Source organism: Mesocricetus auratus, unplaced genomic scaffold, assembly GCF_017639785.1.
Source record: "Mesocricetus auratus isolate SY011 unplaced genomic scaffold, BCM_Maur_2.0 Super-Scaffold_100691, whole genome shotgun sequence".
Taxonomy (NCBI): domain Eukaryota; kingdom Metazoa; phylum Chordata; class Mammalia; order Rodentia; family Cricetidae; genus Mesocricetus; species Mesocricetus auratus.
The window spans coordinates 41,046,717-41,190,895 of NW_024429267.1; the positions used below are offsets into that span (position 1 = coordinate 41,046,717).

The following is a 144,179-nucleotide window of genomic DNA, read 5'->3' on the forward strand; positions in this document are numbered from 1 at the left end:
CAAGGAAGGGGAGGGTGCCCCTGAGTGAACACCAGCACATTAATTTAGAGCATCTGGTTGGAGGAATCTTCATTCTGTTCCTCCTGTGCTGAGCAGGCATTAGTGGTAGTGTTTTCCCCGGGGAGAGACTTCTGAGATGGGACCAGCTAGGCAGAAGAATGTCCTGGCAGCAAGTAACCACAGGATAGAGAAAGCATGGGTAGGAGAAAAACCCACGGAGGGTCTACGTGCTCCCTAGAGCACACCACTGTCTCTGGAACCTGCACCTCTAAGACTAACATAAGTGCACAAGATGAAAGTGGTTAGAGAGATGGTACAGTGGTTAAGAGCACTCATCATTCTTCCAGAGGACTTGGGTTTGATTCCCAGCACCCACCCATATGGTAGCTCACAACTCTCTGTAATTCCATTTCCAGGCTCTTCTGGCTCCATGGCACCAGGCATGAAAATGATGCTCAGATACACACACAGGCAAACCACCCATACAGAGAACTTTTCTTTTTATGTTTGCAATACCCAAGACCAGGATAATCAATGGTTAGGAGATCATGGAGGAAACCAACACCCTGAAAGAGAGCAGACAGATGTCGGAAAAAGAGAACAAAAAGAGAAGTTTAAAGTACAGTAACCTATTGCTTTAGAATGGCAAACATGGACTCTGGATTCAAATGGCCTGCAATCAACGTTCAGCTGTAAAGTGAGTTAAAGGCCATCACCACACGCGCATGTACACGTGCATGCCACATACACACACACTCCAAAACCCAACATACAAACAAATGAAAGCAAAGGACCAGCATGTGCTGTTTGCCCATAATCTAAGCATGTAGGAAGCCGAAGCAAGAGAATCCTCAATTCAAGGCCAATCTTGGCTACATAATGAGTACCTGGATCTAATAACCAAACTAAATGAAGCAAGCAAGCAAGCACTGGTGTCAGGAGAGCGGTACCCTACTAAGAAATCAGAAGCCAAGAATTAACGGCAAATATGTAAATAAGCGGGGTACAATGAACAATGTCATAGGACAGACTATAAGGTGAGTTAGGACTGGAGTTTGGGCCAGAGCCCCAGGAGGTGGGGCACAGGGTGCCTGGGGCCCAGCTTCGTAACTGGCCTCTCCTCGTCTTTTCACGAAGCAAAGCCTCTAAAGGGCATTACTAGGGTGAAGGCTGTTGTGTCTGGGACTGAATTCTCAGTAGGTGGGGCAGGCGTGTGATTACCTATGGGAGAAGTGAGATTCACTGAAGCTAATGGGAGCCAAGTTTCTTATTGTCCTAGAGGAAAAACACAAAGGAAGGGGAGTGAGTGTGCCTGGATTCGGAAGTACTGATGGGAACTAACAGACTTTACAGATCTGTGTATGCATATACATATAGACACACTCAGATACACACTTCCATAAACACATTGCTTCTCTAGTCGGTCTCCTGGAAGGGCCTTTGAACAACTCTACCACCTTAGCAGTAAGCACACCTAGCTCACAAATCTTGATTTTAAATGTCATTCTCCATGGAGAGGCTCTGAGGATTAAAAAATGCTGACCCAGAGACTGGAGAGATGGCTCAGTGGTCAAGAGCATCAGCTCCTCTTCCAGAGGAGAGGTTTGAGTCCTAGCACCCACACACAATTGCTCACAACCACCTGTTAACTCTAATTCCAGGTGATCTGTTGCCCACTTCTGGCCTCCCTGGGCACCAGGCACACGGGTGGAACACAGACATACATGCATGCAGTAAAATTCTTATACACATAAAAGTATTTTTTTAAAGGCTGGCTTCAGGGTTGGGTCAGAAAAACACAAGAATATTTTGTTGTTTTCAAAACTAAGAAAACGATCAATAAATTCCTAGAGACATACCCAGAGGACACAGATGACAGCTGCATGGACTCATACAAGAAAATATGGACCAATCTGAGATTGAAAATACACAATTATAGTAATGTATTATAATCTACCAAATAAAATACAAATTATTTACAAAACATGAATTATTTACAAAATATGAATTATTTACAATTTCAGTAAGTGAATAATAGGTGGGGGGATAGGAAAAAACTGCATCATGTCAAAATGCCAACTCAATATGGAAGGAATAATATAACTAGAAAAATCATCAATGGGTGATGAGATTACTAGACCAACATTTGATGTGAAACAGATTTACATAAATTCAAAATATGACTCCCAAACTTCTTACAAAGGGAAAACACCCAAATGCTAAAGTAAGAAGTACCATTAATACCTTAACTAAGTGGTTGATGTTATCATCACAGTAACAGAACGAACACATTTTTCTGTGCTGGAGACAGAACCCAGGGCCACACATGCCAGGCAAGTGCTCTACGACCATCCCCCTCAGCCTGCAGGGGATTTTTGTCTAAGCCCTGAAATAGTGCACTGACGGGCACATGCCATTTCTGTGCTACCCCTGCACAAACTGTATAACTTGAATTATAAGGAAGTGTCAGGCAGCAGCAATCTAGGACTATTCTACAATGTCACTATTGAATGGCAGGAATTCAGACAGAAGAAGACCGTGTATGTTTAATTTGTCCACGTGTGCACGTGTGGGGCAGTGCACGCCTGGATGTCAGAGGACAACTTTTGGGAGTGGGAGCTCGCCTCCCACGAGGGCTTGCCTTGTTCTTTCTGCTGCAGCAGGTTACCGCAAACAGGGGTGTGCTGGCATTGTGTGGAAAGTGGTGAAATTAGCCTAGCTGCTTGTCTTTGGAACCACCTCCTGCTCATTCCCGCCAGGATTGCCCTCAGCTCCAGAACACTGACGCCAAGAGTTCACATCCCCAACTGTGCAGACACTGTCACAATTTAAAAGGACATTCCTTGGGTTTTCTCTCACTTTTTCCTTTTACATGTCCCCCAAATTTTCAAACCTATATTCTAAAAAGTTCATGAAGTCCCTGGAAGGACTCGAAACCAAGCATCGAGTGAGTGGTCTAACTCACGCGTGGCTCTTCTGCGAAGAGTGGCTTGGAGCTGTGAATGAGTTCAGATAAAGTAGAGACCTGCAGGTGGCTTTATCCAAGGGCCTCTGCTAGTTTTCTCCCTAAACAAAGGCCTGCCTTCTGATAAACAGGGGAAACACTGAAAAAGCCATTGCAGTAGAGTTCCCAGTGACACTAGTAAGACAGAACCTTCCATCTCACATAGGTCACAGGCCATCCCCACTGTCCCCTTCCATCTCTGTTCAGGCCCTGTGCTCTCTTGAGGTCACCACACCAGCATCAAAAGGAGATCACAAGTTGCAGACACCATTTTTTCCCTCACATCCCACCAGTGAGAACTTAGGTAAATCCGGTTTTTTGTTTTTGTTTGTTTGTTTTTTTGAGACAGGGTTTCTCTGTGGCTTTGGAGGCTGTCTTGGAACTAGGTCTTGTAGACCAGGCTTGTCTCGAACTCACAGAGATCCGCCTGCCTCTGCCTCCTGAGTGCTGGGACTAAAGGTGTGTGCCACCAACGCCAAGACGAACTTAGGTAAATCGTAAGGGAGGCTGGGGGACTGGAATAGCCAAAGCTTTATGAATGTTGACAAAAAGGGAAATGGATTTAGGTGACAACTTGTGCCTTCCAGGAGCACGAATGATTCTTCCCTTTGGCTTCCACCATATCTCCAATCCAGAGTCCAGATGTTCACCCACTTCCATCTTTTCTAAGATACTTGTGATGATCGAATACAAACTCTTACACAAATAGACAGATAGATGCATAAGGTCAACTCAGTGCTGAATTACTGGGTCAGAAGGTATAAGCTTTTACAGCCACCATGTCCGCCAGAAGATTTGCACCATTTGAAACCCAAACCAGCAATGTATTAAACTGCCAGTTTCCCAACATCCATGTCAATAGAAACTTTTGACTTTTGCTGTACTGGTGAGAAATGATTTCTTACTGCAGTTTTAATATGGCTTCCAACTTCCTGTTCCTTTTAGTATCATAAATAGGCATCTCTAGGCTTTAGCCCTAGGCACTGACTAGGAGCATTCTCATGTGTTTTTTTTCTTTCTCTTTAAAAAAAGGGGAGGGGATGGAGAGATGCTCAGTGGTTAAGAGCACTTATTGTTTTTGCAGAGGATCCAGGTTCGATTCCAAACACCCACATGGCAGTTTACCACTGTCCATAACTCCAGTTCTAGGTGGTCTGATGCCCTCCTCTGATGTCAGGCACCAGATACCCATGTGATCCCCAGACATATATGTGAGAAAAATACTCATACACATAAATCTAAAAATAAAATTTTAAATAAAAATCCCAGCACTTGGGAGGCAGAGGCAGGCGGATCTCTGTGAGTTCGAGGCCAGCCTGGTCTACAGAGCAAGTGCCAGTATAGGCTCCAAAGCTACACAGAGAAACTCTTGTCTCAAAAAACAAAAAATATTTATTTCAAATAAAAATAAAATTTTAAATAAAAATACCTGTGCTTGTATATGTACACACACACACACACACACACACACACACACACACACACACACACACACGTAGGTACGTACGTAGAGGACACAGATTGATGTTTGGCGTCTTCCCCAACTGCTCAACTTCAACTGCTTATCTTTCTGAGACAGGGACTCTTACTAAACCTGAGCTTGGTGATTTGGCTGGGGTGGTTGGCCAGCCAGCCCCAGAGATCCTGCTGTCTGTAGTCTCCCCAGCTCTAGTGGGCACCACATGTGGCTTTTATTTCAGTTCTGGAGACTCAAACTCTGGTCCTCATACTTGTGTAGTAAGCACTTTGCCAACTGAGTGGATTCCACATTCATTTTAGATGCCAATGTAATGTTTTACTTGGATGAAAGTTGTCTTTTTTTTTTTGAGTTAATTTTTTAAATTTAAATTAGAAACAAGCTTGCTTCACATGTCAATCAAGTTGTGTCATTTTTTTTAAGTTAATTTTTTAATTTAAATTGGAAATAAGCTTGCTTCACATGTCAATCCAGCTCTGTTAAGAGATGCTTTTCCTTGTGAGAAACTGTTCCGCCCGCCTGGTTCTAGATCCGCATCAGTCCCAAATAAACACACAGGAGGCTATATTAATTATGAAGCTGTTGGCCTTGCTTGTTTCTTACTGGCTACCTCTGACTTAAGTAATTACCCCATAATTGTTAATCTAAGTATGTCTCTTACCGGAGAATGGTTCCGGGCTTCCAACCCCATGGCGTTACATGTCGACTCTCTTGTGTTTCTCCTTCCTAGAGTTCTCCTGGACTCCTAGTCCCTCCTATCTTGGTTCCCTATAGGCTCAACAGTACTTTATTGCAAATGCACAGGACTTCCCCCAACACCACTCACATCTGACTTCCTGCCTTAAAGCGGTGCATTGTCTGGAACAATTAGCAGCCAACTTATAACTGCAGAAAAAGCAAACTGAAAAGTGAAAGCCATCTGACTAAACCTAGAAGACCAGAAAGAGAGAAGCATTCTCTCCTCCCCTTCTCCCCCTTCCCCCCCAACCCTACACCTCCTCCCCCCCTTTACTCCCCAGGGAGGGTTAGGCCTTCCATAGTGGATTTTCAAAGACTGTCATATCATCCCAAGCAGGGTCTAGGTTCTCCCCCATGTGTCCAGGCCCAGAGAGCATCCCTCCATGTGGAATGGCCTCCCAAAGTCCATTTGTATGCCAGGGATAAATACTGATCTACTACCCGAGGCCCCATAGATTGCTGAGGCCTCCTCACTGACACCCACATTCAGGAGGTCTGGATAAGTCCATGCTGACCTCTCAGTCACCAGTCTGGGGTCCATTAGCTCCCCCTTGCTCAGGTCAGCAGCCTCTGTGGGTTTCACCAGCCCAGTCTTGACACCTTTGGTCATCACTCCTCCCTCTCTGCAACTGGGTTCCAGGGATTCAGTTTAGTGTTTAGCTGTGGGTGTCTCAAAGTTGTATCATTTTTGTAGCATTTCTTTTACACTATGGGCTGACTCCAATAATTTGATGTTTGTGTTTTTTTTTTTTAATGCTTATAAGAGACAAAGATTCCCTATGATACTGTGGCTGTTATAATCACCCTCCTGGTTTAGTTTCTGCTATTGTGTAATTCATGAAATTAGTGAGCTGTTTAAAGTGCCATGAAAAATGTCATTCATTAAAATGAAACCCAGAACAATCTGGACAGTCAAGCCAGACCATTGAGTCCCAGCAGAGATGCAGGTGAGCTAACTCTGTGTTTTTCAAGAGGCACTCACTATGAAGACCAGGCTGGCCTTGAACTCACAGAGATCCACCTCCCTGTGCCTCCTGAGTGCTGGGATTAAAGGCGTGCACCACCACTGCCAGGCTGTGAAATAAATTTTAACAATATAACTTAGTACAAACTATTTAAAATAGTACTACTTTGACATGTGACCAGTGTAATACAGATAAATGACACTTGTACAGTCTTCAGAACCTGGAGTATATTTCACCACTACCCTATTTCAGTTCCTACCAGCCATGTGTCAAGTGCTCAGTTGCAACATGTACATGGCCAACACGTTTAGTACCATTGTGGAGTTCTGGAGAGTTCTATGTGGAGGGGTAGAGAGGAGGAGGTGAAAGTTCTTGTTTTGCTTAAAGTTCCAGAGAGCTACTGCGTGGAATATGCAATATTTGATATACAACACACCATGTTCTCAACAAATGGTTCCCCATATGGAAAAAATAAAATTGTGTCATATGCTGCACATAAGCATACGTTCCAGATGGATGAAGAAACCAAATTTCTTAAAGAGAAAAACACAAAAGCATTAAAAATACAAAAATTGTTAATTGGAAGGTCCTTCTTAAGCAAGACACTAGATACAGAGATCATAACAGTTATCAGTTATCAAAAACAAAATACCAAATTTTGCCCAAAATACTAAGCAATGTTAAAGGACAAGGGATACTGAAAAAGTAATGCAAATAAGTTAGAAGACAACCAACCAAAAGCCATGCAAAAGTTACAAATACTTTATTACACTCAGTATTTTAGTGTGTGTGTGTGTGTGTGTGTGTGTTGGCATGCATACACCATGATGCATGTGTGGAGTCAGTCATCCTTTACCTACACGTCAGCCCCAGGGATGGTCAACTCTAGGGATCGAATCCCTGTCACCAGGCTTGCTTGGCAGGTGTTTCTACACATCAGCCCCAGGGATGGTCAGCTCTAGGGATCGAATCCCTGTCACCAGGCTTGCTTGGCAGGTGTTTCTACCCACTAAGACAGTTCACAATCCTCCTCCCCACAATGGACACTTTAAAATGCATACATTCTTCTCTCTATACATACATTGGCCATGTAAAGGATAGAAATGTGCAGAATGCTCAGGATCACTACTAATCTTTGAAGGCAATACAGATCAAATGATAATGAACTACTTTTCTTTTTCCAGTAGCTGTGATAAAACAAAGATAGAAAACATTTTTGGGGAGGGAAGGGTTTATTTGACGTAAGCCAAGGCAGGAACTCAAAGCAGGAACCTAGAGGCAGGAACTGAAGCAGATACCAGGGCGAAAGCTGCTCACTGGTTTGCTCAGCTTGCTTTCTTATACAACTTAGAACTTGTCCAGGAATGGCACCACCCACAATGGATGAGGGCCTGCTATATCAACCACCAATTAAGAAAACGCTTTACACACATGACCAAAGACCAACCCGATGGAGGCGATTCTTCAAGTGAGGTTCCATAGCAGGCTTTCTCAGACTGCCAGTCCCAAATATTATTAGTTATGAATGCTCAGCCTTATCTTATGCTTATCCCACTAGCTTTTATAACTTAATTTAACTGGTTTCTCTTTGTCTACTTTCCTGCTTCCTCTGTCTGTCGGGCTCCGGGCGTCTCCCTCTCTTTTTCCCTTGTTCTCTCTCAAGTCAAGATTCTTCCTCCTACTTATTCTCTCTACCCATCAGCCCTGCCTATCCCTCTGCTGCCTAGCTATTGACTGTTGAGCTTTTTTATTACACCAATCAGGTGCCTTAGGCACTTCTTTACATAGTTAAACAAATGCAGCATAAACAAAAACACAATGTACTCCTTTTGGCTCAGTGATTTCATTTCATGGGAACCCACCCCCTGAAACATCTACCTACATGGACCAGGATGTGTACGGCAGGAAGCAAAGTGTAGTACCAGAGCAGGTAGTCTCTCAGGATCCATCCGAATCAGGAGTACCCTGGGGGTATCTCTGGGTGCTTTGTCATACAAGACTCCTCAAAATCTCATTATTTTGATGAGTTAAAAAAGCAAACCATGGGGTTAGGGGTGGAGCCTGGTTGGTAGAGTGCTTGTGAAGCTTATATGAGGTCCAGGGCTCGCTCTCCAGCATGCACATAAACCAGGCATGGTGAACAAGTGTGTGATACCAGCACTCAACAAGTGAAGGATGGAGGATCAGAAGTTCAAGGACATCCTCAACTGTATGTCCAGTTTGAGGTCAGCCTGAGATAATAGCCCTGCCTCAAACAAAGCAAAAAACATAAAAACAAGCAAAAAACCCCACCACAATGTAAATCATAATTTTATGTATCAAATGGGAAAAATTTAAAACACAGTTGTGGATCTAATACACATGTCTGTGTAAATACCTAGAGATAGGGCTATGGGACGAGCACCAAGCTCAGTGAAGGGATTCTCTAGCTTTGCCTGAGCTCCCTCTCCTCCCATTCCAGACCCCGCCTCCCAGAAAGCCTGCCAAGGGTCAGCCCCTCCCTTGGAGCTGCTCAAGACCATGACTACAGGGTATTTAAGACCTGGTCACCAGACCTGCCATGTGATTTCTATTCCTCTCATTTCTGAGAGTCACCCAGGAGTGCTCTGTTTTGCTTTACTCTTGTGTATTAAAATCTGGTCTTATTAATTTAGCTGAATTTGGCTTATTGCATTGGTGGAGAATACCCAATAATTGGGGACCCAATACTTATCACCTTGGTGCCGGCAACCCAGCTTATCAGTTACATGTGAAGGGGAATGCTCACGTTTTATACCATGTACTTCTTTGCTGTTCACGGCACAACTCAAAGAGGTTTACAGAGTGGCAGAGTGGCATTCTCAGGTGACCAGCAGATGACATTAGTGGAGATGTAAGCCAGCCAGGGGTAGGAGTGGGTGCATCCCTGGCTGTGAGCTCTGGGCTGCCTGGATGTCTATCTTTGTGGCTATCAGTCAGTGGAGACTCTGAGACTATGCCAGAGCCATGCAAGGAACACCTGTCAACTCACTCCATCTCCCAACCCCTGACCAGCCTGCAGGGTTTCCAAGCACCCATCTCAAGCCTAAAGCTGGCCTGCTTTTAGAGTAGTGAATACCAAGTGCTATGGCACTTTCTGACTTTTCTTAATTATGTCTTCTGGAGAATAAGGTCAAGCATGTGACAGGCAAACCCAAGGAGGTTGGGGGTGGGTGTGTAGAGTGGGCATGGTCATGACTGTAGCTTTCATTTTCCCTGGGGGCAAAGAAGCATCAGGCTGAGGTCGGAGCTTCCCAGCATCTAGATGCTGAGGCATACTGGGAAATGTCAGAAATTGCCACCCACACTTTAGCAGGGGAGAGAAGAGACTTAGAGGGCCAAACAGTGTGGAGACCACTGGGTGGCACCAGGAAGAGTCTGCTATTGGATTCTGAGGGTTCAATAACAAGTGCTGCTGTTTTATTCTTATTCGGAGATTAACATGTAATATAAGTATGAAGGAGGTGAGAAATTAACATGTAATATAGAGATGAAGGGGGTGAGAAATGAAGCAATATGGATGCCAGAGGGAAGAACATTCCAAGCCTGAGGAAGGATTGTGTTCAAGGTTGGAAGAAGCTTCAGAAAGCCATAGTTGCAAGCATGGTAGCTGAAGGAGAGTAGGAGGTACCATTGGAAGGGAAGGGAGAGGGGCAGGGCTTGAGAACTTTGTCTTTTATTTTAGATGAGCTAGGGAGACATTGGCAGTCAGAAAGCCAGTGAATGATGCATCAGGCTGATGTTTTAGAGGATGACTCTGCATGGTGTGTTGGGAACACACTGTGAGTAAGGGGGAGAGGGGCAGGCAGGTGCCCTGGGGGTGATAAGGGCTGTGGGGGTGGGGAGGCACCTGCAACAGATCAAAGGAGAGGCGGGAGCTGAGTCTTTCTTAACCCGGTGGCCAGAATCACCTTTAGGGTTCATGAAAACACAGATTGGTCCCCAATTCCAGTTGCTCCTCCTCTTATTCTGGGGTGAGGCCCAGGAATTTGCATTTCTATGATTCCCTGGTGATGCAGCTGGTTTGGGAATCACATCCAAGGGCCCTGTAAATTTTCCTTCACAGCCCTGATGAAAACTTGCAATTAGTAATTGCAAGTACTCATTGCAAGTACTCAAGGAAGCTCTTTGCCATTCCCGTGTCTCTAGTGCATGAGGGTCAGCAAAAATGTATGTGGAGTACAGGCCATGAGGGATTATTGAAGGAACTTTTGGAAGATTCCTCGATTAAACTGTTCGGTGGTGTTTGGTGATGAAACTCACAGAAGTGGTCACTAGAGGGAAGGATTCATTCTATCAACAGCAATAATAACAAGCATGGCGCTTACCCAGTGTCTGCCCAGGTGTTTTATTTATAGCCTCTCCAATTAAGTCCTTGTAAAAGCCCTGCAAGTCAGGCCTTAGCGCTTCTGTTTTATGAATGAAGAAGCCAAGGCTTAGACTTTTCCCAAGGCCACACCATTAGTAAATGCCAGAACCTAGCCGGCCTGACTGACAGCTCTGGGGTGCATTATTTCATACCGTCTCAAGATGTCACTGGCCAAAGATGTGGAAGTCTGAAAGGCCCTCTAGAAGTTTCAGCTTCCTTCCTTGGGGATTACTAGTTTGTTGCAGAAATGTAGACACCAAATCATCTCCTTAAAGACACCCCTCCCTGGCCACCTCCCTTTTGTTTTCTTGAGTAGAGGGACCTGTTCACACAGCATGTTCCCAGCCTCAGGTCCTTCCTGGTAGAGCTCTGGCTCCCTACTAGTGGCCACAGCTGACTTTTGTGTTTTTCACCATTCAGTTCATGCCCACTTCCTGGTCTCTTCCTGCAGAGCTATGGGCACTGTATTCTATGCTGGGGAATTGAAGCTTGACAAATTGAGGCCAGCTTGTCTCCAAATGGAATCCATCCCTCTCACTATTGTAGAGAGGAAAAAAAAAATCATGGTCCAAGACTTCCCTTCCTCCTCAGTCTCTCTCCCTACCCTGGCAGGGGATAAAAATAGCATCTCCCAGGGCCGGAGTGTGGACGGGGCAACTGTGAGCTTGAAGCTGGGCAGGGCAGAGAGCAGCTGCTCCCCACAGGCAAGGAAGGAGGCATGAGGTCAGGGCACCGGCCACAAGGATGGGATGACCCTGCTGGTCTGGAGGACTGAGGAGGGAGCTTGGGAGCCAGCCTGAGTGATGGCTCTTGGAGTGAGCTTGATTGTCATGGTAGGGGCTCCCCAAAATTCTTTATCAGAGGTTTTTTTTTTTTTAACCTGTTTAGGGAGACAAGTGCTTCCTAGAGCAAGCGATGAAATGTAGAAATCACTTTTGTGTATCTGGGAGCATCATCCATGCACACAGACAGCAATTCACAGCACACATTGTCACACACACTGCATATTTTAGGGGGAGGGACTGGTATGGGCCACAGGTTAAAACACCAAATATGCATTGACTTACAGTGAAGTAGAACTAGTAGAAATACAAATTTGTCACATATAAAAACAAGCTTGCCAGTCTCCAAACCTACAGAGAAACCCTGTCTGGAAAAACAAACCAAAAAACAAGCTTGCTGGGAGTGCTGGCACAGGCCTTTAATCCAGGCTCTTGGAAAGCAGAGGCAGGTAGATCTCTGTGAGTTCGAGGCCAACCTGTTGTACATAACAAGTTCCAGGCCGGTGAGGGCTACATAATGTGACCCTGTCTCAAAAACAAACAAACAAACAACGACAAAACAAACAAACCAACCTCTCCCCCCCCCAAAAAAAAAACACTAGCCAAAACAAAAAACAAAACCCAAAACAAAAACAAGCTTACTAAAGTTTGCCAAGGTCCTTCTGGAAAGGGAACAGATTCGCGACTGTAGATCCTGACCTTTGATAATACTTACCCGCATCTTGTTTCTCTTTAGAAAACGCATCCGAGACATGGGGCGCACCTGGGGAAGAATGAGGGACCGTAGGCTGACAGTGAACCAACCAACCCCAGGACTCAACAACGTGGGCCAGGGACTGGCTACTTTAACAGAGGTGCAACCCAGAGCCCTTCGCCTGGGTAGGTCATTTTATTATTTTTTTGATTAACTTGTTCCTCTTTATCTTCCTTCACTCTGCGCAGTTCACACCTGTAAACTACGTATGGTATTTCTACCAACCCGGATTCACGGCCCCTACCCCGATTTCACGTCTGCAACGCCCCCGCGTGCACGAGCGCTCCAGACCCGGGCGCTCTCAGCCGGGCGGAGCGTGCGTGCGCGCCCTCGAGTCGTCGGGCGCGCGCACGTGCGTGTCTCCGCCCCGCAGTTCCCTCCCCCCCGCCCTCCCGTTCCTGGGCGGCCGGTCTGAAGTGGCGGCGCTATGAGCTGGCCGGCCGCCCCCGGCTCGGGGCTGTGAGGCGCTCGGGGCCGGGGTGCGCGGCGGCGCGGCGGGCGGCGGACGCTCCTGCTCGGCGGCGGCCATGCGCGCGGGCCGGGGCGACGTCCCGGGGACCGGCGGCCTGAGGGCCCCGCCGCCGCCGCTGCTGCTGCTGCTGCTGGCGCTGCTGCCCGCCGCCGCCCCGCGGTCCCCGGCCCTGGCCGCCGCTCCTGCGGGGCCCAGCGTGAGCCTCTACCTGAGCGAAGACGAGGTGCGCCGGCTACTCGGTGAGTGGCGCCGCTCCCGGGGCCTCGTGAGCCCGCCGCGGGGCTGCCGCTGAGCCGCCTGCCCGCCCGCGCGCGCTCGCTCTCCCTCTCCCCGGAGCCTCTCTGCGCGTGTCACTCTAGGCCGCGGAGCCCCGGAGCCTTGGAGTCGGCGCTTCGGACCTGGGTGGCCGTCCCTTAGCTTGCTGGGGTGGCCCGCAGGCCACGCTGCTGCGCGCGCGCTCTCTGGTTAGCGAGTTGGGGCAAGGTGAGCCGGGCGTCCCGGCTGTGTGGCATCCTGCACACCTTAGGGCCGACCGGACCTGCAGCGTTGAGGTTTGACTTAGGGTCCTTGAGTTGGACCTGGGGCAGCAATTCCAGGCCACTCGCCTACTCTGCCGACCCTGAAGCGAGAGGAGAGGTTGGCTTTGGGTCAGTCGGTGGTTGCGTTTACCTGTTTTAGCACCGTTGTTTGGGGAGTTCGTTTAGAAAATGATTCTTCCCCCTCAGCTTGGAACTTTGTGGATTTGGAAAGTCAGCATTTCAAAGAAGGCCTGGCCAGCCATCAAAAGAAAGTCTCTCTGGTCGTTGAGGCTACCCAACTTTTCACCTTCTTTTATGCATTAAGGCAGTTCCTTCACTTGGTCTCAGGGTGTGGCGTTTCTAGAGTGTTGGAACTGAAAAGTTCGCCTCCCAAACATCCATTATCTGTCACTTTTATTTTAGTGGCACGCATGTCTGTCTCTGTCTCTCGTATGTTAGTGGAGTTTCTTTCTTCCTCCTCCTCCTTCTTTTTTCCTCTTTTTTTTTTTTTTTTTTTTTTGAGACAGGGATTCTATGTAGCCCAGGCTGTTCTGGAACCCACTATGTAGACCAGGTTGGCCTCAAGCTCACGGAGGTCTATCCGCCTGTTAGTCTGTTAGTGAAGTTTCTTAAGGTCTGTTGGGAGAGCTCAGCATCGGAATGAAATTGCATTTAGCACACTGTTTAGACACTGTTATATGCGTGGGTTCATACTCTTTAACCAAAGAGGAATTGTGTTTTTGTAACGCCCTGTCTTAATCCTCCTTACAGTCCAGTTGAATTAACTGACTTTAGTCTAGCAGAATTGAAACTGCATCCAAGTTACGCCTGTAGCATGGGAGAAGGGCTTAGCAGCTCATAGGCATGCTTTCGTAAAGTGTTGTCTTTCGCTGTTGTTGTTGTTAAAAGAACTTACATAATTGTGACTTTATTGACTTCCTCTCCTGTCTCAGCCAGGATGGAGGTAGTAGGAGGACAGAGACAGCTAGCAGCAGACATGGACAGAGTGCTTGTATGTATCTACCACTGCACATTAGAATTTTGCTAATACATTTATGTATTTGTGTGTGTGTGTGTACCACGATGTATTGTGTGGAGGTCAGAGAACAACTTGAGGGAGTAGACTGTCCCTTTCTACAATATGGGGCCCAGGATTTGAGCTCAGTTGATCGAACTTGACAACCAGCACCTTTACCTTCTGAGCCATCTTGCTGGGAAGCAATATGGACTTTATACATGTTACTTCTCAATTTCTTGTTACCCAGTGGGTTAAGTGGTCTTGGGAGATGAAAAAGTAAGGCTTTAAATAGCTTGCTTAAGGTAATATGACTTATTTCGTATATTGCATATATATAGTTTATACCCACACAAAACAGTGTTTGCTGGCTGCAGACTAAGTTTAAGGCATGAAGATACTGTGTATATAGACATTTGACTATGGCACGCTGGAAAAGAGACCACTCACTGTGAGCTTATTAGTAATTGCAGTAGTTCCTTTGTAGCAGGAACTGACTTTTCTTAGGATTTGTAGCTCTTACTCCTGATCGATGAGCACTTGGTGAGTATGTTCACAAGTGAGCAGTGTGTGGAGTGGAGATGGGGAGTTTGTCTCGTCCACCCTTAGGTATTTTTCTGCCACGAAAACTGAGTTGACCTATTACAGTGTGACCTCTAGATCGTCATCCCCCAGAGTTAGGGCCTCTTTCTGTTCCTTAATGCCACCCTCAGATGTGCTGCCTGGAAGGGTTCTCTGGCTTTGTCTGGGTGGCAAAACGTAAGTGATGGGATGTCTGCAGGGCCTCCTGAACATGGCGATTGTGGTGTGCAAGACTACTTGAAATAGTGCTTTCCTGCCATATTTTCGTATGCTTAGAAGATTGAGTGCCTTCCAAAGGCTTAGACAAGCTAATCTTCATTTCACGTTTCTAAGACAGTGGATCCAGAATGCCATGTAAAAATGTCGAAGTCAGTAGTGACAACTTTATATGTTGAACTAGTTGTGCTTGATGGAGGTGGTTTTAATCCAGTCACTACAAGCAAGAAGCAAAAAACAATCCATTAGTACAAACGGGTTTAAACCAGAAGCTATCAGCATCCTGCCTTTGGCCTTTTTGTCCTCTGGGCCCATCTCGCCAGGTGGTCATAGTTCTCTCAACTGTTCTTCTGTTTATTTTTTCCTTGTTTTTCTTTTGAATTTGTAGACCAATGCGGAATGAACATTTGTCTTCTGGAATCATTCCTGTGCCCTGTACTCTCCAGTGCAGTTAAAAAGAAAAGAGCACTTTAAATGATTTTTTTTCCATGTGCATTGGAGTTTTGCCTGTATGAGAATGTTGAATCCCCTGGAACAGGAGTAACAGACAGTTGTGAGCTGCCATGTGGGTGCTGGGAATTGAATCTGGGTCCTCTGGAAGAGCAGCCTGTGCTCTTAACCACTGAGCCATCTCTCCCACCCCTCCAGTGCATTTTTAAGGCAGCAGTCAGTATTGATATTACTGTGTACAAATACATTATTCTTTTCTGGGTTAAATAGAAACTGGTCACCCTACCCCCATCCCATTTTTGTTTTCCCCAGAGCAAATAGTTGGATTTTAAGCTTTTCTGATTAGTCTGCCTTATGTCTCTGCATGTATTCCCTCAGGTACATGCTGAGTGCTTTTGACCGGGCCCCCCTTTCAGGTAGCATATCAAGACATCTGTTAGTTCCATTGGACTTTACTTAGTGATGTCTTGATTTAGCGTCATCCATACTCTTGCTTCAGGCTGGACAGTAGCACTTTGTGCCTTTTCGGTCTTCTCTTGGTCTCCTGTTCTCTGGTGTCTTGATTTGCTTTCCTTTGCTGACTGTGTAGAGTTCTAAGAATGGGGTGTGTGGGAAAGAGAAACTGAGGCCCTACACGTCTGAAAATTTTCATTTTATCCTCATACTTTGTAGATGGTCTGGACAGCTTTACAATTTTAGATTGGACATGGCTTTTGTTTACAATTCTGTTGGTATTTTCTCCTGTAAGAATTTCAGATAAAAGATCCAAAGCCATCTTTAATCCCTCGCAGTTTTTAAAATTTCAGAGTGCTTTCCTCTGGCACTCTGAAGTTTTATAAACAGGCATGTGGGTTTATTTGTTAATCAGGATGCAAAGCCTTCAGACTTTGGGAGGGTCTGTTCACTTTTTAAATAATGTCCTATGGCTTATTTTTCCTGTGTATTTTTTTCTGAACTGGCTGTGTCTATTGGTTCTCCAAGTTGAACTTGAAGTTTTCTTATTTTACCTTTTATTTATTTCTGTGTATTGAAGCTAGTAGACAGAGTTCTCCCTCCCAATTTTGTCTTTGTGTAGTGAAGAGTGAGATGCTGGGATTGGCAGGAGAGGATGGCGACGACTCCTGATGTCTGCTGGAGTGAGTGCAGGTGGACTGTGCTGGAAGCCTTTCTGAAACACCAGAATTTGTATCTAATTAGGGTTCTGCTCAGTGTCGGTGAAGATGCCTCTAGAAACTTCCTATCTCTGGAATGCTGGGTGATAAATCAGCTGTCAGCATTTGGGTTACCTGGCTGGGGGAGGAATGGAAGTTAACACCCTTCAGGCTGTAGACTTTGACTTCTGGTTATGATTTCCCCGCCCTTTTGGCTCAGCTTCCTTAGGCCTTGGGTCTCCTACTGAACCTAGGAACCCGAAGCTTTGAGGATTTACACAGAGGCTCTTTCCTTGTGAGGCCTGAACTTCTGGGCATCCTTTGGGACCTCCTAGGTACCTCTAGGGCTGAGCCTCTTAGGGTTATGGGGGTAGTGCTCTCTCCTCTACCTGCTTTCCATCAGGCAAAAGTTTGCTAAAATACATGATGTTCCCCCCCCCCCCCCCTTTACTGTCTAAAGGCTTTCATCCTTCTTAGCTGTGTAATGGCAGCTAAGCGTGGCCCTTACTGAAGATGACGTGGCAGTTGTTTTGTAAGGACAGTGGTGGTCAGTAGAGGTGGACAGAGTGTTGTTGATGTGTGGTAGTAGTTTGCCTGTGTCAGATACATAGTCCTTTTAGGTGTGTGCCCCCTTTCAAGGTCCCACAAACTGAAGTGTTTAGGAGCAACAGAAATGTATTTTTCTCGATGCTGGGAAAGCCAACATCAAAGTGCTGGAGGCTAGGTTTCTGGTGAGGACTTTCTTCTGCTTCATAGATATCCTAGCTGTGCTCTCACAAGGTGAGAGTGTGAAGTGAACTCTGTGGTCATTAGAAGGGCACTAATCCCACTCGTGACTTTATGACCTAATCCCTCCCAAAGGCCCTGCTTGCTTACCTGTCTTCCCTGGGGGTTAGAATCGTAACATGGATTCTGGATACAAAGGCTTTATTTTATTACTGTAGCAGCGAGGAAACAGGTTTAGAGTGTATTTTTGGTCTGTGCCTGCTGTATGAAGTCCTGGTGGAAGCCCACCTTTTCTGAAGACTTCCCAAATCTTTGTGTGGTTTTCCCATGTCACTGTGCCCTACCTCATGGCTCTTAATAAATACTGTCCTTCGCAGACTGCAGTACTGGCTACCTGTGTCCACATTGTAACTCTGAGAACCTTGACTATTCAGAGTGTTGTGGACATCCAGAAGGCCAGGCCTTGGCTCGGTCGTGCCTGAACCGGAATCCCTGCCACTTCCGTCAGCCCCGCAGCAGCTGCAGTTAAGCCAGAGCTTAAGCAGTGCTAGTTTGTGGTCCTGGTTACTGTCAGTGTCCTCCTAGGTTTGCTACCACAGCCCTGTGCTCCATCACTGCTAGAGCAGGGCCAGAGGTTTGGGAAAAGACGCCAGTGGGTGGGGAAGTCATGGTGACAGTGATGGCTGCAATAGGGAGCTGTGGTCCATGGGGTGAAGACAGCTTCTGAGAGAATGGACCAGGGAAGCATTTCCTCTGGATGGCTGCCTTCTCCTTTCAAACTAAATAGCTTCTGGGAGAGTCATGCTTGCTCACATCTCATTGGAAGCCGGTTCACACTAGTTTTAGACACTTGCTCTTCAGAGCGGTCTAGGGAAAGAAAACCGAAGCCATATAGAGTATTATGTATTGTAGAGATAATGACTAAAAATGATTAGAGTCCTCTCCTTGAGGAACTGGGGATTTTGTTGGGGGATTTTTCCATGTAGGACTATAGCTCGTGATAAAGAGTTTCATTTTGGATTGATAAGTTATTGAGGGAGTGATCACTTTTGAATGTGATTGATAGGGCTGAGTGATGGGCAGGGTCTCTTTTCACTGTGGTTGATCAGAGTGTTCTTTGTAGGAATAATTATTTTTTTTAAAAATGTACAACTTTTTAAATTAGTTTTTAACATTCCAATCCTAGTCCCCCCCTCCTATTCTCCCACTTCCCCCACTTCCCCCCACCTCCCGTCTGCTCCTCGGAGAGGGTAAGACCTCTCCTAGGAAGTCTACTAAGTCTGTTCCGTCATCTCACTGAGGCAGGACCAAGGCACCTCTCCACCCCCACACCCCTGTGTCTAGCCTGGGCACGGTATCTCTCCATATAGAATGGGCTCCACTAAGTCAGTTTGTCCTTTAGTGTTAGATCTTGGACCCACTGCCAGTAGCCTCATATATTGTCTCAGCTGCACCATTGTCACCTGCGTATATTAAGGGAGTCTAGTTCACTCTTATGCAGGTTCCCCATTTGTCAGACCTGAGTCAGTGATTTCTCATTAGCTTGGGTTAGCTGATTCTGTAAATTTCCCCATCATGGTCTTGACTCCTTTGTTCATATTATCGCACCTCCCACACTTTGGTAGTACTCCAGGGGCTTGGCCCATTGGTTAGTTGTGAATTTCTGCATCTGCTTCCATCTGTTTCTAGAAGAGGGTTCTAGCTTCTCTGTGGTTGTGGATTGTAGGCTGGGTATCTTTTGCTTTATGTCTGGTATCCACAGGAATAATTACTTTTGAGAGAGGGAAGAGAGCCTTGGAGAGTTGGGGAAGGGAACCCAGGAAAGAAATCATTTACATCTCATCTCTAGGTTGAGCTGGGCAGGCGGAAGGGAGAAGCACTGAAGGCCAGGCAGAGAGTGTGGCATGGAGTGTGGAGGCAGATGTGTGTGAAATACAGACCTCAGAAGTGGCTGGGGTGAGAACGATGAGCAAAGAAGAGGCAGAACAGACAGCCGGGAGGTCGGTGGTCGGTGGATTGGGGATTTGGACAGTTTCCTGGGGAATGGAAAGCTATTGGTGTGTTTAGGCTGTACTCCAGAGGTGGAGGCAGGATGATCAGGACTTCCAGGCCGGCCTTGTATATGTGAGACTCTTGACACCCCCCTTCCCCGACCCTGCAAACCAAACCCAGCCAACAAAATGAAACATCCCAAAACAAGTAAAGCAGAATTTAGGAAAGAAGAGTGTAGTCAGTACTGGGTTATAGAAAAGATAAAATGTGGTCCCTTGGGCATAATTAAGACACCTGTCATGGTGTGTGGGTTGGGGGGCAGTTGAAGAGGTGGCATGGATTTTTGAAGAATTTGCAAAGAATTGGGAGATCTAATGGAAGGAGACATTGGGGCTAAAGAGAAGATATTGCCCAGAGTCCATGCTTTAGATTTGGTGTCTGAGCCAGAGAACCCTGTCTTTATGGGAAAGGCAGTTGAGGAAAAGAAAAATGTGATGAGCCTAGTATTCTTCCCTGCCAAGCTCCTGCCCTTCCTCCAAAATCTCAGGCCAAATACTTGGTTGGGAAGGGATGGTATCCTCCGTGCTGGTGGCACTGGCATAACCTGCCACAGGACAGCTTTGGCAGGAGTGGGTTAGCATCCTGAAGGGAACCCTTAACCCTAGGCATTACATTAGGGTTGGTGGTATTGGCACAGCTTAATGTGGGCCCATGTGTTCTTCATTGGGAGAGTGGGGCCAAGACATTGTGCAATTGTGGGTTTGAATTTCTTCCCCCCCCTGCACATATGGAGGAAAATTCTATCCAATTATGGCTAAACTTGTCCCCTGTGAGTCACATCCTGAGTAAATGAGTGAATTCTGAAGGTGCTGCCTAAAATGTTGCTTGGGTTTTAAGGTTCACTTCCAGAGTAAACGGAAGGTGCCTGTTTCTTTCCTTGAGCACTCGGAGTTGAGAAATTGCCCAGCAGCACTTTGTTTTTTTGCTGGTGTTATGTCACTATCCTCAAAGATCTTGCCAGGCTGAGAGATAAGACTATCCTTCACTTGAGACCAAGCCATTAAGTTATTCTGAAATTACAGTGCAAGTACATTTTTTGTGTGTGTGTGTGTTATCCTTGTTGATGTAAGTGTATTCTAATCTGAATGTCACACACATTTGTTTCGGCAAGGAACATCTTACTGGATGGTTTATTTTGCTGTTCCTAGCAATGACAATAAGTCATTCCTACATACTTTTTCTTTTGGTTTTTCAAGGCAAGGTTTCTCTGTAAACAGCCCTGGCTGTCCTGGAACTCACTTTGTATACCTGGCTGGCCTTGAACTCACAGAGATCCACCTGCTTCTGCCTTCTGAGTACTAGGATTAAAGGCCTGCGCCACCATTGCCTAGCCTTACATACATATTAAACTGGAATACAATGCGCACAACTCTTAATTTGGGAAGGTACCTGTAATCTAGAGACAACAAACATGTCTTACGTATGCCAGGTACTTCACATATGTCATTCAGCAACATCAGGTAGCATCGGCCATCTATCTATCTATCTATCTATCTATCTATCTATCTATCTATCTATCTATCTATCTTTATTATGTATACAGTGTTCTGCCTGCATGTATGTCTGCCCACCAGAAGAGGTTACTAGATCTCTTTATAGACATTTGTGAGCTACCATGTGGTTGCTGGGAATTTAACTCAGGACCTCTGGAATAGCAGCCAGTGCTCTTAATCTCTGAGCCATCTCTCCAGCCCCAGTGGTTACTTTCTAAACATTTACAACCAGAGTCCGGAAAATCACACAATTTGCTGGAGGTCTCAGATGTGTGCAGTTAGACAGCTCTGAAGTGCATTCTTTCTACCCTGTTGTCGGGAAGGTCAGCAGTTTATTCGGCTCCTACTGGAATCATCTGGGGAGCTGCAACAACATGGATTCCTAGATGTTTGAACTGGTGTAGTGATCTGAACTTCTGATCCTCCTGATGCTCCCTCCCAAGCCCTAGCATTCTAGGTGTTCACTGCACCTGGTTCATGTGATGCTGGAGATCAAGCCAGGGCTTCATAATGGCAGGTACGTGCTTTATCAGCCAAGCCAGGTCCTCAGCCCCTGTAGGGGCTGTCTTTCAGTTAGTAGGAGTCATCAGTTAACAGGCTGTTTTCCTGCTGGTGACATACTTCAGATAAAGTGACATAGGCTGTTATCAGCTGGGGTCTAAACTCAGGTTCTCTTGGTAACAACCGTGTTACCAACTGAGCATATCCTCAGCCTGTCTACCTGCCTTTCTTTCTTTTCCTTCTTTTATGTTTTTGCTTTTATTTGTTTTTAGACAAACACTTCTATAACCCAGACCGGCCTTGTACATGTGATCCTCTCGCTTAATTTTCCCCCATGCTGGAATTGTAGGTATGTGCCAGCATGCCTGGCTGCTGAACATTTATGTCGTCCTTTAAATATGCTTGGATTTTGTTCTGGGATGCAGTTAAATTACTTGGAAACAGTTTGAGCCTTCTGGGTGTTGCTTATAAGGCTCATTGGACGGGACAAAAACAGTACGAAGTAATCAGGCTCATTATTCCTTACCAGTGAGTCAAGACTCTTGGTACTTATCCCCAGTGAAGTGTGAAGCATGGGGCCCTCCAGTCTGGCTGGTGGGAATAGATCCAAATTCTGAGTGCTGGGCGCTGTTCACTTTTACCCTTTCTCTGCCCATGGATGGTGTCCTTATATGCATGCCCCATCAGGACTCATGAGCACTGGAGCTCAACCCTCCAGATCTTGGATTTCTTACTTTGTTTAGCTCTCCTTTCTAGTAATTTGTTCTGTGAACCATATCTCTAGAATCTTGTCTTTCTGGATTTTGATGTTTTAAACGTTATTTTTATCTTTTGACTTTTTTGAGACAAGATCTCACTTTGTAGCTTAGGCTGGCTTCTCAAACTCACAGCAACCCTCTTGCCTTACCCTCTTTAAGTATTGGGGTTGCAGGTGTGTATCACAAGCCTGCTTTACCTTTGTTGCCTCAGCCTCTTCCTCACCCGTCCGTCCGTGCACACACACGCCCATGTTAGGCACCAAATGTAAATGGTTGTAACTTGACCTTATTTTAGGAGCATGGGGTATATTTGTGGTGAATAAAACACATGAGGAGCCTGTTCTTGTGAAACTAACTTTTGACAGAGAGCTATGTGATTTGCCTTTAAAAAATTCATAAAGCTTTGGAATTGAATTCTTGAGATAGCACCCTGCTGCCTGTTGCTGGCAGGGAGAAGCGATACCTGTGAGTTCCCCGAGTTTTGTAATAACAGCCTAGATGAGTGGGTGAGTCTGAGCCACTCCAGCCTCTGAGGTGTGCTTCTGTTAGGAGTGGCTGTGAAAGAAGTTGGCCAGTGGTGTCAGGAGGCACTAGGTTCATGTCTCCATCTCTGACCATGTCAGTGGCACAGTGTGAACTGCTCAGATCACTTTCTTTTTAGGTCAGGGAGCAATGTAGGCAGACTTTTATTTCCCACCCACCAGTTCCCAAATAGTGGACACAGAGACTCAATATTAATTATAAATGCTCAGCCGATAGCTCAGGCTTATTACTAGCTAGCTCTTACACCTTAACCCATTTCTATTAATCTATATTCTGCATGTGGCATTACCTTTCTTTCATATCCTGTTTCCTCTCTGTCTCTCTGGCAACTCCCTTCTTCCCAGTGTCCTTAGTCTGATTTTCCCACCTAACCTTATCCTGTCTAGCTATTGGCCAGTCAGCCTCTTTATTAAACCAATCACAGCATAATTTACACAATGTACAGAAAGATTATTCCATAACAGAATAACACTAAACTATTGTTCAGAGTGTCTGTCTTACCAGATGCTGGGGATTCTGGCTCCATGACAGGGAGGTTGTGTTTTATGTTTTAGTGCTGGAACATGTCTTATGCTCTGTTGCTGTCCTTGAAAAGGATTTAGGAAGTACCTTTCACACTCTTGGCTATTGTACAAATCACACTTAATCACATTTTTTAGGGAAATTCTCTTATGCATTTTTCCTTCACTTATATTTTCATTGGGAGTGAAGTGTTTTTTTTTTTTTAATTTAAAGTCTTAGTCATTTGCTACTACAGTATCTGCTGATGGGGGAAGGTGACACTGTATCTTTTTGAAATCAAATGATCTTACTCTTCCTCCAAGTCCATATAACTTCTTCCAGAGCACTATGAGAGACAAACCAGAACACAGCTTTTGTGATGGATGGCTTTGAGTTTCTGTGATCAGGTATCACAGAGTTACCTGGATTTTGTGGAGACAGGCCTTAGTCTGAATAAAAGGGTCCAAAGTAAGGGCATAGTGATCTGTTTTTGATCCTGAATGCCTTTTTTTTTTTTTAAAGCACCTATCCTTGCCTTGTATCCTCTGATTGCAGCTATACATTGTTAGCTTAATTCTGCCAAGATATTTAGGGTTGAAAAAGAAATAAATGAAGCAAATACTGAGTGTGGCAGAGTAGAACATTAAAATTCTCAGTTTGCATGATTTGTGTTTGAGTAGCCACAAGGCTTGAAGACTGTGTACTTCTTTAATTGTGAAAAAAGAAACTCCTTTCCTGCCATCAAATATTGGCAGTTCTCTGCTGTGAGCCACCACGTGTATGCTGGGAACTAAACTCAGAACCTCTGGAAGAGCAGCCAGTGTGTTTAACTGCTGAACCATCTCTTCAACCCTGTTTTTCTTTTTTTATATTTATTTATTTATTTATTTTATGTATATGGGTGCTCAATCTTCATGCATGCCTTAATGCCAGAAGAGGGCATCGGATTCCACTATAGATGGTTGTGAACCACCACGTGGTTGTTGGGAATTGAACTCAGGACCTCTGGAAGAGCAACCAGTGCTCTCAACCTTTGAGCTGTCTCTCCAGCCCCTTGCTTTTGTTTTGCAACAGACAATTTCTTTGTGTAGCCTTGACTGCCCTGGAACTAGCTCTAGTTCAGGCTGGCCTTGAACTCATAGAGATCTGCTTGCCTCTACCTCCAGAGTGCTAGGATTAAATTGTGTGCCACCACCATCCAATACAGCAAACTTATTTTCAGTTTATTAATTTTTATAACTTAGAAACATTTGAAGTAAGAGCTCTTTATTTTTATTTTCTATCAATAAGTATATTTAGTGGTTTAAAATACATTGATTACTTTTCTCCAATTAGACCTAACGATTGTCTTAGTTTCATGAATTGATATGTTGGAATTATGGATGATATCATAGAATACTTACGTTCTGGCTGACATCTGGAAACTACTGGTGATGTCATAAAATTGTAGAATTTTTCAGTGAAGGGAGGGGATTAACATCATCTGGTCTACCTCTTTTGTCTTATAGTTGAGAAAGTTGACTTTTAGAAGATGGCTCAGGAATTGAGTGCCAAAGACCACTCAACTACATAGTCTCAGAATCAGGAAAGGAAGTCTCTGCCGTGAATGCTGCTTTAGTCCCATCTCCACAGTGTTACTTCTGTTTCTTTATTTTAACTGACTCCTGGCATTTTTTTAAAAAAACAACTTTTCCTTAAAGTCCATCTTTTCTGTAGTTGATTTTTATCAACATCATATTCATGATGTTGACTGCTGCAAGCACACTGTGTAGAGGAGGTTGCCTGCCTCGTGAGCAGCTCTTAGAAATGCATCTGTCGCCTGCTGTGCAGGTGGCTGGCATTCCTTACAACAGAGCGACAACATTGGGGAACCGTAGTTACCTGTCAGAATCATTGGAAAAGATTTAATTGGTGGATTATTAGACTCTGTACTAAGTTGGGCAGGTCATCCTGGGTTTTAACACTGTATAGTGGAAAACATTTTTCCTGATAGGGTCCTCAGAGTTTTGCAGGAATAACTTAAGTTTCTCAGCATCAGATATGGGTTTAAAAAAAATGAAATTATGAACAATGTTATCCTTAGGAGAAAGCAACATTCCTGCTGTACTGGAATTGGCAGCAAGAAACTTTAGTCTGGTTAATGTAGTTGAGCAGCTGAAGTGTTTATCTAAGTCAGAATGGCAATTTTCTGATGACAAAATGTGATCTAGTCAGTTCATGACTGGTGACATTTGCCTTGTCTACCTCCACAGAGCCCTTTATACTCTCCGCCTTTTCTGCTTTCCCTGTTTTGTTCCCTCCTCTCTTGACCCTCCCCCTTTATATGGCAGAGTTTCAGCCCATGAATGTCCTCTTAAGTCTTCATAGTGCTGCCTTTTTTCAAAAATCAATCAATCAATCAATCAATCAATCAATCAATCAATCAATGTATCCATCCATCATCCATCCATCCATCCATCCATCCATCCATCCATCCATTATCATCTGTCTGTCTATCTGTCTAACTTGTGTATGCATAGAAATTGTTTCTCTCTACTGTGTGGTTTCTGGAGATTGAACTCAGGTCATCATTGGTGGCATCATTGATACCTTTACCAAGTGAGCATCTCCACCAACCCTGTTCTGTGTATTTATATAAGTGGATTTACAAGCCGGGCGCTGGTGGCACATGCCTTTAATCCCAGCACTTGGGAGGCAGAGGCAGGTGGATCTCTGTGAGTTCAAGGCCAGCCTGGTCTACAAGAGCTAGTTCCAGGACATCCTCCAAAACCACAGAGAAATCCTGTCTCGAAAAACCAAAAAAAAAAAAAAAAAAAAAAAAAGAAAGAAAGAAAGAAAGAGAAAAAAGTGGATTTACATATTTACATACGACATGGTGTTTTATCTGGCTACATTCATGTAGCATAATGTTGTGGAGGTTCACATGTATCTTTTCATTCTGTTTTTATACCACAATTTACTCTTCATCTGCTCATGGACTTTTGAGTTGTTTACACATTTTGGCTGTTATGAATAATGGTGCTGAGAACATGCAAGCACCCAATTGGATACATGTTTAAGTTAGATACTTAGAATAGAATCATGAATCATCTGGTAACACTGTTTAACTTTTTGAGGCACTGTTAGAATATTTTCAGTGGTTGACTGTTTTACATTTCTACCAAGATTGCGGCGGTTCTGTTTCTCTACATCTCTGCCAACTCTTGCTATTTTCTGCTTTTTTGGTTGTGGTTATTCTAGGTAGCAAAAAGTACCTCGTTTTTGTTTTGACTTCTGTTTCCCTAGTATTGAACAATGTGGAACATCTTTTCATGTGGCCATTTGTGTGTCTTCTCTGGAGAAATGGGTCTCTTGTCCACTTTCAGATTGGACTGATGTTCTGCTCTGTTGGTTTAAATGGCTGCCCTTATGCTAGAACCAGGCTATCATTATCTTTTAAACGTTTTGAGATTATAATCACAATAATAGTCTTTTGTTGAATTGTGAGGCTTGTTTTTATCCAGAATTTTAGACTCTTACCAGGTGTGATTTGCAGGTACTATCTTCCATTCTATGTGTTGTCCTGTCTTCTTTGTAATAGTGGGTGTTTTTGTTTTTGTTTTTTTTTTGCGTAAAGTTTTAAAAACTTTATGACCTTTGGTGTATCTGCTTTTGTTATCTATTGTTTGTGCTTTGGTGTTGTGTCTTAATAAGAATCTGTTACCAAATCCAAGGTTATGAAGAGATGGCTCTATGTTTTTTTTTCTAAGAGTTTTATGGTTTTAAATCTTACGTGTAGGTCATTGGTTTATTTTGAATTAATATTCATATGTCGTAGTGATCACATTTCTTTCTTCTGATTGTGAATATCCAGTTATCCCACCAGTATTTGTTGAAAGAAAATAGTCTTTCTCTGGTAAATGATCTTGTGCCCTTATCAAAACTTCAGAGTTTTATAACTTTATTTCTGGGCTCAATTCTGTTCTGTTGGTTTAAATGGCTGCCCTTATGCTATAACTATATTATTATTACTATTTTAAAAATTTTTGACATTGTAAGTACATTATTTCTGCCTTCCCTTTCCTCCCCCTAAGCCTTCCCATATATCCCTCCTTCCTTCCTTTCAAATTCATGGCCTCTGTTTTTGTGTGTATGTTTGTTCCTAATATATAAATACAACCTGCTCAGTATGTATAATACTAGTTTTATGTATGTTTTCAAGGCTGATCATTTGGTGTTGAATAACCAGTTGGTGTGTCTGTCCCTGTTCTCTGGCTGTTAGCATTCCTTAGTTGCTTTTTTTTTGTTTTGTTTTGTTTGTATTTATTTATTGTTACAATAACTCTTTCCACCAGCCTGGGCCCACTGCTGTGTCAGCCCCAAATGAACACACAAGACTTATATTAAAGTAGAATGCTGTTGGCTGTTGTCTTGGGCCTTTTATTGGCTAGCTCTGTCTTAATTATTAACCCATTTCTATTAATCTTAAGTATTTCCATGTGGTCTTATTTTACCAGAGAAAGAGTCTGGACCTGTTACTCCTCACGCATCCTACATGGTGACTGACTCTGCCTACATTACCCAGAATTGTCCTCATCTCCTAGTCCCACCTGTCTTGCTGCCCTATTGGCCAACAGTGTTTTATTCATCAACCAATAAGATAAACATATACAGGAGACCATTCCCCATCAATTTATTTATTTATTTGGTAGAGTTGAGGCCTTATGATGAGCTTTCTCCCATCCACTTTAGCTGTCTAGTGTTGTCCTTGTTCAGCTCATGGTTGAGCAGTCACATTGGTGAGACTTTATGGGTGTAGCTTCTAACATTCTCACAACAAACTTGTTCCTCTGGTCATTACAATCTTTCCTTCCTTCTCTTCTTCCACAACATCCCTGAGCCTTAGTTGCAGGAGTTGTGTTGTGTATATATATCTGTTGGGACTGGGCTTCACAACTCTGCATTTTGGTTGGTTGTGGTTTTCTGTAATGGTCTCTGTTTTAAAACAGAGAAGTTTCCTCGATGAGGGGTGAGGACTTTATCTGTGGCTATAAGACAACTATTTAGGATATGATTAGTGATTATACTGGTTTAGTAAAGTGGTGTTTGTAGGTTTTCCTCCAAGATATATGACTTCACTAGCCCTGAGTAGTTGACTAGGTTTCCAGTACCAGAAATAATTTCCCTCTTGTTGAACAGGTCTTAGAGAATGTTGATTACCACCAAGGTATGTGTGCTACTGTGAAAGTGATTCTTCTATATATGTGCTTTTTAAAAATTGTTTTGACTATTTGGGGAAACTTTGCAATTCCATATCCATTTGAGGGTCTACTTTTCTCTTTCTGCATAACAGGCAGGTGTAGTTTTGGCAAGAGATTGCACTAACTCTATACATTTGGGTTATATTGCCATCTGACTAACACTATTGTCTTCTGAACTATAAACATGGGATGTTTTTCTGCTTATTTAGTTCTGTCAGTGTTTTATATTTTTTAACTAAGTCTTTCATTTTATTGCTTCCTAAGTATTTTATCCTTTGGGATGCGACTATCAATGGAGTTGGTTTCTTAATTGTCTTTTGGAATTGTTCTCTGAGGAACCAGCTCTTATCGTGCATTTATCTTTCCTGTTATTATTTTGTCTCAGGATGGTGATGTGGAATCCTCTTTTCTTTTGTTGTATGATTTTTATTTTGAACGATTGACCTTAAGCCCATTAGTATGGAGTCAAAAGATGTCTACAAAGTGATTCCCAAAGACTATATTGTCTAAATCCAATTTCCTTTACTTTCCTTTATCCCCCACCCAATCAGAACATATTCTGATTTTCCTTCAGCTGTTCCTTTTTGGATCATGATGGTCCTCGTTTCCAGGTCTCTTCTAAAGGCACATGTTGGGGGAACTGACCCTTAGACTCATCCTCTTTTCTGTTCTGATCCAGCACTGAGCACGCGCCCCCCCTCCCCTGTGGTTCCTGGTCTTATAGCATTCCTGTACTTGGCTTGCTATGAAACTGGCTCACTGATGTATTATGGAGTATGTTATTCGCCTTTCTGCCTCAACACCACTCCTCAGTGTCCATTTGAGTGCTTGATGCATGCCCCACTGTTCTCCATAGTTATATCTGCCAGCCCCTGTCCCCGAGCTCAGTCTGCATTTAATTACCGTGTTTCAGTTGAAGCATTGATAATTAGTAGCAGTTGGAAAGGGTTAGGTTGTATTATCTTCACTTGCCTTTTTTTTTTCTCTTCAAGTATATGATGGGAAAGGACAGGTAAAGGAGGTTAAACCCAGAAATATGAAGTATGATATTCTCTATAATTTTATTATTTGTCAAAAAAATCAAGGTAAAATTGTTTAAAATAGTTTTTTTTTTTATTTTCCTAATTGTATTTTCTGGATGTCAGTGCAAAACATATAGTCTTTATTGACCATTTGGAAAACATATGTGCATAAAGAAGAAAAATAACAAACATTCTGTCCATCTTTCTAGCCTGTTTTCTGCATTCTTGTTTTTCTTTATATGGGTGAGCACTTACACAGGTGAAGAATGCAGGCAGATGTACTTCATAACTACGTGTGTTTTCTGTCTCTGCCTTCTCACCCATTACTGACTGAATTATGTATGGCATGTACATTTTCTGGTTTAAGAAGCTGGTTGTGCATTTCCTTATAGCTAACTTTTAAAATTAATAAAAAATTACTAGTTTTTAGCTATTGGGAAGGGATGTGGCACCAGTGTGGAGGTCAGAGGAAGGCTCTCAGGGGTTTCGTCTTCCACTGTGGAATCTGGGCACTGAATTTAGTTGACTAGGCTTGTTTAGCAAGTACTTTTAACCACTAGGCCTTCTTGTCAGCACAACGTTTTTTTGTTTTTGTTTGCCAACACTGTCTTATGTAGTTCAGACTAACTAAAATCTCGGTAAGTAGCTGAGATGCCTTGAACTCCTGCTGCCTCCCCACCCCAATTGCTGGAATTACTAGTGTGTCACCAGCCTGGCTGCTAACTTCATATAGCTGTTTTGTGGGTGATTTGAGAGAAGATGATTTCAATAGTGTGCCATCTTGATGTGTGCCGTAATTATAGATACGTGTGTGTGTGTGTGTGTGTGTGTCTTCTGTTCTCTGTATACTAATTTCACACCCCAGTTGTACTTAACATTGGGTTCTCTATATTTATATGTTCAGAGATGCTTTATGTTAAATTATTTATTTTGATTGTGTATGATTGTTTGTCTGCATGTATATATACATGTTCCATGGGGGTGCAGTGCTTATGGAGACCAGAAGAGGGCATCAGATCCCCTTGGACAGTAGTTATAGACAGTCATAAACTGCCACACGGTGCTGGGAATCAAACGGGTCCTCTCCAAGAGCAACCAGTGCTCTCAACCACTAAGCCTTCTCTCTAGTCCCAGAAACACTTGATTTAGAGTATGAAGATTGACGTTTATTGGGGCTGGAGAGATGGCTCAGAGGTTACTGGCTGCTCATCTAGAGGACCCAGGTCCAGTTCCCAGCACCCACACGACAGTTCACAACTGTCTGTAACTCTAGTTCCAGGGTACTTGGTACTCTCACATAGACATACATGCAGGTAAAACACTAATCCACATGTAAAAAAAAGATTGATGTTTTATCATGAGGATCTCCTTAGTATAAAGGAGTCTCTATTCCCTGTTAAAAAGGAAACTTTTATGCTTTCTGTATGATTTAGAGTTACTTACTGGGTAAGAATATGCAATCACATGTTTTCACAGGCCTCTGAGAATATACTTTCTTTGCATAGGATCAGAATTTGTTTGGAAATGGACTTTCTTGATTACCTCTTCTCCTCCTGTTGGTCCTCACAGTGAATAGAGCCAGGCTGAAGCTTTCCTTCATGGCAGTGTCTGTCAGTGGTGTAGGTGTAGGTTCTTCCTAAACTTTCCGTCTTTTGTTGTGCTACTTTACCAGATTTTGCTTTTCGATGTATCGGAATATTTTAAGGGAAGGTGGAGGAAGGGTTTTTAGTTATTAATGTTAGTGTTAATTTTAATGTACCAGAGATGATGTCTTCACAGTCATTTTTTTTAATTGAAAAAATTGGGAAGGGGGAACATGAACAGCCGTTTTCCTCACTCTTTTTAAAAGAAAGTGTTATTTTTTTATTGCTATGAGGAGACACCATGACCAAGACAACTTAGAAAAGAAAGCACTTAGTGGGGGCTTGCTTGCAGGCTCAAAGTCAAGAGCGTCACGGCAGCCAGCAAGGGGGCATGGTGTTGGAGCAGTAGTTAGAGCTCACATCTGATCCACACGCCCAAGCCCACAGAGAGCTGTCAGCTTTGATACCTCAGAGCCCACCTCCAGTGACACACCTCCCAATCCTTACAGTGCCACCAACATGGACCAGGCATTCAAGTATAAGAGCATAGGGGCCATTCTTATCAAACCACCACAGAAAGTAATTGGATTTTGGTTTTACTGACTTGTTAAACACTATATGCATATTTAAGTGTTTTTGAAAACCTTTCCAATTGTAGTTCATAGAAAATGTAAACTTTTTTTTAGGTGAGGTCTCAGTATATTGTCCTGACTGTACTGACATGAAACTCACTACGTAGGATCTACCTGCCTCTGCGTCCTAAATGCTAGGGTTAAAGGCATGCACCACCATGCCCAGCCTTCAAAGAAAACTTAAAGAGAAAGAAAAGAATAAAGGGTACATAAAAATAATTTGTAATCCACTATTTATAATCAACTACTTAGTATATTCTGATACTCACTTTCTTTAAAATAGTGGAACATATATAACATGCATATTCATATCATATTCATATCATCCATGTATATATTTAACTTTAATTTCTTGGACAGTTATTGAGCACTTTTAGGTGCCAGGCATTTTTGAAAATTTGCGGAAGATAGTTTGCATCCTGCCTGTTTGCCTTTATGGTTAAATTCTGGGCAAAACTCAGTTCATTACGCAGTATTTGTAGAAGTCCTGCTCATGGTGTCAGTCTTTTTCGTTTTTTTTTTTTTAATTTATTCTCCCTCCCTCCCTCCCTCCCTCCCTCCCTCCCTCCCTCCCTCCCTCCCTCCCTCCCTCCCTCCCTCCCTCCCTCCACCATCAGAGTTACTTTATGTTGCTGGAACCAAAACCCTGATGGCAGCAAGCTGAGGAAGGGAGGGCTGACGTTGCTTTGCATTGCAGAAGGTCCAGCCTGTCATGACAGGGAAGACATGGCAGTGAGAGTGCAGGCAGTGGTTCACAAGCAACAGACAGGAAGCAGAAAATGCAGACTGGAAGCCAGTGGCCAGGACCTCCAGAGGCCTGCACTTTGGGACCCACTTCTGACAGGCAGGGCATGCTCCCAGAAGGCTGCCCCCACAGCGTTCAAAATAGAAGCTTAAGCTGGGACCTAGCATTTAAAGCATGGATTTGTGGCAACAGATCAGACTCAGTCCATAACAGGTGTCTAGTTTGTTGCATGGATGGAACAGGATGGATTGGATTGAAAAGCTGTAATCCCTGGGGTACCACCTCAGATGGCCTTCTACAGAGAAATGTTTAGAGTCATTGTTTTCTTACAGATGTGACTGTGGTTTATTAATCACAGCTGTCTTGATAGGAATTTATATTGCTTATAAGTTCACAGTCACAAATTGCTGCCACACCCTACCCATCATTCAGTGTTATATTTAAGGACCACAAGCATTTCTGTCATAATATCAAATCCACTGCTAAGAAAACTTTCAAGAGTGCTTATTCACTAAAAATAACCGGATTGTGGTGAAAAGAAGGCTCAAGGCAGACCACTCAAGACCTCTGCTATTTCAGACCAGAGAGCACTAACAGAAGCATAATTGGTACCTTATGAGGTAAGGTGGGTCGCCCAGTCAAACCACTTATTGTGGCTAAGGCTGCTGGGAGCAGAGTAAAGCTATTGAAGTGTGAGAGAGTGAAAGTGCAGGCTGTGGCTGTGCGCCGTGGGGCTGCCCTCAGAGTGCAGGGGGACCACGCACAGACCAGGCTGCGCTCCTCTGGGGAGAGAGCCCTTGTGCATGTAGTCACCTTTAATCTTCATGAAATGGAGCTGAAAGGGCCCTGGCCTGGAGCTGAGTTGGGTTGAGGGCCATTGCCACCTAAGTGGATAATTCTCTTCCCGTCCTGCACTTTGTTGTGTTGTCAGGAGCAGAGTTCCATATTTCCCTGGGAAAGTATTTAATGTTGAAATTTGGGAATCGATTGGTTATAACTAATCTTTTTCCTAAAATTATTTGCTGGTGCTATCCTATTTTATGATTAACTTTTTTTAGATTAAAAAGAGGTAAAAATCTTTGAGTGCTGTCTTCACTCCTCAGAAAACTTTGATAAACTAATATAAAGTGAAATGCATGAACTTTATATGTCCAGTAGATTGATCTTTAAGAAATGCAGAGGATGTAGCTCAGTGATAGAGTATTTGCTTAGCCTGTGGAAGGCCCTGAGCTCAACCTCTAATAGCACACATACGCACACAAGTATGCACGCACGCACGCAAGCATGCACACTCTCACACCTACCTTGGGACTGGAGAAGTGGCTTAGTTGTTAAGAGCACTTACAATTCTTGCAGAGCACCCACTTGAGGAAGCCAACAACTACCTATAACTCTAGCTCCAGAGGACCCAAAACCCTCTTTTTGATTCTGTAAGCACCTGCACTCACATGTATACACAGACCCCCCCCACCTCCTCCCAAGTTAAAAATAAAATGTTATTTGTATATAGCTTTGTGACCTAGACTCAAGTCAAGATATTGAACACAGGAAGTTCCCTGTAATCCTAGTCTACCCTTCTCTCTAGATGACCATGGTTCAGAGTTTCATCACTATGAATTAGTGTTGTATGTTCTAGATGATTTATCTAACTAGACTTAGATAATTGATATCCTTATGTGTCAAGTTTCATTCTTGCTCCGAGAAGCCCATCCTTGTTTTACAAAGTCTGTTTTTGTTGTCAACAATTGATATCAAGTTCAAACATTTGCATTGTTTCCACTTCTATGAACATATGTGCACAAGTGTTTTGAGGATACAGTGTTTTCATTTCCTTTGCATAATTACCTCAGTTGGAATTGATGGTCATGGAGTAGGTGTGTGTTTAATTTATGAGCAACTGTTAGCTTTTCAAAGCAGTTGAGCATTTTTTCATGCTTGCCAGCCAGCCTTGCCAGAATCAATTGTAGTTATTCTCTTGGGTGTTAATGGTTTCATTGTACTTCTAGCCTTTGTTTTTCTGAAGATTAATGATGTGTTTTAGCACCTCTTCACATTTCCATGGCTCTGTGTCTATCTTACTATGAAACACACCAATCTCCCTTCTACTCATATAGTGTGATTGAGAGCAAACTTTACATAGGTCTTGAGAAGAGGCCTGGGCCTCTTCAGGCCCATTCCTTGTGGTTTCTTTGCACAGCCATATCTAAAACATGAAATGTCTTGGAAGAAGGTGAACCAACATTTAGAAGGGCAGCAGATCTTTTCCTGTGAATGGAGTTTTCTCATAAAAGCACAATCCTCCACTACTTGCCTTTCATGGTGTTCTACACTTGTAATGTATATAATGTCTTGCCATTGGCAAGGACCTCTAATATGAAGTTGAATAGGAGTAGGGACACCCTTACCTTGTTAATGATTTTAAGAATTTAAGAATCCACCATGGAGCATGCTGGTTGTATGGCTTTATTTATGCTCTTTACCAGACTGAGAAAATATTTGTTGACTGTTGTTATCAGTATAGGCTTTCAATCTGAGATGCCCTCAGTTTTGTTTTGAAACAGGGTCTCAAGTTGTCTAGGTTGGCCTCAAACTTGCTAAGTAGCCGAGGATGACCTTGAACTCCTGACCCTCCTGCTTCTTCCCAAGTGCTTGGATTACTGGTGTGAGCTGTCACACACACCTTTATATTTTTTCCTTTTATACTAATATGAGTTCCAAATTTTTAGAAGTTACTTGGTTTTGATATGCTTCCTTCCCCCTTCCACATACTGTTATATTGAATTTGCTAATGTTTTGTTGAGAATGTTTGAAGCTGTGTGAAAAACATTGGTCTTTAGTTTTCTGTTCTGTAACATTTTAATTAGTTCTTGGCTTTGTGCTGACCTTTTGAGTAAGAAAATGCTCTCTTCTCTTATTTTCTGATAGTTATTTAAGATGGTATTTATCTTTTTCTTCACTTGGCATATATTTCTGAACTTGGTTTTAGTCTTGTTTTTATAGCATATGCTCAGGCTTAAGTGAATTTTTGTAACATTGTATTATTTTTATCTACTTACATGTCTGTGCACCACATGTGTGCAGTGCCCACAGAGGCCAGAAGAGGGCATCGGATCCCTGGGAATGAAGTAATGAACTGTTAAGAGCTGCCTTGTGAATGCTGGGAATCAAACCAGGCTCTTTAGAAGAGCAGTCAGTCCTCTTAACTGCCAAGCCATCTCTCCAGCCTCTTACATGAGTTTAAACCACGTTATTGTGATTATTGGTGCTTTCTTTAAATTCATCTTCCCTTTCCATTCAGCCCCTCTATCTTTCTGCCTTCTTTCTATCTTTTTCCATCACCAGCCCCCACCTGTGTTCCTTAGTGTTTGTATCCTGTCAGCAGGAAGAGTCTTCTGCACAGGCTTCCAGCTTTCTCTTGTACCTGGCATCCCACGAAGGATGCATAAAATAGTTAAAGGTATTATCAGATCCAAATCAGAAATGAAGCGGGGTCGACCCCTTTTCATACCATCCTTCAGTTTCAGACCTGCAGCGCATGCTCAGTAAATGTGCAATTTAAATGTCAGTTTGTCCTACCTGAGTACTAGGGACATCTGGACTAAATGTTTGCAGTAAATTAGTTTAAAGGATGTCACTCTGCCATTATTCTTTCAGTTCTTTGGTTCTTTACCTGTCTTTAACACTTGCTAATATCTCCCTCTCTCTTTTGTCAACAGCGCCCAGGGCTCAAGTTCACTGCCTTGGTAGCACCAGTAATTAGCTTTGTTAGTAGTATTCCTTTCCTTTTCTTTCCTTTCCTTCATCATCTTGTATTTTTTCACAGAAGTTGATTTTCCACTGAAGGTAGTGGTTAAAAGTTTTCTTCAGGGGCAGGAGAGATGGCCTCTCGGTTAAGAGCACAGTGGTGGTGGCTCACAAGCTTTTGTGACTCCAGGGCAGGCAGTCTCCCTCCTTTTTGAATCTTTCTAAGTCTGCGCCAGCCTTGGAGAAGCAGGAGTGTTTCCTCTTTGGTGCTCCTCCCAGAGGCACCCGCCGTATCCAGAAGACAGAGTGGCTGCAGGCGGTCCTGGCACGGCTGTCTCAGAAGGAGCTGGCCTCTGTGTTTGTGGGCTGTGATGCAGAATTTTCTCTCTGCACTGCACTAGTATTTGATACTCTGAAGTATTCAAATGGTTAACTATTTTTCATTTTTTCTCCTAGGTCTTGACGCAGAACTTTACTATGTGAGAAATGACCTTATTAGTCACTATGCTCTGTCCTTTAACCTGCTAGTGCCCAGTGAGACGAACTTCCTGCACTTCACTTGGCATGCAAAGTCCAAGGTAAGAGCTGCTGGCAGACAGCGTGACAGGGTCACCCAGTCTCCACAGGCAAGGGCTATCCCTGAGGATGGGCTTTCCTCTCCAGGGAAGGGCCAGTGGTGGTACACAGTGGAACACTGGGTCTTTTCAGGTTTACAGTCTTGAGCCTGTCTGCTAACACTTTAGGTTTAAGGGGCACCAGCTGGGTGGTTACCATCACATAGGACTGCATCCTTTCAGGCCTTGCCAGCTCAGGAAGAGGAGAGTTGGATCCATGGTGACCCTGCTGTTATGGTTGAAGGATGGGTGTGGGTGTGTGGGGAGAAGCATTGCTGACCTGGGTCTTCCAGACACTCTTGATGACTTGGATGTAGTTTTTACATTCACAGTGAAAGCAAGGTGTATCACTTACAGCCTCCCGCATGTACTGCGCTGAGCCCCAGTAACCTTAGAGGCTGAATGTAGGGACTTAGCAACTTTTTGCCTCGTTTAATCATTGGTGATTTTTCCATCTCTGACTGTCTAGGTTCCTTCAGCCCAAGAAATCTTACATCCTCATTTCCCAGATTTGCCAAATGAAATTGTACCATCTGCTCCTCATTCCCTACCTACATTTGCCCTTGAACTTTTTGAAAGTGCATTGAAAGCATTGAGTTCCTCACTCCTAAATACCTTAGTCTGCAGGACACTGGTGTTATTTATATAATCAAAGTATAGTTATCAGAATTAGGAAGTTTAATGTTCTAACTCACAGCACTCACAGTTCATTAGTTGTCCCCAGCATCTTTCTGGCTAATGTCTTACTAGTTGGTATTGCTTTAGTTTGTGTCAATCTGAAGTTTTGTTGCCCTGTCCATGTTTTAGCTCTGAAGTTATTGGTAGTAGGGAACATGTCATAGTGGAAGCTAGCTTGGAGGAGTCTTCTATGAATATATATGTTTGCAGGGTAAACACTAGAGGAGCCTGGTATAACTCTAAATTATTCCTTTATTTTGTAGGTCCCTCCCTCCCCCCTCCCTCCCTCCCCCTCCCTCCCCCTCCCTCTTCTTCCTCCTCCTCTTCCTCCTCCTTCTCTTCTTTCTTTCTCTTTCTTTCTTTCTTTCTTCCTTCCTTCCTTCCTTCCTTCCTTCCTTCCTTCCTTCCTTCCTTCCTTCCTTCCTTCCTTCCTTCCTTCCTTTCTTTCTTTCTTTCTTTCTTTCTTTCTTTCTTTCTTTCTTTCTTTCTACAGGGTTTTACCCTATAACTTTTGCTGTCCTGGAACTGCCCAAAGGTATCATTTAAAAACATCCTCCAGCCAGATGTGGTGGTGTACACCTTTAATCCCAGCACTTAGGAGGCAGAGGTAGGTAGATCTCTGTGAGTTCGAGGCTAGCCTGGTCTACAGAGTGAGTTCTAAGACAGCCAGGGCCATTACACAGAGAAAACCTGTCTAAAAAAAAAAGTGTGTGTGTGTGTGTATGTGTGTGTGTGTAGTGTGCAAAGTACACTTCAATGTTTCATGCTTTTGTGTAGTGCAGAGTTGTGAGCAATGTGTCCTGGTAAAGGGTCTCTGTTGCTTTGTGTTGGTTTGTGTGTTTTCCTCCTTCAAATAACTATCATTTTCTTGTATAGCTGTGTTTTGGTTTATTGACCATTTCCTGCAAGAGGAAACTGTGACCCAGGTAGTGAAGGACTTGCTCAAATGAGTCTGGAGGCAGAAGAAACAGGAACTAGGGGTGACCTGAAATGGCAGTCTCCCACAAGGGCAAGAGTGGTGTATGGTGATGGGGTCTCTTGATCATTTGGTCTGAGATGCAGTCATAAACTTTCAGAAGGAAGGCTGTCACTCTCAAATTTCTGACACTCTATCAGAAAGTCAGTTTGGGCTTTTTAAGATCTTGCCAGAAGATGAAATACTTGCTTCCGAGGATCTCCAGGCTCCCTGGTGTATCACTTCAGCAGGGAGGATATTTAACATCAGGTTTTCCACATCAAAGCTTTTGCTGGTAGTGTTCTCTGGTGTTTACTTGACTGGCCTTGCCAAAGATTTTAGTTCCTTCAGAGGCTGGAGCTATGTGTGTCTTTTTCTTAACATCTCTGTCACACGTGCCATAGTGAGTGGTTGAGAATGTGCTAATTGTATTTTAAGATGGGAGTAGAGCTCTGGTATTGATTCTCTCACAAAAGTAGACTACTAGGCGGTCTTAGCAGATAATTAGTTTCTTGTATGTTCCAGAAAATTCCCCAGTGTTCAAGAAAAAACATGCAACTGTGTCTGTTAAGTGTCAGTAGATATGCTAGATAGCCAGAAGGCAGAGACACACTAAGACGTGGCAGAAGACTCCCACCACCCACTCTCCTTGGTCTCAGTCCAGGGGAGTCTGCAGGGAGCTTGTCAGAGCTCCAGCAGCAGCCTCTGGGGCCAGCCTGCTGTGTCCCAGTGGAGGGAAGTAGCTGTGAGAAAGGCAGTGCTGGCAATTTCAGAGAGATTAAAAGGCTGTTGGACCGTAGGCAAGCATATCCACTTTAGCTCTGTGTTCCAGAAGGAGACGCTTTCCTCATCAGCTGCCTGTTCACATAGCCATGTGTTCCAAGTAAGGGGAGAATACCAAACATGTTTATTTTTTAGCTTATTCAAATATTTATGTTTTCTCTAGTAACTTTTCTGAAGTATTTTGGCTCATGTATTTTTCTGATAAACAACTGCTGTTCAGAGTTTTTTGTTTTGTAGTCTGTGATGCAGTTTCTAAATAGCTGTTTCTCCAAAGGTGATTGACAAGTGGTGTTCCTTACAGATCAGTGCATGCAAAAGTAGAGGAAATTGGGTTTCAATAATTGGCAGTCTTCTCTGTCTCCAAAAACTACATTTAAAAATTAGGTATCCTAAGGACCCCAGTGGGCAGAGAGAGCTGCTCCCAATGCCCCCTCCCCATGCTCACCCAGCCTGTCCAGAGAAGTCGCAATCCAGGGCAGCTTCCATGCTTCTTTCTGTGGTTCCTCTAAGCTGCTGTTGATTTTCTTAGTCCTCTCTCTTTGTCTCCTCTGCTTCTGCCCTGCCCCTCATTTTGCCTGTCTCCACTTACAGCATCTTTTCTTTTCCCTTTCTCCTTTTCCCCATGGCTACACCGAGATAACCCCGCTGCTATTCTTGTCCCTTTTCCTCAGCTCTGCCATCAGAGTCCTTTGACACCGTGACTGTTTCCAGTCTTTGCTTTCCTAGGGGTTTGGTCTGTGGGCAGCTATTCCTCTGCTTATAATAACTGAGACTAATAGTAAAGAAGAATTAAAAGGTTGCCGGGGGGAGGGGGGGGTTGTTCAAGAGGGACAGTGCAGGAGACTGCTAGGGAGTAAGGAGTTTCTAGAAAAGCTGTTAATGTCATGGACAGACAGAGAGACAACAATATGACAGGAACCTCAAGGAGAGTTCAGGCTCCAGCATCAGAGACTGACAGCATGGCAGGGTCTCTAGAGAGGCATCAGAGTCCTGTCTGTGGTGGTGGTGGGGTCTCCTTTTTATATCTGAGGATGGGGATGGGAAGGGAAAGGAGAGCAGGATGTGGTACCAAGTAACTCACTTCCCAGGTGAGAGATCCTAGCCCCAGAGTGTCTTTTAGTTAGGAAATCACAGACAGTGTCTCTGTGCCTGTCTGTGTCTGAGAGGAGACTCCTACAGATAGTGAGCAGAGGCTGGATTCTAGCACGTCATATTACAGAAACTTTGTGCGTTTGGTGAAAAGGGAAGCTCAACCCAGAATCTCTTAAATTGGAGACTGTAGGGTTACAAGGTGGACATGCCTGGTAGGTAAAGGAGAGTCAGAGGCAAGTTGAGATCTCACCTGTGGTGAAGGACTTGGAGCCTAGCATATGGGGAGAAGGGTTTATCCTTGACAAGGAGGCTGGAGCTTTCCTTGGGACCAGAGTGCAGAGGGCGGATGCTCTGACAGGTCTGCCTGATGCTGGAAAGGACAAAAAAATTTCTCTGTGCTAGCCAAATGTGAAGAATCGGGGAAGGTAGCATTTGGTGCACCAGGAAGGAGTGTCGGTGAGGTTGAAGAAGAGCAGCCATTGAGCATAGGACTGGGGCGTGGCTCCTCCTCATGTGTAAGCACTGTTCTCCAGGATATCATTCCCCCAGCAAGCTGAGCCAAGGGCCGCAGGACTGCAGGGGCGGCCATCCCAGTGTGTGGAACAAGGTGAACCAGCTGAAGGTGTCAAAACGACCATGTCAGTGGTGTCCCTGCTGGGGCACAGGCTGTGGGAACATGACACCAAGTGGTCCTGGCTGTGCTGGAAAGGAAGGAAGTAGTTTAATTGACCACTGCCTTCCCCTTCTATAAGCACAACCCTTAGCTCATAAACATGCCTCATAAATGTTTTCTGACTTAGAGCAGTGAGCACAAAGAACTGCTTTTGTAGGGACCAGAGGTGGGTGGTCAGAGGTAGTGCTGGGATCTTGGATGGAGTGGGCAGTATTTTTGTATCTGTTTTGGACATGGAGAACTTGAGTGGTATGTCAGAATGAACACTGCATTTCAAAGTTAACAAGAAGATGGCAGGAGACAAAGTGAGCCAGTGGTCGAAACCTCTGTAGAGTCCCGTGTGCTAGCGTGTTGATGTGTTGATGGCATGAGACATCAACTGTGAGTGAGCTTCAGAGTAGAGGGGGTAATTTCACACAGGACATCTAGGGAGGACCTGAGAGCCTTAAGGGGATACTAACCCCACATGTCGACCCAGGTGAGGTGTAGGAAATGGACATCAGGAAGAAGAGGAGGATAGGAAATGGACATCAGGAAGAAGAGGAGGATGCCTGAAGGGAAAGCCACGTTTGAGGGAGAATACAAGGAAGATGGTCCTGAAGAGATTGAGAGTATGAGAGGTGCCCAGAATCCTGAGGTTTGTGTGAGAGTCCCTGAGGTTGGCAGGACACTGGTCGTTTCTGAGAAGTGTAGCTTGGCAGTGGGAAAGGCTGCTGAAGCCCACAGTTAGCAAAGGGCACGAGCCAGTGTCACAGGTGTGTTACATTGTCAGCACTTTTGTTCCTCATGGTGGATGAGCTGGTTTTCTGAAAACTGAAGTTTGGAAAAGTTGCTTATTTGTGTGGGTCACATGGCCTCATGATTCTAGATCCACACTAATTTTCCTTCATGCATGCTCCCTGGCTTTATGGTCCTACTCAGAGATCACTTTGGCATAACTGTACAGTTGTCCTCTTCAAGGGTACCTTAGGGATAGCTCTCTAGCACCCCTTGGTGGAGTCATGGTGTTGTGGTGAGCTAAATAAGAGAATGAATGCTTCCTCTCCAGGGTAACGGTAAATCATGACTATATCATTGTTGTTGGAAAGACTTGTAGATTTTAGAGGAAAGGGTGATCTTGTTCTAGATACCAAATACCTTCAGGTTGAAATTTTATCTGATTGAAAATGCCTAGTATAATTTTAGCTTTATTATTCTTATTTATTTATTTACTTAACTTTTTATTTTTTATTTATTTTCTTGATGAAGGGTCTTACTTTGTAGACCTGGTTAGCCAGGAACTCACTATATAGACCAAGTTGGCCTCAAACTCAATGAGATCCTCCTTCCTCCGTCTGCCGAATGTTGGGATTAGAGACCTGCTCTTTGGAACTTTTTTGGGATTGTTGGTACCTGTGAATAGCTCATGTACTACTTAATTAATGAACTCATTAATGAAGTTCCTTTCTGTTGTCACAGGTTCAATGTTTTTATCTCTCTTCATTTTACAGGTTGAATATAAGCTGGGATTCCAAGTAGACAATTTTGTGGCTATGGGCATGCCCCAGGTCAATATTTCTGCTCAAGGGGAAGTCCCACGCACTTTATCAGGTGAGTCAGCGAAGACAGACTTAGCATACTGCTTTCAGCCATCTCCCTCACATCCCTACAAGGACAGCTTACTGAGTGCCTGGCTTTGAAAAGTACTTTAATAAGTTCTGTTGTCTTTTTAGAACTGTCTTTGCTTAGCTCATCCTTGGCTCCTTTTCTGTGTTGCTGGCATCTCCATCTGAGTTGCTTGCTTCTACTCTTACTGCCTTTGGTTTAAGTCCCACCTGCCATCACTGACTTGGGTGGCCCAGATGCTTAGGTGACATCTGACCAGAGGGCATCAAAGCCTCTGGTGTGTCCTGTTCCAGTCAGCTGGTTCATCTCAGACTTCTCTCCTTTTCCCTGTGTCCCTTACCACCTGCCATTGGCCAGTACCCCAAGAGTCCAGTCTGTTCATTTTCATACCCAGGCCTTTGCATATGCACCAGCATTGCAGCAGTTCCAGTTTGCATATAATTTTCACACCCAGGCCTTTGTACATACTGACCTCAATTTGGAGCCATCTTTCCCTTATTTCCACCTGTGAATTCCCATCTATCAATTCTGTAAGATGCAACGTCTGTACCACCCTTTTCCTGTCCGGCCTCCATTGTTAACTCCTCTGTGCTTCCTGCCCATACCAGCATGCATGTAACTGTTAATAAACTTATTACAGGGTCTGGTGATTCCTTGCACAGCAGTGGGTATGCAATAGGTGTTCAGTTTGTGTCTGAATGAATGGGCTGAGTGTTTTATTTCCACCACCCTCACAGCTTGTAAGCAGACCCTTTGAAAGATGTCCTGGGTAGTTTTCTGTTGCTGTCATAAACACCTCTTGGGGAGGAAGGGGTTTATTTCAGTTTTCTAGAATCCATGAATCCTAGAATTCAAGGCAGGAACTCAAAGCAGGAACCTAGAGGCAGGAACTGAAACAGAGATCATGGAGGAGTGTTGTTTACTGGTTTGCTTTCCATGGCTTACTTAGTTTGCTGTCTTATACAACTGCCCATGGCTGGCACTTCCTCCAGTGGGCTGGGTCTTCCCACATCAATCATTAATTAAGAAAATTCCCCACAGATATGTAGTCTGATGGAGGCAGTTCCTGGGTTGGAGGTTCTGTCTCAGGTGACCCTAGTTTGTGCCAAGCTGATAAGAACCAAGCAACATAGAAAGGCTCTAGGACATGGAGATTTTAAGGTGAATGGTGGTAATGATGATTTTAAAGTTTTATTCACTAATTGAATTCACTTATTCACTCATTCTTAGTGGCACATATTCATCTGGAAGCTTTAAGACAGTGCTGGAAAGCTGGTTAGTTTTTATTGGTCAGCAAGGATGTTCAGAAATGCCTAAATCTCTGATCTACTCATATAAATAGTGAATTAATATCTTCTTGATTTGTAGGGAAGGAATCTTAAACTAAAAGGTAAAAATAGTTACTAAAATCTACTTTTGGTCATTAACATCACTAGAAATACTTTTAAAGCTAATCCTATTTAGAAGGGGCACTGTTGTTTTTAATTCATAGCTGAGAATTTATCAGTTTCATTTATAGGTTTATTATAATTTATCCCAGTAACAATGTCTTCATTTCCTAGGGGTACTTATGAGTAATTACTCTTATATAAGACAATTTTTAAATGTGATTACTAAATACACATACACATTTTCCATAGAGAGTACTGCCAAACATGTTCTTACTATAGATATGTTTGTCATTGGTGGTGTGCTAATGTATGTGTTTTCACATCTGTGTGTCATAGCTCTGAGTCCAACGGGAACTCTCCTGCCACCCAGTTCAGTATGGCTTTGGTTTTCCCCCATTTTGTTACCCAGACAACAGGAAGGATGCCCCTGCTCTAGGAATATGGTGATGATATGTTTTATTTTGGGCATCTCATGTGTGCCCTGCAGACAGCAATGCATATACTACCTTGCTGACATTTATATCCTTCAAATGCTAGGAGCAATATATACTTACATTTGGTACTACTGCATAGTCTTTCCTTTTATTTATCCTGTAATTTTGTTACTGTTGCTAGTGAGACTGGTAAGGTCAGCAGGGTTTGCCTTATGGTTCTGTAGCTTCAGCATATTGGAAAGCAGAACATAAAAGACAAACTAGCATGTTCAAAATCACACGAAAAGCTTGACAGTAATTGTCCCTTCATCTCTGTTCATTTTCTCTTCAGTACTCTTCCTTATCCAGAGCTCTCTGGTCTATTTATTTAAATGTGTTTGTTTGCTTTATTTGAGAGCAGAAATACATGGAAGCATTGAATGAATGGTACTGTTGGGGCATTGAATCTGATTTTTTAGGACTCTAAAATATTTTCTCTTATTTCTTTTAACAGTGTTTCGGGTGGAGCTTTCCTGTACCGGCAAAGTCGACTCTGAAGTTATGATACTAATGCAGCTCAACCTGACAGTCAATTCTTCAAAAAACTTTACAGTTTTAAATTTTAAACGAAGGAAAATGTGCTACAAAAGTAAGGAATCTATTTAACAGAGTGTGTTTCATGTAAATAAGAGGTCTGTAGGAGATTGTGTTGCTTGTTTACAGACTTAACTATGACCAAGTCTTTAGTTGTAGTTGTGAGAAAAGGGGAAGCACACAAGTAGATGAAATTCTGGGGTAACCCCAGATAGCGGGTAGCCAGGATCTTACTCGGCCGCACTCTGGTTCTCAGCTCTGTGGAACTGCTAGAAAGATCCCATTAGGACTGTGAGGTGGAGCCTGTGTGGCTGAAGGGTAAAGGAGGGAGATAAACCCCACAGGGCCATGGAGCAGCAGTGAGCTCAGCAGTTGCTCGTGAACTTGGCTGCTGCAGGAGCTTCACTTGGCCGGGTGAGGGGGTGGGGAGTGGGGACGTGTCACGTAGGCCTGCAGGAACTTCACTCGGGGGGGGGGGGTGGGCATCGTGGGCCTGGGTTGGAACCATATATCTGCTCTTCTCAGGATAGGGGATAGTTATTACACCTCTGTGAGGCTCAGGTTCTCATCTGTAAAATATGCATGATGCTGTTTCAGAGATGGTTTAAAGGATAATTAAATCTAGCCTAGAATCAGGGTGTCACTTGTGGGTACTTAATAATTATTAGCTGTTTAGGATTTGAATTATATTGTCTATTGCTCAGGAAATTACCACATTTGCAGTGAGTTCTAGCATAGTAAGGCTGAGTTTTGAAATTTTAAGAATTCTAAAAGGTTATCTAATCTCCATGTAGTACAGAGGTAGAACTTGTGAATTTACAAAAAGGTAGAACTGTTTACTGTTTAAGGTAGAAACAAAACAAACCATAAACTCAATGGATGCTTTCCCGTGGTCTGTACGTATTACATGCAGTAAGCCCATGTATCCTTACATCAGCTCTAGGTAACCTGGCCAGGCTCAAACAAAGTGCTGCAGCCGAGAGGCCAACCTGTGTTCTTGGTTTCTTTATGAAACTGTCTATTTATAAACTTCACAGTTGAAATTACTGCTGGGTCTTATTCAAACACCCAGGGTCAGCAAGTGAGTTACAACGGCAAATTTCAAGACACATACCAACAAAGAAACTATATTGCATTGAAAAGAGACATAGCTTGCCCATTTAATCAGTTTTTTTTTTCATGACTCTAATATGTGATCCTATTGTATTTATCTGGTTTCTAGCCTGTGACCCATAAACAGCTGCACTAGCAAGCACATCTCTGTCTGTGTTGTGTGGAATGCTAAGAGCTGTTACTCCCTACAAGTTTCTTTATCTTTTTTTTTTATCATTTTTTATTTTAATTTTAAATAGCTTGTTTTACATGTCAATCCCAGTTCCCTCTCCCTCCCCTCTTCCCGTACTCCCCTTCCCCCCCTCCCTCCCACCCTATTGCCAAATCCTTCCACATAGGGGATATCTAGAGTCTGTCATTTTACTCTTGGTAGGGTCAAGGCACTCCCCTAAGAGTCCAGGCTGAGAGAGCATCTCTCTTTGTGCTATAGGCACATGAAGACAGTTTGTATACCAGGGATAGACACTGATCCACAGCTCAGGGCCCCATAGGTTGCCCAGGCCTTCTCACTGACACTCACATTTGGGGGGTCCAGATCAGTCCCATGCTGGCCTCCCCACTGTCGGTCTGGGGTCCAAGAGCACTCCCCTGTTCAGATCAGCTGTCTCTGCTGGTTTTGCCAGCCCATTCTTTGCCAATTTGCTCATCACTCCTCTCTGTCTGTCACTGGGTTCCTTGGGTTCAGTTCAGTGCTTAGTTGTGTGTTTGCCTCTGCTTCCATCAGTCACAGGATGAAGGCTCCCGGATGGTTATAGACATCAAGTTCATTATCAGGAATGGGCATTCGAGGTGGTCCCTCCACTATTGCTTAGCTTGCCAATTGATGTTATACCTTTAGATCACTCGAGGTCACTCTGGTGCCTGATCTGTCTTCGATCCTATGATTCCCTCGTCCCCCTATTCTACCCCCACCCCCTCAACTTCCTGTTCCCCCATGACCAACTCCCTTCCTCTTTACCCCCTCTATTCTTCCCAGGTCCCACTCCCCCCCACCCCTCGCCGTGAGTTTCTTTATCTTATTGGTAGGATTAGGGTCAGGGTTTTTCATCCTCTAGAATTCTGGAGCCTTTCCATTGAGCTTGTTGTGCTAAGAGTTTCCATGAAGACAGTGTAAGTTTGTGGGTTTCTTTACACTGTTGACCCCAGAAACCCATTTCATTGGGAGTTGATAAGTAACCGGCATAGGCAATTTATTTACTGGTGATTGCACCGATGACTATTGGAATGGCGTAGTAGTTTTCATTGTCTCACCAGGAATACCTGTGACTTAGTTCAATGTTCAGAAGATGTGCTAGTATATAAGGATTCTTATGGAGAACAATTTCTGAAGTACTTTTTATTTCCCTTTTAATCCAGAACTTGAAGAAGTAAAAACTTCAGCCTTGGACAAAAACACTAGCAGAACTATTTGTAAGTGTCCCCGTGTTACCTTTCTCCGTCATGAGAGTGCAGCAGTGCCTGAGCACATGTGGACATGCTTGTGACAGTGGAAGCCTGCAGTGTGGCGTTAGTTTGCTGTCTATTCTGCTGTGTTCTGTAGACTGATGCATAGATCAAGTGAAGCTGGTCGGGTATTGAAGGTTGTGAGAATTCAAACTTGCCTCTTTTACAGTACTATCAATCTAATATACCTTTTAGGAGCAAAACTTTATATTGTGCTTTTTCTCAGGTAGGCCCAATAAAGGGACAAATATTAAAAAATATGTGTAAGACCTTCATTAGCAGAGTGTTAGAATCTGACTCATAACCTGGGCCCAACCCTTAGCTAATTTCATCTGGGTGAAAATGCAGATTTATGTTATTTATTTTATATTTTATTTTGAGAGAGGGAGATGACCTAATTGGTAAAGTGCTATGCAAGCATGAAGACTTGTTCAGATTCCTGGTGCTGCAGTCCACTCCTGTAACTTCAGCACTGGGTGGCACGGGAAGGTGGGGGGGATAGAGGGACAGAGACAGGCAGATCTGCAGAGCCTGCCGGACACAGTTAGCCTAGCCAGTCAGTGAGTTCCAGGTTTGGTGAAAGATCCTGTCTCAAAAAGCAAGGAAGGAAATGATAGAGGAAGATACTGAATGTCAGACTCTGGTCTCTATACATATGCACCCACATACAAACAACTGCATGCAACACACATACACACACCAAGAGAACGAGACACAGTGACAGAGATATAATACACATGGTGGGAGGAATGGGACAGACACACAGACCAACACTTACTAGTTCAGGCTGGCCTGGAGCTCTGTATGTTGTTAAGGGTGACCTTGAGTTTCTGATTCTTGTTTCTCTGCCTCTAGAGTGCTGGGAATTAAACTCAGGGTTTCATACATGCTAGGCAAGCACTCTACTGACCTACACTCCCAGCCTAAGCTTATATTATTTATTTATTTATTATTTTATTTATTTATTGTGTATACAGTCTTCTGCCTACATGCCAGCAGAAGGCATCAGATCTCATTCAAGGTAGTGGTGAGCCACCATGTGGTTGCCGGGAATTGAACTCAGGACCTCTGGAAGAACAGTCAGTGCTCTTAACTGCTGAGCCATCTCTCCAGCCTCTTATTTATTTAAGCACACAGAGAAGAAATTTTACTTCATCAGTTAAATTTATTTATTTGTTTACTCTTGGTATTGATAATATTTAGGCATTATTTACAGGCTTCTTTTTTTTCTTATGAACACACTGGGTCTTTCTCTTCCTCAGGTGGTATTACTATCAGATGATCTTTATAGAAATAGATTTCCAAGAAGAGTTGCAAGTATACAGAAGTTCAGAGTATGCACTGGTGGATATGCATGTCTTAAGTAATGATTATATGTACCAGTGTTACTCCATACATTACTACTTCCAGTTTGGTGGGCTAGGGGGAGTTAACGTGTCTTAAAGCATTCCCCAAACATCACATTATTTTGCCTCTAAGTAAGTCACTTAAAAACCCCTATTACCCAGCATATACTCATTTTGATTTATCACATATAGTAAAATAGAAGAAATTACTTAGTAACTTCTATTGTGTTCAAATTTACTAATTGTGCCTAAACCATCTTTCTATAGTTTCCTTCCTCAGGAACTAAATGAAGCCTATACATAGTGTGGTTAATATATATTTTATATTCACCAGAAACACCTCTTTATTAATTGATGAAATTGTGTCTTTTTTTTTGTCCTATAGAATTTGTCAAATTATATATCCCTCTTGTGTTATTTAACCTGCTTTTAACTCTTTCTCATAATTGGAAGTTAAATTTTGAACTTAATTCGATGTAGGGTCACCTCTTTTGGTAAGAATAGTTCATGGTGGTCCTGTGTGCTTCTTATTTATCTTTTTAGCACCTCAGAGCACAAAATATCTGTCTCAAAGTAGGGCTTTTTTTTTTTATGAAAAAGGGGGGAGATTATGTACTTGCTAGACTATTTCCTTTAGTTTATCCCTGAGAAGGAAGAAAAGAAAAAACGGTAAATGTCACTGTTTCCCAAGTTTACTTAGAAATTCCATTTAAGCAAACAACAACAACAACAACAACAAAACCACACACCATTAATCCCAGCACTCGGGAGGCAGAGGCAGGTGGATCTCAGTGAGTTTGAGGCCAGCCTGGTCTACAGAGCAAGTTCCATGACAGTTAGGATTGTTACACAAAGAAACCCTGTCTCTAGAAAAAACTAACAAACAAACAAAATAGAAATTCTGGTGCTTTTTTAATGTTCATAGGGTATTTCTCACTAAGAGCAGTGTAGAATGTTCTTGGCCTCTCTCTTTTCCTTGCTCTTTCCCTTCCAACTTTTACTTCCTCTATTCAACATTTACTGAACCTACCATGTACAGAGGGATACCACTGAGGCAGAGGTAGAGCTGAGCAAGCAACCCCAGCCTGTAAGTGCTTGGAGTGTCTCAGCGGATGGAATATGCATCAGGCGGTGATGGCAGCCCAGCGTGGTTGGCTGAGAGATCCGGAGAGCATAAGGGACTTTGGAAACCGTGGGTGGGGAGGGGAGCGTGTACCCTCCTCTGAAGGATAGCATCTGTCTAAGGAAAGCGCCTGAGACCTGCAGGGCGGCTGGATTCTGACAGCTGGGCATCAGAGTGGGTAGGAGCAGCTATCCATGCTGGAAGCTGAGTAGCTGGACAGAGTGCACACGGACAGCCTGCCCAGCCGACTGCTCTGCTCTGGCCACCATGTGGGTCATGTTGTCCACGAAGGCCTCAGGACTTTTCCACCCCTCCCAAGACTTCACAGCTCTCCCTTGGCATGCAGAAGCTCTTGAGAGTCTTGTCTTCACTTAGGCCACAGCTGGCCATCTCACTTAATCTCTCAGATAGATTAATCTTTTGATTTTTTTTCTCAAAGTTTAATTGTTTGGTAGTTGGTTTTTGAGCAAAGTCTTGCTATGTAGCACAGGCTAGCCTGAAGCCCAGAATCCTGCCTGACCTTCCTCCCAGTGCTAGGATTAAAAGTTTGTGCCACGATGTCCAGCTTAGAATTTGAATTTTTTTGTTTTGTTTTGTTTTTCAAGACAAGGTTTCTCTGTGTAATAGCCCTGACTGTCCTGGACCAGGCTGGCCTCCAACTCACAGAGATCTGCCTCTTGTTATGATAAAGCTTTTGGGGAACCTTGGTGGATTCCATGGCAGGCGAGGGTGACCGAGGTGGAGGACAAACACGCCAGGCAGACAGAGCTTAAATGAGAAGTTTTATTAGGAAGAGTTAAAGAAAGAGAAAAGAGGTAAAGAGACACAGAGACAGAAAGAGGACAGAAGAGAAGAGGGAGACAGGAAAAGTCCTGTCTGCCCCAGGGGAACAGCAGGAAAGAGAGGAAAAGAGAGAAGTGGGGGGAGAGGTAAAGTGGACGGGGTCTTTCTTTTAAAGGGGTTCTTTGCACCTGTGTGCAGACTGTGCAACCATGGAACCCTGGGCTGACCAGAGTACTGCCTGAGTGCATTCTGCCAGGTAACGGGCAGGCCAGCATAATGCCTGAGCCCTTACACCCCGCCTCCCAAGCGCTGGGATTAAAGGTGTGCATCACTGCTGCTAGGCAAGTTTGAATTTTTGAAAGCAACTTTGTTTTTCCTTTTACTGTTTTAAAAAAATGACGTTTTTAGCTATACTTTAGGAATTTCACATATGTGTATAATGTGTTTTGATCATATCCACCTTTCCCCATCCCTGCTGGGTTTCCCTTCCACATAAGCCCCTACCCCTTTTTGAAAACTATAACTTTTTTTGTCCTGACCTATTCTATATATCTATATCTTTCTTTTTAAACGTGTCTGTTAGTGTATGCGTCTGTGTGTGTACATGCGCATGCACATAGCACACCTGTAGAAGTCAGAGAAGAATTTAGGAGAGTTGGTTGTCTATTTTGTTTGAGTCAGGGTCTTGTTTCTGGAGTACACTATGTAGTCCAGGCTTGCCGGCCCATAAACTTCTGGGTGGTTCTTGTGTCCCCACCTCTCACCTTGCTGTAGGAGTGCTGAATTGTAAGTGTACAGCGCCACATCTGGCCTTTTATGTGCATTCCAAGTTAGGTAGTCAGGCTTGTGCAAGCAAATCTGTTACTGAGCTGTTTCCACTACCCAGTGCTTGTCTGTTTTTTTAAATTTGACGTCTCTACATTGTAATTTCAAACTTAACTTGTACACAAGGAAAAAGAGTCCACGAATTCTCAACCTTCTCCAGCCTGTTTCACTTATATCTTTGTAAAGATAGCATCAAGTGATTCCTTAAGCCCGAGTTTTGCTTCCTTTTCCTTTGAGCCTTGTAGGGTTTGTGACTCTGCTTCACAGCTGCTTCCTCCCTGCCTTTACCCACTCTCCAGCAAAGCCACTGTAGCTTCTTCCTGGGTTGACCCTCGTAACAGGAATGTCCAATTCGTTCCAGCTTCTGCTCTTGCTCCCGCTGCAGCTGCTTCCCCCAGCATGCAGTCATTGGACCACTCAAGTGTCTCTGCTTTGCCTGATGCCTTGTAGTGATTGCCCAGCTCACTTGGGATAAACTCCAAATCCCTTGAGGACTTTTAAAATAGGATTATGGCATATTTCACATCTGTTGAAACATCTGCAGCTCTATCTCACCAGTTTTGCTCATAATATTTGTACTTTTGTCCTTATGAGCCCCTTCAGTTAGCCTTCTGTTGTCCTCTGATCAGCGTTGGAGGGAGGGAGGGAGGGTTGTGTGTATGGTGTACTCTTTTGTGCATTGAATTACTTTTCCTATTTTCGAGGTGTTTCTTCTCTTAAAATAATATTAGGTGGGTATAATCATATTTAATCAATAGAACCTTTTTTAAAAAATCAAAGAAGCAGAATAATATTTATTGATAAAAAAAACTGTGCTATCTGCCCAGCAGGTGACTGTTAGCTAAATGTAGCCTCAAAGCTGTAAATTTATTAACATGACATAAGATAAAATATGGCAGTTACTCTAGTTGTTTTTCATGCCACATAATCAAGGCAGAAGTATTCCATTTCTGTTATATTCTGTTTCTCTGTTTCTGTAAATGTGCTGCAGAACATTGCTTTACTGGAGAACATTCTGTGGCTCGGCTATATATCTTACGTACTGGGGTATTTTTTATATACTACTTTTGAGGGACTATGGTTCTCATTATCCAGAAATTGTATTTAAAGTCTTTTCTTAAAACTGTAACAAAAACACTAAAATTTGTGTAAGCATCACACTGTGGGAATGTGATTTTATCAAAGAATGAGTGATGGAAGGCAGGCCTTTTTTGTGAGGAACAGAGAGTACTCACTCTGTTAGGACAGAGGATGCCATCAGCTTTGTTTAAAAGCCTAATGTGATTTTCCTTTTTGTTTTAGATGATCCTGTGCATGCAGCTCCAACTACTTCCACGCGAGTGTTTTATATCAGCGTAGGGGTTTGTTGTGCAGTAATTTTTCTTGTAGCAATAATATTAGCCGTTTTGCACCTTCATAGTATGAAAAGGATTGAACTGGATGACAGGTATTGTACATGTTTCGGGGAAAGAAAAAGATTGGTTGCTTTCATGTGCATGAGTGCCCGCCAACCCCCCATCCATGCACACTGCTGAAGGGGAGGAGGGAGTATGATCAGGCCCCAACCAAAGAAGAAAAGTACAATGCCTCGGTTACTGTCTTTGTGTTTTTGTCCTTTAAATTTTGTGGAGTTATAACCTGGGGAGAAGTAGAGGTCAAATGTGTTTTTCATCTCCATTATCCTGAATCCAATTGCCTTTTTGAAACGTCTCCTTTCCTTCCTTCTAGTTCCTCCCAACCCCCTCCCTTTATTCCTCCTCCCACCTGCTTTCCCTCCCCACCCCCAACTCGGGTATCTGCTGTTCTTTAAAATTTCCTGGGTGATCCTAATGTACGGCAAAGTAGAGATACCTGGCTGGACAATCATACTAAGTGTTGGGATTACAAAGATTAATGATACACCTCATGGTATCAAGGTTCTTTGATGCTAACCCGTAATTACAGTATAGAATTGATGATTGTGATATGTATAATGCAGTGTGGGAATACAGAAGGTGCCCGCCTAACCTGGGTGAGTCAGAGATGACTCTGTGGCCAGAATGCAGTGAGAGGCAAAGATGGAATGGTGGATGTGCTCACAACCTTCGTGACTCCCACACACCAACTAAAGACATTCTCAGCGTTGTATTTGACTTTGAACCTCGAACCTTCCTGCCTCTCTTGTTGAATCCTTAGTTGTGCCTTGTCTGGTGATTCCTTAGCTCACGCTGTGCCCTGCACCTTGCCCTTCAGAGCTTTTGTTCATACTGGGGCCATGGGGACTTCCTGTCAACCCAAACCTCCAGATCCATCACCATCTTTCCCACAACAAAAATGTAAGCTTTTTCCAGGCAGAGAGCAGTATCTCCTCTCCCTAAACTCTCAGTCCTAACACTGTATGGTAGGCCCGTGAGGTAAACATTCCTTTATAAACAGATCCAGAAAGGTCGGGGAGCAGGTTGGATCCTGTACTGCTAAGTACTTTGTCTCCCTCCATTGTGCTCTTGCCCTTCCTGAGTGGAGAAAGAAGAGAGACGTGATGGGAATCCCATGGGACATGTGCAGGTGCTGTAATTGGCTTTTCTGTTGCCATGGTAAAGAATTCTGACCAAAACCACCGTAGAGGAGGAAAGGCTTTATTTTGTTTTACACTTTCAGGCCACAGTCTGTCACTAAGGCAGGAACCTGGGGCAGAAATGATGCTAACTTCCTGCCTTCTCACTCCCGTCCAGTCGATTTCTTATCCATCCCAGGCTCACCTGCCTGGGGCAGTGCTCACAGGAGGCTGGGCCCTCTCACACCAGCCATTAATTCCCTCATCTACACAGCCACAGGCCCATCTGATTGGACAGTTCTTTGGTTGAGACTCCTTCATATGACTGACTCTAGGCTGGCTCAGGTTGACAGCTAACTAATGAGGATGGCGGATGCTGTTTTATAATGTTAGGTGTACACTGTGACAGTGGAGTTCATTGATTTAACAGAGGAAGAACCGGCGTTTGGAAGCAGTTGAGGGAATAAAAGTGGTAACAGATATTTGTATACAATTTTGAGAGATGATAAAAATGACAGGAGTTACTGAAGACAGGATAGCCATAAATCCTACTATATTTTATGTGTTTGGATTTTTTGAGGCAGTGTCTTATGGAACCCAAACTGGTCTCAGTCTTAAACTCTTAATCCTCCTGCTTCCACTTCCTGACAGGCACACACTGTTACACCCGATTCGCAGGTCTCTTCTGATGCCCGTAGACTTGTGCTTTCCTTGACCGCTGGTGTGTGTTAAGGCCACGAGTTCACACAGGCCTAAGTTGTGCTGTAACTTAGATTCCATGAAACATATGTGTCTCTCTGCTAAGTAAGTAGTCACCACACATGAGTAGAACTTCAAGCTCTCTAGGTCTCTATATACTGTCTGAATAAAAGCAATTTATATTATTGCTTGTTTCCAGGGCATAGCCTGGTAGCTGAGAGCTAGCCTCTGGGGCCAGGCCACCTGTATTCTGTGTCCGGCTCCATCACTAGTCTTATGCCTCCTTACCTGGAGCAGAGATTGTAGGGCTTAAAGAAATGACACTAGAGGGGTAGTGAGTCTCCCCCTACATGCAGCAAGCGCCTCTGTGGAGATCCCATTCTCAGAAAGGTGCAGTGCGCTAATCGTGGTTTCTTCAGGGATCCCCTTCCTGCTAGAAGTTACTTACTACACACCAGGCAAGCTGATGGTGGTGACCAGATTCCTATGCAGTGCTCTGACACCTGCTGCTGTCTGCAGAGTCCTCTTGACTTAAAGACAGTGACCTCTGGGGTTGCCCCATTACAGCTAGTGCAGAGCAGGAAGTCTACTTTCTGATCACTTCTGTATTCTAGTTATATAAAATGCTTTCTTCATGCCAGACTTCATGCCTGGGAGGCTTTGCCATGAACTCTTGTGGTGGTAGAAAACCCATTCATTGTGAGCATCCAGGAATCAGTGTCCTGTTACGTATAGAGTTTCTTTAGAGACAGTGTAGCTGCCCTGAGGTGTGCTCTCAACAGGGACACATGGAGTCCATGCTTTCCCGCTCCCAACATAGCAAACTGATCTGTAGTCTGTTACACCAAGTGAGTCTGTCCTGAAGGGGCAGAGTGTCTGTCTCCCCCAGAAATGGGTCTGCCACTGTCCTCTTTGTGGCCTCCCTGTTAGAGATTGGGAAATCAATTCTTTGCATATGAGATGCTTGGATGTGCTATTTGGCAGTATTTTCATTTTCTTTTCTGCTTTCCGTTTTTTCCAGCACCCCACTGCCCTCACCATTACAGTGGCAAAGTGTTTCTTTTTTTCCTGTATTTGTTTTTACACTTAATATTGTAGCAGAATGGCATATATGGTAATGTACAGAGTCCTAGAGTTTCTTTTGTTTTCTTTTTCTTTGAGTTTGTTTCTCTGTGTATCCACCACACCCAGCTTAGAGTATCTATTGCTGTGATAGGATACGATGACCAAAAGAATTAGGGGAGGAAAGGGTTTATTCCAGTTACTAACTCAGGTCACACTAGTCACAGAGGGATGTCAGGGCAGGAACTGATGTAGAAACCATGTCAGAAGGAGCACTGCTCGCTGGCTTGTTCAGTCTGCTTTCTTAGACACCCTGGGCCCATCAGTTCAGGGAGGACACCACCCACTGTGAGCTGGACCTTCCCACACGGGTCGTTAGTCAGGAAAATGCTTCACAGGCTTGCCGCAGGCCAGCCTGATGGGAGTGGTTTTTCTCAGTTCACAAAACTATCCAGGACACTCAGCAGCTCTTCTGAATGATGACTAGAAACAGAAAAGTCAATTTACTACACTAAATTGTATCAGCTGCTCACATCAGAAGCAGGCGTTCTTTCTTGTGGGTGTCTTCCCACACCATGAGCGTGGCCTCTCTTTCACTAAGTTGGCTTGCTGTGATTTGGGCTCCCGCAGGGGCCCATTTGGGCTTACTGTGCTAGGACTGGTGTAGGTGCTGGAGAGGGCAGGGTGAACAGGCTGTTCCCATAGAGTTCGCAGTCTGCCTCGATGACACATTCAGCAAGAAGTCCCAGCTGTCACATAGGGTGGGAAAGACATTGTCTTCACTGCTGTATCCTCAGCAGCCAGAGCAGCACACGTCACCTGAGAGATACTTGATAAATATTTATTGACTGAATAGATAACTCACTAAAAATAGAGTAAGAATTTAGTATTTTGAAGATCTTTGTCTAAATTCTTAGCTTATCCTAAACTTATACTTACTTGCTTATGAAAATCAAATTTATTTAGACTAGTCTTAAACTATTAAATGTTAGTAAATACATATTTTCGTCTGTTTTCTACCTCTTGTGATGTAGCTTTGAAGGTGTGGGCTTTACAGGGCCTGGGGCAGGTCTCCTTGCTCTCCTCATAATAGTAAGTTTTGGGTTTCAAAGAATGTTTCTCTCTCTACTATTGCTTTGCTCATTTCTTTCTTGGGCATTCCCCCCCCCCCCCCCACAATATCTGTTAAGGAAATGAAAATCTAACCTAGATAGCCCTAAGGTTGCTGGACTGCTGAAACATTTTTAGGTAACTCAAGAGTGCCACCTACTGTTCAGTTGTTGAAGTTTATTCAGCCATAGGTACCATTGCTTGCAGGGCATATCCATGAATTTGAGCTTCACATAAATCCTGCGAGGTAGGTTTTCTTGCTCCACTTCTGTGGAGGAATTCCTCATCTGCTTTCCCCTTTGAGATGCAACCCTTCCCCCTTCTGCACTGAATGCTGAATTTTAGTGAGATCCTTGAGAAGTACTAAGCAAGCATACCCTGTAGGCCCTTATTACACTAAGGTTCGGGATGTGTTGCATAGCATTCCTCATGGTGACATACTAATCATTTATACATGTGTGTCTAAGGGCCAGGCAGTGTCCTCCGTGCTGTGCTTACACATCTTCCATGGAACCCTTTTTAGCAGTCTTGTTGGGAGTAGCTTGATGTTCCTTCTATCCCCAAAGGGTTTGAGGCTCCAGAAGGATCGAATAGTTTGCCTAAGCAGTGCCACTGGCAATTATGATTTAAGGGTTTATGTTCTCCATTTGCTTATGACCAACTACACATGTAAACTCACATAAATCACTACTTAATAACTTCCAGAACTCTGACCACATGATGTCCTGAGAAATCTTTGTTATATTCTCTGAGTTGAAAGTCCCTTCAGCAGAGTTGCTTGGAAACAAAGCTGACTGCAACACATAGAAAGATAGTAATCTGAAATGTGAGCATCTTCAGGGAAGGCCTGCTGAGGGCATCCCATTAGATATATAGGCATTTTCAGATGGCAGATGTGCTGAGCAAAATGGCTTGCGTATACAGATGCTCTCCAAATGTTTATCGGAGAACACCCCTATCACAGTACTTTAGCTACAATAGTGGGTAACTCTAAATTGCATTATTATTGCTAAAAGGCTACATAGAGCTTACAGTACTCATTATGTGGATGTTTTATGTCTTTATGTTTTTCACATGTATGTTTGGGCTCTTGAAATTGATATAGTACAAATTCATATGTAAGTGTTCCAGATTATATGACAGTTGATCACCAGTTTCATTGTAACCACCAGGTTTTAGAAATACAGTGAAAAGGTACAAAGAGCAGTCAGTCCAAAGTTCCTTCACATGTAGGAAATTTGGAGCCTCTGATGGGTTCTACTGCCTCATTAGGTGCAGGAGCCATATCTGGCTGCCTGGTTTTAGTCTTTATGCTAATCTCTCTGTTTTACTTCTCCGAGGCTACAAAATTAAAAGAAATAAGGCAGCGAGATCAGGATGTACCCAAGGGTGACCTGGGATAAGGTTGCCACCCACTGAAAAGGCAGAAGAATGTATTTGGGAACTATTGATTCATAGTAATTACAGATACTGTAATTACCTGATTAACAACATTCGCAGCCACCTCCTTCAGGGTCTCCTCTTACTTAGGAGTATGGTGTCATGTTTCACATACTAGAGGTTTCTGAGAACTGGGAATTCCAAGGAAGTGGGGTAAGGGGAGGTGAAGAGGTGAATAAACAGTGAGCCAGATAAGATGCTGCTTCCCATGCTGCGCGTGGGACACACTGGCTTACATTGTGGCACTCCATCTGAGGTCCATCTGATTTGGGCCACTGCTTAAAGGCGCTTGTTTCTCCCCCTTTCTGAAAGCCAGTCCAGCTCAATGGCACCACGGGCTCTTTTCTAGAGAGATGAGCCATAGTTCCCTGGCACACCCTGTGTGAGGTTCAGAATTGTTCTCTGAGGACTTCCACCTACATTTCCGAACAGTTTTGCTATGATGACCCGCTTGGTCAATTTGGAAGTACAAATGAAAGACTAAATTGAGCCCCACAATGTGAAGTAACTTAGGAGTTCAGTATGGAATACTGATTGGGATATTTGCATTGTTGTGATCTCTATCAGAATTTTAGGCAGGTTATAAAGCTACATGTATTTTATGTGTTTGCAAAAGAAATTTCTTTTTGAGGTTCACTTGTCAAATATGTCTCTTAAAATTATTTGCAGCATCAGCGCCAGCAGTAGTTCCCAAGGGCTTTCTCAGCCATCCACCCAGACGACTCAGTATCTGAGAGCTGACACACCCAACAATGCAACTCCTATCACCAGTAAGAGTTAATTTAATTCTACAGCTGTTTGCAAAGCTTGTATGGTCTCATGTCAGTGGCCCTAATATGGTTAGTGTATTTGTGGAATTAATGTACAAGCATCTAACTTGTGCAAAAGATGGTTTGATTTTCAATTTTTATTTCCTAGAACATTGTATAAAGCATTTTAAAATTGAGGTATTTAAAGTAAAAATTGTTAGAGCTAGTTTGCTTTGAGGAGATTTTCATAGTTAATTGTATGTGTATGTATATGTATATGTATATGTATATGTATATGTATATGTATATGTATATGTATATGTATATGTATATGTATATGTGCATACAAATCCAAACTGAAGGTTTTCAGGTAGTTAAATGGAATAAGCTAATATTTTCACAGGGCACATAAGGAGTTGTATTGGTTTTATTTACCTGATGTTGGAGATTGAATCCATGGTCTCCAGCATGTCAGCCATATTCTGTGTCATAGAGCTGTCCACCAGCCCTTCACACTGTCTTCTAATCTTAATATAAACTAGTTACCATTGGTATGTTATGTGCATGGAATTTAAAGAAAAATTCCCCCACCATGCTGGGAATCAAACCCAACGGCCCTCACACATGCTACAAGTGCTTTACCACTGAGTAACATCCCTATCTCCTAATTTCCTTCTTTTTAATTTTGGTGTGTGTGTGTGTGTGTGTGTATGCACTAGCACAAAGGTACATGCCCATGAATACCAGTGGAAACTGCCTGATTTGGGTGCTTGGAATTGAACTTGGGTACTTTGGAAGAGTACTGAGTGTTCTTAGCTACTGAGCCATTTCTCTAGCCTTAATTTCCTTCTTATTAACAGAATTTTGATTTAATGTTTCCCCCTAACTGGATTTTAGCTCAGGCCAGCCTGGACTCTAGCACATAGATTGACCTTATATGGGCCACCATTCTCAACCCATTTTTATTTTCATGCACTTCAGTGTTAGGTATTTTGGGGGAAGGGTTTTGAGATAAGGTTTTTTAGTTTAGCTTTGGCTATCCTGGAACTCGTAGTGCAGACCAGGCTGGCCTCAAACTCAGAGGTCTACTTGTCTCTGCCTCCCAAGTGCTTGGATTAAAAAAGGCATGCACCACCACCACCCAGCTAAAGTAATTCTTTAAAAAAATAATTAATTGACAAATTTAGTATATACAGTGTCATGTGAAATATGCATATAATAGTGTAGTCTTTGTTGAAATGTAATTTTGGTATAGTGGGGGAATCAGTTAACACGAAAACAAAATGACAAAACATAAAATAAAGGCTCAGAGAGCCACAGATAATGTCTTGACATGGAAAGGTCACTGATTAGTTAGAATTTTATTGTAGGCAATTATCTGTTTTCCTTGGGCTGTCATTTTCTTTTTATAAAGTTAGATCAAGACTATCTTCTTCCCTATCTTGGTCAGTGGTCTATTCTGTGATGAGACACTACTCCCAAAGCTCTTATAAAAGAAAACATTTAATTGGGGGCTTACTAACAGTTTCATATGTTCTCATCATGGCTAAGAGCTACACATCCTGATCTACAGGCAGAGAGCCTAGGCCTGACATAGATGTTTGAAATCTCAAAGCCCTCCCCCAGTGACACACTTCCTCTAACAAGACCATATTTCCCAATCCTTCTAATCTTTTCCAACAGTTCCACTCTTTGGTGACTAAGCATTCAAGTATATGAACCCGTAGGGGCATTCTTATTCAAGCCACCAGACTCTATTGTGGTCTTTCCAGACTTTCCCATGAAATAGAATCAGAATTGTTAGAAGAAAGAGGAGATTTCAGGTCTGGATCAGGAAAAGGACAGCATAAGTCTGAGACATGTTGCTGCAGATTTGAAGTTTCTACTGACCAAGGATGGAGCCATTAGTATCCAAGAGAATAATGACTTGAATGGATTTGAACAAAAAATGTGTAATAGCCCATACATTTACAATGCTTAAAATTGCTCTGCATAGTTAATTGATAACTAGGGCTCCATCAGTACCCTATCATTCCGATAGCTGGCTTAATGAATTGTATTGCAGGGTAACAAAGCTAGTGCTGGTTGATTGGTACAGACATTTCTTTATAGAAGGCTCCCAGCTAATGAAAGTGAAAGGAATAATGCAATTAGAAAATGACATTTTCAGTCCTTAAAAAAATTATTTAGGAAAGATCGTTGTTGATGAAAACCCTAAGAACAAAGGGAAATGGAAACTTTACCATTAGCTAGCTCAAATCCTCCCTTAAAGTTCACTAACAAAACTTAGCTTTACAAAAAGTGCAGCAAACAATTATTTTGTACCTGTGGATAATGATGTTCCAACCCAAAATAATTAGCTTGGATTTGATCAAGGCTGTAGGACTGTCAGCTTTCATGTAATAAAGGGATAGAGGAAGAAGACTAATGATACGCCAAGAAGCAGAGAGACCAGTTCTGCACAATTGATCTATTTCCTTCACTAAGACAATGGCAAGAAAAAAGGGATGACAAGAAATCATCACAGCACCTACTGTCACTCTCAAGAAAGAAAGAAATATAATGAGCCCTTCATGAAAATGCCATGGATATGAAAGCCATACCTGCTCAGAAAGGCACACCATTGCTTTTAATGTTTGCATGCCAGGATTTGCTTATTAGGGCCTGTCCTTACCTGTGGATATGACCTTATAAAACAGATACTTCAGTGACTATATATGATAATTTTTCTTTTAAGGTATTGGAGGTACATTTGCATATCTAAAAGTTTTCATTATTATAAAATTTACTTCTTTTTTGTTTTTAATTGTGGACATTACCATAATGAACCAGATAATTCATTTATTAATAGATGCTTAACACAAAACACTTGAAAATTTTTTAACCTTTATTTTTATGTGTGAGTGTTTTGCCTGATGTGTATGTGACCAGGTGAAGGAAGTTCCTGCAGAGGTCAAAAGAAGGCAGTGGATCCCCTGGGACCAGAGTTACATGCAGGAGTGAGCTGCCATGTGGGTGCTGGGAATTTAACCTCTTATTCTGTAAGAGTAGCAAATGCTCTTAAACACTGACTGAGCTTTCCCTCCAGCCACCACAAAACACTTTTAAAAGCTCAACATAGTGTTGGTGGCTTACGCCTTTAATCCCAGCACTCAGGAGGCAGAGGCAGGTGGACCTCTGTGAGTTTCAGGCCAGCCTGGTCTACAGCACAAATTCTAGGACAACCTCCAAAACTACACAGAGAAACCCTGTCTCAAAACAACAACAAAAAAGCTCAACGTAAATACATTTGTTTTATGACTAAGAAAGGAAGGCCAGACTTGCTGGTGCATACTTCTAGCACTCAGGAGGCAGTGGCAGGTGGATCTCTATGAATCTGAGCCAGCTTTACATAGTGAGTTCTACAGCAGTCAGGGATGCATAGTGAGACCGTGTCTCAAAACAAAATAGTAACAACAAAAAAGGAATGAAGTGTAGTGGTACATACCTATGATCCCAACACTTGGGAAGATGAGACCTAGTGAGACCTTTCCTCAAAAAGAAAAGAAAAGGAGGCAGAAAAGACAATCAGACATGGAAACTTAAGATATATTGGCCAAGAATTTTCCAAGGTAACAGAAGAGACGAGACCTCAGATTAAAGACACTCAGAGAACTTCAGGTAGAAGTAAACATAGAAAAATGACTTATCACTGGGTTCAGGCATTGCCAGGCTATATCTGTTATGAAATGTTATAGAGCCTTCATGTAGTCTTCTCGCAGCCACTGGTGCTCATTGTTATGATGTATTACTTTCTTTAAAAATGAAGGCATAATTGCATTGTTTCCTCCCTTACCTTCCTTTAACCCTGCCCCCTCCCCGCTTGCTTTTTCTGTTATCTAGCAAAGGTAGTAAGTCATTAGAAATGCCATTTCAGTTTCTGTTTGCTGACACTGTTTTTTTTTTCTTGTCATGAAAACTTCAATTTATGGCTGTAAATTCCATTATTGTTTTCATTGTATTGAGAATGGATGGAAATTGGGTGAACTTTAAATTTGAACCTCAAAATGACATGAGCAGCTAGACTGTGGGAGTACAAACAAGAGTGATCAAGTCAATGGTGTATTTTATTAGAAATGACACTTTTTCAGATATCTCTTCATTTGAAAAGATCCTTTGTTACATGATTATATTGAATATCATTTGGAAGGCATTCAAAATGATAGTAATTGTATTTTTAGCATTCCTTGTTTTAGCAGTATTTTGACATTTGGGGAGGCAGTATTGTGGTGGATGGTAGTGTTTTTCCTTAATATTTTTAAATTTATTTTTATTTTATGTGCATTGATGTTTTGCTTGCATGTATGTCTGTGTGAGGGTGTCTGATTCCCTGGACCTGGAGTTAAAAAGTTGTGTGCTTCCATGTGGGAATTGAACCTGGGTCTTCCGGAAGAGCAGACAGTTCTCTTAACCACCGAGCTCTCTCTCCATTCCCTTACCATCTTAGGTGTCTTTCATAAGTAGCTTCCCTGGTTTGTGTGTTCAGTTGTTTGCTTTTATATTGTTTCATCACTCATTGCTGTGCCTTAAGTCCTGAGGTTGTCAATGACTAATGGACTCCAGTGCTATAGTAGGGTATTTATATTGCTTGGTCTGGCTTTGTTGGCTCCTCAGGTTATCCTACCTTGAGGATAGAGAAGAACGACTTGCGGAGTGTCACTCTTTTGGAGGCCAAAGCCAAGGTGAAGGATATAGCCATATCCAGGGAAAGGATAACACTGAAAGATGTACTTCAAGAAGGTACTTATTTTCTCTAAATTTTCAGTTTTGTTTGAAAAAAATTCATTTTCCCTTTCTTTAGCTTTCATTCAGTGTGAAGCTGAACATCTTGATTTTGAAGTGTGATAAAACATTATCTATAAGTGTATTTCCTATTGATTCTTATTTAAAGTGATCAGTCCCCAACAGTGTATTTGAATTATTCAGATTCCTGTTTTGTCTCATGGGTTGTGGGTGATCAAGTGGATGGATGGACTTTGGGCTTAGACTCAGATTCCTGCCCCAGGATTTGGTGCCCGTGTCACCTTAGATAAAACAACACACACACAGAATTAAGAGAGCTAGTACTGACATGTCCAGGACTCTTTCCGTCTCTTCTCGATTTAGGGTCTTCATTAAGGAGATGGTGAAGACAAGGACAGAAAGTACTGCGCTCAGCTTTTCACATTGTTAATAGGAGATGCTAGCTTTCTCTGCTGCAGCTCGCTATGGAATGGTTTTGGTTGTATGAATCCATTCTGTTTGCTGGGACCCCTGAAAGCTAGCCTCAGCTAAGTGAGGAACTTAAAATGCCTTGAAAGCAAATGGAAGCAGTTTTTTGTTTGTTTTCCTGGTCTGTTTTTCAGTGTATGGATACTGCTCCTTCAGATGTATGTTTTCTAAGAATAGCTAGTTTTCAGATCTGTCTGCAGTCTGAAGAGTAAGCAGGCCAGACAGCATTTCCCACAGGATTAATGGTTGTATTTACTGTTTTCTGGGGCTCCAAACAGGATAGAGCAAATAACCCCATGTTACTTGCTCATAATTTGAGGAAATTTGGAACCAGGTATTTTCCTTGATGTTTTTGGAACCGCAATAGTTTCTTTTAGAACTTTCGCTTTGAGAAAAGAAAACATGGCTGGCTAATGTTTTGTAAAGTGGTCAGGTTCACTGGAAATCTGATAAGTACAAGTCAAACAATAGTTTACAGGCCACTTTTCATCTGTCAGATCAGACTGAATTAAAAAGATATCCAGATACCAGACAAGGTATGTGGCATGAACTGTTACACACTGTGACCTGTGGCGAGGTGATTGTGTACACATGTGCTTTTAGTGTGGGGTTCACCCAGTTAGTTTTGCCCTTAAAGTTTGTGTTTGGAATAAGTAAAGTGGGAGTAGGAATGGGGCAATGGGGACAGCAGGAGGTCTGCACCATTCTGTACCAGAGGCGCAAAGCCCCGAGCAAGGTTCTCCGAAGCCTCCCTGCCTCCAGCATCCATGTCACTTGGGTTTTCTCCCTTTGCCATTGCTTTGAGGCGACTACCAGGGACTCAGCTGCCTGGACTGAAACCTGTAACTGTTGCTGGTTTATTTAAGGACATGAAGAAAAATATCTTCATATACTTAGTTTAGCTATGGGATTTCTCAAAGCAAGTTGCTTTGTAGTCACAAGTGGCTTTTAACTGCTTTGGTCCGGTTTACTCTGGATCTAGAGTAATGGCCACCATGCTTGTCTTGTTTAGGTCACATTACCAGAAAGCTGTGTGACACTATGAAGATGATCATATACCCTCATTAACTGTTGTTTTTCCTTTTAGGTACTTTTGGGCGTATTTTCCATGGGATTTTAGTAGATGAAAAAGACCCAAATAAAGAAAAGCAAACATTTGTAAAAACAGTTAAAGGTAGGGTTTTCTTGCATGCTATTTCCATAATAGTTTTTCGTATAAATGACTCAAGCTAGCCAAACTTTGTCTTCTTCTCAGTGTGTGCCAGACCTTTGGGATTAGTTTATAATAGTGTGACTCGTAGTGTCACTCACCAGGTGTAGAAAATAGTTTTCAAACTTGTTAAACATTTATTAGATATAATGCCAACTGTAGTTAAACTGAGTGTTTTAACTTGGCTGTTGCTGTATCTAATTTTGGGTTTTTCCTGTTAAAATTTTCTCATACCATCCTTTATCCCACCTATGGAAACATTGTTGTTAGTTTTCTTTTTAACACAGATGTTTATAAAAAAACAATCAATCAGATGTCCTTAGATCCCCAGGACCTTAGGTAAATGCTGTTTCTCTTTCATTCCCTCCCTGTCTTGTTTTCTTATATGCTGTGTAGTAGTATCCTAGGAAATGCTTGCCAGACATAACCCCACCCCCTTTGCCACCTCCTACCCCCACCCCTGTGGGTGAGCAAGTGTACATACACATTTGTACATACATGCAGAGACCAGGGGTCAACCTTAGGTTTCTTTATCAAGTGTACATACACGCAGAGACCAGGGGTCAACCTTAGGTTTCTTTATCAAGTGTACATACACATTTGTACATACATGCAGAGACCAGGGGTCAACCTTAGGTTTCTTTATCAAGTGTACATACACATTTGTACATACATGCAGAGACCAGGGGTCAACCTTAGGTTTCTTTATCAAGTGCTATCCACCTGGGTTTTTTGTTTTTGTTTTTGTTTTATAATTATGTTTTATGTATATGAGTGTTTTGCCTGCATGTGTGTATTTGTACCACATGGGTGCCCTGGTCCCCAAGGAGTTTGTCAGATCCCATGGAACAGATGGTGTGAGCCACCGTGTGGATGCTGAGAATTGAACTTGGGTCCTTTGGAAAAGCAGACAATGCTTTTAACAACTGAGTCGTACCTTTAGCCCAATCTGCCTTGTTTTGCGACAGGTCTCTCTCTGGGACCCCAGGCTTACTAGTTAGAGTAGGCAGACTGGTTATTGAGCTCCAGGGATTCAACCTGGATCTGCCTCAGCAGTGCTGGGGTTATAAGTGCTGCCACCATTCTGGCTTTTTTACAACACCATCATATTTGTTCCCCATGCTTAAAGGCAAGTCCTTCACAGACCAAGCAAGCCTTCTCCCCAACCCAGTAAGTACTAATTTCTGAAAAAGAAAGTAAGCACTTTGTAGAGAGTGAGGGGAAATTACTTTTGAGTAGAAGGTGATCTTTTTTTTTGTGATTCACAAAATGATAATAACTGTTTCTAAATTTACTTAAAGGCATACATGAGAAGGATGGAGGGCTTATATATATTATTTTTAAATATTTGGGTTTTACCAGCCTAACTCAAATGTCGGGAATATATTGCCTGTAATTTAGTAAAATTGCCCAGTTAAGGTTGCTGCAAACACTTAAAACCCTCCACACTCTCTTTACCTTTTGTAAACAAATAGTTTAAGTTGCTATTTTGTTTAGTTTTGTTTACCAACTCCCTTTAAATCCCAAAACATTGTATATTTTGTTAGATTGTAGTGGGCTTCCTGATTAGTTTTAAAGGATCGTTTACATGACTTTTTATATTTTACTCTTTATAAGTATGAGGTTTGAACCACGAGTTTAGTAAAAAGAAACTGCCTTTGTTTTCTTACTTTTTAAAAGAAATATGTTATTTTAATACTGATGTTTTTGGATTTATAAGTACTATGTGGATCATAATGAATCCTGAATTAACAAAAGAGGTTTCCACACAGAATTGGTTTGATTTAGGGTTGAAAAGGAAATAATAATGATAAGAAAGCACAGCACGGATCCTGCAACTCTGTGATAAGCTTTGTCTTCTGTGCCAGAGCTGTGACTACTGCTCTGCCTCCCTGTGACTGCTGTGTTCTCCCTAATTGAAGGGAAACAGGGAAGGCACAGTGAGGGTCCTCAGCACCCAGTCATGGCTGGAGTTGGGCTGAGGGGAAGCAAAGCAGGCACTTGTTTGCATAGAGCCACATGACTGAGTCTCTCCACAGCTTATCCTGTAGACTGGCGACTTTCGCTTACTGCTAGGCACTGCCAACGACTCCCTCCCAGGGTGGTGTGCGCATTACATCTTATTGCATGCTGGACAAATGATAGCTTTATAAAGAATAAATCTGGGCTTTTGGGGTTTTGATTTTAGAGAGAATATGTATTTTTTAATGGGGAAATGGAATTTTTTAAAAAATTCAATAATTTTAGGCAGAGAGCTAATGGTATCCAATGCCACTTTCCAAAGACTGAAGTCAGGTATGTCACCTGCACCAAAACCCATGAATTTAGAGCTAGTAATAAAATGGATTCAGGCAGGTACAACACGCCTGTGGCCGCAGCATCTCGGAGACTGAAGCAGGAGGACCAAGAGTTGGAAGCCACCTTAGGCTACATAGTTAGACTTTGTCAGTTCAGAAAGTTTAAACAGTGTAAAGAGGTGCAAAATATAGGTTATCCCATCCCAAAGGAACCAGCACAAGAGTTTGTGCTCTTTGCCTGAGTCAGGGAAAAAAATGCTCCTGGGTATTTTAATTTTTCAAGTAATTTTGTTTTTAATGATCACAAAGACCTTTGCACTTTCCTTCTGAAATTTAATGTGTATTTAATTTTATCACTTCCACTGTCAGTGCTTGCAGACCTGTCTGTAGAGTACGCCAGGGAGCCATGCAGCTCAGCATTTAGTGATGATGCAGGCGCAGATGTGTTCTCACATTTGTTAATGTCACTTTTCCCACCCACCTTCCCAAGAGTCTGCTGTTGAGTCTGTCTGAATGCTGAATATTTGTATCTGTCTGATGGCCACCACTGAATATCTGTATCAGTCTGATGGGGAGTGGCCTCTCCTAGTTCAGCCTGGGTATCTTCACTGAGTAGTGGGACTAAAAATCCTTTTATAATTTTGTTGGGCTCCATCTGTGTTTCTGTATTTCCCTAATAGATTGTATGGCATCTTTATGGAGAGGGGACAAGCCTTCTGTGTGTCTCCTTTGTTTTCTAACTGTTGCTACCCTTTCTCCTTGGCTTGTGGAACCTTACTAAACTTCTGTCATCTGCTCAGCACAGTTCTGCTACCCTGGAACTGAAGGCTGTATCTCTTTAGATTTACCTGTAACTTACGAGAAAAGATTACCTCGAAGTAAAAGATAATTACTAGTAAGTGTTAATGTCATGAATACAGGGTTATTCAAGGCAATGTCTTTCATTTATATAGATCAAGCTTCTGAAGTTCAAGTGACAATGATGCTTACGGAGAGCTGTAAGCTTCGAGGTCTCCATCACAGGTGAGAACAAGCGCCGCATCTCAGCAGCAAGCACAGCTCAACTCTTAGCTCTTCCTTATTCTGTAAGGATGTTATGTCTGGTTCTGAATTGAAGACTTTTGAATGGCTTGTTTTTGTTTTTGGCTTTTTTTCCTGAATATGAAGGTAAATACGTGTGCATTGAATGCGATTTGAAACCAGTAAATTACAAAGAAGATAGAGAAGAGTGTATAGGCCACATAAATAATTAAATGAACACAACTAAGCTTTCTAAAATAGATGGTACATATTTATGCACCTGTCTGCCCTTAAAAAAGGATAAAGTGATGCATATATTAAAGATAATTGTGATGAAAATTTCAAATGTATAGAATACTATTGACAAAAATAGTCAGCCATTCTTGGATGCAGTGGGGTTGATGGTCTGCCATGTTTACTGTGAGTGTGCACTCCAGTGTGTGTGTGTGTCCGTGTGTGTATGTGTGTGTGTGTGTCCGTGTGTGTGTCCGTGTGTGTGTCCGTGTGTCCCGTGTGTGTGTGTGTGTGTGTGTGTGTTTGTGTCCACCCATTTGTGTGCCCCTGTCGATGTGTGTTTCTGCGTCTGTATATCTAGAAAAAGCATCTATGTATTTGTCTGTAGAGATATTTTATAATAAATTAGATATCCCAACACGTTAGTGTGTTTCCAGTATACATTTAAAAAGGATAGTGTTATCTTTAATAAAATTAATGCATTTCTTATTGTAACAAAAAAAAAAACCCAAACTGTTTCTAGGTCTTCATGTTGGTAACTATAAATCCCTGCCCCCATTTTAAAAAGCAGGTTAGTGGTTTACTGAATGGTTGTACCACATTTTATTTAACTCATCTCTTACATATGTTCTTAGAATGATTTCACAAAAGGTACTTGTAGGAAGAGTTCTAGATCAGGAATCATCAAGGACAGTAGCATCAGTATCATGCATGGCAAAGTTGAGATAGGGCTTCTGTACAGCCCTGGCTGTCCTGGGACTCTCTTTGTAGACCAAGTTGGCATCACACTCAGCAAGACCCACTTTCCTCTGCCTCCCAAGTGCTAAACTAAAGGCGTGTGTCTCCAAGCCTAGCTGACAAAGTTTTTTAAAGCACTGTGTAGAGATCTGAGAGGTGGTGTACGTCTAAGGTGGTGTACATCTAAGTCCTTGGGGGTACAGACAAGTAGAATCTGGGGTTTATTAGCCAGCCTAGCCAAATTGGTGTGTTCCAGGTCAGTGAGAGACCAAGATAGAGAGCAATCAGGGAAGGCATGATGTTGATCTCTGACCTCTGTGCACATGCTCAAACCCACAAACCCACATGGACATGTACCACAAACAAGTACTGTGTGGACTCACCTTAATTTGTATGAGAATTTCACATGTCCGAAAAAGTGAACCGTGACCCTACACATATTGGGAGGGTCTGGGAATGGCAAGTGATGTATGTAAAGGCACCATTGATTTCCGTTTCAGTGGACTTGGGCAGTTGCTTGAGCACTGATTAAAAAGTATGAGTACACAGAACTTCCTTCTTTTCATTTCCTTTTTACTTTGGCTTTTGAGGGCCTAAGAAGATGACAGCCACATAAAAATAAGACTGGTAATGAAAATGAGACAGATTTTTGGCATTGTGTTAGAAGAAAAGGAAACAAGCCAAGAGTAGAAGACAACTGTTTGGGCTGGGATTAAACAGAACATAATTCTTAGCTTCTGGTCAGCTGAGATGAAGGCAACATTAAAATCCAGTACATCTCAGTAGCAGATGGAAAAGAAGAAAATACTTTGCTGAGGGTAGGAAGTTAAAAGTTTTTTAGTTTCAGATGGCACATTAGGTTTATTATATAATGTAGATATTGACAAATATAAAAGTAAATACAAAAATGTAAATACACATTTAAAAAAAATTTCAGGAAAAAGACAGGCTTTTGAAAAAAAAGTGTTGAATGCAATATTAGGAGCAGTGAGTGTATGCCTTGAAAGAGTAGAGTCACATGACTCAAGAATGTTGCCTGCCTTTGGTCAGATTCAGCCCTAAGAGCAGAAGTCTTCACTTGTAGAGGAATGGATGCATGATTCTCCCTTGAGGCTTTATTTGCTTAAAAAAATAGTTATATTTGTTAAACAATTAAAAAAGAAAGAAACCCAAAATGTGTTTTGTTTCCTCGGGGCTTTGGAGTGCCCCTTTTGATGGTGCTGTGAGACATTGCTTGATGCTCTGTTACTCCGACTCTCTAGGGAAGCACCAGCAGTGTTTCCCACTGGTCTGCCATGCTAGCTGAGGACTTACACTCCTAGCCATTTCCCTCACCCGATGAAACCTGCACCCTTCAGCACAGAAGCATGTGGCAGGGATAAATGTAGGCAAGCCAGGTTTCCCCACTGCAGCCCTAAGCATGCCTTGGTTATGCAACCCCAGGCAGGCATCTGCAGCATTCTGTCATGCAACTGTAGACTGTATGGCTTCTCAGCATCCCATGATGATGGATTAGCAGTTCCATGACACCCCACAGATTGGAGCTAAGTGGTATTGACTTGGACAATTGACACTGGATGAGAGGGGGAGGCTTGTAAAGCTTGGTCAGAGTTTGTTGTCATCTTGCGTAGGAAGTGACACCAGTGACTTCTAGCTGTAGGACTAAGATTGTTAGTGCGCAGCATTCCCTGTAGCTCTTCATCTCCCCACACTTTCTTTTTAAACCAATATTTGTGGCTGTGTTTGTTCTTTTTATTCAGTTCTTTAACTGCCCATTTTGCACTCAGAACTCAGCTAGATTCAGAATAAAAGTGAAACAGTAATCTTAGATGAATACTATAGAATTTATTGTGCAGACTCTGTCCTCGGCAAGAGCTGTCACCTGTTTGCAGATTTCACTCTTGAACCGGCTGTGATCTGTAAGTCAGAAGGTTTGCCTTCTGTGTTCACGCTCTGGAATGAAGGGTGGAGAGGCACTGAGACATTTTAAAGCACCTTGAAATTCTGTTTATTGTTTTTGTTTTTCCACTGGAACTTGTAAGCATAATTTTTTATCCTAAGTAAATACTTGCATAAATTAAAAATAATCTGCTTTCATTATTTCATGTCAGAGAATCAATCCCTAAGCCATTTCATGTGGGTTGTGGTTTACAGTCGTCATTGGTCCAGGATGCCTGATGGTGACACTTGTTAATGTTGGATGATACACAGCTGTCAGGTTGCAGGTGTGCTCAGCGTGGAGGCAGCTGTTCCCAGCCCCCCCCGCCTCGCCTCTACCTTCTCACCACACCTCCTTTACACGTTCATTCTGTCCCTTTCCCTTTGTCCTCCTTTGCTTTGTGAAATGGCAGAGTGAAGGGCAGTCATTTGTTCTTGAAAACATTTTCATAAAGCTTATTACTGCTTCCAGAGTTGGTTTTTGCTTTTTACTTTATGAGTGTTTTGCATGCATGTATGTCTATGCACCACATGTATGCAGTACCAGAGGGAAACAGAAGAGGGCATCAGATCCCCTGAGACTGGAGTTAGAGACAGTTGTGAGCCGCCATATGGGTACTAGGAATCAAACCTGGTGCCTCTGTAAGATCAGTCAGTGCTCTTAACCATGGATCCCAGAGGATTTTTAATCATGTGGTTATAGAATGAAAGTTTTGATTTCATTTGCTTATTTGTTGTGTCTGGAAAAAAATGCCATTAATTCTACTAAATGATTTCAGTGATGAGGGAGGGAGCAGAGATAATCTTTTAGGGTTAAAGAATGGGCCAGCTCACCTGCCTGTCCTGAAGTCAGGGTTTGTCTTGGCTGACCCTCAAGGTGAGTCGTTAGTTGTGTGCATGGAGGTTGCTGGGAAGGGAGTGGGCTCTGCAGTCCTTCCTGTGTTCTCCTTTTTTCTCTGGGAGGAAATGCCCAGCAACCCAGGGGAAAGCACAGGGTGTGGAATCTCATGACCCTGCATTTTCTTCTCTTTGTACTTGACCTTTGTCCTTAGGTTCCCTAACCTTTCTCCCTGGCATGACCACCAGTGTTGCAAGCAGAAGTCCTGGAGGGTCCAGTGCCTCTTAGAGATGCCAATTACAGTTCTTCTCAGTGGGGACATTTTTAGGACCTAAAGAAAGGCAAAGCAGAAATTAACTATAGTCTTCACAAGTCAAAGACAATTCCTCTTGGTATATTTCTGCAGTTTTCCCTCTGTCTTTGTGATTGCCCCGTGAATGTGTGATTTGTGCCTCAATTTCTTTAATCTCTTTTCATGTTTTCTCATGTTTCTTTGTGATCAATCAACTGTAATATGTTATTTCATTATTCTTGGCATTCATGTTGTTTGCAACTTTTCACTATTGATATCCCATTAACTTCTTGTTAATGCAGCCTTTTATGTTTGATATTAATTTTTTTATGAAACCATCCTTAGAAGCAGAATTTACTAGGAAATAGGAGTGCTTTTAGGTTATTGTGATGTCTGTTTTAAACATACATTGTAATGGCACAGGATGTGACACATTGGGTATGTATATTGAGTCTGTGATTACTCTTGGTTTAGTAAAAAGGAGGTGATTACTTAAATAGTTACAACCTTGAGGAAAATTAGTTATTTTCATGTATCCACAGGAGAATGGGGTATGTGTGTGTGTGTGGACTTGTGCAAAAGATAAAGTGAATAAGATTGTTCATCACATCTTGGTTTATTTTGCATGTAAAACTATTTGTGGTTGGTAAAATCCACATGTTACAAGTTGAAGGGGAAGGAGGGATGGCACATATGTACACACACACACACCCCTCCCCCCTCACCCCCAGATACAGATACTGAATTTTACTTTCAAAAATTGGATTCTAAATTCTATGTGAGCACAAGCACTTTACTTCTGTGACAGTTTCAGTCTGTTTAAGACCTTTTTGGTGACCTATTTTATCATAGTCTAGATTGGGCCTTTTTATTTTTAAGTGGGATGATTATCCCACTAATTCAGTGGGATAGCATCATGATGTACTCCTAGCCTAGCCGTTTTCAGGTGTCTTACCCTTTGAAGTGGAGACTTAGCGTGACTAGAGTGTCTTCAGCAAATCGAATACAAAGGGATCCATTCTGTGTTAGTAATTTTTATCTTACAAAGAAAGCTTATATATGGCTCAAAAAGTAGACCATTTGTAAATAAGAGTTTTAATGATTCTCTTTTTAAATTTTGGGGGGATTTTGTTTTGCTTTAGATTGTCTTTATTTAATTTAAGATAAACCCATAAAGTTGTAGACTTCATTTGTGTTTCGCAATCTCTTATTTTATAGAAACCTTCTTCCTATTACTCATGTGTGCATAGAAGAAGGGGAGAAGCCCATGGTGATACTGCCGTACATGAACTGGGGGAATCTTAAATTGTTTCTACGGCAGTGCAAATTAGTAGAAGCCAATAATCCTCAGGTGAGAAAATGTTCCCAGAGACCCTGGTTTCTGATGTCTTTTGAAGTAGATATTAATAACTGTATATGTGTCTTAAAGGCCTGCAAAGAAATTCAATATTTATAAGCTGTTGATCTATAGGAATGTAAGGATGGCTTATGGAGTCTCCTGGAACAAACTTGGTCAATACTGTTTTGCTTGGTTCACTATGTGTTCATAGTCACCTCCGATGCTTGGTGACAGCATTTTAGTCCTTTGTAGGATAGCTTCTGAAGATATGTGTTCAGGATTCCCTTCTAGGTAAGGAAGCTATTACAGGTCTGTCTGACCACATGGTACCAACAGTGGTGATGATCAGAGGCCTGGAGTGTGGGAGATAATTGGAATATTTTTACTGTGGTTGGTTGTAAGATGCCATCATTTAAAAGTTTCTTTCTTGTCACTACCATTGTACTCTGCTGTGAACACCTGATCAGATTCCAGACATGTTATGATAGTGGTAAGAAAATATGTTGGGTGTTTTGCTCTCTGCTGTGTTTTGTGGTTTTGTTAAGTTTGTTTTAAGATTTATAATAGCATACTTATTGTAGTTAATAAGAAAAATGGACTCAGATCTGCATTGGCTATTTGGCTTAATGTATATGATAGGTTGTTTAAGCGAAAAGGAAAAAGATGTGGTGTGAACCATCTAGTTGGAGGCTTTGGCCCATGAGCATCAAGGGGGGAGGAACTTCCTTCCCCAGCCTGCTATGCTGGTGTGCATCTAGAGTAGAATGTCAGCAGAGAGAGCTATAGGCTTGTTTAGTGGAATGACCTCCAGGGAGTATTCTGATAAAACCTTCTCCTGCAAAAGAAAAGAGCAAGTGCATTGCTGCACACATGTTCTAGAGATTCTATGTTCACGGAGCACGAATCACTGAGTAGCTGTTCTGTATTGCTGATTTTAGAGAGATAAATGCAAAAGATGAGATAAGTCACATAAAGTCAGACAGATGGCAAGTCCCATTACAGAACAGGGGCTATTGTAATAGGTAAGCAATGTACAGTGCTCCCAGAGCACACTTTGGTTGAGAAATAGGTTTAAAAAAACTCATTAAGTAGGTGCAAGGAAGTGTTTTAGGGTGGGACAGTGAACTCAGGTAGTCAGTTCCAAAACCAGTTTTGTACTGTTGGCAAACTGTGTCATTCTTTTTCTGTTATGACAGGCAATTTCCCAGCAAGATTTGGTACACATGGCTATTCAGATTGCCTGTGGAATGAGCTACCTGGCAAGAAGAGAAGTGATCCATAAAGACCTGGCTGCCAGGAACTGTGTGTAGGTGTCAGGGGCTTGCTGCCGTCACTGGATGGGTAGTGCTCCCTGGGTTTTGGGTTCTGTTGGGAGCCATTGTGGGACTCAGGCTGTTTATGGGTACAGTGGGTCTTCTTGATACCCTGATGCCTTTCATGTTCATGTTTTTACTTCTTAGCATCGACGACACTCTTCAAGTGAAAATCACAGACAATGCCCTTTCCAGAGACTTGTTTCCCATGGACTACCACTGTTTAGGGGACAATGAGAACAGACCAGTGCGATGGATGGCTCTGGAAAGTCTGGTTAACAACGAATTCTCTAGTGCTGGTGATGTGGTAAGTACCAGAGCCCAGGTGTCAACAGTGCTGAGAGGGAAGCTTTCTGTTCACAGAGCTTTGTTGTTTGTCCTTTTAAAACTTGTGTTACTGTTCCTTGACATTTTCATCTAGACCCTCTTACAACAGAGAAATTGGCCCAGATCCTGGGCTGGTGCTGTGTTCTCCCTGTTTGCACAAGCTGACACCATGGCGGGGACTGGTGTCCAAGTGATAATAGTAGGCCACTGGCCTGGCAGTAGTGGTATACGCCTTTAGTCCCAGCACTTGGGAGGCAGAGGCAGGCGGATTTCTGTGAGTTCGAGGCCAGACTGGTCTACAAGAGCTAGTTCCAGGACAGCCTCCAAAGCCACAGAGAAATTCTGTCACGAAAAACCAAAAAAAAAAAAAAAAGAGTAGGACATTGAGGTTTAGGGAACTGAAGGAGTTCACTGTCGCCTTGTATAAGTCTCAGATGACCAAGTGACTACCAAAGCTCAGTGCATTGGTTTCTGCAAATGGTCTCTTCTAAGTTGAACGGCCTCTCTCACCTGAAGTCCTGACACTGTTTTTGTTACTCTGTCTCCTCATCCAGATCACACAGTTGGGCTTTCCCATTCAGTGATGTGGTTTTGGAAGCTACATGTATTCATCTGTTGAAATAGTTTTCCATCTTATTGCTTGACTTTTTATTCTAGTTTAGATCATAATTGGGCCAGTCATGGTGACACATGCCTATAATTCCTAGCCCTTGGAAGGCAGAGACAGGAAGGGGATCATAAGTTCCAGACCTACCTAGGGTAGGTACATAGTGACTTATCTCAAGAAAGAATAAAAAACTAAGCCAGTTGTGGTGGTACATGCCTTTAATTCCAGTACTTGAGAGGCAGGTTGATCACTGTGAGTTCAAGGCCAGTCTGGTCTACAAACCAAGTTCCAGGACAGCCATGGCTACACTAAGAAACCCCATCTTGAAAAACAAAGCAATAACTAAAAAGAAAAACTAATGTGTTTTTCTATCTCTTGTTTGTTACATATTGTAGCTGTGTATTTGGAAATTTGGTAAAAAGTTTCACTATTAAGGTCCCTAAGACATCACTCAATAATACTGCTTTGCTTATAAAATAATTGGGGTTTGATCTTATATTTTAACACTGAAGAACTGGTCTTATTGTGTTTGTATCCTGGTATATTTTATTTATTATTCAAAGTTGCCTTTTTATTTCAGTTTGTATGCTTTACACATTTCTCTTTTAATAGTACATTACTAACACCAGTTTTACTAGTTCATTATTTACATTGATTAGTGTACATTCTTTGTCATACACTCAGTGTATTAGTTTTTACTGGTCACTATAACTAATTACTTCAACCTCAGTGATTTAAAGCAATAGATTTATTCTCTCACTGTCAGGTGTTGGCAGGGCCATGCTCTTTGCACAGACATGTGGTGGCTGGTGGCAGTCTTTGGCTGGCGGCTGCATCTCTGATGCACATTCATGTGCAGGCTCTTGTGGATGCTTTTCAGAGCTCTGCTCCTCTGTCACAAGACTGTAGAGACGCCCTGATCCCTACACAGTGCAGAATAAGCTTCTGTCAAGGTCCTTCGTCACACTGCTCTCTGTAGAAGGTAGTTTATAGGTTTTAGGGTTAGGAGATGGATCTTTGGGGCTGCCATTCAGTTCACTGTACTCAGTAATTGAAATTATCTAAGATTTCTTTATGGAAAAACAATCCCAATTTACAATCCTTGAAAACAGGATGATTTGCTAAGGAGAGGAAATCTCTCATTAATTATGATCTAATTGATTTTTTTCCTCTTATAAACTGGGTGCTGTTTGATATATTTCTCCTCTTATGTACTAAGTACTGTGATAAAATTTGTTCACTTGATGTGAATGAACAATTTCCTAAGTTCCTAAAAAACCTTTTCTGTTTATTAAGGTTTTCAATATATACATATATACATATATATTATTGTTAAATCCTGTTTTACTTATTTTAAAATTAACTATTCTTGAAAAAACAAAAGACCTAACTCTGACATAAGTGCCTATGGTTATAAGAATGGGTGCTACCTGATTCTAGGAGGAGCTGCGGGGCTGACACCAGGAGGAACCTGCTTCATGTTGCTCACATATGTATGTGTTTTGCCTGCATGAATGTCTGGATCCTCTGGAACTAGAGTTAGAGGCGGTTGTGAGCTGCCATGTGGATGTTGGTAATTGATCCTGGGTCCTCTAGAAGAGGAGCAAGTGTCTTTAACTACTGAGCCATCTCTCCAGCCCCAACAAAGGAATTTTTAAATCACACTTGTGATCACTTGCTTTCTAGGACTCCTAGAACAAAAATAAACTGAATGGATGGGATTCAAGTTAATCTCATGCATTTCTAAATGGTATAGACAAACTGAGTGAATGAGACTTTAGTTAATATAATGTACGTCTAAACAGTACAGATGATGTCTCTTCAGGCACTGTTTAGGCATGCATTAGCTAGAATGTAATGCGTGAATGCTGAATTACTGAATGCACTGCTCTGGGCTAAATGTTTTTAAAACATTGTGCTTTAAAAAATCTCAAACTTATACTTATAATCAGTTATTTTTACAGTCATGACATTTTATAAAACTCATGAACATTCATATTTATGTACTAAATTATCTTAGTCAGAATTCCATTATACCAAATACTTTGTTTCTATTTTTTGGCAGCTTTATTTTTTATTATTTCAAGTTGTTTTTCACTCTTTACTTGAAAATAAATTTTTTCATATACTATATTTTCAGCTAGGTTTCTCCTCTCTCATCTTCCCAGATCCTCTCTATGTTCCCATCTACCCAACTCCATGCCTTCTTTCTTTCTCTCTTAGAAAACAAATCAGCAAATGTAAACAAACAGATCAGAATTTTAACAAATAAAACAAAGAAAAAGCATAAGAAACACATGCAGAAACACACACACCAAACAAAACCCATAAAAGCACAAGATCAGAAATCATAATATACAAGCAAAAGACCAGAAAGCAAATCAATATGAGACCAAAAATATCACTGAGTTTGTTTTGCGCTAGCCTTCTACTGCTGAGCATAGGATCTGCCCCTAACTGTTTACATATCCAGTGAGATCCATTAGAGAGAACTGGTTTTTCCTTTGGTAAGCAGTTATCAATTGGAGATAGCTTCTGGGTTAGGGATCATGTCTACTTTCTCTCTCAGTGTAGGAACTCCATCTGACTTGGGCCTGTCCAGGCTCTGTGAGTTCTTTTTGAGTTAATTTGTATGCCAGTCACGTTGTGTCTGGAAAATACTGCTTTCTTGGTGTTTTCCATCTCCTCTGGCTCTTATAATCTTTCTGCTTCCTTCTTTTGCATAGCTTCTTGAGCTCTGAGGGGAAGGCTTAATGAAGACATCCCATTTAGGACCACGAATCCCAGAGTCTTACTGTCTAAAAATTGTCCAGTTGTGGATCTTAGTATTCCTGTCTACTGCAGACGAAAGCTTCTCTGATGATGACTGGGCAAGACAGTGATCTCTGGGTATAGCAGAGTGTCATTAGGAGTCATTTTGTTGTTAAATTCCTTTAGCATAACTATACAGTATTTGGTTTTCCTATAGGATTGTGCTCTGTCTAATCTCAGTTCTTTGCCCCCCAGCCAGGGTCAGACGCGGGTTCCGTCTCATGGAGTGGGACTTAAATCTGGTCACATGGTGGTTGGTGACTCCCGCAGTGTTGGTGTCACTCTTGCACCAGTGTGTCATGCAGGCAGGTCACCATTGTAGATTTCAGGGTTTGTAAATGGGGTGATGGCTACCTTTCTCCTCTGGTGGTGTGCCGTGAAGACTCTAGTTAGACACCAGTGCAACTTCTCCATGTTCAGTGAGTTACTGTAGGCTTATCTTCAGCGTCAGCTTGTGAAGAGCAGCCAGTAACCTTGGCAAGAGCATAAGTTGTTTGAGGGTTTCCATGGGGCCCCTTTTGGTAACAGCTCAGCCAGAGGTTTCACTTGATGGTAAAAGATGTCTAGTTGGGGCATTCTCTCCCCTATTATTTGGTGACTCCATTTAGATTTCTTTCATACCTGTATATATTTAAAGAAACTTCTGTTGCAGTAGGTTTCCATGTGACTCCTCAAATGGCCTAGCTTTATTTTAATTACTGTGAGTTCAGTATTGGGCATCTTAACAGAATTCTCTAAACTCACAATACCAATTCGTCATAACAAGGTTTTCACTCTTATAGTTCAGGCTGGTCTTGAACATGAAATCTTGCTTCAGTCTCCCAAGTGCTAGGATTGTCTTATTCAAAATTCTTTTGAGTTGGGCTTAGTATGTCATTATAAGAATGTCTCTTGGCTTCTCCCCGAGACAGGGTTTCTCTATGTGTTTCCCTGGTTGTCTTGGAACTCACTCTGTAGACCAGTCTGGCCTTCAATTCACAGAGGTAGATACCTGCCTCTATCTCCCGAGTGCTGGGATTAAAGGTGTGAGCCACCACTATGTCTAATGCTTAAAAATGTTCAGATTTTTCTTTTAAATTTTAGATTCATCTCATGCATGTCTTTTGCCTTGAATCATTGGGACTGAATAGTATGTCTTTTCCTATGACTATGATTGCCTATTAAGGTGAAAATTTTGCTTTTCAGTTTGTGGCGTTGAATATTGTTTTAAATTCGTAAAGATTATTAAATATTACATTCCAATGTCGGGGCTGAAAATCCTAACAAGTCCATGAACACAGGCTGAATTTGTTTGCTCTCTATTGGTGGAGACTTGCCTGTCTGTCTGTCTGTCTGTCTGTCTGTCTGTCTGTCTGTCTGTCTGTCTGTCTGTTTCTCTGTGCAGCCCTGGATGTCCTGGAATTTGCTATGTAGACCAGGCTGACCTTGAATTTAGGGATCCACCTGCCTCTGCCTCCCAAGTGCTGGCATTAAAGCCATGTTCCATCCATACCCAGCTTAGGAGGTGGGGTGTCAAAGTTGTACTCACTTTCATTTTTTAGGGGGTGCTGAACAATTTTTGCCATCCATGTACTAAGTAAATTAGCCTCGCCCCCACTGGAGTCTGCACATGTAAAATGCACACTTGTATGTGTGTAAAATGCACACTTGTAGGAGTAAGGACCCTTTTCTTGAAAAAACCTTAACAGTTCTGCATTTCTTCATGATTTGCTTAGAAACACATTGTTTTTTGTTTTTGTTTTCTTTTGTCATAAAAGTAATACATTGTGACTTTGGACTTTGTTTTTGTAATTCTAATCGGAAACTTCCAGTATTTTGCTACATTAAGATTGTAATGGTGTTAATGTTAGCTTTTAACTAAGATTGTAATGGTGTTAACGTCAGCTTTTAACTATCATCTTAGGAAATGCACACAACCAGCTAGTTATGAATGTCTCTATTATTCTTATGTGACCTCGCATAGACCCTCTGAAGACCTTCTGGGTATTGTTCTATATTTTCGTCAAATGTAGGCATAACCACAGAATTCTATTGTGCTTTCTTTTCCTTTGTTTGAAAAAAATATTTTTTTGATTGATACCTCCTTTGAATTATTTAGATAATTATAGTAGCTAACATATTTGAGTTGTCAAGACTTTGCCTCCGATTGAGGGGTGAGTGCAATCAGGAAAACATGGTTGAGAGTTTCATGTTGGTTTTCTTGTCTTTATGGTCCTACATTGTGTTTAAAAAGCATTTTCTTGGGAAAAACAAATCAAGGAAATGACTTCCATACTAACCTTATCAGCATGATTTATAGCAGTCAGGAGATCCTTTTTAAGGCATTTGAGCAGTTTTTAGGCCACAGGGCAAATCAGATGTGCCCCATGTGCTTTGCTCTTTCTTTGTAGACATTAGTGGACATTTTCCTAGGAGGAAAATCTATAGTTATCCAGAGCTTGCATCTGCAGTGTGTTTCTTCATCTTATTCCTGTTTGCCTTGGTGTTCTAGAGGCTGCTGGCATGTACTATACAATTCACTCAGGAGACCCTTAGGAGAGTTTACATTTTTTCCTAGAGCAGTCTTTGGAACTCTGGTGGTATCTAAGTGAAAGTTGGAGTTACTGGAAGATGCTTATTATTTTTAAAAGTATAGAAACTGTTCTATAGTTTCTACTACTAAGCTTCGAGTAGTGCTTGGAAGATTCCCAACAGTTACTTGTTTCCTTCGTGGTTGCAGATTTTACACACCAACAATCTTGAACCTATTATTTACGTATCAGATTCACATTCGGGGAATTAACATAGAGTCATAAAGAACAATATAGAAATGAAAGGATAGCCGGGCGGTGGTGGCGCACGCCTTTAATCCCAGCACTCGGGAGGCAGAGGCAGGTGGATCTCTGTGAGTTCCAGGCCGGGCTGGACCAATAGCCTCGGAAACAATACAGAGAAACCCTGTCTTGTAAAAACAAACAAACAAAAAACAAACAAACAAAAAAAACAAGAAATGAAAGGATAAGTTCAGACTTCTGTTTAGGAAATAGAAATTTAAGATTTAATATTGTTGATGTTAAGATACTGTTTAGTTTATTACTCTAACTTTAGTTGTCCTGTTATTTCCTAAGAATGAGGAATATGTGAATTATGTGAATTACTTTAAGAACAGTTCTTGTGCCAGGCGGTGGTGGCATACACCTAATCCTAGCATTTAGGAATCAGAGACAAGTAGATCTCTGTGAGTTTGAAGCCAGTCTGGTCTACAGAGTGAGTTCCAGGACAGCCAGGGCCACACAAAGAAATCCTGTTTTGAAACAAAGAACAGTTCTTGTATTTCCAGAAGTGAGCAGTTGCCCGGCAGTGTTGTCAGTAGCTGCTGCCTTTCAGGATCCCATGAGTCTCTGAGTACCTCTCCTTCTGATTGCTTTGTAGACTTACTGTTACTCTCTGCTTCATGCTCCCTTAGAAGACCCTAATGTTCTGATGAAGCCATATGTATCTGTTTGTGGAGAACGTGACATCAACAGCCAGTTGTGTGTAGGTTTACCGGTGTCTAAGGGCTAGTCATACTTGCAGCTACAGCTGCTGGTTTTTGAGATTAAGTGGTGTCTGAGTAGATTAAGACTGATATAACAGATTAAGTAGCTTAAGACACAGGCTGCATTCCTTGTAGCTCTGAAACCTGGGAAATTGAGTTTGAGATATGGACCAGAAGTGTCCTTCCTGCTGTGTCTTCACATGGAACAAGGAAAAGTGGGATCTTTCTAAGGCACCAGTCTCACTCCTGATATCTCCACCCTCATGATGTGAACTCCTTCCAAAGCCCCATGTGCTAATTCCATTACATTGGGGTCAGGAGTTCAACATGTTTATGTTAGAGGCTCATACACACTAGTTGTGTTCTGCTACTGGGCCTCCTCATTCACATCCTTCATATAGTAGGTTGCTTTCATTTCTTTCTAAGAGCCAGTCTTAGGCATTTTTAAGTTTCCAGAGTAAAATCAATCACACAGAAGTTTTATCATTTATTGGTGGCGCTGGTGCTGGTGGGTTGAGACCCACCCTTAAAATAGAGAATAGCATTCATTTGCACCTGTTACTTAAATGTCCTTCTACCAAAGCAACCCCAATGTCAGGTGGCTGTGGTGCTCACTGCACGAGGGGACAGCAGATTCTAAAAGACTGAAGTGTTTGGCTTTGATATTAAGAGTTTGTGTAGCATTGTATAGTGGATTGAATTGTATTGCCTTCATATACCCATTCACCAGAAATATATTGGAAATCTTAATCCCCATAACTAGGAATGTGGTGACTTCAAGAAACACCAAGGACTCCTGGTGACCATAGAAGTTAGAACTAGGAAGGAAGGGGATCAGCTTTTAGAGTAATTTTTAATGTCATTCCATTGTTATTTTAATAGATTCCGTTAAGAAATATGACTGTTGTTCATTAATAAGGTTGATTACCCTTCATCCAAAATGCCTAGATCTTTATTTTTATTTTCTACACTTTGAGTGAGAGAGAGAGAGAGAGAGAGAGAGAGAGAGAGAGAGAGAGAGAGAGAGAGAGAGAGAGAGAGAGAGAGAGAGAGAGAGAGAGAGAGATTTGTGCACTAAACAGTTTCATGGTCTGGAAGTTTCTTACTTGTCATGTCAGGTCTGTACCTTAGATTTTGGAGCATTTTGGATTAGCCTGTGAAAGACTGAAAACCGAGCAAGCATGTATTTTACCTACTGCTTGCAGATTTTGTTCATACTGAGAAGCAATAACCTGAAGCTCAATGCACTGTGTTTGGATTTTATAGAAAGACTTTGCATTTGCCTTGTGTGCCCCAACCCACAGTTCTGCTCTCTCACTCATTGAGAAATGTGTGGTTGGGCAAGCATCGGATTTCACCTGTTTCCTCACCTTATAAACCTAACCTAGCAGTGTGAGCTTCTGGAGGTTTGGTATGAAGACTGAATGTGGTTGGAGGTTCATTGCAAAATACTGCGGGAACTCTAGAGCTCTTGACACTCAGGCATTATTCTCTCTCCTGGGCTTCAGTTGTTGTGAGACCAGGGTTTGCAGGTGACAACAGGCTGGAGATTGTCCCCACCTAAGCCCATCCAGCTCTGAGTGCACTTGGAACCTCCACACATTCTCTAGGAGCTGCTATGCAGCCTGGGCTGAGCCAAGAAGGGAAGGCCTAGTCAGCCCCCAGTGCCTCTGCTGCTTCTGCGTAGTTCTGTTCTTACTGGTCATCTGCCTGCTGACTTAACTAAGTCTGACCTTTTACTCAGTGGGAGTAACCCAAAAGTTGTAAATATAAGGTTTGTGGTGCACCCAGTGGCAGAACAAGTGTTTTGTGTGAACAATACCTGAGTTCCATCCCTAGCTCTGAAAATAAGCAAATCAGAAACTCATAACTCCTTATATTTAATATAATCTACATATTTCTCTTATTGAGGCTGTTCTGTCCATTTAGGTTGTTTGCCATTTCCCAGCATAATTAATTAATTTAGGGGTAGCATGATTAGTAGCCAGTGGTTAAAAAATGGTTTCTTCCAACAGACCTAATTACTCAGAACAAATAATACCAGTGTTCATATTAAAGAATGAGTTCATTAAAATGTTCTTTCTTGTCCCAAGTAGAAAAACTAACCAGTATGATAGATTTCTTTTTATGAACAGTATTCTCTTTCTTTAGGAGTTTATTCAGCTGCTGTTTTTGGCCTGTAGCTTGCTGTAGTCACTAGCACCTAGTTTTAAAGTGTCCCCTCACTATGCTGCTGTTCCTTTCTTAGTGGGCCTTTGGAGTGACGCTGTGGGAGCTCATGACTCTGGGCCAGACGCCCTACGTGGACATCGACCCCTTTGAGATGGCCGCTTACCTGAAAGATGGTTACCGAATAGCCCAGCCAATCAACTGCCCTGATGAACTGTGAGTGTTTTGGATCTTGGACATGAGCTTTGATGCATTTACTACATTATTATAGAAGTAGGAAAACAAGTTCCTGTGTTCACACAGAGCATTCCTTCCCCTTTGAGAATGATGAGTGTTCACAGTTAGGAGACCTTGTTGAAAACCACAGTCACTGTGCACTGCAGTTGGCATCTTATATAAGTGGTGTGTAATCATAATTACTAAACGTTGGCCTGAGAATCTAAAATAATGGTGAGGAAACTGATAGAATATTATGTTTAAACAGACATGTTTAATAAGATACAGTACTTAGAAAAGTCTTTCTTGGGACCAAATTTGGATGCCAGCACCCACTAAAAAGTCATGTATGGCCATGTGTGTCTCTGACTGTACCACAGGATGGGTGGAGACAAACAGATGCCTGAAGCTCATTGACTAGCCATCCTAACTGCATCTAGGAATTCCAAGTTCAGTAAGATATCCTGATTGAAAAAAGAAAACAGTAGAGATGATACTCAGTGTTGACCTCTGGCCTCCATACACATGTGCGCACACACACATGCATGCACCCACATAGACATATACACATACCACAGGCGAGATCAGAGACAGACACCTTTCTCTTTATGATCTTGCCTTGCCAGGCATCAGTGATGCTTAAGGAAGATGTTCTGGCCTAGCAAGTGACAGGTGCTTCTGGCCTCGTGTCCCCATCACATCTTCTCCATCATGGCTGTGGAATGCCCAGGGTCTGGTTGGGGAAGTGTGTGCAGAAATGAATGCTGTCTACAGAGGCCCCAGAAGGTTTCTCTGCCAGCTTTAGACAGTGGCTTTGCTGTACATTCAGGAATCTCGATTTCACATAACATTTCCTCTGAGTTCCATAGCATCCAGGACAACACAGGCTCTTATTCTGACTGTGTTCTGTGTATTTACAGGAAGCTCTGCACTTGCTGAGTATTTTGTATTCTCATGAGGAACTGAAATCCATATGTGTTATCCAAATAACTCAGCTTCTTTTCAATTCTAAATAAGCTTGTTAATAGGCTGTCTTCTCCACAACTGCATTTGAACAGAAAATGTAACTGGCACAGAATTGACTGAAAGGCCATTGCTAGCCACATTTCCATGTCACTCTGCAGGTTTGCTGTGATGGCCTGTTGCTGGGCCTTGGACCCAGAGGAGAGGCCTAAGTTTCAGCAGCTGGTCCAGTGCCTCACAGAGTTCCATGCCGCCCTGGGAGCCTACGTCTGACTTCTCTCCCAGCCCCACAGCTTGGAAGCAAGTGCCTGTTGCAGATACTTTGCATGTAGGCAGTGCCTGCAGAAACACATTTGTCTCCCAGAGCACCGTGCCTTAGGAATGCTTTCAAACCTCAACTTCTAAAGACAGACTTAATGCCGAGTGTTTTCTAGATACCACTTTTATTAGGTTGAACCGAAAGGGGTTTTGTACATTTTTTGGCCAAAAAGTTTTTAAAATATAGTTACTTTGGACTAGGGGGTACATTCTTAAAAAATAAACAGTTTTAAAAATTGTTTAGACACAGATATTTGGAATAGCTGTCTTAGTGCCAACTGCTTTTATTTTTATGTTTTACTTCATTGAGGTAATCTAGGTGACTCACCTTTAAAGCTATTTTAATGTTTTTGTCACTCTTTTGGGAATGGTTTGTCTTCAAGATATGGTACTTTTCTAAAGAAAAACAGCATAAAAAGATGTCTGATTTGCCTTATACAAGGAAAGACAGTATGTTAGCAGAAGGAAAATTGAAGAAGAGGTAAAGAGAAAAAGAAATTTAAAAACAACAACAGAAACCATAGTGCCCTGCATGGAACATTGCTTGTCTGGTGAACGTGGCTCTGCTTTCTTGTTTGAGGAGGCAGTGGCTGAGTTATCACATCTCAGCTTTCCTGTGATCTAGAAGAAGACTGGGGGCAGGTTCGTGGGAAGCGGTGGTGACCTTATTTATTTTTTGCTCTCTGGGCAAAGAGATGATACAATTCCAGAAAGTGAACCCTCTCTATGCCTGGGGTTCTCTCTGTGTGCACCTGGAGTTGTGCTATGCAGAGCTGGAGTTACTGTGGGTTTGGGTTGTTTTTGTTTTTAGTTTAAATTGGTAATTTTTATGCTTATCTTCAAGGCTGGCTAAGTATAAATTTGTTTTTTAAAACACTTGAAAAATTAAAGGACTCATTTTGTATGATGATATTCAAACATTGTTCATGATGTGTTCATGGTGGTTGTGTCTTGAAAGTCCTTGAACATGCAACCACTGGATGGTCATGTTTCATCTCAAGAGAGTGTGCCTCAGGTTCCAAACCCCTAACAGGAGGGCAGCTGACTGACCTCTGTGGCATGTGAATTTGGAATTACTGTTAGAAGGAAGTGTCACACAGAGAAATCTCTCCAGAACCTGTAAATGGCATGCGTGTAGCTGTGCAGATTTAGTTGGCATAAGGGAGAGTCAAATGGGCTTGTGAACTGACTGGGGCTATAGCTGCCTGCCTCCGTGTCCATCCTCTCAGGACTGTAAGAGAGACCACAGGTCTATTATATTAAAATAAGCCTTATGCATAAGCAGAATATCTGAAAAGACAGTTCCCACAGTACAAGCTCCCACAAGCAATCAGTCCCGCAGACAGTGTCCTGCACACAGCCTAATGTGCTGGTGTTTGTTCATGATGTGCTTCATCCTCAGATGTCTGGGCTTTAAAATGCTCCTTTTGATGTGCTGGTAACTTGGAGAAGCTTTGTTAACAGCCTGCATCTTAGAAGGCATCCAGTCAACAGATACTAGGGTGCATAGTAACTACATACAGTAGTTTGGCTCTTCCCCTTTTCAACATTCAATGCGATCTTTTTGTCTTCAAATGAGAACGTTTAGAAGCCACAGTTCAGTGTACAAAAATTGCAAAAAAAAAAAAAGTGTGTGTGTGTGTGTGTGTGTGTGTGCTGGGGCTGGAGAGGTGGTTGGGTGGTTAGGACTGCTCACAGCTCTTTTAGAGCACCTGAGTTTGAATCCCAGAATGCACAGCAGACGGCTTACAATCACCTGTAACTCCAGCACCAGGGGATCCCTCTGCCTTCCACAGGTGTCAGGCACACCCACACACGATGCCATAAATTCATGAGGACACATAGCACACTCATACACAGAGACAGACAGACAGACAGACAGACAGACACACACACACACACACACAATTTGTTTTTAAGGTGAAGTGAAAACACCCTTCAGTTTGCTTGGATTTTTGTTAAGCTCTTTTACCTGTGTACATGTTCCTTTGTTTCAGTAGATTTTTCTGAACTGCTTGGAGATAGTAGCAAGGGAAGAAAAGAGCAGTTCCAAGTTCTCCATGGCCAGTCCTCTTCTAGTGGTTTGTATACCTTGTGAATATTGCTGAGCATTCCCCCATCGGAAAATGTAGGTTTATAAGAAAGAAGCAAATCAATAGCGCACAAGATGTGACACTATGGGCTGTCTCTGCTGTCTGCTGACAGTACTTTTAAAAGTTTTTTTTTTTTTTTTTTTTTTTGGTATAGCATCTTGCTATTGTAGCCCAGGCTGGGCTCAAAACTTGCAGCCATCCTCCTGCCTCTGCTATCGAAGTGCTAGGATTACAAAGTAAGTACAACATCTTGTAGTGATTTGTTTCCAAAGTAATCATCTTGGGGGCCGGAAAGATGACTCAGAGACTCTGCTCTTCCAGAGGTCCTGAGTTCAATTCTCAGCAACCACATGGTGGTTCACAACCATCTGTAATGAGATCTGGTGCCCTCTTCTGGTGTGCTGGCAAAAATGTAGGCAGAATACTGTATACATAATAGATAATAAATTTTTTAGAGTTATTATCTTTTAATAAAAACTTGAGATTAACACCAGGGTGCTAAAAGTTCCATTTGGAATCAGTTTCTAGTTGTCATTTTTACATTTTGGCTTTCTGCTTTCTTACATCCAAAAATTAACAGATGCTAATACTAGGTAGAAGCTTATATCAGTGATTGTAGCCAAAAAGTAATCGCTCCACAGTATCTCAAGGAGGGTTCCAGGTCTCAAATCCACAATGCTGAAGGCCCTTCAAATGGCTTTTCTCTAGGTTACCAATAGAGTGTTAATAGTTGCCCGTCTGAACTTGGAGGGAACAGTGATTGAAAATCCATATGTGTTTAATGCAGTTTCCCAAATATTCTTGGGCTAAGATTGGTGCTTTTCTTAGGAAAAACAGCATAAAAAGATGTCTGATTTGCCTTATACAAGGAAAGACAGTATGTTAGCAGAAGGAAAATTGAAGAAGAGGTAAAGAGAAAAAGAAATTTAAAAACAACAACAGAAACCATAGTGCCCTGCATGGAACATTGCTTGTCTGGTGAACGTGGCTCTGCTTTCTTGTTTGAGGAGGCAGTGGCTGAGTTATCACATCTCAGCTTTCCTGTGGCCCAGCTCCATTTTAGTTTTCTTACGACTGAGCATCTCACCCACCCAGAGCGTGCCGGTTTGCAAGGCTGGCTGTCTAGCAAACCCCAGGGAGCCACCTGTTTGCGTTCCGCAGTCCTGGAAGCACAGTCACATGCTGCCATCACCGACTTTTGTGGGCATTGGGAATAGAACTTAGGACCTCTGGCCTGGCAGGATGACTCAGTTTGTAAAAGTGCCTGCCGTCAAACCCGATGACTGGAGTTCGGCCCCTAGGACCCTTGTGGTGGAAGGGGAAAACTCACTCTCTCGAGTTGTGTCTGACCTCCACTGTGTTGTGGCATGCGTGTGTCTGAACACAAACAGGTAATTGTCATGAAGAAGATACAACAACAGCTTAGGTCCCTGTGCTTGCACGGCATGCACGTTACCCCCGAGCCGGCTTACCAACTCCACATGCTGTAATAGGAAAATGAGAACACCAGTTAGCTGGGTCTTTTTGTGTGGAAGCTACTAACATTCTTGTAGGTTCTTTCTGCCAACATCTTGCTGGAACTGCAGTCCATGGGTACACATGGCTACTAAGCATTCTAGCAAAAAAAAAAAAATTAGAGTTATCTTTATGTGTGTGAGTGTTTGTCTACATGTACATATGTGTACCATGTATGTGCCTGGTACCTGTAATGGCCAGAAGAGGGTGTCAGATGCCCTGGAACTGGAGTTACACATGGTTGTGAGCCACCATGTATGTGCTGGGAATGGAACCTGGCCTCTCTGCTAGAGCAGGGCTAACCACTGAACTATCGCTCCAGCCCAGAAGTTATCTTTTGTTGGGTTTTTAAAAAGTGGCTTTACTAAGATATAAATGATACCACTTTTATATGATAGATGAGTTTTGATGTGTTCATTGTTGAATAGTCATCAGCCACACAGTCATATTCAGTTTATTTTAGTTTTTGTTTTATGGGTTTTTGTTTGTTTGTTTGAGATAGGACCTCACAGTGTAGCCCAGGAGGTTCTCAGACTGTGGCCCAGGCTTCCCGTGCATTCCTCCTGCTTCAGACTCACAACTGCTGGGGAAAAAGGAGGGTGAGGGGAGGCACCACTGTGCCTAGTTCTCTAGTTCATACTCATTGCCCCTAAAAGAAACCCAACACCCATTTACAGTACCTCACATTCCTTCCCTGTCTTAGCTCTAGGCAGTTACTAATCTCCTTATCTCTTTTCTGAATTTTCCAATCTGTGGAGTCATGTAGTAAGTGGTCTTTTGTGTCTGACTTTTTTTTTTTTTTTTTTTTTTACGAGACAGGGTTTCTCTGTATTGTTTTGGAGCTTGGGTCCAGCCTGGCCTCGAACTCACAGAGATCCGCCTGCCTCTGCCTCCCGAGTGCTGGGATTAAAGGCGTGCACCACCACCGCCCGGCAATGTCTGACATCTTTTATTTAGCAATTGGCTTTCAGAGTTCTTCCATGCTGCAGCATGGCCAGCAAATACTTCATTCTGGTGAAAAATATTTCATGTAAGGCTTTACAACATTATCAGTTGACACACACTTGAGTCTTTGTTTAATCCCATTTTCACCAGGACAAAAGAGGCTTTTGGTGGGTCAGGATGGGGAGTGGGTCAGACATTGTCCTCTAGTCACGTGTTCTGCATCTCAGGGGCTATCACATGTGAAGGGAAGCAGGGTGATTCTGAGGCGTGCTCAGCTCACTTGAATTCAAGTTATCGAGGACCAGGACCACCACTGTTTGAGGAGAAAGGCTGGTAAGAATCACCACCTAAGCTTTTAACTTTTAGTTCTTAGTCCAGAAAGCCCTAGCAGTCCATCATGGCTCTTGCTACTTTGACTTCTGGCCTTCCTCTCTTTGCGCCGATCTGTGTTAGGGCATGCAAAGGTAAGTATGTTCTCTGTACTTGGCATTGTACAATCTACTTCAAGGTGCCTTTGCTCTAGCTTTATGATATAACTACCGAGGACCTTTGACCTCTGGAGATAATCCAGAAATTGGCCATATGCCTATTGCCTATGCAAAAGTTCATAGTTAAAGAGCTTAAGCCTTTACCTGCTGACACATAAATCTTGGACAATGTCTTATGTCCTTATAATGTACAAGAGGTTTGTTAACACTTTCTTTTGGAGACCAAATCTCACTATGTAACCTAGAACTCTTGAGCCCTTATCTTGGGTAGTGAAATTATAGGTGTACCAGCTAGACATTTTAAGTGTGTGTGTGTGTGTGTGTGTGTGTGTGTGTGTGTAGGGCAGAGGTCAACATCAGTAATCTCAGTTACTCTCACTGATTGTCTAGACTAGCCATCTAACAAGCTTCATGGATTCTCTTTCTCTTCCTCCCCAGCATTGGATTACAGATTTACACGGTCACACTTGACTTTGTGTGTGTGCTGGGGATTGAACTCAGATCTTGTGCTTCTGTGACAGGTGCTTTGCTGACTAAGCCATCTCCCCAGCCCCTAGAGGTCTGTCAACTTAAACTAGCACGAAGTAGTCACGGACGTTTGTGTGTCTAAAAAACACTTCAGGATTTGTCTTCAGAGATTGGCGGCCTCGAGGGGGCATTGGTCACCATTTCTGGCCTCACGGAAATACCAGAGTTACTATTATGAGTAAAAATCCTTTGGCCCCATCTTGTCTGGAGCCAGAATGGCCTTGGCCTGACCAGGCCAGGAAGTACAATGCACGGTATATGTGTTTGAGTTTTGTGTTGGAATCTTTAGGCAGTGTCCCTCTGGCCTTTGTTCCTCTCTTTCCCGAAAGACCCACAGATGCCTTAGCTTAAGGAGAGGGTGGTGCATTTGACCTGACAGTCATTTTGGTTACCTAAACAGATTCTTGTTTTGTGGTAAGTGTTCCCATAGGATCCTCCTCAGCTCTTCTGGGAAGTCAGGAAACGGATGAGACGGGAGCCTGGCCTGCTGGGCTTGGTGGGAAGCTCCCTACCCCACCTTCTCTGACCCTTCAGGTCTCTGCACGCTTTAGGTACCCTTTGTTGTCGGCCTCACCCTCTGGCTCATGCTCTGCGTGTCCCTCTTGAAGGAACTCTGCTCTCTTTCCACAGGATGTGGCCCTTAGGTGCATTAAAACAATATAAGATGTGGAAGTGGATATAAATACTGGGTTTCCCATCACCGCCTCAGCACAGTGCTGTGTGCAAGAGATGGAAAGCTGATAACCTAGCTGCCTTATTTACAAATGAAGGAAATGGAACTCACTGTTGCTTGCAGACATAAGATGTATAAACAGGCTGTTTCTTGCATGGCATATTATAGGAGGTGGGCGTGCTTTTCCAGGAAAGGATATTAATGGATGCTGATCTACACTCCACTAGTGGTCATTTTAATAAACACCTATCAAAAGAGTACAGATTCATGCCTTTGGTTTTCTGGACCCATGGACAGCATGCTATTACTGGTCGACAATAAGGTTGCCAGGAGGGAAGGTTGGGAGGTAAGTGGCAGGTGTGCCGTGAAGGTCTGACATCAAGAAGTTCAGACGTTGGTCTGGGGTAATAGAAACACAAAAGGCTCATATCAGACGGTGATACAGTCAGTTTTAGCAGCTGTTTCCACTGTGTATCAGGCATGGTACTAATCACCCACAGTCCTGTGCAGTGGGCTTCTTATTTCCATTTTATAACCCAGGAAATGAAAGTTGAGCTCAGCTGCCTAAGTAGTCTGCTGTGTTTTAACCCAGGGAGTCTGGCCAAAACAGTGTGCCACTGAGATGAGAGGAAACTATTGGCAAGGGTGACAAGACATCTTAGGAGACCCAGCCTGCTGGTCTCAACGTTCCTAATGACGTGAGAGGCAGTATTATTGATTGGAAGTGCAAGGTTGACTAGGGGCTTGCAAGCCTCATAGGAGCTTGGAGTTATTACAGAGGGCAATTAGAAAGGGAGCAGACCAGGAACAAATGAAAGGGGGCCAGAGCTAAGGTAAGTCATATTGGTACTACCCTGGCTGGTCATCACATTCGTCTTCAGGATTCTGGTTATAGTGGAATCTGCTATGCTTCTTACATTGTCGTCCAAAGGGAGGAGGGCGTTTAAGCACCTTCCGTCCTGTCCTTCCATATCACAGGCCATTTTAATGTGACAGTATGGCCATTGCTGGGTTTCGACAACATCACTGCAGCTCCCAGAAGAGGGTACAAGCAGAAGTGAAAAGTCATCTTCTTAATAGAAAGGCTACCCACATCACCTTTACTCATCTGTCATAGAGGCCTGAGCACCAGCTGCAAGGACATCATCTAGAAAGAGTCTTAGCCGGGGGAGAGTAGAATTGGAAATAGCAGTCTACCAAAGAAGAGAAGGGCTGATGGGAGAGTTAACCAAGAATTGGGTTTTTCTGAACAGCTGTGATGCTAGCAGCCATCCATAGTTGAGGCTGATGGCTAAAGGGAGTTACCTGGTCATGCTCTCAAGTTAGGCAAAGTGTTTGGACAAGATACTGAAATCTGAATAGCATGAGCCTAAAAGTTTCCAGAGTAAAAGTGGGACTAAGGCAGAGAGTAGACAAATGAGAGTTGGTGGTTTGTGGCTACCGTAGAATCAGGATTTGAGCCCAAAGTCTGCTAGTTCTGGAAAATAAGACCCCTGCAGCCCTAGTTTGGGAGGTAGAGGGTTGGGGTGGAGCAGTCACAGCATGGCCGTGGTCAGCAGCGGCGCCCTAGTGCACAGCACCCTCTACTCTGCTAGCTCGCTTTCACACAATACCTGAGGTGATGGAAGCAAAGAGGAGAGCTTATGTTCGCTTACGGTTTGTTGAGGTTTCGGTTCACATGGGGCCAGCCTTCTTGCTTTTGAGCTTGTGGCAAAGCAGTATGGCATGGCAGGCTCCTTGATGACAGTCAGAAACCAGAGAGAAAGGAAATGCCAGTGTCCCTCTTTTGGCTGGAAGGTCTCTAAATAGGTCCCACCTCTTAAGGCTCTACCCCTCACAATAAAACTTTGGGCAGGAACCTTCGTGAGGGCATTGACCCAAACTGTGCCATCATCTGGTCCCTGACCCACTACTTCACGTGTGGTTTCTTTCCTGCTTGTCACATTGAATCAGTTCTTGCTGTCTCCCTCTCACACACGAACCTTGTGCCTTTGCATGTAATCTCATGTGTGCAATGCTGCCCCACGCCTACTGTAGTCTAGGCGAAGCTTTTGTTTTATCAAAGCCACCTCTCGAGGTTCTGCTGCTTTAGCCTCTCCCAAGTCTCCGCTTTTAATCTGACTGCCATCAAGTTACCCAAGCTTCTACCCCACCTGTTATTTGTAACCTAGAACTGAAGTGCCACATGAGCCTCTGGGGGACATTTCACATTTAGATTACGTGAGACTGTACCTCATGTAACCTTGGGTGTGTTTTAAGCAGAGGACCATGCTAGAGGCCCTTTTGGCCACACGGATACTGTACAATTGGCATCCCAGCTGTGTCCTCATCTTCCTCTCCTCTGGTTTCTCCCCACCTACACTTGAACGCAGTCAGCAGCTCCTCTCTTGCCCAAGTGTTCCCAAGACAGCGTCTTTATCAGAAGAGCTTCATATTGCCTCCTGTGCTCTCCCTGAACCCTCAGACCTTGTGCTGTGTATGTTATACACCAATGACTTTCTCGCCTTCCACTCCTTCCCTGAACCCTAACCCTCTCAGTGAGTCTCCTCCACTCCACTCAGTGTCTACTCACTCCCTGGAAGCCCCAGACTCCATAGGTGCCAGATTCAGTGACACTCTCAGTGACATTTGTCAACACATCATCCTGCTTGAAATGCCTTCCTTCCACACTTAGCTGTTCTTCTCAGGCGCCTACCTTCCCCTCCCCAAGATTTCTGGATTCCTATGGTTCCTATTTCAGTCTTGAACCCCTGTCTCTCAGTGGCCTTGTGTGTGATTAGCACTGCTGAAGGACCACCCGGCATCCTTCAACACCAGCACTGAACTTGGTCCCTCCTGTATCCTCCACAGGGCCACGAGGGAGTCACCTTACTGCTCTACAGTTCACCCTGAGTCACTTGGGAGTCCTTCCCAGACTCCATTGCCCCAAGCAGCTTCTCCCCCCCCTTCCCCCAGGTGCAATACAGAGAATCATGTGAACAAAGCGTGTGTTTGTGTGTGTGTGTGAGTTGTGTTGTAAGTTCCCGAAACAAAAGAACTACTTACTCCACCTCCTCTCTGCAATTTCCTTTAGCATTTGTTAAACATTATTTCTTGGAGTCAGTCATTTAACTAAGTAAGTAATCCTGCTACTTCTCACTGAGCAAATAAACTTATGGAATTAATTATTCTAAAATATTGAAAAGAAAAAATACTGAATATATTCAAAAGGCTTAGAGGATGGTATCCAGAGACAGGGCTAGCAAATCCCTCAAAAAGGAGAGATGAATTTAATCTTAATGTTGACTACAGAGGGAGCCACGCCTAGGGTTTTATTTTTTGTGAAAATCCTACAGATATGGGGCTTTCCCCTCAGCCTGTCTTTATGGTACTGCTCACACACTGGCCCGTAATTACTCAGCCTACACTATCCAGCTAGTGCCTAAGTTGCTTTCCTAGTAGAAGTATAAACCTCAACATGATGACCCTGACCTCTGCATCCAGGCCTGAGACCACAAGGCGCCTATTGGGGTTGGGCTGCAATCTGTGACTGTAAGCCACTGAGGAAATGGCCTGTGACCTGCCATCAGCCATGTCCTGCTTTATCAGTTCACTCACAGAACACCAACTAGAATGCGGCTCTGCAGAGTTGACATTGTTGGCTGCTCCTCCCTGGCGGAGGCACTAGGCCTCCAGGATGACTTGCAATAGTATCCTGTATCCTCCCTCGCAGGGAAATTGGGTTCCTTGAAACAATCTTTTGTAGTGAAATCAGGGCATAGTACCTTGTTACAAAGTTACAAATACACTTCCTTACCAGGCCTTGCAGGGAAATTGGGTTCCTTGAAACAATCTTTTATAGTGAAATCAGGGCATAGTACCTTGTTACAGAGTTACAAATACACTTCCTTACCAGGCCAGGTTACTAGAAAGCTTTGAAATTGCTTTTTGAAGTTCTGCTGAAATGCAGATTTCTGTAGCCTTGTGTACACCACAGTGAGCATTTGGGAGAAAATATCAAATGCTGAATATAGGCTCGGGATTTATGGCTGGGTCAATAAAGTCAACAGTAAGAAGAAAAAGTGTTTTGGAGGCTTCTATGGCCTCTCCCTGTTCTAGCAACACTGTCTTTTAGGGATATTTTAAAATATTGCTGCTCATGTTAATTCTGTCCTCAGAGGGACTACAACCCACTATCTGCTCTAGCACTGTGTTTATTCACTTCCAGATATGACACTTAGATGTTTCTTGTTTTTGTTTTTGTGTAGGCCTGACTGTCCTGGCACTCACTCTGTAGACTAGGTTGGCTTTGACACAGAGATCGCCTGCCTCTGCCTCCTGAGTGCTGGGATTAGAGACATACACAAATATGCTCGGCATTTCTTCAAATTTCCTTTTTACCTGTGTGATGATTTGATTGTTCGGTTTTTGAGAACAGATTGGATACCACTACTCCTGGCTCTCTATTGTTTATTTCTTTAAAAAAAAACCTATTATCACCATTTTTGAAGCTCTTGTAAGCTGTGTATGCTTTTACTGTCTGCTCATGGTGGCCTCTTCCCAAGCATGGTTTCTCTGACCCTATTCCTTGTTTGTCAAAATCCATGTGCTCTGCATCAAGCACTGGTTGCTTCTAATACTAACCCTAACCCTGATAGCTTATCTAGACCATGAGTTGTGGCTGCTACAGTTCAGCCACACGCAGTTACTAGCCTGGGGTCGTTCATTCCTCGGGGACTCTTTTTCTTGCCCACTCAGATCCCAGGATGAAGATGAAGTGTTACCTTTCACCCCTTTGCCTGGTGGTGAGCCAGCTTCTGATGACCCTGGCTCTTGAACATACGGCTGTCAATGTACGCCTCCAGGTCTGAAACTTCTAGAAGCTAGGGCTTAAGGTCAGAGTCTTTACAATAAGCTACTGGCTGTGTACATAAATGAACTCTAATGTAAGTCCTAGAAGTAGAGAATGACAGTGGGAACCCTTCACCATTCTCACCCTCCCAGGTCACCCAATGTCCTTATATAATCAGTGTAGAGTGTGCGCTATAGTAGCTGTGCCGCATACAGGATCCTGGGTGGCTTCGGCTGCTTAGAGGCATGCGAGCTGTGACAACCACTGTTAATTATTAGTGTCGTCTGGGAGAAAGGCCTCTGGGTGTGCCTGTGGAAAGTATCTTGATTATTTGTTGAGATGGATTTTCCCAATGTGGGTGACGCCATTCCCTGGAAGGGATCCTGAATTGTACATAAATGGAGTAAAGGAACGTAGCAGCAGCATGCATTTATCCTCTTCTGCTTCCAGACCATACTTTTCACCATGAGCTAGAATGAATCCTTCAAGTTGCTTTACATTTTTTCACAGTCTATTTTATATGTGGTGGGGTGTGTATCCATGCCAAGCCAAAGCACACGTGTGGCAGTCAGAAGATAATGTGGAAATTGTTTCTCCCCTTCTACTGTGTGGGACCAGCTGATCGAGTTCACGTCATCAAACTTGAGCCATAATTTGCTTTTGTCGAGAGTGTTTTATGACAGCAGCAGAAGAAACTAGGACACTAGCCACCTTCCATCAGTCATGCCCCACCTGTAATTTAGATCCATGGAGGTTGTTTCCACGTGTTTATTCAATTCCACCAGACAGAGTCCTTCCTGGTCCTGCCAGGTCTGGTTCTTGAGGTCATTTTAGGTCAGGTGCTTGGAGTTTGCACCTTGCTTCAAAAGCCAGGCATAGTTACATATTGCTATACTCCCAGAATTCTATTAGAACTAGTGGAGGCTAGCCTGAGCTACATGGAAATGTCTTGTCTCACCAAAACAAAGCACAAAACAGGGAAATGTCAGTTCAAGGGAGGAAATAAACCACTCTGAATACTTCTGGGAATTATGGACCTAGGCCATGTGTTTCCCTTTCGGATGAAGACCTCAAACTTCTCATGGCAGTCAGCATCCTTTCCAGTAGCATCCCTGCTATGGTTAACATGTGGACTGTCTCCCACAAAGGGTCCATGTATCGAAGGTTTGGTTCCCGGCTGGTGGTGCTGCTTGGGAAGGTTCAGGACCTTCATGAAGTGGTGTCTAACTGGAAGAGGTAGATCACTGGGCATGTCTTTGGGGACTGTATTGTATCCCTAATGTGCCCCCCCCCATGAAATGAGCTGCTTTTTTTTCTCTACAGTATGCTCCCTAATGGTCTGTTTACCTGTACCTCAGGCTCACAGCCAAGGAACGAGCCCAGGGTGGGCTGAAATTTCAGAAACTGAGCTAAAGTCAGTCATTCTTCCTTTTAAGTTATTCTGTTATATTTTATGTCTTTTCATAGTTACAACACCCCCTTTGTCTGCATTTCCTTCCCCCCTCTCTCCCTCCTTCTCCCTCCCTCTCTCCCTCCTTCTCCCTCCCTCTCTCCCTCCTTCTCCCTCCCTCCCTCTCCCTCCCTCCCTCCCCCTCTCCCTCCCTCCCTCCCTCCCCATTCTGTAGCTCAGGCTGTCCTACAATTTTCTGTATTCCCTAGGGTGACCTCAGAACCTCTCAAGTGAGCCAGCATGCTTGGCTCCCTCCTTCACTTGAGCCTCACCGTGGCGCTGTGGAGAGTGGAGGAGACAGCAGAAGGAGCGTGTTTGTTCACTATGCTTCTAGATGTGTGGGACTCTCAGCACCTGGTTTCACATCTGCCTTTCTGTCTAGGGTAGGGAAACATGCCAGCCTGAGAGAGACCAGTGCCATCTGGGGTCTGGCCCTTGCTCCCTCTTGCCTTCTCAGGGACTGTGTTTTCTCTGTTAGACCTGTGGCCTCAAAACTGAAGTGAGCCTCACGTCACCTCGAGGGCCCTAAACCTCGCCTTGGAGTCTGGGGTGGAGCCTGCCAGCCAGCCAGCCTTTCAACAGTTCCAGTTACAGTGGTCAAACAGTGGTCACAGTACAGTGGCTGTCATTTTTAAATTCATTTTTATTTAAATTAAAAATAATCTTGTTTTACATACCAATCCCAGTTTTCTCTCCCTCCTGTCCTCCCATCCCCCCCATCAACCCCATTACCCCCCATCCACTCCTCAGGGAGGATGAGGCCCCCCATGGGGAATCATCAAAGTCTGTCACATCATTTGGTGCAGGACCTAGGCCCTCCCCTGTGTATCTAGGTTGAGAGATTATCCCTCCATAGGGAATGGGTTCCCAAAGCCCATTTGTTCACTAGGAATAAATACTGGTTCTACTGCCAGAAGCCCCATAGACTGCCCAGGCCCCCCAACTGATACCCATGTTCAGGGGGCCTGGTTCAGTCTTATGCTGGTTCCCCAGCTGTCAGACTGGGGCCTTTGAGCTCCCACTTGCTCAGTAGCTGTTTCTGTAGGTTTCCCCAGCATGGTCTTGACCCCTTTGCTCATCACTCCTGCAACTGAATTGTGTTGAAGTGATTGGACTTGAGTTGTTATTTCATTTTAAAGTTTGAGAGAATTCAAAGAAACTCCCCCAAGATACCCTGGCCATAACCTAGAACAATTATATTAAATTTGGGCATCAGTAGGCCGGGCTGGACCGACAGCCTCCAAAACAATACAGAGAAACCCTGTCTCGTAAAAACCAAAAAAAATTTTTTAGGCATCAGTATTTTTTATGTTTCCTACGTAATTCGAAGTGAAGTCAAGCTTGATAACCAATAATTCTTTTTACTTCAAGTTTTGCTTATGAAAGCATGAGAGAGAGACAGAGACAGAGACAGAGACAGACACACACACACAGAGAATGTGTAAGTGTGTGCAGACATGGATGTTCCATGGTACATGTATGGAGGTCAGAGGACAACTCTCAGTAGTAGTCAGGAATCAAACTCAGCCATCAGGCTTTTTTTTTTTTTTTTTTTTTGGTTTTATGAGACAGGGTTTCTTTGTATTGTTTTGGAGGCTGTCGGTCCAGCCTGGCCTCGAACTCACAGAGATCCGTCTGTCTCTGCCTCCCGAGTGCTGGGATTAAAGGCGTGCGCCACCACCGCCCAGCATCATCAGGCTTTTGTGACAAGCGCATCTACTCACGGAGCTGTCTTTCCAGCCCATCAGTAACAGTTCTAGTAAAGTTCTTAGTTCACATATAGAATTTGACCAGCTGGAAAGTTTAATACATACGTCCACACATATCAAACATGTACAAAATAACAAATTACGGAGTTTTGAGATGTAGCTAAGGTAGGGAGGGTGCTTAGAGGAAAATGTGTATGTTAGAAAATCTAAAACTAATAACCTAAGTTTATCCATTTGATAACTATAGAAAACAGTAGCTTAGCCAGATGAGAGTAGCAGAAAAGAATAATAAAATTTGGGTAGAAATCAGTGAAAAATAGAAATAGGAGCATGATAGGTAAGATCAATGCAACCAGAATCTGACTCTTGGGAAATATGAACATAATCAATTGAGAAAAGTTAATGTTGGTTCAATACAAAACATTTATTCATTAATGCCATGTTCTCAGGGTAATGGAAAAAATGTTGCCTCAATAAACCCTAAAGACAGCATTGGATAATTCAGCACCTATTTTAGCACAAAAGAATTCTTAAAGCACTAAAATCAGAAAACACTTAACTTTTGCAACATCACATGCAGTAGTTGGAGAGGTGGCTCAGTGGGTAAGAGCACATGTTCTATAAGCATGGAGACCTGAGTTCAGATCCCAGTACCCATGTAATAGCTGGGCATAGCCACACACCTGCCTACAACCCCAGTGCTAAGGGATGGGAAAATCACTGGGGGCTCTCTGGCCACTAGCTGAACTCCAGTTTAGTGAGAGACCCTTCTTAAGAGAACAAGTGACGTGTGATAGAGAACATTCGAGCTCCTCCGGCCCCCACATGCATGCTTACTTACATACGTGGACACACCACATACAGAGATGGGAGGGGCATTTACCATACATGATTATAGCAACAAGATATGGCATGGATGCAGGGCCCCGTTTCTGTTGCTCTTGTTAAATTATTGCTCACTGCCTTAGGCTTTCCACTGCTGTTATAAAACTTGACCAAAAGCAACGGGGTCACAAAAAGGTTTCTGTTTTCTTACAGCTCTCCAGTCACTCTCCATCACTGGGGGAAGTCAGAGCAGGAACTCATGTAGAAACTTGGAGGCTGGAGCTGAAGCAGAGGCTATGGGGAGTGCTGCTTACTGGCTTGCTCCCTAAGGCTTACTCAGCCTGGTTTATTACAGCACCCAGGACAACTTTCCCAGGAACAGCACCACCTGTAATCAACTGGTCCCTTCCACATCAATCATCTGTGGGGGAAACGCCCCACAGCCTTGCTCATGGGTCAATTTGGCGGAGGCATTTTCTCAGTTTCCTCTTCCCAGATGACTCTAGCTTGTATCAAGTTGACATAAAACTAGCCAGCACATTCATCCTGACAGTGAGACATGGACAGGAAGTAATGGGGGAGGGGTGGTTTGCAGATGATTTTGTAATGAACCCAGAAAATGGAAGACAGCCGATCACTTATTAGAATAAATTTAAAATATTAACAACCAAGAGACCTAGTAAAGAGAACTTAAGTGTCTTACTTTCCAATAGCTAGTAATAAATAGAGTAACCATTGTTTAAAAGAATTGAGTAAAAATAGCTTTCAAAACAACTGATATAAATAAGGAATAAACAAGTCAACAAATGTATGACACATGCATGGAAACAGCAAACTGAAAACAGCTCTGATTACATGGTGTTGACTGTGTTTCTGATGCCGAGATCCAAGATAATAAACACATCACTTCTTCCCAAGTTTGCTAACGCAGGCTGTGCAGTTACAACACGGGCTTGGCAAGCAAGATCTAACTTTTATCTGGAAGAGAAACTAGTTAAGATAAACAGTGTACATGGAAAATTTTCTGTTTTGCTGATTAGGAAACTGAGGCACAGAGGGCCCTTTCCCCAAACTCTTCCAGAACAAGACAACCCAGAGAGGGAAGCTGCTATCCGGGTGGGGTGGGACACTGAGGGAGATGTCGCTGGTCACAGAGTTTGGAGTGCTGGTGATTACGCTGGCTTGGTTGTCATTATTGTAAGATTCTTAAAACTAGATGTGATTGGAGAAGCGAGTAATGGTTATCATTCACGAATGATTGGAAAGCCAGGAAACCTGCTGAAGATTACATCTGGGAATGGGAATAAGGGTATTTGCTGCTTATACTCTGTACTGACACTTGTTCATGATAAGGGGTAAATTGATTACAAGTAATAAACATCACTGAGAAGAACACAGTGCTCTAAGGTTAAAAAATGAGAGAACTGACCATGTCAGCATCAAAACGTCTGGGCAGCATTGTGGGTGGAAGAGACCCAGAGGTCTGGTTTGCAGAGAGCACTCTGTTCTTTTGAGTCTACAGGCTTACAAAACAGCCATGTATTCTAAAGGTGCTTGATTCCCACTTTATATAACAGCGTGAAAAGACCCATTGTCGCTAATAATTTGTATTCGGGATAGTTGGGGACACTGAAAATGGAGGGCTCAGTGCTTCCTACTATGGCCCAACCATAGCCTGATGATAGCAGACATCTTGGCTTGTGAGCTAGCCAGCTGCCATGCTGGCCACAGGACTCGGCCATGACTGTGGGTGTGACAAGCTTCATTGCTGGAGACCAGCCTAAGGTCTGAGAGGAGAGGCCATGGGATCATGACTTCTCCTCCTCTCCCCAGGGCTCTGAGATCTTGGTCAAAGCCTGGGACCATGCAAAGTGTCCCTATTGAAAGAATGGAGTCACTAATTATCCGGGTTATTTATTGGGTTCGGCACGATGGTATGGCAGACAGTACTCTCAAACTTCCCTGCGAGTAGCTGGAGAACCTAGTGGGATGAACTCTGAGGATGGGGACTCTGTGGAGTAAATCTGTGCTGAACATACAAAATGTTATGTTGATCGATGTAGCCTCCATCCCAAATCTTTAGACAAAGGCTAATACCAAGATAAAAAGTCCTCTGGGCATAGCTGGGGCTGGTGTTTGAGCAGCCCAGTGCAGGAAGCTGAGTGATGGGAAGGCCTTAAATACAGCACCAAGCACACATTGCTCGCTGACTTACTGTTACAGTCTATAAGACGGAACTGGCTATGTCTCAGCCTAAGAGATAGAAGGTACTCAAATGGGTAGGTCAGTGAGACTTCTTGAGGCAGTGTGGCCTGGCCTTGAAGGATGGGGCAGTGTTTCTCTCAGGAACCCCAGCCCTTTGCAGAGTAGCCTCATGAGGCAAGGTCTGCGAGGACAGCGAGGAGAAAGTTGTCACATATCCTAGCCCTCTGCCCTGGAATGAAAGCCATACTGTTACTTTCCTCTGCATCCTGTACTTAAGATAGCCTGACTTCATGGGGCCCAGAAGGGTTGAGCTCGATTCGTAGATTCTTAGTTAGGGTTTCTATTGCTGTGAAGAGACACGATGACCATAGCAACTCTTACGAAGGGAGACATTTAGTTGGGGTGGTGGCTTACAGTTCAGAGGTTCAGTCCATTATCATCATGGCAGGGAGCATGGCGGCATGCAGCAGACATGGTGCTGGCTACATCTTGATCAGAAGGCAACAAGAAGTGAACTGTGTATCACAATGAGCGAAGCTTGAGCATGTATGAGACCTCAAAGCCCACCTCCACACTTCCTCCAACAAGGCCATTCCCACTCCAACAAGCCACACCTCCCAATAGTGCCACTTCCTTTGGGAGTCATTTTCTTTTAAACCACCACAGGAACCATATGGTTCAAAAGGACGATTTCTCAGAATAGTTTCCTTCCCTGTGGACACACGGGTCTCACAATCTCAGACTGACTGGCTTTCTCTAAGGTAGTGGAGGCTGTTGAAGTCTGTGACTGGGACAACTAAAAGGTGCCTGGTATGCTTGCTTATTCCTGAGGCAGTTGCCTAAGGAGCCAGCATACAGTGCCTTCTTACCTCACCAGGTCTTTGTGCAGTCCTCTTGACTGACATAGTTGGCTTCTTGACTGGGGGAAACTGCAGATTGAAGAGCTGTGGACTGTGCAGGGAGAGGCACTTTAAGGAAACAGATGCCACAATAGCAACAACTGGAGCCGAACCAACACAGCCAGAATGAGTTGTCTCAGGATTCCATGAGTTGGGGGAGTATCCACAGAAGGAGGGAAGGCCGGTGCTGGAATCTTTTTTACAAATCCACTATAGTTAGTGGTTTTTCACAACCATCTTAAATGCACTGTGCACGGAACTCTACTATTCGTGCTTTTCTGAGACCTTAGCAACATCATTATCTATACAGTGCACACCTTGCGCATCTGTTTGGAATCCTAGGTTTAGTTCCCTGGCTCTATAAGAGTGGTGTAGGTCTCTGATTCTCTCTGACCCAGCTTTTGTGACTTTGCCAGCCACAGCCAGTTCTTTCCCTCATCCCCACCATCACTACCAACACCACCACCATCACTACCAATCCGATCGCTACAGGACCTGATAGGAAGACAGTTGGAGATTATGAAACTGATTGGGCATTCTCCACAGGCCAGTATTCCTCTAGGCATCTTCGTGTTGAGCCTGGAGAATCTCACATGTGGACTTCAGGGAGTCAGGCTATTTCTTAAGGCCATTTATCTCATTGACTCCTAGCATTGACATCATCAACCGTATCATCCAGTTTGTTGTCTCAAATGAGATAATGGTATGCCATCACCATTGACCATCTACCACGATCATTTCTCCCAACTCTTGGTCCTGTTATACTCTCTCAAACCCGTCAGTCTAGTGACCACAAACATGTCACCTCGTAAAATGGCATCTACATGTGCAAAGTCTCTTCTCCATCTCCTTTGCTCTCCTAGCCAATTGCAGATAGCCATCCTGACCCTGGGTGGGGGCAATGGCAACCCTTTTCTTCTTTCCCACTCTGAGCCCTTAGAAACAGCCATGTGCCAGTCACTATCGCTGTCTCTGACCAATCTAGAGGCAGCCCCCACTTGCCCCTCCGAATAATAAAATCTTTCTGCTAAGAATCTGGCGTCCAGGTGTGTTCTGTACTGTATCTGACTCCCGACGTTAATGCAGCAGCACCAGTGTCCACTCATCCCCTCCTGACTCCAGCTGTGGCTTCCTTCGGGCCTCCACTAGAGAGCTATGGTCCTCTAAATCCACTCGTCTGTCTCCCCGATTTCCAGTGAAGCTTGCGTTAATCTTTTAATTCACTACAGAAAAGCCAATTCCACCATTTTGAGGCAAATTTGAGGCAAATTTTATTTAAATATTAAAAACTGACCAAGATGGACTTTGGTGAGGACCGCTCCCTGGAATTTCCCAGCCGAGTGGCCCTGAAACACGTTATGGACCTATTTAAAGAAAACTCATATGGCCACTGTACTTTCCCATGTGGCTTTGTTGTTTCTTTGTTGGTCTTTGGGCAAGTGAGGCTTACCGTTTAACCTAGGGTATTCCATTACCCCCTGGAGTTGTGTCTTTGGTCAAATATTTGACTCTATGATGGATACTTGCTTATATTTGGATTTAATAACCCAGATAGTAATTATCATTTAGTTATTTTACCAATGATATAAGAGTCAACAGTAATTAGCAGAAACAGGAGGGCCAAAGACCCTGTGATGGATAGTACCTCTTTGTCCTGCATGAAGCAGGCCTAGTGTCCTATCATAGTGTAGAACTATTTCAGTTAATGAATCTACCTGTTGATAAATCTGAGCCCACTTTTCCTGGTATGCTAATTGGTATTATAGGTAGCCATTTTGTCACCTATGTCCAGGAGTTTCCTTCTGACTTAACATTTCAGCCTTCTAAGGGAGGCAAGGGGCAGTGTACTCTCTTCTGTAACTACCTCCTGTTAAAACTGGGGTGCCGGTTGTCAGAGCCCAGGAGGGCTGAAAGGCTAGTCAAAAGTCTGGACAATGGGGCATTTATCAGAAGCATCTGGTTAGCTGACCCAGCTGAAGACACAGGGAGCAATCACATCAGTTTTCAGCAAGGCCAGAGCTCAGCAGTTTGCAGTCTGCAGGTGATTCCTGCATGGTGCCTGTCAGGCAAGTGGAAATCTGCGGAGACAAATGTAGACTAGGGACAGAAGTTAAAACTTAGGGATGTAAAAGAAAACCTTACGTTTGGAACTTTCAGTTCTAAACACAGTCCTAGTAATTGAGGGAAAGGAGAAATCCCAAGACAAAGAGAGAGATTCCATTTCCAGGAATAGACAGGTGCAGAAATAGATTGCACTTATCTGGAGTATGATTGACCTGTGACAGGTGGGCCCAAGCCTTAAGATCTTTCTGACTCCCTGAAGCTTACATGAATTTTTATTTTACAAAAGACATTTTTAGTTTACAGGTGTGTGTAAAACAGCTGAAACAGATTTATACTTTGGAGTCATAGCAAAAGATATGACTGGGTTAAAAAGCTCTGTCTGAGAGCCAGGTATATAGATTAGACAGAGATGTTTTTAGCTTGATGAATACACCTTTAAGTCTATACTTAGAAGACAACAAAAGGAAATTTTCAGTCTTGAGATTGTGCCTGAATAGTAAGCAGTCAGTGCCCTACCAGGTTATCAGAACTCCACTTATCAGTGTTAAAACTTTGAACCCTTGAAATCTCAGTGTAGCAATATATCTTTGTAGCTTAAAATGATATATTTACATATCAGTTTCTGAGACACTTAGCCCTTATTTAAGATTTTACCTCCTCAGACCTTGCGTGGACTTTGAACCTCTTTTTTTTTTTAAATCTGATCATTTGCCAGAGACCTGAGTGGTTATTATTGATAACAATCATTGTTAAGCATATTTCTTTAGTAGAACGTTACACCTGAAGCCTGTCAGTCTTCAATATGAAGCCTGTGAGCTAGGCAAACCTGTGTGCCTTTTCTTAACAAGAAACTTAGTAGCTTTAACTAATTAATGAACTAATTAATTAGTGACTGCAGCCTTGGGGAAAGGAGCTGATTGTCTGCTGTTGCCTAGCTGACAAAGCTACAATTAGCCTAGCCATTAATGTCAGAGATCTGAGGATAAATTATCAATTGCGTATCAATTAAAATGACAGAGATTAGTCCATAGTGCATTACACAGACAGTCATCCCAGGCTCTTGAGGTCTCCACTGAGTTGGGCAGAGGTATCATGACAACATCAGTCTTTAGCTTCCAGGCCTGAAAGATGAGAGACATTTCTGAGAAATATGGGAGGGACCGATCTTACTTTGTCTAGGCAAAGTGGGACAAACAACTCTCCGGTGTCCTGCTTGGCCACAGTTTGGGCTGGTCCCTGGCTGCAGGCAAGGCATTGGGGCAGTCTTGCCAGTGGCTAGCATTACTGCAATCCAGGTGCAGTTGTCAACATGTCTATTATCTTCTTGGAGACCTGGGGGGTCACTGCTAAGGTCTGTGAGTCTGTCATAGTAAGTTTAAAGATCTCTAATGCAATATTCAGCAGATCTCTGACAGTTTGAGGCCCATTATCTATTAGGAATATCTGAGCTAAACAACCCTTGTTTGTTTTTAGTTACACATCCAGGAGGCTAAACAAAGCTTTTCCTGTACGTAATTACATTAGTACTTAGCATGACTGTAAGTATAGCTCTGAACATCTCATGGCTTAATCATCTTTAACCGTTTATAATATAACAGTTTTCGAGTTGAAGCTCCTTTTATAAATGTAGACCCTAGGGAGACTGACAGCTTTATCTTCTTGGTCATTACATAGTGTGCTATTATAGAACACAACTGTTCCCTCTATGACTCAGTTTACCAAACTAGATATAGCTTAACAGTGCTGGCAAAAACAAGGAGATGAGATGTACACTCTTAAGTCTGTCTCTGTTGTCCTGAATAGACCTCAGGGAAGGAGAGAGATTCTCTGCTTCCTCGTGTTGTGACCCTCCAACATGGTCTCTTGTGTCGTGGTGACTCCCAGTGCTTGCATTGAGTCACGATGCAAACATCTGACATGCAGGTGACCGTAGGCTACCCCTATAGAAAGGTCTTTTGACCACAAAGGGTTGCAACCTACAGGTTGAGAAACTGCTCTATGCTCTTTGCATGATAAGATAGGAATACCCCAGTCTCTGGTGTTTAGCTGGAGCCCTAATTTTTACCCTTTTGTTTACTATTTGTCAAGATCATATATTAATAAAGACATTACAGTAAAATATCTTAAACTTTAAAGTGTCCCATAGCCTTATAAATTTAAATATTTTTAAAAAGCTGTTCCTTTAAAACATCCAGTTTTTAAAAAACAAAAATATCCAGTTTTTATTAAAAAAACTTTGTATAACTCTAAAAAAATTTTTTAAAGAAACTTAAGCTTGGTGATGGTGGTGCACACCTTTACTCCCAGCACTCAGGAGGCAGAGGCAAGCGGATCTCTGTGAGTGTAAGACAACCTGGTCTACAAGAGCTAGTTCCAAGAAAGCCTTCAAAGTCACAGAGAAACTCTGTCTCAAAAACAAAACAAAACAAAAAAAAAAAAACTTAAAAATTTTAACTGTGTCCTTGCAATAGCTTTCTTTTTTTCTTAATTTCAAGAGTAATTTTACACCTAATCTGTAGAGGGTGAAACCAAGCTCCAACAGTACAAACAATCCAGTGTCTCTAAAATTAATACCAAGTGGATTACTCTTGTGTTACAAAGTTTGACTGCCAGCAATATACATTCTTGTATATGAATGCATGGAGGTACAGTTTTAATACCTCATTAAACTAGCATTTTAAATAATTCTGCCCTTTATAAACCTTGTTTTTTAAGACAGGACAAGAATTATACAAAATCCTATCCCAATTTAAGAATACTTTTGGAGAACTGTTGTCTCCTTGGTCAACCCATGTCATTGTTGTCCTTAGTCAAGATGGTGGTGAATCAACACAGCGTCTGTCTTCTCCAAACTTAGCCAAGATGTCAACCAGCCACATGGCTTCCCAAGATGGCAGCAAGATACATGTTGCTTATCTCCCAGAACAGAGCCATGCCACATGGTTCCTTTAAGGTTACCCATGCACATACTTAATTACCAACCCCATGTTTTGAGTCGTTAAGTTAACTTTTTGTTACAGATATTACAGGTTTTTAATCATACCCAAATGATATTTTAGTGCATGTTAGATCCGGTGACTAGAACACCCAGAGGTAAATTCTGAGCCCAGGTAGCAGTGTGCAACAGTAACAGCTGAGCTTATAACTAAGAAACAGAGAACACAGTAAATCTACCCATTCAAAATCCATCAGAAACAAACACGTAATGACCACCAAGCATTCATCCATTTAAAACACACAAGCTTTTCCTTACCTCCTCCAGCTGTAATTTCAAGGAGCTGGGAAGGGGGCCACTGCAGAATCCAATTCCTGTGGTGCTGTAGTGGGAATGAATGATCACCAACTTCACAGAGGCTCTGGATCTTTTAAAGCTGTCCATTGGCCCCAAGCACCACACTGTTTACCTGACACACACTGCCATTGAATCCCACACCCCAAAAGTTCCGCCATACCTGGTGCTCTTGGATGTGAAGCTTTATTACAGAGCATGTCCAGTTTGACTGTGACAGCAGCTGCAGGCAACTTAAAGGAGCCTTGGAGTGCCCTGAGTCCCTCAACTGCGGCTCCATACTGCCTACCCCAAGGCATAATACACAAAGACAGACCAAGCACAAGACATGACAGAGAGCCCGAGCAATGATGGAGAAAACAGTCAACAATAGAAAAAACACAGGACATTTAACAGTTGGAATCCTCTGCTTCAGAAGTCCTTTTTGTAAAACGCAGATGCTAGGAGCCCATCAAAGGCTGACTCTCTCCAGGTCTCCCCAGCCCCCAAATCCATGCAGGGCCTATCCAAATCCTCAGTTTTGGCTCCCAGTCTTGTGGAATGTCCCTAGAGTTCCTAGCTCTTTTGACCACTAAAGTGCCAGGCCTCTCTGAGTATATTTTGTATTTTGTCTACTGATCTCACCAGGGGTTCCTCAGGACTCCAAGGTCTAGTGACCGGACTGAACTCCCCAATTAGCCAGACAACCAGTAGGCTGTGAAACTGAAAGGGGGCCACAGACCTCATCTGTTCCTCCTTGTTCATAAGCTAGGGCATCCCAAAAAAGAGTCCGGAAACTGCCAGGAAAAGGTTACAGGAAAGTCGCTTAAAGGTGGGGGAGGGGGAGCTGGAGAGATAGCTCAGTGGTTAAGAGCACCAACTGCTCTTCCAGAGGATCAGGTTCAATTCCAAGTTCCCACATGGCAACTCACAAGTGTCTGCAACTCCAGTCCCAAGGGACCCAACACATTGCAAAATACCAGTGCACAAAAATAAAAATAAATAAATTAGAAATTAACACTAGAAAAATGTTTTTTAGGAAGGCTTCTATGACTTAGCAAAAAGGAGGCCACCATAATTTTTTTCTATATCCTTTTCTGAGCATAGCCATTCACTGAACAGGGGGAGGTCCCCCAGAGCTGGAGTGAAGAGCCTAGCTTCAGAATTTGGGGTGGAATTATCTCGCTGGGGCTCCTAAATGTTAATCCTGTAATTTGAAGCAAGTTTTGTTTAGATATTAAATACTGACCTAGATAGATTTTGGTCAGGACCATTCTCTTGAATTTCCCAGCTGCGTGGACCTTAACCATATGTTATAGAACTATTAAGGAAAACCCATAAGGCCACTGTACTTTTCCATGTGGCTTTGTTGCTATTTTCCAAGAACTACAACTCCAAGCATCCAGGAAGTTATCTGGTCCACGGGAAGGTGGGATTTACAAGTTAACTTAGAGTATTACATTTACTCTACCACTTCAGTTCTACAGTGGATCTAAGAACAGTGGCTGATTTCCAGGTTGCTCAGTTTGTGTGAAGATGAGTAGAACAACCTCCAAGATCTTTATGTCTGACCAGAAGTCATAACCAGACCCTTTCACAAGGCTGGAGAGATGACTCATCATTTGACTACGTTAGGAACACTTGCAACTCTTGCAGAGGACCCAAGTTTGACTCCCGACAGCCACATGGTGGCTCACAATCATCATACTCCAGCCCCAGGGAATGGAGTGCCTACTTTTGTCCTCCCTGGCACCAGGTACACCAGGTACAGTGCATGCAGGCAAAACATTTATGCATATACATAAAAACAAAATCTTTTTTAAATAAAAGCCCCTGTAGATATCAAACATGGCTTTTCTTTTTAGATCTTTTGAAATTCTCTAAACATAGCTTTGTCATTTTCTGTAGACAATATATAACTCAGACTTGTGCAGCCATTGCCATAATCTAGTTTCAGAAGATTTTCTGTTGCAGAAAAAATTTATACCCATGCCAAAGATGAAGCCAGTGCTAAATTTTCTGAGTAAACAACTACAGGTTGCTTCACTTTTTCAAAAGTGGGAACTTTTTAACAACAAAGAGAAGGAAAGAGGGAAGAGAAAGATGGGTTTATTTAAAAACTCATGATGTATCAACAAATAAGGAAGGGGAGGGCCTTACAGGACCCTATCCTGTGCATCACTCATGACATATCAACAAATAAGGAAGGGGAGGGCCTTACAGGGCCCTGTCCTTTACTGTGCATTACTGACTATGCAGGGGTTCTGGGAGAGGGGACATCACTGTCTTCAGTTGTGTTCTTTCCTCTGAGTCCACCTGATACTGACCAATAGCTCCGTATCCATGATCGTGCAGATGGCCCCGGTTTCCATTTGTTGGTCACAAAATAAAATGAATAGTCATGGATGAGTGAGAGAGATTTGTGGGTAAAAGGGAGGACAGGGAGGAAGGCACCAAATCTCATTACAGATGGTTGTGAGCCACTATGTGGTTGCTGGGAATTGAACTCAGGACCTTTGGAAGAGCAGGCAGTACTCCTAACTACTGAGCCATCTCTCTAGCCTGCCTCATAACTCCTTTTCAAGATTATTTTAGATATTCTGGGCTCCTTTCATTTCTTCTTCTTCTTCTTTTTTTTCCCCCGAGACAGGGTTTCCTCTGTATTGCTTTGGAGGCTGTCCTGGAACTCGATCTGTAGACCAGAGATCTGCCTGCCTCTGCCTCCCGAGTGCTGGGATTAAAGGCGTGAGCCACCAACGCCCAGCACCCCTTTCATTTATATATGCATTTTAAGATAAATTTGTCAATTAGTAGGGTGAAAAAACCCCAACTAGGATTTTCACCAGTCTATAGGTCAATTTGATATTACTGTCTCCATAGAATTAAGCCTTCCAATCCATGAACATAGGATACTATCTTGTTTAGAGACCTTTAAAGTTCTTCTGTACTTCTCAGTAAAAAACTTTGAATTTCCTTTATTAGGTTTATTTTTAAATACTTTTATATTTAGAAATATAAAATTCCACTGGGCAGTGGTAGCACACACCTTTGATCCCAGCACTCAAAAGAGGCAGGTGGATCTCTAAGTTTAGGGCAGCCTGGTCTATAGATCAAATTCCTGATACTACTACAATTTGAATTGATTCCCATAATTGCTAATTGGTGAACATCTGCTGCATACACTGGGGAGAGAAGGGAAAACTTCTGTAGCTTAATCTTAGGGACACCCCTTCGCTTCATGAGTTTTAGCTCCAGAAAGCCCCTCCAGTCAGGTTCTTGGGGTAAGAAAGAAAAAGCCTCACATGCTTTAGGCAAGGAGAGGGGGGCAAATAGCCACCTCAAAATATACCCAGAGCTTTCTGTGCTCACCAAAGGAGACCTCACCTCAAAGCCAACACTTTACAAAAACATAAACTGACATGCAGAAACTGAAATTCTCGGTGCAAGCCCCCTTGGCTTTTCAAGATCACTCAAGAATGTATATAGAGAGGATGAGTAGGGAGAAAAGAAGCATCTTGATGGTCACAGCCCTGAACACAGGTTCATTAATGACTGAGATGTAGACACAGGAGTATTGACTGCTTCTTCTCCCCTCCGTTTATACCACATTAACATAATTCCTGCATGGTCATGGAATTACAGCTGGGAAGAGCCACAAGCCTCAGACTATTTGATAAGGGATATGGAGGAAAACTCAAAAATGGAAGAGTATCAAAAATGTATTCTGAGGGCTGGAGAGATGGCTTGGTGGTTAAGAGCACTTGATGCTCTTCCAGAGGACCCAGGTTTGGGTTCCAGCACCCATGTCAGATGACTTACAACTGCCTGGAAATTCTAGTACCCTCTCCTAGACTCGATGGACAGCCACACACAAGTGACATACAATCAACACAGGCACACACATTAAAAAATCTTTAAAAATGTGTTTATAGAGTCATAGTTCTTAGAATAGTTACTGCTTAAGAAGACAACAAAAAATGTTGACAAGAATATGGAGAAATCAGAACTTCTATCCACTTATGGTGGGAACGTGAAATGGTGGCTGCCATGGAAACCAGTGTGATGATTCCATTAAGCAAAGAAAAGCAGAGTTTCCATCTCATGCACCATTTGCCCTTGTGGGTGTGTAAGCAAAAGGATGGAAGAAAACATGGTCCAGATGAGGTATTTGCACACCCCCGTTTGCTGTGGGAGCAACTGAGTATAGTGTATTTTATCTATTTATGGACTAGATCAAACAATACTCAATATTTGTAAATAATATTATTTACATAGAAAAATCTCAAAAAATACAAAGGAAAAGTAGTAGAGTTATTTTGAGTTTATCAGATTTTCTGGTCACAAGTTCAGTATAAAGGGAAGCAATCCCATTTTTAGCCAGGGGTCTGTATACAAGATCAACATACAAAAATTAGTTAAATCTTATATAACAGCAATAAATAATTTATTTTGTTTGCTTTTCAAGACAGGGTTTCTGTGCATAGCCCTGGCTGTCCTGGAATTCACTGTGCCCTCCAGGATGACCTTGAACTCACAGAGATCCACCTGCCTCTGCCTCCTGAGTGTTGGGATTAAAGGCATGCACCACCACCACCTAGCTAAACAAGCTGAAAACTAACACGAAACAATTCAATTTATAGCAGTTCTCCCTGGCCTTTGTTGTGTTCTCTCTGCTTCCTGGCTAGCACGAGGTGAGCAGCGCTGCTTCTGTGACATCCTCTCTGCCATGCTGCTCTGCCCATGTCAATGGCACCAGCCAACCATGGCTGAAGCCTCTGAAACCTTAAATCTTTACTCTTTCTAAGTGGGTTTGTTCAGATATTCTGTGTCACAGTGATGGAAAAGCTGACTAGCAGAAGAAATATATCTTGAACTATTCTACATGTACACCTATTGATAGTTTCATATGGTTTTTCTTTTAGCCTTTTAGACCGAAATTTTATTTACTGGCTACTTTTCTGGTAACACAGTAACGTCCCAATCTTATAACCAGTGAGTAAATGCAACTTTTTCATGGTGAATTTTTTTTGTTTCAAATCTGTTAAATGGTGCATTGTTTTTATACATTGCTGAATCTGACACAGTAGCAGTTATGAAAGGACTGTTTTGGTTTAGGTTTGGGATAGTGCCCCTAGTTTTCTCTACTACTTTCTTTGCTAGGTTGTGGCATCAGGCTATTATATCAGTCCCCAAAGTATTCTTTCTTTTGGAAGTATTCCTTGTTTTTCTTTCTCTAGAAGAAGTGCTATATTTGGATTGTTTATTTCTAGATTAGTTAGTAACTTAGGTCTAGAATTTTCTCTGTGGTAAGCCCTCTGACTGCTGATTAATTTCTCAGCACTCTATTTCTTCTTGCTAGTTTTTTTCTAAGAATTTCAAAGTCATGTCATTGTAATATTTATTACAATTTATTATCCATGGCATAGTTATTTCATCCTTCTTTGTCATTTTATTGTATTTTTTAACCTTCTTAGTTAATGGGTCTTGACAAATTGATCAGTTTTAAAAATTCTATCAAATAACAAACTAGGTTTTTTGTCCTTCCTATTGGATCTTTTTTCTATTTGTTTGTTCATATTTCATTGAATTAATTTTTTATCGTTCCTTATCCAAAATGCTTATATTTAGTATTTTTTCTTTTATAATATATTATTGCCCATCTTTTCTGTCACATGTTGCTTTAATTGAATCCCATGACTTTGCTGTTCATCATTTTCATCACTATACAAAGTAATGTCTGGTTTCGAACATGATTATTTAACCTATTGATTATTTATAAGTGAATTAGTTAATAATCAAATAAACAAAATCTCTAACTATAGTTAATCAGTTTCCAGAAAAGCTACATAATGGCTACAGAGTGTTTTCTCTCAATTTCTCTTCTCATAAAATTTGTTGTTATTTTATAGTTTTATACATTTCTGTAAATATTCTAAGTGTGCTTGAAAAGAATGTGTATCTACAGTTGTTAGGTGCAACAAAATGTGCCTATTGCTACACATTTGCTAATTGCATTGCTCAGACCAGCTCAGAATATTGTTGATGTTTGTGTACTGGTGCTGTTAGAGGTAGAGATAAGTTAAAAATTGTCTAAGCCTTTAATCCCAGCACTCTGGAGGCAGAGGCAGGCGGATCTCTGTGAGTTCGAGGCCAGGCTCAACCTACAGCCTCCAAAACAATACAGAGAACCCTGTCTCGTAAAACCAAAAAAAAATTGTCTAAGCCTTAAAGATCTCTGTCTCTCTCTCTCTCTGTTTCTCTCTCTCTGTCTCTCTCTGTCTCTCTCTCTCTCTGTCTCTCTGTCTCTGTCTCTGTCTCTCTCTCTCTCTCTTTCTGGGTGTGTGTCTGTGTCTGTATGAGTGTATACAACATATATGTAGATGCCCATGGGAGCCATAAGAGAGTGTCAGTTCCTTTAGAACTCGAATTCTAGGTAGTTGTGAGCTGCCATTTGGGTGCTCTTAATCACTGAGCCATCTCTCCAGCCCTAGCCAGCTTTGTCAGTGATAGCTTCTTGGTATAGTCACTTGCTATACTCGTGCTTCCATGCAACCTGTCACTTATAAGAAGCATCTCTTGAGGGGAGAGTCTTTTTTATTTTTTTATTTTTATTTTACAATATGACAACCGCTAACCTGTCTCTGCATAGCTCACACCTGAGTACTCACCAGTTGGCCAAGTGTCCCATTTCTATTTCCTTGCTTTAGGCTGGGCACGTTTTAATAGTTTCATTTCCCTTGCCTATTGGGAGTGTTTCAATTGTACACCTTTGTGTTGTTAGTAGTTCTCCGGGCAAACATCATCATGGTTGGTTTTCCGAAGGTGGATGTTATTCAGCATCTTCACCCACTCCCTGGGCAGTAGAATTGCAACCCTTCAGTTCCATTTGTTCCTTCCCATGGTTGTCAGGTGCGGTCTGTTCCATTGTGAGACATTTCCTTCAGAGCAATTAACTCACATGTGATTGATAAATGATGATGTCAGAATAACTCATCAATCCTTCTAGTCTAGGCATGATGTCCCCTAGTGTGTTGATGTTTTGAAGCCGTAAGCATCAAGCTTTCTTATTATTAAAGATGGAGTTTTAGTAATGTGTGAAGGTCCTTAGAGAACAGGCTGACTAGCTTGTAGAAGTGTCCATTTTCAATGTAGGAAGAAGGGTCAGTTGACTTCAAAAGCCTCCGGAAGGTTTGGTAATCTACCGGGAGAGTTCATATGTAAATGAGGAAATTGCAAAGATGCTTCCTTCTGTGTTAGAATAATGTTTGATTGATGGGAAGTCTACTCTTTATGGTTGGTGGGTCTTGTTTGTTTGGTTTTTCAAGACAGGGTTTTTTGTGTCTCCTTGGCTGTCTTGGAACTCAGTTTGTAGCCCAGGCTGGCCTCAAACTCACAGAGACCTCCTGCCTCTACCTCTCAAGGAGAAGTCTACACCAGTTTATTTTTATAACTTATTTATCTTCTTTAACGTGAGAATTTTACTTTTTTTCTCAGTGTCCTCCTATGAATTTCAACACAGCCAGAGGTTCAGAAACATCTGCGCCATCAGGACACATCATGTTCAAAATGTCATTCTGTTTCCTTCATGTTGCTTTTGTTTTTGAAAAGAAACCAGTCATTTGATCCTCTGTTTTAAAAAAACATTATATTTTTACTTCGTGTTTACAAGATTTTTTTCCCCTTGTCTTTAGCTTGAGGCAATTGGATGAGATAATTTCTTGGCTTTTACTTTTTTAGTTTACTGAGCTCCAATCTGTACAGTTACATCCTTTACACCATGTGGAGAGAGCTCAACTCTCTCCCTCTCTCTCTCCCTCCCTCCCTCTCTTCCTCTCTTTCCCTCTCTCTCCCTCTCCCTCTCTCCCTCTCCCTCTCCCTCTCTCTTTCTCTCTCTCTCTCTCTCTCTGTGTCTGTGTGTGTCTCTGTGTGTGTCTCTGTGTGTGTGTCTCTCTGTGTGTCCCTGTGTGTGTATCTCTGTGTGTGTGTCTCTGTGTGTGTTGTGTGTGTGTGTGTCTCTCTCTGTGTATGTGTGTGTCTCTGTGTGTGTGTCTTTCTCTCTGTGTATGTGTGTGTGTATGTCTCTGTGTGTGTATGTGTGTGTGTATGTGTGTGTGTCTGTGTGTGTGTGCGTGTATGTCTGTGTGTGTATGTCTGTGTGTGTGTGTATGTCTGTGTGTGTATGTCTCTGTGTGTGTATGTCTGTGTGTGTATGTCTGTGTGTGTGTATGTCTGTGTGTGTATGTCTGTGTGTGTGTATGTCTGTGTGTGTGTATGTCTGTGTGTGTGTATGTCTGTGTGTGTGTGTCTGTGTGTGTGTATGTATGTGTGTGTATGTCTGTGTGTGTGTATGTCTGTGTGTGTGTATGTCTGTGTGTGTATGTCTGTGTGTGTATGTCTGTGTGTGTATGTCTGTGTGTGTGTGTGTCTGTGTGTGTATGTCTGTGTGTGTGTGTCTGTGTGTGTGTATGTCTGTGTGTGTGTATGTCTGTGTGTGTGTATGTCTGTGTGTGTATGTCTGTGTGTGTGTGTGTCTGTGTGTGTGTGTCTGTGTGTGTGTGTCTATGTGTGTGTGTCTCTCTCTGTGTATGTGTGTGTCTCTGTGTGTGTGTCTTTCTCTCTGTGTATGTGTGTGTGTATGTCTGTGTGTGTATGTCTGTGTGTGTATGTCTGTGTGTGTGTATGTCTGTGTGTGTGTATGTCTGTGTGTGTGTATGTCTGTGTGTGTATGTCTGTGTGTGTATGTCTGTGTGTGTGTCTGTGTGTGTGTGTCTGTGTGTGTGTCTGTGTGTGTGTGTATGTCTGTGTGTGTATGTCTGTGTGTGTGTGTCTGTGTGTGTGTGTCTGTGTGTGTGTATGTATGTGTGTGTATGTCTGTGTGTGTATGTCTGTGTGTGTGTATGTCTGTGTGTGTATGTCTGTGTGTGTGTATGTCTGTGTGTGTATGTCTCTGTGTGTGTATGTCTGTGTGTGTATGTCTGTGTGTGTATGTCTGTGTGTGTGTATGTCTGTGTGTGTGTATGTCTGTGTGTGTGTGTCTGTGTGTGTATGTCTGTGTGTGTGTATGTCTGTGTGTGTGTGTATGTCTGTGTGTGTGTATGTCTGTGTGTGTGTGTATGTCTGTGTGTGTATGTCTGTGTGTGTGTATGTCTGTGTGTGTATGTCTGTGTGTGTGTGTCTGTGTGTGTATGTCTGTGTGTGTGTATGTCTGTGTGTGTGTATGTCTGTGTGTGTGTATGTCTGTGTGTGTGTGTATGTCTGTGTGTGTGTATGTCTGTGTGTGTATGTCTCTGTGTGTGTATGTCTGTGTGTATGTGTATGTCTGTGTGTGTGTATGTCTGTGTGTGTATGTCTGTGTGTGTGTATGTCTGTGTGTGTGTGTCTGTGTGTGTGTGTCTGTGTGTGTATGTCTGTGTGTGTGTATGTCTGTGTGTGTGTATGTCTGTGTGTGTGTATGTCTGTGTGTGTGTGTATGTCTGTGTGTGTATGTCTGTGTGTGTATGTCTGTGTGTGTGTATGTCTGTGTGTGTGTGTCTGTGTGTGTGTGTCTGTCTGTGTGTCTGTGTGTGTATGTCTGTGTGTGTATGTATGTGTGTGTATGTATGTGTGTGTATGTCTGTGTGTGTGTATGTCTGTGTGTGTGTGTCTGTGTGTGTGTATGTCTGTGTGTGTATGTCTCTGTGTGTGTATGTCTGTGTGTGTGTATGTCTGTGTGTGTGTGTGTGTCTGTGTGTGTGTGTGTGTCTGTGTGTGTCTTCTGCATCTTCCTGTCCTTCTGCAACTTTGACAACACAAATTATCCCACAGCTTCACTAGCTCTATTCTCTTTTTTCTTTTAAAATATTATTTTAATTTTTCTCTCCATTCTTCAGATAATTTCTACTGGTCCATTTTCAAGGTCTCTGCATCTCCTCTGTCATCTCCTTTGTCTCCTAGTCCATCCTGGAAGGTTTTATGTTGCTTATTGTATTATTTAGATCTGAAGTTCCCATGTAGTTTTGTTCAAATTTTCAGTTGCATCCATTTAAAAGGCACTTTGCAGCATTTTATGACAGTCATTCAAGTCTCTGTCAGATAATCTCAGCATCTGTGTCATCGGTGCTGGCACTCCCTGCTGTCTCTCCTCATGGAATTTGAGGTTCTCCTGCCTTTTGTGTGCCATGTTATTTGGGTTGTGTTCTGGTCATCTTGAATATGATGTATCAGATCCAAGCCTGGTTTAATTTCTCCAGAGAACATTGCCCTTGGCTTTTAGAGTCTATCAACTCTACTGGGTTCTGTCTGCAAGTTCTAACCCAGCTTCTGGAGTTTGTGTTTTTGAAGTGAGCTCCACTTTCAAAACCTTTGCATTTACTAGTCAGGTGCCCTACTCTGGGGCATCCAGCCTCACTTTATGTGGTTCTCAGATGTTCTAGGGTCGTAACTGAGCATTCACAGTTAGAGGTGAACCTGGCGTTCCATAGACAGTGTTATGGGGTTCTGCACCTGGCTTCTCATTCTTTGCAACCTCCTCTTACTTCCTGTTTCTCAGGGCCTGGTTTTCTGGCTGTGACTAAAGCCCAGCTTTTAGTTTCCTACTTCCCACAACTGTACTACTGATTTAAGCCAAAAAGCAGAAAGACAGAATGATAGGGAATTTTCTCGTCCTCTTGGGACAGTTTTGAATACTAATAAGAGAGCAAGACTCCTGCGGCTGCAGAGATAGTTCAGTAGTTAAGAACACTGATTGCTTTTAACACAGCAATTGCAGAGGACATGAGGTTTGATTCCCAGCACCCACACAGTACTCCACAACTGTCTATAACCTCATTTTCAGGGGATTGACCTGCACAAGTACCGGACATTCACTTGGTGCACATACATATATGCAGGCAAAGCAGACATAAATAAAAAATAAAATAAGCCTAAAAAAAGAAAGATCTCCCACTTCAATACTTTTCCCGAGAATTGCCTGTTTGTGACACTTGCTTATTTTCCCTTTGAGTGACATCTCTTTTGCTTCTTTTTACTTGAATTTATGATATGTTTTGGCTGTTACTTATTATCTGATCTAGATGATGAAAATGTTTCTCCTAGTCTGTCATATTTTGTAAATTACATTTTTGTTTCTTTGTGGTTTTAGGGTTTTTTGAGACAGAGTCTATCCATGGGAAGGGCCCTGGCTGTCCTGGAACTGGAACTCACTATGTGGACCAGGCTGGCTTTGCACTTAGAGAGGTCTGCTTGCCTCTGCTTCCCAAGTGCAGGGATTAAAGGCATGCACCACCATAGTAGGCTAAACGACTTGGAATTAATTAATTCTTCTCTTCATTCATTCTTACTTTTGAAAATTATTTTATGTATATGGATATTTTGTTTGCATGTATGTCTGGGCACCTCTTGGGTGCCTGGTATCCACTGAGGCCAGAAGATGTAGGATCACCTAGAACTGGAGTTACAGATGGTTGTGAGCTACCTACCATGTGGGTGCTGGAAATTAAACCTGGGTCCTCTAGTACAGTAGGCAGTGCTCTTAACCATTGAGCTATATCTCCAGCTCCTTCCTTCCTTCCTTCCTTGACAGCTCAGATGGCTGAGTCAGTATGGCAGTCTGAGTTCAGATGCCCAGCACCCACATAAAAAGGTAGGCATGCTGCCACACATCTATAGTTCCAGCACTGGGGGTGTGCAAAGACAAGCAGATTCCTGAAGCCTGGCTAAATCAATGAAAGATGCACTGAAAGACCTTGTTCAGAAAAATGGGGCATGACTGAGGAAGGGACACATCCAACACTGACCTTTGACTTCCATATGTACTCACACAGAGTGTCTTATGTAGCATAGGCTGGCCTCAACACTGCTATAGCTGAGAACAACCTTGAACCTTTGGCCTTCCAGCCTCCACCTCCCAAGTTTTCAGACTGGAGGCCTGCAGCACCTTGCCCAGTGTATGTGATGTTATGGATTCCACCCAGAGCTTTGTGCATACTGGGCAAGGGCTTTGCCAAAAGCACTATATTCCCAGCCCCCAAGAACCCTGTTTTATCTTCTAACTATAAATACATTACACTCAATTTTCTCTGGGTGTCTTTATAGATTTTTAGGAGCTTTATTTTACATATAGTTCTTAGTTTCTCCCAGAGCTTGTATTTATAGAGGGATAAAGTAAGTTTATTATGCCCTTTCTTCAACAATAACAGTCAATTGTCCCCAAATCACTGCTCAAATAGTTCATCCTTCAAAAACTCATTTGCATCAGGTGTGATGACAGATGCCTGTAATACCAGTTCTTGGGAGACTGAGGCAGAAAGATCTTGAAGCTGAGGCCAGTCTGGGCTATGCAGTGAGTTCTAGGCCAACCTAGATCCCATAGCAGCACCCTACCTCACAAAACAAAATGAAAAACTCGTCTACGATGCCTAACAAATTCACTTCTCTCATGAGTTAATTTAATTCTGTGCTTTATGTTCACTTTAATTAGAAACGTATTTATACCCAAGTCAATGTTGATGTTATTTAGTTATTTTTACAGCTTGTGATGTCTGCGGTCTGTACTGCCACTGGAAACCATGTTGGTGTCTGTGGACCACGCATCTGCCAGGAACCATGTTAGTGCCTGTGGCCCCTGTTGCTGCACAGGCAATGTTGAGGTCTATGGCCTGTGCTGCCACTGGATACATGTTGTTGTCCATGGCCTGTGTTACCACCAAAGGCTACACAGATGTCCATGGTCTGCGCCCCCGCCTGAGGCCCTGTTGATGTCCATGACTCATATTGATGCTGGGGGCCAGGCAGATGTGAGAGGCCATTTTGATATCCATGGGTCAGGCCTCCACCGGGGACCATGTTGGTGTCCATGGCCTGTACTGCCACCAGAGGCCAGATGGATGCCCTTGTGTCACCAGAGCCCATGCTGAGGTCTGTGGCATGTGCTGATGGAGGCCAGGTGGATGTCCACGGTCTGTACTGTCACCAGATACCATGCAGAAGGCCATGATACCTGCTCATGTTGTCTGTGGAGAACAGGGAGGCTTCATCTGCAGTGTTGTCAATGACTGCAGACTCACAGTTGAGAGGGAAGACATGAGGGCTTCTGTGACCCCCTAACCAAATGGGAAGCCATTGAAGAAGACTCTTGAAAACTGTGGTGGTGGGGTTGAAGTGTAGCTCTCTACAACAGAGGCCTATTGGTGGGGAGGGGTTGGTTGGGGGGAAGGACTCACTTTTTTAAAGGGGCTGGCCACCAGGAGTTTGACTGCGTGGACAACACAAATTGGACTTTTCTTTATCTTTTCTTGGGGGAGAGAGCACAAAGGTGGGGACCAAACCTAGGAGGACTGGGAAGTAAGGGTAATTGGGATACATTATGTGAAATTCACAAATAATCCAAAAAGTATTATGTTAAAGAGAAGCATGTTGCCAGGTGGTGGTGGCACACGCCTTTAATCCCAGCACTCAGGAAGCAGAGGCTGGTGGATCTCTGTGAGTTCAAGGCCAGGCTCATCTACAGAGCTAATTCCAGGACAACTAGGGCTGTTACACAGAGAAACTCTGTATTGAAAAACAAACTCAAAAAAAGCATTTGTACAGAATATGGACAGACTTTCCTCTTGCCACTATCCCATAAACAGACGGTATAACAACTACTTACATAGCATTTGCTTTGTATTAGGTGTATTAAGTAGTCTAGAGATAGCTTAAATAACATGGGAAAGTGTGTGTGAGCTATATACAAATACCTATCTATTCTATAGGAAGGACTTTGAGCTTCCAGAGTGGAGGAGAGAATCGTGGAGCCAAACTCAGTGAATTCTGAAGGAACATTGCAAGGACATTTTAGAGAACTAACATGGTGACATATAGGGTCATCCTATTCAGTGCCACAGTGTGTGTCCATTATAACAAATCACTTCTTATATACACCAAGTTATTGTTATCTTTATTATAATGTGTCTCATACACACATGCAATGCTATCTCATGTGCAGGTCAAAGGACAACTTGAAGGAGCTGCTGCCTCCCACTGTGGGTCCTGGAGATCGGACTTAAGTTGCCAAGGTTACACGGCAAAGGCGTTTACCTACCAAGCCATCTTGCCAGTCCATGTCCTTCAAAAATGCACAGTCTTCTTTATAGATAATGGCCTTAAAAATGTACAGCCTGTATAGAAAGGGCTTCAGCAAGTCTAAGTATTATTTTATAATAATACTTTTTATAGCCTGAAATTAGAAGTTTTATAGAATTTTCAAAAATGGAATAGTGATTTTTCCACTGTAATTCCAAACTCATATTGCATGAGGTTTTATGGGGCTTTCCAATGTACATAATTTTATTGCTAACAATAACAGATGACTCTTTATGTAGTCTAGACAGACATACTGCTTCTTTATCCTGTTTGAGAATTTTCTAGGACAGTCTTCAAACTTTAGCAGTGACAACTTCTTCCAACCTTCACTCTTATCACAGGGCTTTATTGTACCACGTATTCTGTTTCCTTATATGCTTTGTATTTTATAATATTTATTTATTTAGCTGATATTTGGGGGTTAAGCAAAAGGCAACCGCCTCTTCCAGTACCTTGAGTCGAGTAGCTTAGCTTAGAGGTTTTAGGATCACACAGATCTTCCTGATCTCTTGCTGTCCTTATTATGTGTCTGAAGAAGTCAGTGACCTTTGCCAGATTTTTCACAACCCCCACAATTTGTTGTGTGACCCTAGCTGAGGTCATGCCTTATTTTTAAAAGCTTTGCTATAATGGTAAGTTCCGTGATTAGTCCAGGTTTTTGAAAATATTTGTTCATTTTGTTTTGAATAAAATGTACCAACTTTATCTGGGCTACCCCCTTAGCTTTGCTTTTTAATTTTTTCTGAACCATAACTTCCTACAGTAAACTGCATGGTCTTCTAGTCCCCCAGAGAAATTTGAGGGAAGCTGATGAGTATTCATTGTTTATGTTTCTACACTAATAGGTATGCAGTTTCGATGCATATCTGTGATCTTAATTTCACATAGTGTGAAACATGTTCGGTTGTAAAGACTTGTAATTGCCATGCTTTCTTGTTAATGAGGAATATTATCTTTTTATTATGTATTACTTAACATCTTATTATGCTTCCTATTAGACATCCTTTCTATGTCCTACTTCATGGTTTGTAACTTTCTATATTGACTTTTTCTTTAATTGGTGTATCTGTTTTCTTGTTTTTATTTCTTTTTAAACAATTTTATTTATTTATTTATTTATTTATTTATTTATACATCATTCTGCTTCCATGTATATCTGCATACCAGAAGAGGGCACCAGATCTCATAACAGATGGTTGTGAGCCACCATGTGGTTGCTGGGAATTGAACTCAGGACCTCTGGAAGAGCAGCCAGTGCTCTTGACCTTTGAGCCATCTCTCCAGCCCTTCTTCTTTATATTTATTTCTAATTTTTCATTCATCATTTCACACACATTTAAAAAATATTTATTTTATTATTTTAAATTATGTATATGCATGTATGTCAGTGCATGGGTGTGTGCATGAGAATGCAGATGCTTGCAGAGGCCAGAGCTCTCTCTCTCTCTCTCTCTCTCTCTCTCTTCTCTCTCTCTCTCTCTCTCTTTCTCTCTCTCTCTCCTTCTCCTCTCTCTCTCTCTCCCCTTCTCCTCTCTCTCTCTCTCTCACACACACACATACATGCACATATGCACACATACATGTCAAAACACCATGCAAGAATGGAATCACATGAAGAGAATTCTGAGTGCTTGTGAGAAGACTCCAAGGAAACGAGACAAGAATCTGTGACCTCAATTTCTTCTGAACATGAAATTGTTCTTGGCATGTGTTTTCATGCTCCTCCCAGGTGTAGTGGATGGGAGTGAGTTTACTTCAGATTACTCATTATTGCTTGCTGCTGTTCTTCAATTAAATGTTTAATCATCCTTTTTCTGCCTCTATGGAAAAGCATGTTTTTGCCACGTGTGGCTTGTCTTTGTGTTTGTATACAGCTTGAACTCATAGAACCATTTACTTGCAAGTGTTCACTGTAATGAGTCATTGGTCTGGTTTGAGGCCTCTGGTTTCTTTTTTACCATCGATACTGGGCCCTCACTGGGGCTCCTCTTGGATATCCTGTTGTTGTCCTGTGTCAGAGGTCCTGCAACTTTGGATCTGCAGGACTGGCCCATTCATGTGTTCCAACAGATCCTAAATGGGGTGGATGCTGGAATGGGCCAACTCATAGCTCTGGGTCTGGGTCTGGGTGGTTGCTGGATTGTTCAACCTTCTCAGTCTCCCTCATCCTCAACACCAGTGTGAGCTCTCCAGCGCTGTCCCTTCTAGCTTCCTCTGTAATAAGCAGCAAGGGACAGAGCTGGTTCTCCTGCCGGGAAGTCCTTAGGGCCAGCTTGCCCACAGGTACATTACCAAGACCAGCTCTACTGTGTTGTCCAGAAGAGGAGTAGAAGCCACTCTGCCGAGGGCTGCAGCAAGGCCAGCTCTCACATTCTCACGACCTCAGGGATAGCTCTCCCAACTGCCACAGGTCTGGAGGGGCACAAGGTGGGGGAGGGGGCTTCTCTCCCTTGCCTATGCCACCATGTGGGGCAGGGTTAGATCTCTCACCCTCACCTTCTTGGGACCAGCTCACCGGTGCCTCCCTCAACAGGCTCTACTGTGTTGTCCAGGTGAGGTGCAGGAATGGCTATTCCAAGTGCTGCATCTAGAGAGGGACAAGGCCAACCTCTTCCACTCTCGGGACCCAGGGGCCAGCCCTCCCACCTGCCACAGCCACAAGGGGTGAGGGGTAGGGGAGGCATCTCTTCCCGACCCATGCATGACAGATGAGTAATGGGACCAGCTCTCCCATGCTCGTGCCCTCAGGGCAGGCTCACCCGTGCCCTCACCATCAGACCAGCTCTCCTGTGATGCCCAGGTGTGGTGCAGGGTCTGCTCTCCTGAGTGCTGAGGCTGGTGAGGGGTTAGGCCAGTTTACCAGTTCTCAGGACCTCAGGGCCAGCTCTCCTACCTGATATCTGTGGCGAAGGATGAGGGAATGAAGAGGGCATCTCTCCCTCACTCTCACCTTATGACGGATAAGGGGTGGGGCCAGATTGCTCATGCTTATGTTCTCAAGGCTGGTTCACCCAAGTCCTTTCAGCAGGGTCAACTCTACTGTGTTGCCAAGACAAGATGCAGGGCCTGCTCTCCCAAGCGCTGCAACCTGTGAGGGGCAGGGTCAGCTCTCTTGTCCACCACAGATGGCAAGGGGGAGAGCGTCTTTCCATCACCCTTGCCTGTGATATATTTATGATTTATTAAAGCAAAGTCAGCCTCAAGCTATAGAGATGAGGCAGGGGTAGTACCCACCTTTAATCCCAGGACTCAGAATTAAGAGGTAGATGGATCTCTGTTAGTTAGTTCAAGGCCACCATGCCTACACAAGAGTGAGAAGTAGCAGCACCTGGGATCACATGCCTTTAATACCAGCATTAGGGAGGTATGTAAGACAGGAGCAAGGTCTGAGCATCAGGCATTAATTCTCCAGCCACACTGAGGATAGGAAGACATTGTAGTCTCAGGATTCTCCAACCATGCTGAGGAGAGACAGTAGTCTGAGGTTTGGTGGAGCCAGGATCGCCTTTCAGTCTGAGGTAGAAATGAGAGCTAGTGGCCGGCTCCTTTGCTTTCCTGATCTACAGTTTGAAGTTTGAACCCCAATATCTGTCTCTGGATCTTTTATTTATCATGCTACACTCGCCACCACGTGGTGGACAAGGGGTGTTGGGGATAGCTTTCCCACTCCGTGACCTCAGCAGATTACCTTTCTTGACACTCAGAGTAGAATGCGTCTGGGGCCCCGAATAAAGTTGGCTATTGCATGAGACTCAGTCCACCTCATTTACAGGCTCCGTTCTCCCATCTCTAGAGTGGCGGCATGTACAGACACACACACACATACAGACACGCACACACGTACAGACATGCACACACAAACACACACGCACACACACACACTTGTTCACTTGCTTTCCTTTTGTTAGCATCAAGTGCTATATCTTTACCCATCCTTTTAATTTAAAACTTCTCATATTAGTTATTATATTCTTGAAAAACACAGTATAAGTTTTCCTTTTTCAAATATAATCTGAGAGCCTTTAAAAAATAGGCAACTCAGCTGGGTGGTGGCAGCGCATGCCTTTAACCCCAGCACTCAGGAGGCAGAGGCAGGCGAATCTTTGAGTTGAGTTCAAAGGCCAGCCTGGTCTACAGAGCGAGTCCCAGGACAGCCAGAGCTGCACAGAGAACCCTGTCTCAAAACACCAGCAGGCAGATCGTCCCAGATCCACTAGCAATGGTCAATGTCACCTCAGTTATTGGTGACTTCACCAGCCAGAGACCACTAGGAACACACTTAGGTGAAAATTAGTTTGTTGTTACTACAGTGAGGGCAGGGGCAGCATCCTAAAGTTCCCCGTGTGGTATGGTTTCCCTCGTTGCAACGGAGACCTGTTCAACTAGAACTGAGTCCAGGGTCCTCTTTGACTTGTGAGCACCAGCACAGGGAAAAGCGCTGGCTCCCTGCTTCTCTCTCATGCCGCTCTGCCTCAGTGATGACTCCTTGCTGTGTGCTGGCTCGTGATGACTCTGGGGGTTAGCTTTCAACACTTCTGTATGCTGGATAGCATCTCAGCTTTCATTTCTTTGTTTCTTGCTCCCACGACTCTCAGTTTCTGTCTCCCTGTCTCTGTTACCCCCACAACTTAGCTTGACTCTTCCACATTTAGTCAAGCCAGATATGCGTCAGAACAGTGGCTCCTGCGCAGTGAGCCTGGACATGGAGGGATGGGAGAGAGAATGATGGTTAGAGGTCTGGCTGAGCAGAACTATCAGGGGTTTTCCTAAAATGGCAAGGGAGAACAATGACAACAGACACTGCCTCCCATCTCAACTGTTCTTCATACTTGACGATCCTGTGGCAGCATGACCCTCGTCACACGCTTACTGCTTGGGTTTGATTCGCGTGGATAATTAGGACCAAGGAAATACAGTTTGTACTTTCGTTTCTAGTTCCAGTTCCTTTTATAGCTTGAGGCCTTGTGCCACAGACCTAGTGTCTTTACTTATGATCTTCGGAATGACAGTTGCATGTGGGGTCATCAAAAAGTCAAACTGTCAAGGAATGGAGACTGGGGAGAGCTGCATTGCAGCCTTGGATCAGAAAACAGTGTGGATGGGAGGGTCACTAGATAGTCAAGCAGATATAACAGTCATTGCTGTACGGTGGCTGCAGTCTGGCTTCACGCCCCCTGGCCAGCGTGACTTCCCTGCACTAAGATGTCCAGGGGTCTCTGTCATCAAACAGGTGAGCAGACTCTCAGTGAGCCCTTGGCCACACCAGCAGCATCCAGTCCTCTTTTTCTGTCCGTCCCCCTGTGTCGTGTCCCCGTGTCCCGTCCCCTCCCTCCCCGCCCCATCCTGGCACTCTAGCCTAGCTGACATGGCTGGCCTATCTCAGAATATGTGAGCCAGGGTGGGATGTGGCTCAGTGGTAGATTACTGGCCTAGTCATTGCAAGACTCTGGGTTTGGTCCACAGGACACTGGGGGAGAAAAACAACTGAACTAAAAAGTTAAAAGTAATCTTTTGAAAGGGGAGGTATTTAAGTCACATCTGTCCGTCTGTGCTGGGGATCCAGCCCAGGGCCTTATTCGTGTCAGGCAAGCACTTTGCAACAGAGCCCACTTTATTTGTGCACCTGTTTTTGTCACTTACAACTTAAAGTCTTCATTACTAGGCATGTGCATGCCAGCACCAGCTAGTTTTGTGCCAACTTGACATAAGCTAAGGTCGCTTGAGAAGAAGGAATCTTGATTGAGAAAAAAAAATGCTTTCATAAGATTGACCTGTGGACAAGCCTATGGAGAAAATTCTTAAGGTGGTTGTTAGGAGGGTTCAATTCATCATGGGCAGTAAGTATGACTGTTGGCTTGGTGGTCCTGAGCTGTATAAAAATGCAGGGGAGCAAGCCAGTAACTCCTCCATGGCCTCTGCATCAGTCCCTGCCTTTAGGTTCCTGCCTGGCTTCCCTGGATGATGGACTACAAACTGTAGGACGAAACACACCTTTTCCTCCTCAAGTTGCTTCTGGACATGGTGTTTTATCATTGCAATAGTTACCTAGTTAAGACACTGTACTTGCCGGGCGGTGGTGGCGCACGCCTTTAATCCCAGCACTCGGGGAGGCAGAGGCAGGCGGATCTCTGTGAGTTCGAGGCCGGGCTGGACCGACAGCCTCCTAGAGAAACCCTGTCTCGTAAAAACCAAAAAAAAAAAAAAAAAAAAAAAAAAAGACACTGTACTCGTCAGTGTGAGGCCTTTTGAGAGAAGATGATCTGAAGAGACTTTCCCTGAGAGTCCAAGTCAATCTACCATCCCGGGATGCAGGAGGGCCACAAGACCACTCTGAGAAGGAAAGGAACACCCAGGTTTGCAAGAGGACACGCAAGACACAGTAAAGACACATGGATCTGGAAGGCTAACTGACAAACAGTCTGTGTCCTAACCGTCACATCAGTAAATCTGTCTCCCTTTCCGATGAGCCAGTTATCAGGGAGGGGAAACAGAGTAGAAACATGGAACAGAAAATGTGCCCCACCGGAAACCGGAAGATGCAGGGAATGGAAGAGGCCGAGGAGTAAAGTATTGGTGTACTAAGTTCCCCAGGGAGCTCCTGTTCACAGGAGCCTGTGGCCCCTTGGCCTGGGCCTTTGCCTCCTGCAGCATCTAGCCGGGCTCAAGGAAGGGCTCTGTGCAACCGTGTCTTTGGAGGGAAGCCCCATGGTGGTGGTTCTCAACCTGTGGGTCTCAAGCCCTTTGGGGGGGGTCACATCAGATACTCACATTACAATTTGTACCAGTAGCAAAACTACAGTTATGACGTAACAACAAAAATAGTTCTATGGTTGGGGGTCACCACAACATGAGGAACTGTTTTAAAGGGTCGCGACATAGGAAGGTTGGGAATCATGCCCTACAGGGTTTCCAGCTGCCTGCTTAGCTGATCTTAGGCTCATCCCTCTGAGTGTGCTCTGCATCCTGGTGCATTGGCATCTGGGCATACCTTTTTTTAAAGGTTTATGTGGATTGGTGTTTAACCTGCATGTACATCTGTGTGAGGATGTCAGGTCCCCAGGAACTGGAGTTACAGACACTCGTGTTCTGCCACATGGGTGCCAGGAATTGAAGCCAGCTCCTCTGGAAGAGCAACCAGTGCTCTTCACCCCTGAGCCATCTGTGCAGCCCTCCCCCATACCTTTTAAATATGAACTCTAACTCAGCTGATTTGTCTGCTCATTAAAAGTCAGATGTATGGCCTTGGAGGACTTGGGGGTGTTGCTGGAGTGCACAGTTTCTGTTTCATTTTTTTTAAAAAGCTTGTACCTCCTCATAGGAGTCTTTTCTCACCCTGCTTAGAGCTAGCCAGGCTACCCTGTATGTGCAGAGTGGTGGGGTGTCCCTTCAGAAAGGGCAACAGTTGATCCTTTTACCAGGATGAGGCTGAGAAGGGGGACAGCAGGAAGATAATGACATAAGAGCTATGGTCTCAGAAGATAGAGAAATGAAGCCACCTTCCTGTGCTGACCCACTCTGAAGGGGTGAGTCGTCCTCATCAGTCAATGAACGGTGCCTAATGGGGATTCTTTGGAGACACCCTCTCCACACAGGTTCTTGTCTTCTCACGAAGTGTCTTCAGCCTCTCTGCATGTTTGACCTTCAGGCAGGACATGAGTGCCACGTGAGGATTGGAGGACTGTAAGCATGAATTGTCTTGTCTGGCAGGTCCTGCCATCCTTCTCAGCCCCAAAGGAGCACACAGGCGCTATATGAATTATGAAATTGTTGGCTGGTTACTAGGGTTTCTTATTGGCTACCTCTGTCTTAATTATTCACCCGTTTCTATTAATCTAAGTATTTCCATGTGGTCTTATCTTACTGGGGAATGCTGGACCTGCAACTCCTTTGCCTGCTACATGATGACTGCTCAGCTTCTCCACAGAGAAGAGAGCGATTTCCTGTTTTTCCCTGCTTATATCCTGATTCTGCCCAGCTACATCACTTCTTGTTTGGTCAATAAGCCAGTGTTTTATTCATTAACCAATAAGAGAAACATATACACAGAAGAACATTCCCCATCAGAGGACTAAAACAGTTCCAGAGATATGGCCACTATCCCGGCCTGTGCCACCCTAGCAGGAACGCTGTGGAGAGTCCTTCTTCCCCTTCAGAGAACCCAAAGCACAAAGCTATCTGCCTGACAAAAGCTGGAGATATGGCTCAGAGTAGCACTGTCTACTCTTCCAGAGGACCCATGGTTTGATTCCCAGCACCCATATGGTGGCTCACAATTATCTGTAACTCCAGTTTCAGGGGATCTAGTGACCTCTTCTGACCTCTGATTGCCCTAGGCACATAAGCAGTGCACAGACACGCATGCAGGCAAGACATTCACACACATAAAGATATTTTATTAGAAAAGAAAAATGCCTTCTTCCACTGCAGCTGTTAAAACCAGATGGGAGGTACCAGCTACCCCTAGAGCAATGGCCCCCACAGTGTAGATGGTTCTTGTGAATACTCGGAATGTTCTACTAATACCTAAGCAGTAAAAGTTTCCATAAAGGGGCTGGAGAGATGGCTCAGAGGTTAAGAACACTGATTGTTCTTCCAGAGGTCCTGAGTTCAATTCCCAGTGAACCACATGGTGGCTCACAACCATCCATAATGAGATCTGGCGCCCTCTTCTGGCATGCAGACATACATGGAGGCAGAATGTTGTATTCATAATAAATAAATATTTTAAAAAAAAGTTTCCATAAAGATCCAAGCATTGCACCAAGGGACATGTTGGGGCCCTTCCTTAAGTTTAATGCCTATGGATCTAACACTGTGACTCTGGAGGTAGCTTGACCTATCTTTAGAAAACCAGAGGGAAGAGTCCACCTCTGAAGGGTTTTTCTGTGGAGTTGTCAGGCACACTCTTGGATTCTAGGAATGTGTCATCTTATATGTGGAAGTGTAGAAGAGGAGGCAGGAAGGCTTGGGGAATGCACCCTGAGGACAACCCATTTTCACCTGGGCACCCAGCAGCCTCCTGTCTTTGTTTCTGGTGTTGATGGGGTCAGAACCTTGGCCCTGGCAGCCCTATCAAAGTGGACTGGACTACTTCTCTCAATCAGCCAATTAACCAAGCAATAGTGACAGGCAGGGGAAGGTGATTTATTACGTGTGGTCACACTAGGAAGAGGAACAGGTAAAGACACCTAGTGACCCCGTCCCCAAGTCCATCTTTGGGATGGATCACAATGTGAAGCTGAGGGTTAAACAGAGGGTAAGAGGCATGTGCCATGAAGCAGTCCAGGAAAGGCGTGGTCCTTCCCATCACTAAGCCATTGTCACTGAACCCGTTCTCTTCTGCAAGGTGGTCTAACAGGTTGCCAAAACTGTGTGAAGTTTCTTCCCTGGCTGGCTGGCACCAGTGTTGGATTTTCCCTTCTTCCAGATGAATCTCCTGGAGAGATTCCAGTTTCCTGGCATCCATTATCTGAATGATCTGGGAAGGGGGGTCAATGTCTCTTTAGAACTCTGTCTGAATGTCAGGACCACCTGGGTGCATTTCCTAAGCCAGCTGCGTCTCCACCCAGTTCTGTGGAGAGACAGATGTAGCCTCATTCTGCCAGGACATGGTGTGATAGCGAGCTGAAGGGCAAGCAGGCCCAATGTGTCCCAGGGGCATTTTATTGTTCCCTTTATTCTGGTTTCTGTTTTTTCCCCTCCACCTTCCCCAGGAATACCTTCTCTTTCACCATTAATCTAAGTTGGTGTATTAATTGCTTTTCTCATTGCTGACAAAAATCCCTTACAAAATCAACTTAACAAAGAATTGACTTTGGTTCAGTTTAGGGGTACAGTCCACAGAGTGGAGACGGTATGGTGACTCTAGCAGACACAGCTGTGGTGGTAGAAGCATGAAGTGGCTGGTCACGTTGTGTCCAGAGCCAGGAAGCAGAGAAAAGAGGAGTGCTGGTGGTCAGCTGGCCTCTTCTTTACCCTTTTCATTAAGCCTGGCATCTTAACCCATGGCATGGTGCCACTCACATTTATAACAGGTTTTTTCTCCTCAGTTAGGCTTCTCTGGAAACATCCTTGGAGACACACTCAAGTGTGTCTCCTAGGTGATTCCAAGTCCAGTCACGTTGACAATGAAGGCTAACCATCACTCTTGGTAAGAGATGAGGTGGATTTGAATCTTGCCCCAGGAAGGGAAGTGATAAATAAGGAAACCCTGCTCATCTACATAAGCCTTCTTGTCAGCCAGGGTAAATGTAGAGGAAGATGAGATGCATTCCCGGACTGGGAACTGTGAACTTCCCATGAAGTAGAGATAGTTATTGGCTAATTAGCTGGAAGATCCATTAGATTAGGACCTGAGCTGATTGTATGAGATGACCTATACCCAACATGGTACCCAGCACATGATAGGTATTCAGCAAACTTTACAATGACTTCATAACTATAGACCTCACACCACAGCACAAACACAAGATGCACTAATGGGAGTCTGCCTCCCAGCCCATCTGAGTGGGCAGGGGCCCCTGAACCTTTTCTTATTTATAGCTGAATCCCCTGCTCTAGGACCCCTGTCATGAGTGACTGTCCTCTGAGTCAGACAACCACCATCTTGGGGAGCTCAGGTGTGCCATCCCCTACCCTTGTAAAAGGTTATCCCATTTGGGATGGTTGACAGTTTACACACTAGAGCCTCTCCTGAGTATCCAGCTGCTCCCTACCACCCAGCAAATGTGCATGTGGCCTGGGGAGGAGCTAGAGTATATAGGCTGGGGAAGGCTAGGAAGCCCTCATGCTTAGTGGGTAAGGCTTTCCAGATATGGACAGTTGTGGGAGGAGTGCCACATCCCTGAAAGTAACCCCTCACCTAGGTTTAATAAAGTCAATAAAATGAAGTCATTTGTTCTCCAGAGAGAAGTCTGGAGGAACCCCATCTGGTATGTCTTTGAGACCTTGGAGTAAGGCAGATACTGTTTTACTTGCCCCCAGGGAAGGAATTTTAGCAGCAACTTCACATCACCTGGCCCCAGGAGACTTCTTCCTTCCACATACTGTGTTCTGATGCTCACAAATTCTGCTTTCTGGAAACCAAGGCTGGAGTCAAGATTCACTGACACAGAGTAGAAGCCCTTGGAGGGTCTTACTCATTAGTTGACTCATTTCCTCCATTCTACATTCATTTATTTAGCATGCATCTGCCGCCAGAGGCAAGCAGACAAGGTCTACCTGTCTGCAGGGGCCTCAAGGTCTGGGCAACAGTGTGGATACAGAAGCCAATGGGAGCTAGGGGTGCAGTAGTCAGTTCTTTCTCCCCGGACTGTGTGTCAGAGAGGAGAGTCATAGACCCTTTTCCTTGCAGTCCGAGTATACAGGCCTAGGTTCTGTCCTAGGGAAGCATGTCACCACCCCCCACCCCCCATGAATTAAGAAAAAGATGTATTCATGGGTATGAAGCGCCGAGGGCAAGAGAGTGTGGAACAAGGCATGGGGAGAGAGGGCCAGAAGGAGCTGACATCAACCTCCTTGCCCCTAGGCATCAACTCCCGACACTGCCAATTAAGAACTGAAGGTTCCAGCCCACGGACTTTGGAAGGATACACTCAAGCAACAACACTTGGCTACCACCTGCCCCAGCCTCTGACGTGCTCAGTGCTCAGAAGTGTTGAATTGTCACAGGGAGGAGGGTAGGATGCTTAATTTTCTGTTTCAACTTGACTAGGCTAAAGGATGTCCGGATAGCTTGTTATACATTATACCTAGGTGTGTCTGTGAGGATGTTTCTAGAAGAAACATTTATGTCAGAGGTATATAAAGAAAATCACCCTGGGCAATAGGAGTGAACGTCATCCAATGCATTGAGAACCAGAATAGGAGAAAAAGCCCTAGGAAGTTGTCTTTTCCTCTCTTCTCTCTCCTCAGACGTCAGCACCCTTGATTCTTGTCTTTGGTTCAGACTAAGAAATATACAATTGGCCATAGCTTCTCAGGTTTTATAACTTCAAAATATATCAACATTCTTTGCTCTCCAATTTGCAGGTCAAAGATCACAGGACATCTCAACTTTTGTAATTGCACAAGTCAATCTCTCATAATAAATCTTATTCCTTATACCTAAGTTTAGGCTGTTGCTTCTGCCTTTCTGAAGAATCCTGATTGTGGTGGGGAAAGGTACAAAAGTAGGCAGATGTGAAGATGGGCACATAGACAGTGCTGTGAAATCATCAAGCAATTTTCTGTGTCTTTCAGAGCAAATTCCATATCAGATAGCCACATTTCCCAGTGTTCCCTATTTCTGGATAGGGCCTGTTAAATTTCAAACCTGGGACAAAAGCCTGAGGTGCCTATTTAATATCAAAGTGGATCTGGCCTCCAGGTTCTCCCAGCATCCCTCACTCCCTACCTGGATATGTCTGGTATACCCCGCCCTCTACACAGAACTCTGTAGCCCAGGGTCTGGGCTGCCCGTCCCTCAGAGACTCTTTCCTATGTAATCCAGACATTGTGGTTTCTTGCTCCTCTTGTACCTCCTGGCTGCTACACCTCATTCCCCTGTCTCCTCTCTCCCTTCCCCTCCTCCTCTCCTCACATGGCCTAGCTCAGTCTGGTCATGTTTCCTCAGGACTCCTCAGATGCCCCTGCCTCTGCCTAAGCTCTCCCTTTTATCTACCATAAACTTTCTCCCCCACTCTACCCAGGAGCAGCCATGTCATGCCCTTTCTTTTCCTTTCCTTCTTTTTCTTTTTTCATTCATCTGGTGCCAAAACCGGAGACAAGTCATTTCCTTTTTACTTCTGGTCTTCATTCATGGCCATGTGACCAGTTCTGGCTAATGCAATATCACTTCTTGGCCCAGTGCCTAGGCTCCTCCATGAACTCTTTTGGTGTTGCTTGAGACAGGGTCTTTCTATTATGTAGCTCTGGCTGTCCAGGAACTTGCAACATAAACTAAGCTGGCTGTCAGCTCCCAGAGTTCCACCTGCCTCTGCCTCTGCTGTGGTTAAAGGTGTATGTAGTAACCATGCCTGGCCACATTGTGAGCTCTTCCTCTGCTTCCTGCCTTTCAACTCCCTGAATGCAAGAGGACCTAGCTGAGGTGACCAAGCAGCCACAAGCTAGGAGTGACCACTCAACCAGAAAGAGTCTGTGTGAAAAAAACCCACACGACTATATTGTACTAGCCCCCTAACTTGTAAAAAGATGATTAAGGTCAGTGAGTTTGTTGGGATAAAATCCCCAAATATATTCTGTTAGCTTAGTTGTAAGAGTGAGGGAGTTGATACCGGCATCTGGAGAAGGCCTGTGTTGTCAGAGGGCAATTGTTTAGTAGACTCATTGCTTTGTCAAGAGGGACAGAAAAGACACACTGTCAGGACCTCATGATCAGGAAGGAATAAGGCAAGCAGAGTCCTGGATAGTGAGCACAGATGTTATTGGGTAAGTTGGCATTGCAGGAATGTCAAACACTCAGCAAAAATCAACCATCATAAAAGTAGAAATACAGTATATTGAGACATTCTCAAACAAGAGGGCATTGGAGAGATGAGAAAGATAGTGCATTTTGAAGCTCTAAGAAGGAATAAAATGAGGTTTTTCAAAATCTGTGAGCAACAAAGTTTCAATAACACTTACCAGTTCAATAAATGCTCATGGCAAAAATTTTAATTTGCCTTTTTCTGTTCAAGATGAGAGACAGCAAGTGGTGGGCGTGAGAAAGCTGATGTTAAACTATGAGAACATGAGGAGAAAGAATGTGTTGTGATTAATACCCGGAACTTAACACAGAAAAGTTAGCAATTGAGTAAGTGCTTGAAGGAATTACAGTTCGTAATCTACCACAAGCCCCGACAGCGGTGCAACAGAAATGGCTCTGTCTGTTCAAGACAGAACAGTCGTCAGAGTGACGGCGGTGGTGGTAAAGAGCCTGGGCCACACATTCCTCCAAGCACAGAACGTTTTGGGATCTTCTCTTATCTGTCAGCTGCCAAGGTGTTCACAGCAAGTTCCAAGAAAACAGGCCATTCCCAGGGGACTGAATGAGTTGCCTCCCCACAGCCCTTGACTCATAAGATCTCAGGATATACATCACAGCTTGGATGACTAACAGGGACTTCAGGCTTATCCAACAAAAGATCGATATTCGAGACTCCCAATTCTGAACAAGATGGATTAATGGACCAGGTTTACTTCCACCCAAAACAGCCAAAACTTCTTGACAAATACATGACACAGTCTTTCTTAATATATTAGACATTAAGCAATAAGGAACTCCAACCCCTAATGCAAGAGGAGCAACTGAAGTGCCCCCCACCATACCCCAGCTGATTCCGGAAGGGTAAACTACGGAGGGCTGGAAGAATCTCCCTAAAATGAGAAGATAGAACTGGAGGCTGACAAGGCTTGGCTTTGCAGAGGAAGCTTCTCATTAGCAGAGAGGAGCTGTGGGAAGAACACTCTAGAAATACTCAGAGGGTCCTTCAAGGATGTAGAGAGCAAGAAAAGGTCACACAAGGCAGGGTGAAATTTTTCCCCAAAAAGACCAAAGGGGGAAAATGTGTGTAGTTCAAGGAAAGAAAGCATTCTGGCTGTGCTATCCAGAATGGTTAACTGTTGTAGTCAGGTCAATTGCATAGTGCCTGCTTCGATAACCAGGAAAAATCAGACCCCAGACTAAAAGCTATTCAAATTTAATATAATCAAATTTAAAAGCAAGTCTTAAAAGAGTTACTCTTGGGGTTGGACGGGTGGCTCTGCAGTTACAGGCATGCACTGCTATTGCAGAGGACCCAAGTTCACTTCCAGCACTCACAACAGGCATCTCAACCCTTCACCACCCCATAACTCTGGCTCCACGGGCTCCGGTGCCTTTTTCTGGCCTCTCTGGCTACCTGCACTCATGTCCCCATACCCACATAGAAACACACACAAACATACACATAGCTAAAAGCAATTGGTTAAAAAGAATCATTCTTTAAGTGACTTAATTATGTCTCATATAAGTTCAAGCTTGCTTATAGGAATACCAAAACATCTAGTACCCAACAAGGTAACATTTACATACTGGCATGCACTCAGATATTATAGATATGAGAAGATGCAGAGAGATACAATGCACAATGAAGAGAGAATGTTGCCAATAAGAACTAACCTAGAACCTACATAAATGACTCAGTAGGCCAAGACCTTCACACATCACTGCATCTTGGAGAAGATAGCCGAGTGGCTGAATACACTCAGGAGGTGTAAGAGCTAGACTGGATTTACAGACACGGTGGGCTGGATATCACAGAGAGAACTGAGGACAGAGTGATAAAAACCACCTGGGAACAACGGAAAAACACTCCAAAAACTGAAAAAACAAAACACAGTGAGTTCTGAGGCAACAATGAACACCCCAATGCACGGGTCACTGGAGGCCCCTGGAGAGGGGACAAAAGTAATTCTCCTATGAACTACTGACTGTGGAAACCACACCAAGCACTTCATGATTAAATGCTCCAAAAATGACATGACAAAGTCTGAACCATAGCTCGAGGGAAGGAAGACAGCAGATGTTTTTCTTGTTGGAATTGTCGTGAGCCAGAGCAACATTTAAAAAATAGAGATAAGAGTGGCTCTTTACCTTGTAAAGATGTCTTCCAGTAACAGTGAAATAACTTTTTCAGGTACAAAAATCCCCAAAGAAAGTCATCTCCAAGTGCAGACTTCACTACAAGAAAGATGGAAGAAATCTTTGGAGACAGGAGTGTGGATTTGCATAAGGGAATGAAGAGTTCCGGGAACAACCATGTCCTGAGCATAAAAGGCGGCTCTCGGGTTCATTAATCCCATTAAGAGGAGCTTGTTTCATAAAAATTAGCATTTTTAATTGTGAAAAATGATGGGTTTCCTTTTTAGGCCTGTAATATAGCTAGTTTAATCATAGTCATCCCCATTCTCCTTTCTGCCTTCCCTCCCACTGCTCCCTCTCTGTTCCTTAGTAGCTCACCATCTAAGAAGAAAAATAGCCAATAAATACTTGAAAAAGTTTTCAACATCCTTAGTAACATTCCCTTTTATTTTTAAAATAACGTTTTAAATTTACTTTGAAAATGTTATAAACGTATATATCTTGATCTTATTCAACACCCCCTCCTTCGCCTTCCCTGAGGACCCACCAACCTATCTCCCTCCCAACTTAATGTCTTTAAAAAATAGTTATTATGAATAGCCCCCTTAGTTGAATCAGCAGAGCATATGTATATGGCCATGCTGTAGTGGGGCATGGACAGCTTCCCAGTGACTACAGTCCTGAAGAAAAGTAACTCACCCCCCCCCAAGCAACCATCAAATACCACGTCGCCTTCCCTCATTCATGCTGGAATTTTGAGTGGCTTCATCTTGCGTCGGACTTGTACAGGCAACCACAGCTGCTCTGAGTTGAAGCTTACACCTGCCTTTCATAGCCTTCCTTCCCATTCTCTGGCTCTTGTGTTCCTTCCCCCTTTCTTCTTTGATTTTTCCTGAGGCTTGCATTGGGCAGGGGGCTGGTATGACTGTCTATGGCTGTCTCAGACTTCAGTGGCTGAGCACTCATAGTCACTAACTCTCAACACCTTGACCAGTTATCAATCTCTGCATTAGCCACTACTCACTGCAAAAATAAGCTTCTCTGACCAGAGCTGAGAGCATCACAAATTTATGTGCATAAGCATAAATGTTGAGAGGATACTAGGACAACTTTCCAGAACAACACCAGTGGGTTCCCTCTCTAGGGCCTATGATCTCCACACTCACAGGCTTTTGACCAGATTTATAGTGCCACACATGAATCCCTTCTGTGGAGCAGGTCTCAAATCCAATCAGAAGAGGGGTGGTTACTCCAATAGCCATCATGCCACTGTTGCACCAGTTGGCACCTCTTGTCTCTTAGTCACCATTTCAATGCAAATTCAAATGATTTTAGGGTTCTATCTCACCACAGTAAGAACAGCTATCATTAAGAAAACAAACAGCAATAAATAAACAAACAAACAAATCAAAAAAGAAAAGAAACAGCAAATGCTGGCAAATAAGAATGTATGGAAAGAGAAACCTTATCTACTCACTGCTGGTGGTAATGCAAACTTCTGCAGCCACTGCAGAAAACAGTGTGTGTAGAATTCTAAAGATAGATAGATAGATAGATAGATAGACAGACAGACAGGCAGACAGACAGATAGACAATATACTTTCATACCATTTCTGGATATGTATCCAAAGGACTTTACATGCTACCACAGAGATGCTACACTACTCTCACAATGGCAAGGAAATGGAAATAGTTTAGATGTTCATCAACAGATGTTTGGGCAGTGAACATGTGGTATATATATGCAATGGAATTTTGTTAAGTCATAAAGAAAAATGAAATTATGAAAATTTCATGGAAAATAGGTGGATCTGGAAGCTATTATATTAACTGAGGTGGAGACAGAAAGACAAATACCACATGTTGTCTCTCGGACGCAGATCCTAGCTTCTAATTGTTATGCTACGTGTATTTATGTGGGAGCGAGTGAGTGTATAGGTCATGAAATGAGAAGGGACCATGAGAGGGAAAAAGAGGGTTAAGGGCGGAAGGGCAATAGAACACTTGTGACAGGGAAGTGGGAGGGAAGTGCTGGGTGTGGGGTAAAAGGGTGCGGTGGTAGGCAGTGAGATGGGGGAGGGGAGCGGGGAGGAGGATCAACAGACACTAAGTACGTATGAGAATGTCATAAGGAAACCCAGGACTTTGTGTGATGATTTAAGAGTTCCCCTTATCCTTTCCTGTCTAAAAGAGAATTGTGTGTTGGGGGGGCGGTGTTTATGTGTGCACGCACATGTCTGTGAAGGCCAGAGCTCAACCTCAGGTGTTGTTTCTCGAGACTCGTCCGCTTTGTTGTTTGAGACAAACTGGGTTCTGGGGTTCACGGATCAGTTTTGGCTGCTGAGCCCCAATGATCCTCCCGTACCTGCCTCCTGAGTACGGGGACTGCAAACACACGTCCCTGTATCTACCTTTTCATGTGGGTGCTGGGGACTGAACTCAGCTCCTCATGCTTCTGCCACAAGTGAGCCATCTCCCCAACCTCTCAAGGAGAATTTTGTGCCCCCACCCCTGTGTGTGTGTGCAAAATATATGGCGGTAAGTCCCTCGTTTCACATGAAGTGGTACAGATTCACTTTAAAGTAGACTAGGCGAGGGTTTTCGGTGTGCTGCAATCTGCAACGTGTTACTCACATTGCTGATGAAGAAGGTAAGACTGGCACTGAAGAGTCCCCACTCCAAAGGGGGGGGGAAAGGAAGAAAGGGTTGAAGAGTCGGATGAGTGTCAGCCGTTGGTCAGCTAAGGCTGTTTCTATGCTTGTTTGAGAGGAACTTACCTTTTTTACATTTTGCTTAAAAACACTTATTTACTTATTTTTGTGGGCACATGTATGCCACAGCGGGCATGGAGAGGCACGAGGGAAACTTCTGCGTATGTCATGAGTGGATGGAAAACCTGATGTGAATAGAACACGCCCATAGAAAGAGGCACACACATAGGCGGGTGAGACAACTCAAGGTAAGGTGCTCGCCACAAATGGCCTGAGTTCAATTCCTGGGACCTGCATGATGGAAGGAGAGAGAGGACGGGCTCCTCCAAGTGGTCCTCTGACCCCCCTATGCATACTATAGCACACACATGTACATGCCTGGACCAGCAAGTCACCCTGCCCAGGAGGATCACCTGTAAAAGAGATAACTAAGAGTAAAAAGGAATTTTTTTTTTACAATGGAATCCTTCTTGAGCAACCTGGCGGGTATCTGATAAAAGCAGCTGCCTGTAATTATCCTGTCTTGCAGAGAGAACTCGTGAAGTTGCTGCCTACAGTTGTCCTACGCAAAGAGAGTGCTCTACTCTTTCTCCCGGCATCTGAACATGCTTGACCAGCTGACCACAGAAAGGAATTTCCCATTGCAAACTTAGTCACGTTGACTCTTGTTGACTCTTTGTGGCTCTTAGTAGTTTAAGCCACCAGTGATGCCCTGGCTGGGAAGCAGTGAGAAAGCCTGAAAATGTTCTAGAACCCTCCGTGTGATCTCGCACACTCATGACGATTTTCTTCCATGAGCTGCAAGTAAAGTCTTCCTGTCCTCTGCTCAGTCTCCAGTGTGTGTTTCAGAGCAGAGGCTTCCTCTCTCCGTCTTTTCCGTAACCCCTACATGATATTTGGGAAATGCAGCTAGGTAAACTCTGTGACTTCCCCAGCTCTGGTTCCTTCTGCCTCCCAGGAATGTGGTCAACTGAAAGCATACCTCAGGGTCATCAGTCCCTGACCTGGTGGAGCAACAAGCCATCCCTGGATGTTTATAAAGCAAAAACCATGGTCTGAGGACTCTGTTGGGACAACAGTGAAAGCTAAGAGGAAGTCCTGTTGTTATCTAGCGCCACTTGAAGAATGGCAGACATTCCTGGAGAAGATTAGTAGACTCAGGAGCCTTTGGTCCTGCCTGCTAGGCTCCCCAGGTGCTCCAGGCAGCACTCACACCCAAACCCTGCCCATGAGGCAGCTACAGGGAGAGACAGCATGCCTTCTCCAGGAGCTGGCCACAGAATGCCGGGAAGAGGAGGGCAGGAGGCAGAAGCCAGGATTGCACATGTGGTACTTCCTCTTCACACACAGAGAGAGAAGGGGTCAGCTGGGTGAAGCTTCTCTGTTGCTAGTGTCCTACGGGCCCAAGTGCAGGAGCTTTGTATGGCTTGTCTTGTGTAGGCTTGATCTCAAGTCTGCAGTTAGCTGACCAGTGCCCCCGTTCTCAGTGGCTTCAGAGAAGGGTGCACTATGTATGTATGTATGTATGTATATATACAGTACATTTGGCACATGCATATTAACACTGGAGTGGCATAGTGATTAGCATAGTTGCTGTGAAAAGATGGCATGCAAATTCATGATACGCTCCATTTAAAAGGATTAATTGCTTTATGTTTGTAGGTGTTGTGCCTTCATGTGTGTCTGCATCATGCGCATGACCATTAAAGTCAGAATAGAGCATTGGGTCCTCTGGAACTGGAGTCACAGATGGTGTGAGCTGCCATGTGGGTGCTAGGAATCAAACCTGGGTCCTCTGGATG

General features: G+C 43.3%; 1 protein-coding gene across 2 annotated transcripts; it reads left to right on the forward strand.

Annotated features, from left to right (window-relative positions):
• Positions 1–12,619: 12,619 nt before the first annotated feature.
• On the forward strand, positions 12,620–87,384 carry Ryk (receptor like tyrosine kinase). 2 transcript variants are annotated; one of them, XM_040739698.1, is made up of 15 exons: positions 12,620–12,818; positions 36,508–36,629; positions 42,337–42,436; positions 44,770–44,904; positions 47,319–47,372; positions 52,785–52,929; positions 58,996–59,096; positions 63,720–63,854; positions 65,413–65,499; positions 68,786–68,855; positions 74,111–74,243; positions 75,428–75,537; positions 75,692–75,851; positions 85,055–85,191; positions 86,316–87,384. In XM_040739698.1, exons 1-15 carry the CDS (start codon positions 12,635–12,637, stop codon positions 86,425–86,427), a joined length of 1,785 nt encoding a protein of 594 aa, XP_040595632.1. In that variant the 5' UTR covers positions 12,620–12,634; the 3' UTR covers positions 86,428–87,384. The 2 variants fall into 2 exon arrangements, with proteins under 2 accessions (XP_040595632.1, XP_005072088.3); XM_005072031.4 differs by having other exon boundaries at positions 63,729–63,854.
• Positions 87,385–144,179: the final 56,795 nt, after the last annotated feature.

What these genes read in the sequence shown, in the direction of transcription:
- Ryk (XM_040739698.1), top strand. Translation starts at nt 12,635, where the DNA reads ATGCGCGCGGGCCGGGGCGACGTCCCGGGGACCGGCGGCCTGAGGGCC. An exon ending in CGAGGTGCGCCGGCTACTCG is followed by an intron (nt 12,819 to 36,507) that starts GTGAGTGGCGCC and finishes TTTTTCTCCTAG; the next exon opens with GTCTTGACGCAGAACTTTAC. An exon ending in AGGATTGAACTGGATGACAG is followed by an intron (nt 52,930 to 58,995) that starts GTATTGTACATG and finishes AATTATTTGCAG; the next exon opens with CATCAGCGCCAGCAGTAGTT.